General features: G+C 31.8%; 13 protein-coding genes across 15 annotated transcripts; 7 read left to right on the forward strand and 6 right to left on the reverse strand.

Moving 5' to 3' along the window:
* The first annotated feature begins 205 nt into the window (after positions 1 to 205).
* On the forward strand, positions 206 to 4,199 carry LOC124535801 (NPC intracellular cholesterol transporter 1 homolog 1b-like). Its single transcript, XM_047112156.1, has one exon. The coding sequence runs from the start codon at positions 288 to 290 to the stop codon at positions 4,026 to 4,028; it is 3,741 nt and encodes a 1,246-aa protein (XP_046968112.1). The 5' UTR covers positions 206 to 287; the 3' UTR covers positions 4,029 to 4,199.
* A 458-nt stretch (positions 4,200 to 4,657) lies between these two features.
* Positions 4,658 to 5,688, reverse strand: LOC124535818 (helix-loop-helix protein 15). The gene is made up of 2 exons (XM_047112180.1): positions 5,565 to 5,688; positions 4,658 to 5,065 (listed from the first exon to the last, which is right to left on the reverse strand). The coding sequence occupies exons 1-2, from the start codon at positions 5,684 to 5,686 to the stop codon at positions 4,768 to 4,770; spliced, it is 420 nt and encodes a 139-aa protein (XP_046968136.1). The 5' UTR covers positions 5,687 to 5,688; the 3' UTR covers positions 4,658 to 4,767.
* An 8,921-nt stretch (positions 5,689 to 14,609) lies between these two features.
* Positions 14,610 to 27,305, forward strand: LOC124535675 (protein Flattop-like). Of its 2 annotated transcripts, XM_047111977.1 has the most exons (4): positions 14,610 to 14,723; positions 20,755 to 20,968; positions 21,427 to 21,587; positions 25,262 to 25,693. In XM_047111977.1, the coding sequence occupies exons 1-4, from the start codon at positions 14,697 to 14,699 to the stop codon at positions 25,316 to 25,318; spliced, it is 459 nt and encodes a 152-aa protein (XP_046967933.1). In that variant the 5' UTR covers positions 14,610 to 14,696; the 3' UTR covers positions 25,319 to 25,693. The 2 variants fall into 2 exon arrangements, with proteins under 2 accessions (XP_046967933.1, XP_046967932.1); XM_047111976.1 differs by lacking the exons at positions 14,610 to 14,723; positions 20,755 to 20,968; positions 21,427 to 21,587 and adding an exon at positions 21,697 to 21,737 and having other exon boundaries at positions 25,262 to 27,305.
* A 218-nt stretch (positions 27,306 to 27,523) lies between these two features.
* On the reverse strand, positions 27,524 to 34,857 carry LOC124535760 (nonsense-mediated mRNA decay factor SMG9-like). 2 transcript variants are annotated; one of them, XM_047112081.1, is made up of 9 exons: positions 34,739 to 34,857; positions 34,610 to 34,677; positions 34,308 to 34,533; positions 33,830 to 33,964; positions 33,201 to 33,464; positions 32,137 to 32,353; positions 30,588 to 30,773; positions 29,218 to 29,384; positions 27,524 to 27,801 (listed from the first exon to the last, which is right to left on the reverse strand). In XM_047112081.1, the coding sequence occupies exons 2-9, from the start codon at positions 34,643 to 34,645 to the stop codon at positions 27,599 to 27,601; spliced, it is 1,434 nt and encodes a 477-aa protein (XP_046968037.1). In that variant the 5' UTR covers positions 34,646 to 34,677; positions 34,739 to 34,857; the 3' UTR covers positions 27,524 to 27,598. The 2 variants fall into 2 exon arrangements, with proteins under 2 accessions (XP_046968037.1, XP_046968038.1); XM_047112082.1 differs by having other exon boundaries at positions 34,610 to 34,661; positions 34,739 to 34,846.
* A 486-nt stretch (positions 34,858 to 35,343) lies between these two features.
* Positions 35,344 to 39,694, forward strand: LOC124535565. Its single transcript, XM_047111813.1, has 5 exons — positions 35,344 to 35,698; positions 36,244 to 36,392; positions 37,457 to 37,535; positions 37,853 to 38,062; positions 38,442 to 39,694. The coding sequence occupies exons 1-5, from the start codon at positions 35,399 to 35,401 to the stop codon at positions 38,535 to 38,537; spliced, it is 834 nt and encodes a 277-aa protein (XP_046967769.1). The 5' UTR covers positions 35,344 to 35,398; the 3' UTR covers positions 38,538 to 39,694.
* Positions 39,695 to 42,568: 2,874 nt separating this feature from the next.
* LOC124535637 (general odorant-binding protein 19d-like) lies at positions 42,569 to 45,006 on the reverse strand. The gene is made up of 5 exons (XM_047111912.1): positions 44,890 to 45,006; positions 44,488 to 44,655; positions 43,749 to 43,866; positions 43,332 to 43,417; positions 42,569 to 42,653 (listed from the first exon to the last, which is right to left on the reverse strand). The coding sequence occupies exons 1-5, from the start codon at positions 45,001 to 45,003 to the stop codon at positions 42,633 to 42,635; spliced, it is 507 nt and encodes a 168-aa protein (XP_046967868.1). The 5' UTR covers positions 45,004 to 45,006; the 3' UTR covers positions 42,569 to 42,632.
* A 1,485-nt stretch (positions 45,007 to 46,491) lies between these two features.
* LOC124535639 (general odorant-binding protein 72-like) lies at positions 46,492 to 48,658 on the reverse strand. Its single transcript, XM_047111914.1, has 5 exons — positions 48,526 to 48,658; positions 48,284 to 48,359; positions 47,804 to 47,892; positions 47,244 to 47,355; positions 46,492 to 46,604 (listed from the first exon to the last, which is right to left on the reverse strand). Exons 1-5 carry the CDS (start codon positions 48,580 to 48,582, stop codon positions 46,516 to 46,518), a joined length of 423 nt encoding a protein of 140 aa, XP_046967870.1. The 5' UTR covers positions 48,583 to 48,658; the 3' UTR covers positions 46,492 to 46,515.
* A 3,038-nt stretch (positions 48,659 to 51,696) lies between these two features.
* LOC124535899 lies at positions 51,697 to 61,615 on the forward strand. Its single transcript, XM_047112301.1, has 13 exons — positions 51,697 to 51,804; positions 53,869 to 53,944; positions 54,315 to 54,403; positions 54,896 to 55,007; positions 55,091 to 55,167; positions 56,002 to 56,077; positions 56,472 to 56,560; positions 56,889 to 56,966; positions 58,234 to 58,317; positions 59,117 to 59,192; positions 59,714 to 59,802; positions 60,632 to 60,743; positions 61,456 to 61,615. Exons 1-13 carry the CDS (start codon positions 51,739 to 51,741, stop codon positions 61,542 to 61,544), a joined length of 1,113 nt encoding a protein of 370 aa, XP_046968257.1. The 5' UTR covers positions 51,697 to 51,738; the 3' UTR covers positions 61,545 to 61,615.
* Positions 56,002 to 57,622, forward strand: LOC124535640 (general odorant-binding protein 19a-like). The gene is made up of 4 exons (XM_047111915.1): positions 56,002 to 56,077; positions 56,472 to 56,560; positions 56,889 to 57,000; positions 57,510 to 57,622. The coding sequence occupies exons 1-4, from the start codon at positions 56,002 to 56,004 to the stop codon at positions 57,596 to 57,598; spliced, it is 366 nt and encodes a 121-aa protein (XP_046967871.1). The 3' UTR covers positions 57,599 to 57,622.
* A 6,133-nt stretch (positions 61,616 to 67,748) lies between the features above and the next one.
* Positions 67,749 to 78,015, forward strand: LOC124535636. Its single transcript, XM_047111911.1, has 8 exons — positions 67,749 to 68,012; positions 68,468 to 68,641; positions 69,087 to 69,201; positions 69,361 to 69,446; positions 75,110 to 75,277; positions 76,022 to 76,139; positions 76,278 to 76,363; positions 77,983 to 78,015. The coding sequence occupies exons 1-8, from the start codon at positions 67,950 to 67,952 to the stop codon at positions 77,998 to 78,000; spliced, it is 828 nt and encodes a 275-aa protein (XP_046967867.1). The 5' UTR covers positions 67,749 to 67,949; the 3' UTR covers positions 78,001 to 78,015.
* Positions 69,964 to 72,852, reverse strand: LOC124535638 (general odorant-binding protein 19d-like). The gene is made up of 5 exons (XM_047111913.1): positions 72,754 to 72,852; positions 71,167 to 71,343; positions 70,937 to 71,051; positions 70,206 to 70,291; positions 69,964 to 70,118 (listed from the first exon to the last, which is right to left on the reverse strand). The coding sequence occupies exons 1-5, from the start codon at positions 72,814 to 72,816 to the stop codon at positions 70,101 to 70,103; spliced, it is 459 nt and encodes a 152-aa protein (XP_046967869.1). The 5' UTR covers positions 72,817 to 72,852; the 3' UTR covers positions 69,964 to 70,100.
* A 1,347-nt stretch (positions 78,016 to 79,362) lies between the features above and the next one.
* LOC124535900 lies at positions 79,363 to 81,537 on the forward strand. Its single transcript, XM_047112302.1, has 3 exons — positions 79,363 to 79,533; positions 79,939 to 80,065; positions 81,416 to 81,537. The coding sequence occupies exons 1-3, from the start codon at positions 79,411 to 79,413 to the stop codon at positions 81,535 to 81,537; spliced, it is 372 nt and encodes a 123-aa protein (XP_046968258.1). The 5' UTR covers positions 79,363 to 79,410.
* An 11,639-nt stretch (positions 81,538 to 93,176) lies between these two features.
* LOC124535504 lies at positions 93,177 to 99,647 on the reverse strand. The gene is made up of 5 exons (XM_047111709.1): positions 99,360 to 99,647; positions 99,180 to 99,263; positions 96,697 to 96,763; positions 96,171 to 96,340; positions 93,177 to 94,786 (listed from the first exon to the last, which is right to left on the reverse strand). Exons 1-5 carry the CDS (start codon positions 99,510 to 99,512, stop codon positions 94,397 to 94,399), a joined length of 864 nt encoding a protein of 287 aa, XP_046967665.1. The 5' UTR covers positions 99,513 to 99,647; the 3' UTR covers positions 93,177 to 94,396.
* Between the last annotated feature and the right edge of the window lie 44,532 nt (positions 99,648 to 144,179).

Here is a 144,179-nt window from a genome sequence, read left to right on the forward strand (position 1 = left end):
TTCGTACTGCACCTGAGTACCTACTATCTACTAAACTACTTTGTACTTATCTTTATTTCCCGACAGCATATACTTTGACTGGTATTCTGCTTTAGTAATAATTTCATAATCCTTTTGATAAATTTTTATCTAACACCTGCGTTAATTTTTTGATATCATATCGAATTGATGTATGACAATTCTTATCTATAGTTTACGCGATTTGATTTTTGGGTAATTTAAATAGAATCAGTCGACCCGAAAGGATCGTCGAAAGTATAATGATACCTTTATAATTTGTTATACTCATGAGTCTGCTCAAAATGGACATTAAAGCTGTATTGTGTGTGTTCTTGTGTCTATGGTGTGGTGTATCTGCGAGATGTGTTATGTATGGACACTGTGCAGAAGTTGGAAGATTTGCAAAACCATGTCCTGTCGATCACGAAGCTTTGCCTTTGTTCAGCAAACTAAGTAAAGAAGACAGAGATGAAGTATTAGAAATAGCTAAATGGCGTTGCCCGCAGTTGGTATACGACGAGAATGGTAACCAAAAAGATGATGAAGACATTGTTGCCTGTTGTGACCCCGTCCAAATTACAGATCTACACAATAGTTTACTATTGGCTGACGGTGTCTTAGGGCGTTGTCCTATATGCTTAAGAAACTTTGCTAGGCAGATTTGTGAAATGAACTGTTCACCAGAACAATCCCGATTTGTCAATGTGACCGTGGCTACCACTCCTGATGGAACTGAATATGTTAATGAAATAAACTATAGACTTCATGAAGACTTCATGGTGAATGCACATGCCTCGTGCTCCGGCGTTATCGTACCACAGACTGGAATGCCGGCTATAAATCTTATGTGTGGAAATGCTCCTGTGTGTGATCCTGAGGCTTGGTTTGGCTTTACTGGTGACACAGCCAATAATCCATTGGCTCCTGTTCAAGTTAACTTTTTTAGATGGAAGACAGAGGAAGATTCAATGAATGTTCGGGCTCCACTGTGCAACGAAACCTTGGAGGGTGATCTACCTTGTAGTTGTATTGATTGTTTTGACAATTGTCCAGTAACAGAAAAACCAATAGTTCCAGATGTATGTACTGTACTTTCTGTACACTGTGTCGGATTTTCAGTTGGAATAGTTTTCTTTTCTTTAACAGTTATAATATTTATAATTCTTTCATTTTTAGAACGTAGGAGAAAAAACAAAGATTCATTTAGTAAAGTAGATGAAAAATACCAATATCAGGTTAATTCTTTAACTAAAATATTCCAAGAAATTTTTAAAACAATCGGTATATTTTCCGTAAATAACTCCGTATTAACTATAATGTTAACTACTTGGATAGCTTTCGCAATGGTATTCGGTGTTTTAAATATTAATCCAACTACAAATCCCGTGGAACTCTGGTCTTCCCCAGAATCTCGTAGTCATCAAGAATTACTTTACTTCAACTCTAGGTTTGGTCCTTTTTATCGAGCTGCTCAAGTATTTTTAACATTCAAATTAGATCCATTTGTTGTCAATAATGTGACCTACGGCCCTGCGTTTAGAATAGAAGCAATACAAGAACTGGTAGCACTTGAGAATGCTATTCTTAACCTAGGAAGAGAAGATAATACAGTAACATTAGAAAAAGTATGCTATGCTCCTCTACGTCTCCCAGGGAGTGAACCAAAGATAGGAGAGTGTGTATCAATGTCAGTATCTACTTATCTTCCTGATAGAAACAATATTAACAATAACACATACCTTAACAATATTCAAAGTTGTCTTTATAATTATCTTTCTCTTAGTTGTATGGCCCCTTGGGGTGGTGGGGCAGAACCGGAAATATCACTAGGTGGTTACGAAGGTGATAATATGTTACTCGCGGATACTTTGCTAACTAATTACCCCATAACAAATCATTTACTTGAGGACCAATTAGAACCTGTTTTAGAATGGGAACAAAAATTTATAGATTTGATGCATGATTACGAAAAAAATTGGAAATCTGACTTTGTTGAGGTAGCTTTTGCAGCTGAAAGATCTATCGAAGATGAAATTGAAAGAATTTCGGCAGCTGAAGCTATACCCATTGCTATAAGTTATCTATTAATGTTTATTTACGTTATTTTTGCACTCGGCAACATAAAAAGTTTAAGAACTTGCTTTATCGACAGTAAAGTTACAGTAGCCATTTGTTGCATATGCGTTGTAATAATCGCTATTTTATGTGCTTTGGGATTATTAATATATTGCAATATAACAATAACTCTATTAGCTATAAACGTGATACCATTCTTTATTTTATCCGTTGGTATAGATAACGTTTTCTTAATGTTGAAGGAATTGCAACATATAGAAAATAATTTGAAAAACTATGAAGATTATAAAGAAGACTTTAGTTTTAAAAAGAAACGTATTTTTGTGTTCGGTAAGATGATGCAGAATGTAGGTCCGTCGATGTTCGTTTCCTCGTCTACCCAAATTACGTGTTTTGCCATCGGTACCATTTCTAGTCAACCGGCAGTACAACAATTTGCTGTATTTGCTTCTTTTGCTTTAGGATTTCTTTTCCTATTTCAAATAACGACAGTTGTAGCTATATTATCAATCGATTATAAACGGGTCCATTATAACAGATTCGATATTTTATTTTGTATCCAAAAGAAAATACTGGATGACGAAGACCCACTACAGAGCAATAAGCCATATAAAAGTATTACTGAAAGACTAATGGAACCTTATGCCAAACTTATCTTAGACTGGCGAGTTAAAATAATAGTCGCAATAGTCTTTATGGCTCTTGTTTCCATAAGTGCTATCTTAATACCACAGATTGAAATTGGACTAGATCAAGAAATGTCACTACCTGCTGATTCCTATGTATACAAATATTTACAAGCCGTAAATGAAATTTTACGTATCGGACCGCCGGTTTACTTTGTACTCAAGGGTGGTTTAAATTTTACTAATCCCGATCATCAAAATGCAATCTGCGGTAGTAGGTTATGTAATAACGATTCGTTGGCAACACAAATATTTTTGGCATCCCAATATAGTGAGATAACATATATTGCTAAAAGTTCAAATTCTTGGTTAGATGATTTCTTTGATTGGAGTAGTTTACCTGGATCCTGTTGTAAATATAACGCGACAAATGGTGGGTTCTGTGCAAGTTCGGACAACTCAACAGAATGTAAGGACTGTATTATCGATAGATCTAATTTTGGAAATGGATTAAGACCGGCAGGTGAAGCCTTTGGTGACTATATTCCGTTCTTTTTACTTGACACTCCAACTGAATTATGCAACAAAGGTGGTTTGGCAAGTTATTTCAGTAATGTTAACTATTTACTTGATGCGCAAGGCAAAGCTACGGTGCAGGATACCAATTTCATGACATATCACACCAATCTGAGAACATCGAAGGATTATATAACTGCTGTAAAATATGCTTATGAGTTGAGCGATAATATAACTGCAGCGATATATAAACATACTGGCTTAGACGTTGAAGTTTTTCCGTACTCCGTGTTTTATATATATTACGAACAGTATTTATATGCCTGGGGAGATACTTTTAAAGCGATAGGATTTTCTCTTTTGGGAGTTCTACTCATTAATCTATTTGTAACGGGCTTTAACTTTTTAATTACATTTGCTTTAATATTCACTGTAATAATGATCACTGTTGAAATGATGGGTATTATGTATATCTGGAATATACCTCTCAATGCTGTTTCTTGTATAAACTTAATTGTCAGTATAGGTATAGCAGTAGAATTCTGTAGTCATATTGCTTATGCTTATGCCACTAGTAATAGCCCGCCAAGCCAGAAAGTTAGCGATGCTATTAAGAGCGTTGGGGCAACTATCATAACTGGTATAACTTTTACGAATATTCCAATAATAGTTCTAGCTTTTTCGTACACAGATATAATTGAAGTATTCTTCTTTAGAATGCTTTTTAGTTTAGTTGTATTAGGATTCCTTCACGGAATGATATTTTTCCCTGTATTATTAAGTTATTTAAACGATTTAAAATATCGATGAATGTAAAACCATTATGTCATTGTTTTAATAGATTTAATTATTGGGATTTATTTGTATAGCTTAATGCAATGCAATGCAAATACTTTTATAAGGTTTAATAAAACATGCAAATGGAAGACGTTGATATTTGTAAATATACTTACATATATAATTAAAGATAGTTCATTAAGCTCTTATCTGTTTTAATTTAATTTATATTATGTTTTTTAAATATAAAATACATTTAATGTATAAAAGTGTAATTATTACTGTAATAAAACTATGAACATTTCAATGTTTTTTTTTTTATTATTAACAATAAATAATTGAAATATATGCTTAGACCTAGAAATTACATAATTCCTACACTTCAATTACAATAAGTTACTCGTCGAGCAAGCACATTAACATACATACATACATACATACATACATACATACATACGGCGTTTCTCATCTCAATGCATTCCGTATTCTTCATTGACACGTTACCTAATTGATCTTAAGAACTTAAAGCATGCAGTATTTATATTTACAATTATTTATTAGATAATAGAATAAATAAATAATCCATACAACGTAAGCTTATCGCTTATATAAGCTTATCTACTTTTGCTAGTATTCTAACAAAAAAAAAAAAAATTCAACGATTAAAACCTCCTTTGACTTCGATTTGACTAGAATCAGATCTTCCATTAAATTTTCAGCATACGCAATATAGAAATGCTATATATCTCTATCAAATGACCTACGTCAATGATTATGCGTCTAAAACGTGATTAAGATAAGCAATATAACAGATAGCTAGTCGCAGTATTTCTATTTTAGAAAGTTTTTTATCAGGTGGTAACGTTGGTAGAAGTCTCCTGAGCGATCCAAAAGCGGCATTGAAGGCTTCCACTCTGATTCTTTCTCTTGTAGCGTGAGCGGTTCGATACTTTAAGGTGGCTCGTCTTCGTCGTCTTCGTTCTTCACGTGATAGTCCAGCGCACGGTGACCCCGTCCCGCTTGATAAATATGCATCTTCAGATAGAGAGCATGGCTCTAATGTTCTGTCTCTATTTATAAAAGAAATATTTTCATTGTAACATTATTATTATAAGTATTGTAGTGTTGTTGATATTTTTTTATCGAACATTAGTGTATTTGTTAAGTTGATTACACAAAGTATTCTCTATTCAATTACCGTAATAAATTAACCGGTTGTAGGGCATTTAGTTATGAAGGCGCATTTGCATAATTTATTTTACCGATTAAAAAACCTTTTATTGCTGTGCCTGTGCACATAGAAATTGGCATTGTAAGAAGTACACAAAATTTTTGAACTGTAAATTATTAAAATCAAGCAGATTTATAGAAGTCAGAATATGGACAGACATTTTCACGTATTCTTAAAATATAACAAGAACTAATATTTACTTTTTTGAAATCGTACAAACATTACGTGCTTATTTATATAGACAATTTATTTATAGGTCATAATCAATAATCTAAATTCCTACTATATCTAGATGAGTATGTTAAGCTGAGACTGTCCGTTAGGACCTTAATGCTTACCTTTTTCTTGGTGCCAAATTCTCTCTGCCGGTTATGGGTAGCAACGCCTCCCTTGGTTCAGCCAGCATACAGGGTAAGGATCCGTCCTCCATGCTGCTGGCGGTTTCTAACCAGCTCTTCATAATGAGTCTGTAGCGATAGTTGATTTTTCATTAATTAAATTATAATACAATCAATCTTGCTCATTAATTCTATATTAATATTATAAATAAAAGTAAGTCTGCCTGTCGCTCTTTCGCGACCAAACCGCTGAACATAATTTGGTGTCAAGCAAACTTGAACTCCAAGGATATAGGCTCCTTTTTGGCCTGACAGATGAGAACCAACACCCTAAAACGTGAGTGAAACCGCGGGCGACTATTAGTAATAAATAATAATTAAAGAACTTGTAATAAACATAATGGCAAGGTAAGTACCGCGTGGCGCAGTTCCTAAGTATATATGTAAAGTGTATGTATATGTGCATAATTAAGCTTTAATAGTGAACAGTAAAGCTGAGATGGTCCAGTGGCTAGAACGCGTGCATCTTAACCCATGATTACGGGTTCAAACCCAGGCAAGCACCACTATATATATATGTGCTTAATTTGTGGTTATAATTCATCTCGTGCTTGGCGGTGAAGGAAAACATCGTGAGGAAAAACATGTGCATTCCACCAACCCGCATTGGAACAGCGTGGTGTAATATGTTCCAAGCCCTCACCCTTATGGAAGAGGAGGCCTTATTACAGCAGTGGAAAATTTACAAGATGTTATTTTTTTACTTTAGTGAACAGTTACATACTTGATCAGAAAAATAAAACATCTTTATTTTGCCTTTGGTGTTACAGAACTAGCAACTTAACCCCACGTAGCCGCCGGCACGTTTGTTTTGATTCCTGACAAATAAAATTTGCCGGCCGCAGGGAAGTGCTTCATATAAATAATACATCACCCGTTCACACCTTACACTAAGCGAGCTCTTTAGGGGATAATAAATCCGTATTTATTCTTTTTATATCGACCCTTGTAACCCTCGGGTAATCGAATCATGTTCGGTCGCCGTATCGAATCGATTGAGAATTTCATCCACTCTGGATGTGGAACGAAACTATTTATCATTGGAATGATGATTACGACTGCTAAAGTATCTACTAATATGATTTGCATTAAAGACTTATACTAATTACCGCAATGTAATGTGTATGTTTCAAAAATACCGAAATATTAAGTCGTTAATAATTTTATTGGTATTTTTGTTTTCACGCTTCTGTTCAGTTGATTGCTTAATAAGAGGCCTTTATTTTAAACATTGTCATGGTGACGGAAAAAAATATACCACACGTGCACAAGATACATATTTTTTTATTAATAATATTTATATGTAATTAAGAAGGTACATTATAGTTATTTTATTGTAAAATAATCTATAATTTATAGTTTTAATAAAGTCTATATAGCGTAGTAGTATACATTGTAGTCTTTAAACTTCCCTGTAATTGAAGAGGCTCAAGCAATTGGATTCTATTGATGTAATTCCCTAACAGCAGTCGAGGGTGATATTGTGCCTTTATTGCATTTAAATGCAATCCATTACATATTACTTATACACGCGATTCAAATTTGAATGAGTATAATTTTCCATTTATTTGGTAACAAAGATAATAATTATAAGATTTGAGGCAAAATTTGAATGATTTTTTTTTTATTTACGAGCTGACCATGCTTGTTTACTTTAACAATGTTTGTGAAATTCACACGATATATGCACAAACCATATAAAAGAATGTCAAATCATCGATGATTCGATCTTGATATCTTATCGCGATGATATCACGAAGATAGGTAGGCACAAATGATTTAACAAATATTTAATGTAAAAATTAAAAAAAATATATATTTCTTTTTTTATGACAATGGTTGGCGGACAAACATATGGGCCACCTGATAGTAAGTGGTCACCATTACCCATAGACAATGACGCTGTAAGAAATATTAACTATTCCTTATATCGTCAATGCGCCACCAACCTTGGGAACTAAGACATTATGTCCCTTGTGCCTGTAGTTACACTGCCTCACTCACCCTTCAAACCAGAACACAATAATACTGAGTACTGTTGTTTGGCGGTACAATAACTGATAAGTGGGGGGTACCTACCCAGACTTGCACAAAACCAAGGCATTTATATGTTTTTATCGAAGTAACTACCTGGACATGTATACCTACTCAAATCTTCTACTTTTCAAACAACAACAACAGCCTGTAAATTCCAACTGCTGGGCTAAAGGCCTCCTCTACCGTTGAGGACAAGGTTTGGAACGTATTCCACCTCGCTGTTCCAATGCGGGTTGGTGGAATACATATGTGGCAGAATTTCTATGAAATTTGTCACATGCAGGTTTCATCACGATGTTTTCCTTCACCGCTGAGCACGAGTTGAATAATAAAGACAAATTAAGCACATGAATCAGCGGTTCTTGCCTGGGTTCGAACCCGCAATCATCGGTTAAGATGCACGCGTTCTAACCACTGGGCCATCTCGACTCACTACTTTTCAAAAATACCGAAAAAAGATTAAACCAAAATTTGTTTCGCAATTTTTTCTACCTTTGATTATTGTATATTGTACATGTGTTTTAAAGAGATAGGTAACCATTAATGATATGATTTTATTAGATTCCAGACATATTTATCTCATGAAAACAAATCCACTATAATATATTTTTTATATGTATTTATAATTTCCATGCCGTTAGTATGTCTGTTACCTTTCCTTTATAATTATTGAAACCAGATAGCGGTATCAAAGTACCGATGATGCATTGAATGAAATAAAAGTAAAACCCTTAAGTAAACTTTTAATAAAAACCTGCTAATGATAAAATTATTTTAAATTTAGTAAATTTCAATGAATTATGATAATAATTTAATTTTTATTCCTAAAATAAAATTCAAGACAATGACGCATGCCTTTGGCAAAAACATAAGGAAATAAAAACCTAAATGCTTTGTAAAAACGAGAATGATATATGTATAGGTATAACAGTCTAGACAATAATTATAGTTTATATTTTAAGCCGTCGTTCTTCGGATACTGAAGAGATCTACAGTTTAGTGTTGAATAGGCGAAGAAAGGATGCGCAATTATGATATTAATAAATGGTTTTCTAAATGTCCTTATCATATTATTTTTTCTATATTCTGAGTATCGATCTCACGCACACGGAGACACCTACCTTCTGCGGATGAGTTAAAAGTTTTGTATTTAAAAATACTAACATTATTTTCTTAAGATCTTTAAGATCTGGCTAATCTAGCCGAAAGAGCAGATATCCATCGAAGTCTTCTGATTAAACATACTTTTTGACATATAATGTTGTAAACTTTTGTTTGAGGTGTAATTTTGAAATTTATTTTGTACGATTTTCAAATTTCAAATTGGCATCGAATAAAATAACCGAAATATTTTCGGAAAATCAACGTATTATACCAGTATAAATACTGGTATAGTACATTGGTTTTCATGACTTAAATAAGAAATCAAATAAAACGCACTAAGCTTTTGTGTAAAGAGCTTGGAACCACTACCTTTTATGAGCATTTTTACATACTATTTATAAAAGTAGATATTAATAAACAAGCTGGTTCAAAATTCTTTTTCTGTTTTACATATAAAATGAAAATCGTGTAATTAATGAAAACGTAAAATAAAATATTTCTCACGACTCACTTTGTAAAATGTTTTCAGTCCCAATCATATATGTTTAATAATTTTTCAAACAATTTGACACAAATCACTTTAACTTTTGTTAGTTCGCATGTATAACATAGATATGACTATACTGGTCCAGATGACAGCATCCTCTGTATTTATGTCCTCTGAGGGGATGGTTTTACCCTCTAAGAGGGCGGCGCCTAGCAAAGCTTTCAGTTTAGGGATCCGTAGATTTTAACGAACCATTGAAATAAATTGTATTTCAATATATTAAAAATTTCAACATTCATAACGAGACTTTTTTTTTTATATATAAATTTGTTATTTTTACTTATGATAAAAACAATCCTTCAGCGATATCATGGATTATTACCACCAAGCAGCTGTTCATGATGACTAACAATAAGACCTAATGTACAGACAGGGTAAGAAAAGGTACGTTACCTTAAGATCTATTTTCGTGTGCTTCGATTGAGAATGACATATTGCGTCACAATGATTTGATGTTTAGATTCAAAAGGTACTAAGAGTATAAGACTTGATAAAGGAATTAATTTGAAAGCTGACGAAGGTTTTCTTACTCTGACATGTGATATGTGATATGTGTTTTCCAAAAATTTTCTCTGATCCAGAGATGATTAATGTAAGAAAAAAGCATTCTTAATATCACGAGTATTCGATTTTTGTTCAAATCATAAAACATTATAGCATCTCATTAAAGAAATGTATATATGAATAATACAATATTGGACGAACACATGTTTAAATAAGTACGTTATATTAGCAAAAATTTGTATTTGTATTTGCCTAATAAATTACTAAAAATCAATGAAATGCGTTGTTTTTATGTGTATACTAAATAATCTTAATTAGACTTTGATTTTTTAATCAATACTATTCATTACACAGGTGTATATGTGTAATATTATAATCTTATAATAACACCTGGAATATCCTGATATTTCAATTGGTAATGTAGATTATAATTATTCTAAGATTACAATACCTATATTACAGTGAAAGTTATTGTTTACAATTTATATTTTATTCAGTTTTAGTCCGCAGCATCTGATCTAAGCTCCGCCTCTCTCGCTCAACCAATCCCACGCAGACTCCGCCTATCGATCCGTGGACACAGGTGTTTCCAGATAATTGATACCCGTATAAACTTGCCCGGATACTGAATCGATACAATTTCGGAAGGTTCCTTTTGAATTACACTAGATCCTTTTACTGTATCGTGAAAATTCTTGTAAAATTTAAATGCTAGTTATGAAAATAAGCAGTAATTATATTTTGAACCTATCTGATTAAAACCGGCTGAATTCTTTTTATCCGTATAATTACTTTTGTTAAAGCCTTCGTCGTGAAAAATCTATTTATATTTTTTTACGATTTTAGGAAATTACTGCATAAATACGGAGAGGAAAGTATGAAAGAACCTTAAAGGTTTTAAGGGTGTTTTTATTTAATTTGAATCCATGTTACAAATAGTGTGCTACAGTTATAAACTAAAACGTAGACAATATAAGCTCGCTGATTTTATATATAAATATTTTTCAAAGTTGCCGATTTAACTATTATAATAATAAAATTATAAACTAGTCTAGTGGCTAGAAAATAGGCTACAGTTCCCAAGGTCCTGGCTTCCGATCTCAGGTTGCTCCGATTAAAAGTTATTGGGTTTTTGTGTCAGCAAAATCTTCGTAGCAATGGGGAGTCTAGAAGGCGGAACTTGTACACTCCAGTGTCTTGGAATGCAAGTCAAACTGTTACTCCAATGAAATCCATTTCATGTTCGCAATTGGACTGACGATGGCTATTATAAGAGTAAGATACTTAGTTCAGGTCACAGAACAAAAGTAGTCACTTTTGTTCTGTGATATGTAGGTACTGCTTATCTACTTTTATTTGATACTAAAGTGCAAATTGACATTTAAGTATTAAGTATTATGAATCGTTTGTATGGTATTATAGAAATGGAATTTTTTATAAAACCCATCCTCGTACTTCAAAGAATATTCTTAAAAAAAATAACGAAATCTCTGCAGCTGACCTCGAGATTTCCGCTTAGCAACAAATTCATTGATTAATTTCTATCTTATAGATAACTCAATTATCAAGAAATAAAAAAACATCAAAATTTCCGCTAATTCCTAAAACTTGCATGTTACCAAAGTAAAATATTTTTATTTTATAAGCGTATTCAATCAAACATTCATTGTGTGATATTTGACCTCGAATTGTTAAGCTTATCGCCCCCAAAGAACTGACATTTTATTAAGAAATCTTTCATAATCAGCATAATTGTCAATAGATACCAAGACGGCGATAATTCCATTTTAATTGTAGGCATAAATTATGTTAATTTCTTCCAAATATTTCTTTACATATAGGATATTTTAATCAGCTTATATTCATATTGGATGAACAAGTTTTTGACTAACTCTTGTCCTGTTGTATGGTCTTAATTACATACAAATAAAATTTAAAACTAGCTACAACAACAACTGGGACTAGGTTTTATAACTTCAATAAAGGTTCATTTTAGTTTACAGTATTTCAACTGATAAAAGAACAAATAGGTATGTAATTTTTAAAATCAGGGATGAATATATGCATTGTTTTTTCACTTCAGCTTTTTCAACGGTTTCAATCACTTAAAACTTACGGATGGTTGGATTTCACAGTGATGATTATCGAAAACGTTAGTCTCAACTTCACTTGGTTATGTAATGTACTTACATAGAGAATATGTTTCTGTAATATTTTTTTTTCTTTAGTCGAAGCATGATGTTATACTGCCTATAAAGTCTGCCTCACAAAATAGGCTATATAGCAGTGAAATATTTTTTATAATCGGATCAGTATTTCCTGGGATAAATTCGTTCAATAAAAAAAACTTTTTAGTTTTATAACAGTAGAGTATAGACAAATTTTCGCTGTGTAGCGCTATTACGAGTTCTTGAGCTCTTTCTTGAGCTCTCTTTCACACGGAAAATATTTTTATTACTTGGAATCTTACAACAATGACGAAATTTCTTCTTCTCTGGCAAACCCGACACTACTTAGGCAAGTTAGGTGTACTTAGCTCGAATTATTTAAGGCATACTCTTTTCGTGAAGCTAACTCAAATTGAAGGAAACTTCATATTGGTAGGTACTCTACGCATGCATGATTTAAAAGCTAGAACTACAAATATGCAAAATAATTAATAGACAAACAAAACAGAAAGCGGATACAAAAATTTAAATAAAAAAATGTCTAGATACAATGATAATATATTTTTATCAATATAATAATAGTTATCAATGATATAAAACGTTTACAAGTACAGATGCGTGATTTCAAGAGTGACTAATGTCGATAAATGATTTCTGAAAGAAGTGAAATGAAAATTATCTAAATCCGCACACGTTTATGTAAATTTAAGCGATTTTCCTTTTATTGTCGTTAACGTAAATGAATAAAAATTAGCCAATAAACTTCAATACGAATTTAAATTATCCGAATGATAAGTTTACTTCGAGTCTGTAATATAATTTATGCAAAGAATCATGTACCGGTCGGCGACATCCGCTAATGGTAGTTTGTATTTCAGTATTAATGCCATAATAATCAGCTATACACAAATACTGCACAGACCTTGAAGGTCATGGTTAGGGACATATTTTACTTGACGACAACGTCACGGCATGTTTATTCCTCTGTGTTCTTAAAGGTTAAACGTTGAAATGAGACACGACATTATGCTGCAAATACTTTGTATTATAATTACAGCTTTGCATCAGATATAATGTTATTTAGTTAGTATATTGTGTCGAATTAAATGTAAAGATAACACGGACAACATTCAGCGATTACTTTAAAGTTAGTAGTAACTTTCCATCACTTTAATTACATACTGTAGGACAATTAAAACAGGAATTTAATTTAATTATGAATCGAAGATTGCTTGAGAAGGTGAAAATTTCTTTTTAAGAAAATCTGTAAAATCTTATTGTCTAAGGAAAGTATGTAATAAATATGTATATCACACGTAATGTTCCCTCAAACTTTGATCAAAGCTGAACTCAAAAAAATTAACTCCAAAACTTTTCTTTAAACGGAGATGAGGTTTTAAGCCTTTAGTGAGACATATACCATTTTTCTTTTACTCTACTGTAATCAGTACAGATAATGATTACTTTCTAAGCTAATATTATAAATGCGAAAGTAACTGTTTTCTGTTGTTCTTTCACAGCCAAACTCCTAGGCCAAATTTGATAAAAATTGTTATGAAGCAAGCTTGAACTCTCAAGGGCGTACGTTAGTATTATGCCTATCATAGAATGACCAACTGCTTAAACGCGAAGTCACGGCAATTAGGAATTGTATTATAGAATGTCGTATCGGTAGTTACGAATAAGGATATCGTGTAATCGAAAGAAGGTCTACCGCGTACGTTAATTTTCCTTATAGTGACATCGCGTCACGACACGCACTTGAAAAGTTCATAAGGCTTTTTTTTTCGATTGAATAATTTATTTTGTTTTAAGTGACAGGAATGAAAAAAGCTGTATAAAAGACAATTTGCTTATGGCTCTTGATTTTCTTTGTTGTCGATAATATTACAAAGCGCCTCTTAAAGATATTTCGGTTCACGTGCCTTGTACATTTGCACTCGATTTTTCAGTAAAACTACACTAGAATAAATTATGTCATTACATTATTGGCAATTTGAAATATTTGCAATAAAATCCAACCGAATACTAACTCAAAAGAAAACTTAAAATTTTTAGTTTTATTGCACAAAAGTAATGTAGTTACATCTCTTTACAATAAATGAAAATTGCTTGTATACTTTTATTTCAATATGTTTATTTATATAATATTGCTCTTAATTTAATCATAATGAAATTTGTGTATGCTATGAAGTTGTAGATGATTATTACAGTTATCGGTTAATAATAATTAAAAAAAATAACATTGTATTGTTTCTTTTTTCATCTTTATATGTTATTGAAAAATAGGACCTAGGCAAGTTCCATATCTATTGAAATTAATTTCTCTGAATTCAGAACCCGCTATTTTAGAGCCTTTTTTTTAAATTATACATTGTTCATTGATTAATTAAGACCAAAACAATTTAAGAATTAATACAAAGTGATCTATTTCAAATACCCCTCATATTTTACAGGATAACGCTTGAACTGAAATAAGTGAACAATTTTAGAGAGACTAAGGAAATGCCAGTTACTATAGAGACCAAACAGTTAGGCCGATAATGTTTTCCGATTTTCCTGGTTGAAGAAGGCCTACCATAGACAAACATGTGACTAATAACATTTTAAAATCATTTTTGACAAATTTACACCATTTTTGACACGTTTTATGTAATATTTCTGAAGTCTGTGATATTTCCAAGTTAGTTTTGTTTAAGTTCTGCTTCAAGAATGGCTTTTAATTTCGATAGCGGGCAGGTAAGCAATTTATTTATAATATTTTTTTTTATATTCAAATGGTGTTGTATTTATATATTTTCCTCGTTCAGGTTGCCTATGATTATTGCATGTAATTTATGAATACGTGTAATCAGGAGGGCTGTTATCTTAGTATTTGTAATTGTAAATGTTTTATGCCTAAGTTTTTCCAGTTTTGCGAAAATTATTTATTGTTATTTTTGTGATTGAAAGAAGTGTTACATTTAGAACATTTTGTTAAGATTTTTAATTATTATCGTAGGAAAATTGTAGTAAATACTATGAAAATATGCTGTGTAAGATTACTTCCTACCTTAGCTTATTCCGGATCTTTTATTTGTTGATGAAGGAGCACGCTGCTAGAGACTGTTCCTTGTAACTTATTTTACTACTCCTTGTTTACGTAATGTATCCACTTTATTTATAGTTTCAAGCATAAGATGTAAGATCGATTTTTCTAGCGTTTGAGATTCGGGGTCGACCTAGTTCAGGCGTTTGACAACTGAGTATACTTAATAATAATATTAAACAAATAAATATATACGTAATATTTAACGCACGCACTCTGAGTCAGTGAGTGAACCTCTTAAGAAATTCTAGTTTTATTGATTTTTTTTAATTATATGCTTCCTTAGCTTTACATTTTTCTCTACAACGACATCCACTACTTGACTACAGAAGTATTAGCTGTTCTTAATTATTTATTAGGAATACAAAATGTTTTATTACATAGTACTTACATCAAAAAATGTCTTGTGTAATTTGCATGACTATAGGGTATTTTATGAAACTAAGACTATACAAAGTCAGTCAATTGATCATCCAGATCTATTTGATTCAACAACACTAATCCCATATATTTTTTAACACCACTGCACCTGCAACGCCCATTAACGTCCCCTATCCATTTTTGCGACGAACATTTTTTATTTGCGAACAAATTGTAATTCCTTTAATCCAAGTTAGATACATCCAATTACATAGTAAACATGATTTAGCCATATGATATACTTGAAAATAGCATTTATTGTTTTGTTAATAAAGTACAAAATTAAATGGCTCGTTTTTTAGTTAGTAACAATGGAACATTTAAAGGGGACGATTCTATTTCAAAGAGAATGACTATTTTTCACGCTTTTGTGTATGGCGTTAATCCATGTTTGACGTTGGTCGGTGTTCTTTAGTTAATAGTTATCATTTATCTCAAATGAATTGTTTTTTTATTATTTTTATCAATACACTCGCTTACTGTTTTATCTTGTTGGGCTTTATGCCATCCCCGTTAGGTGGATACCACCTACTCATCAGATATTCTGCTGCCAAAAAAAAAATAACTTATCATTATATTTATTGTCGAGTTCGCGTTTAACGGGTGAGTGAATCAATGTAACTATAGTCCCAAAATACATAACATCTTGGTTCTTAAGGTTGGTTGGCACTATGGAGATGAAAGGATTTTTTATTAAATACAATCGCCGATTTGTTTTTAAAGCATAAGCTTTCAGTTTCATGCTTGTGATAGATACAACAAAATTTAGTGTAAGGAAGTAAATATTTTAACTAAATATTAATTTTTATTATACATTATTAAATAATAAAAAGATTGTTAAAAAAATAGTTTCAACGTTTTGCCGGAGATTAAAATTTTCCTATGCACTTAATTTGGATCAAGTTTTGGATTTGTTACATAAGTACCTACAGGATGATTTAAATATCACAGAAGGAAATATTATAAGGCACTTTTTCTATTTTTTATTAATGAGATATACAAAGCCACAAAAAGAAAAGTATTCGTGCAAGGTCGGGCGGTTACTCATTCAGCATATAGTCGACATAACATTACTTTGCTGGAGTCGGTTACAACTTCCAAGACAGTTCGCGTGATTTATTTCCGGAAATGATTTCGTGACATGACCGAGTTCTCCCTTGAAACTTGAGTGCAAATATTTTTCTAGATTACCTCATAGCGACGAAAATAGTCGGACGATTGTACTCATAAATTGCGTTTCAGGTGTAATATATTATAATATATTTTGGGCGACTATATATAATACTGAGGTGTTTCTTTATACTATCAAATCTCAATAGACGTGTTATCTGTTGCTTTTATTGTATCTTTCTTTTATATTGACTTGGTGGAGTATATTTTGTCTATATTAACATAAAGGGTCAGGTCTATTATCAGGTCTATTAATAAAAATAGAGTTCGAGGCTCTTTTCTGGATGATTCACGAAGTATCAGTTTCAGAGCGGTTGTGCTAGTCAGAAAATGTCTTAAAAATCGCGCAAAATGTCTTAAAAAACGCGCTGTTGTGTATTTTCGGACATCAAGGTGGTGCAAGTGACACTTAGATTTTTGAAGAGATGTCCGAAGTTGAAATTCAGCAGAAATTAATGCGAACATTCCCCGTAAAAAAATCGGTAGAAGATGCAGAGTGATCCAACATCTCTACGCAAAACGAAAGGATCAAGCAGTTCGGAAAGGGCTTGATCGGAAGGGTCAAATGGAAGGAGCTGGTACTGAGGAGCACCCACACACGAGTGAGAGCAGTATTCCATGTGAGGCAGAATTTGCGTCTTGTATAGTCTTAGGCGATAGGCCGACGTGAAATACTGTCTTGCCTTGCTGAGCACATCGAGTTTTTTAATGCCAATTTGGTTTTGCGTTTCAATTGACTGCGGAACTGAACGACGCTCGAAATATCCACAAGTATTCCAATACTAGCGGTGGCGGTTATCGTGGAGATACGACAAAACGTAATTTTTTAGCGGTTAACGCGCAAATTTGCGTCTTTTTGGGGTTAAAGTGGACTAAGTTTAGCGGGCAGTCCAGACTCCAGTCCAGTCCGAGACTTTTTTTAATGAAGACACGATATCGGGCACAATTCGCTCCATATGTCTTCGACGTTTCCCGGAAAATATTAGCCCGGCCAGTTTATGAGTTATCTACGGTGCTCTCGTCTGCATAGCAGTGAATGTTACAGATTTGCAACAAGTCATTGAAATGCGAAAAAACAGAGTGGATGATAGAGCACAGGATGTGGAATACAAGCATTGACGGATTTTATATCAGAGCATTCACCATAGTTTACGACTTTAATGCTCTGATCTACCAAAAAGCTTTTGGTGATCCAATTGCATAATTTCCCGGGAACTGGCCGCCAATGCCCCCCCCCACCTCTTGCTCTCAACTATTTCCGCCCATCTGTGACTAAGGTAGGTTAGAAGATTACAGGCTGAACGACCCCGACGTAGCGCAGAAGCTGGCAGTTTATAATTGACTCCACTTGGAGAACAAGGAGGTGATTACTATTGGTCTATGACTGGAGGGGTCTGAGCGATTTCCCCATTTAGGGAACCTAAATGGGGAAATCGCACACAAAACATTCACAAAAGCATTCTCCCAGGGGTTCGGCTGCTTTCGTAGTCGGCGACTGTACGGCAAAGAGCGCCTACTACCCGGTTTCGAACTTCATATATATTCTCAATAAAATATATACAAAAAGTATCAGAAATTTTACAATCCGTCTTACATATAATACCGTAATTAGGTAATGGCTTATGGGACTCTCTATAATTCTTTGAAGAAACCAATAAATACTCACGTTTTGTTTGTATAATTAGCGCAAAATAGTTTTTTGATAGTACGATAACCGCGACTTTTCTTGACTTACCAAAATTTTTCGGGGGGTTTGTTGAATATATTTTACATATACTATATTTTAAATGTGTATTATTAAAAGAAAAAAGAGAACAATTATAATATTAACATTAGAATAGCACGATGGCAATGTACATATTTAAGTGACAAGCTGAATCCTTCATTGTAAAAAAATATTGTCACTGTGAATATTAAATTAATTGAACTTTTTCTATAAATAGCTTTGACTGACTGGTAGTTCTTAATTGATTAATGATTAATAAAAATTGGTAAGAATATACTTTTTTCATTTTCTGCTTAATTAATGATTTTTTAAACACGACAAATGATATCGCAATGTCACGTCGACTTGTGTGGGAATTCGGAGGTATAAATAGCGCAAGTAATTTAAGCCTTTTAGCTGATTAAGTCTATTTAGGTTCACGGACGAGACCGTGACCTTAACGTGACCATCTTCGCTATTAGAAGAATTTCACCGTAGTTTAAAACAATGTAATTACGTCTTCATGACGCTTCAATTTTAAATTTGTAACTTATATATTCATTAAATTTCACTTAGATAATTAATATATATATATATATATATATATGAAAGTGAAGAAATACAACTCAATGATTAATCACGAAATCTCAGAAACTATAACACCGACAAACAACGATATTAATATTTGGCAGGTAGATTCCTTATAGGGTGTAGAATTCCATAAAGATTTTACGAAACTCCATGCCTAAAGGGGTTAAAGTTAAACGGGGATAGGAAGTTTGAGTTTTATAAATTTCACGCGGGATAAAGCCGCAGTTTCAGTTAATATCATCGGTAGTTATAAAAAATCAGACTGTATTGCAGGCAGAGTATAATTAATGAATAATTTCCCTAACGATTCCGCTAATCTGTTCACGAAGTAAGATGAATCCTATTAGCATAGATGCATAGGCATAGTCACAGATAAAAAATTGACGATCTATTATTCTGTATCGGTAATGAATTGAATGTCTTGATGTCATAAGTGCGCTTTTGCACAAAATTGTTATCTGGAAAACTGAAAAGTTCTTTTAAATCTGTACTTTTATATGTGAGCAATATTCTAAAAAACCGAACATTATAAAACCAGGCTAATGAAATCCTCATAGAATTATTAAAATACATATAAATTATTTAGTAACACCTGGTTATTTTTAAATATTATATATAGTAATAAGAAACATTTGTATAATCCATATTAATATTACAAATGTGAAAGTAACTCTTTCACGACCAAACCGCCGAACTCAATTTGATGAAAATTGGTATGAAGCAAACTTGAACTCCAAAAAAGGACATAGCCTACATTTTTGCCTAGCATATGACAACTAAAATGCGAACGAAGCCGAGGGCGACTACTAGTTCCAAATATTCTTAAAATGTTATTCATTATACACAAGGGTGCGACATCATAATTCTAAATTATTGCGGCCATTTAAATTGAGGCAAATGACCGAGTGACGTATTCGGGGTAAATAATAATTTGCAACCCTTTGTTGAGAAAAGGGATGATGATTATGACGCCTAGCACAGCGGAGCGTGCATTGACACCTGCTCAACATGACGTGTCACGTGTGGCGCTATTGTTCTTTTTTATCTATATTTTAGGATAGCAACTTCATATCTGTAGGTGTTTTTTTAATAATATAATTTTAGATTTGATGTAATCTAAATTATTTTATATTTTATCTGTCTTATCGATGTAAATTATTTGGCAAATGAAGGGTAATTAAATCAATTTTTTTTTAATACTTTGTAGTCAAATTGTTTAACTTTAGGTATTTAAATTTTTGTTAAAGTCATATTAAAACGTTTTCAACATAATATTAGTGCAAAAATCAGTAATATGTAATTTTGTATTCTTTCTTGATTAAAATTTAATATGAATGACTGTAGGCACGTGCGTCACGCCGCTCGCGGTCGCGTGCCACCCTTCATCGGGTAGTCAAAAGTTGTATCAACTATTTATGGCTTGCAGAATTATTTACTATTTGTATACGGTGGTAGCAACCTTTAATTTGGATATAAAATGTCACCTAACTTTAGAATACTATATATGATTATGAATGACAAGTAGATCTTAAGATGGTTTTGCCGAATTCATTGGATTGCTGTGGTCGTATTTTTATACTGATGCAAAATTTTAGTTTTACGTTGGTTAATTGTTTTTAAAACATTAGAAATTGTTTGAAATGTAAAGCATTTTAGATATGGTTGCCTTTTCTTGGTGTACAAACTATGAATCTTAAACAATATCAGTACTAAGGTATTTTGAATAAAGTAATATATAAGACGTTTAATTTCTTGTCAACCATCCGATTGCAAAACAACCTTAATCTTTATTTTAGTTCAACAAAGAATCAACTCCAAAACGACTCGGTAACTGGCAAGTACCACGTTGGGCGCCAACTCGAGCTCGTCCTGTGGAAATGCGACCAAATCCAAAACCAATTTGTGATTTAAACGGTCGCTTTTTACCTGGAGCGCCGCGTGGTACCTCAAAATGTTTCGGCCACTATACTGGAACGTGGGAGTTACCTCGGAAGATAACAAGGAAAGTCGGTAATAAGATATGATTTATTTTAACAACAGACAAGCAGACTCTTTTAATTATAATATTACACGTGAAACAAAGACTATTCGTGTTTATTTCAAAGATTCATTAAAATGTTTCAATTATTTTTGTATAAACACGTCTTAAATCCTATCCTTTATAACTATAGCCCCATATGTATGTATACACCAAGTCCATAAAACATTATTGTGTCTTTCTTTTTAGTCGTATAACATCGAGGTTTCATATGTTTACAAAAATACTTCCTCGTTCGATTTTATATTACGTGTGACGAAGTAATTTACTTTTTGTAGATGTTTTGTCAACCAGAAACATATACCAGGAGTACATAAGTCGTTTGTTTTGTTGATACCAAGTTTGCACGCAAATCGTAAACTACTTTGTACGATCTTCGTTGAGTTTATAGTAGAAGTCGTAGTGTAAATGTATTGTTATTTATTTTCAGCTGAAGAATTAACGAAGGAGCCGCCGGCTGGAAGATTTTCAGATTGGTTGAATCTTCGTGTTCAAAGACCAAAGGCAGTGGTGTCGGCGTCAACGCGCCTGCGCGCAGGAAAACGCGGCAAAGCGGAGACGGAAAAGTCGCCAGATGATCAGACATTCATAGTAAGTTAGAGAAGTTACACGTGACATTGTGAAATCATTAACGCGTTTCTAGAAAATAATTATTTTTACTAAACATATATTCAATATACGTTATACCAATATACGTTTATATGAAAGTTTTATACCTAATTTAAAGTGTAATAATAATAGGTAACTCGTTTTTCTTTATTATAAATAGATTATTTTTTTATTTTAAGCGTAATTTAGAAATAACTGCTTAACTACCTAACTGCATATACAAATAAATAGCTTTAGTCATTTCAATTTTGTGTTAGGATAAACTTTTTCTTAATATTGTAACATTAGACTATAAGAAAAGCTTTCGTACAATAACATAAAAACGCTACTTTATTTAATTTTTATTTTACTTTAAGCAGATGCACTCCTCAAAATTGTGCAATGCGTTACTTTTACGTTATTACAAAACTGTGATTTGTTTTTAGTAATTAAATAGTATATAAATATAAAGTAGGTGCTTGGATATGTACATATTATCGTTTTGCTGTTCAACACACTCATACATAAAGTTTTAAATGTTTACACAATATCTGATTCATCCATATCAGTGTTTGCATTTACCTAGTGTTACATTTTGATTCTCGACGTGATATACAATAAATATGATCATCTCTTAATACAGTCACGATTGTGTATTTTGAGCGAGCTAATGCAAAATATATAATGTAATTTTTTTAAATGCACTTTGCACGCTTTCTGATCTTTCTGAAATGATAACAATACTTTTTATCACCCAAACTTATCGTGATTTACCGGATGTCTAGTTATACGCAATACTTATCTCTTTCTGACATCATTGGTTTGACATGGGAAAGAAGAAGACACATTGTATGACTAATAGCCTTATAAACATACTTTATTATGATTTGGTTATCTATGGATGGAGAGATAAGACCTTATGGTCTTATTGAAAAGCTCCATCCATCCAATATATATGCAAAATAAGGGATTCATGATTGCAATTTATTAAATAGTTACGATTGAAGAAAGAATTTAATTTTCGATAAAAGCGGATGTAGTAATAATTAATTTATACTTTTCCATCTTAAAACGTATTCACTTATTTCTTTTTTTTTAATAAAACTAAAAAAGCTTCACTTAGAATTAAGTAAGTAATAATAAGGCGAGATGTTATTAATTATACAACTACTAATTATGTATACCTATAAATTTTATAAAGAATAATTGATTATGATAATTGAATATGATAATAATTAAAAAAAATATCAACAAACAGGCAGAGAGACAAACGACCCACCTGATGGTCGTCATAGTTCATGGAAATATGATTGGCATTGTAAGGAATAAATATTATCCATTCCTATAATTGCCATTGAATGTATCTGGACAGTAGTGTATTCCAAGCAACAAAACATTTATCCATTTATTAGCCTAATAGCTATGTCCTTAGGTTTATGTCTACAAATTTAAAAGAAGAATTTCAGAAATAAATTGCTATAACGGGAACAGCTTCATAGACAAACCAGTTCCAAGTAAAGCAAGAATAACAAACTTCCTTTTAGAATGTTAATAATTTGGTATCATGCTTACAATATAATACTATCAAGCAGACGCATTTAGATAATTTGTTTCGTCTAGAGCACACCTGCGTACCTACCGTAGCTACATATGATAGATAATTTTAATTAGCGATTATTGGTAGTCGAATTATATATTCAACGCCTAATTGATGTTTCGGTAATAATATTGTTTGATTGTTCATTGCTTATGCGTAATGTCACGTCAATTATTTGGTATGTTGTTAAGGACATTTTCTCTGAAATTATATTGGTTGTCAACATTATATGTATATGACTTATTGTAGGGCTTTGTGGGAGCCCGCCTAAGTAAAATTAATTCATACCCAAACAGCAATTCTTGATATTATTAGGTTGGGGAAAAAGTCTTTTCGCATATAGTATGTATGAACTTGTAATAAAATCTCTTTGGCTATACCATTTGTATCTGGCTGGTATCATTAAAAAGTTTTAATTTTAAAGAAGGCACTTCCAAATTCAAATTAGGAATTTGTGTGATTTTCATTTGTTTTTGTTGTTGTTAAAATGAGTGAATCTAAAGAAGAAATTCGATACATTTTAAAATTTTACTATAAAAAAGGTAAAAATGCAACTCAAGCCGCGAAAAAAATGGACCTAATGCATACTGCATTAGGTCCATAAACATCACAAACACTGTGAGAGTAGCGCAAGTTTGGTTTAAGCGTTTTCAAGCCGGAAATTTTGATATCAAAAATGCATCTCGCTCTGGTCGCCCTGTTACGGACAAAATTGATGCCATTTTTGAAAAAGTGGAGCAAGATCGGCATATTAGTAGTTACGATGTAGCTGAAGAACTGGCAATTGACCACAAAACGGTTTTGACTCATTTGAATAAAGCTGGGTACACAAAAAAGCTCGATATATGGGTGCCTCATGAACTCACTGAAAGAAACCTAATGAACCGTGTACTCATTTGTGACTCTTTATTACGACGTAATGAAACCGAACCATTTTTGAAGAAGCTGATAACTGGTGATGAAAAGTGGATCACATACGACAAGAACGTGCGAAAAAGATCGTGGTCAAAGGCCGGTCAAGCTTCACAGACTGTGGCAGAACCCGGATTAACTCGCAACAAGGTAATGCTATGTGTATGGTGGGATTGGAAGGGCATCATTCATTATGAGCTGTTACCGCCCGGTAGGACCATCGATTCAGAACTGTATTGCGAACAATTGATGAGATTGAAGCAAGAAATTGAGAGAAAGCGGCCAGAATTGATCAACAGAAGGGGTGTGGTTTTTCACCATGACAACGCTAGACCTCACACATCTTTAGCCACTCAACAAAAATTACGAGAGTTTGGCTGGGAGGTATTAATGCATCCGCCGTATAGTCCTGACCTTGCACCTTCAGATTTTCATCTGTTTTGGTCTCTGCAGAATTCCTTAGGCAGTGTCAGGTTAACATCACGAGGGGACTGCCAAAACCACTTGTCGCAGTTTTTCGATCAGAAGCCCCAAAATTTTTACAGCAATGGGATCATATCACTACCAACAAGATGGTAAAAAGTTATGGAACAAAATGGCACCTACATACTTTAGTCAAATGTAAATAAACTATAAAAAAAAACTTTTTGAATTTTCATATAAAATACGAAGAAACTTTTTCCCCAACCTATTATTACGATATCCAGCTTGACGGGAAATATAATGTAAATTTGTTCATAAATACTCAGTAGTAACCTGCTCTGTATTTGGTCTTCCCGATTTTAATCACTATAGACAGTGATAGTGCATATATATTTGCGCACACTTGTGTAATGTCTCTTGCGCAGTGTTCTTGAGGCGAAGCTCAATAACTCAAGCAAATGCCTTGGCTGAAATTCGATCAAAAGCGTCTTATTTTGAAGGCTTTCAACGCACACATCCCAATATACTGAAATATATCTTTAAATTAATTCCATACTTTATATCTCTGTATTGTAGTATTTATAATATAGGTAATTGTTACACTACGAGTAGCATTTTTATTCTGCCTATTGGATAATGACTGATTCCAAACCCAATCTTATTAAAGCATTATTATTTACATACGTAGAGTCCTTATTCGTATAGTTAAATATAACTTTTAATACAATTTTCTTTTTCATTTCAGCCATATCAATGTCCATTGCACAAGAATAAGTTAAAAAAGGGAAAGAAGAAACAATAAAATGTACCTAATATTCCGTGAGTTATATAAATATTAACTTTTCTTATTTTATTTAAATTATTGCATGTCTGTGCTAAAAAGGACCAGGATCAAGAGGAAAAGAAACAAACAGGTGAGGATTTTGAAGAACAAGGCAATGATAATAAAGAAGGCGACGATAATCCTTTAGATTTGATTGCACCCAAAGAACCAGTCGACTGTAATGGTCATGGTCCTTATATACCAGGCTCCAAAACCGATTTAGACAAACGACATGAAAGTTACGACGTTTTAGTAAAAAACACTGTTGAACAATTGCATGGACCCCAAGAAGATCCAACTGACCAGTTTTGGCGTAAAGTAGCAGAGAAGGCTGCGAAAGATGACAAAGATCGAGATAATATGAAATACAATAAAAAAAGTGGAACCCCGAAATTGCCATACGTGAACGTTACACAGAACTTTCAATTTGCTAAGAAAATGCATGCAGGTAATTTAGAACACGAACCCTTACCGGATACTTTGGGATATCGTAACATGACTAAAGTGGGAGAGCATAGAGATTCAGATATCGTCGTGAAGCCTTATGCTATAGGGTGGAAAGGTTACGGTGCATCAGGCCCAACATGCTGTACAAAAATGCGTGTTCACCGACCTAAAACATGTGATCCGAAAAAAAACGACGGTGGTGCCGATGATCATAAACAGCGCCCAGCAACATCTGCTCTGGATTTAGGGGGCGACTACAAAAAACCCATGTCTTTAATGGACTTGGCGATTTGCTGGGATTTCAAGGCAGATGACCCTAAGAGGGAACCTAGACCGCCAAAACATATCGACGGATCGAATGGGTCGCAGGCACCTGCCGTTTTTACAGTGGTAAACACGCCTAAGGAAGAAGTGAGTGATACAATATTAACACACGCATACCCTATCTTTAATCAAAACCGAAACTTGGATGATGTGGGACGTCATAGTGTTCCACATTTTGAGAAAGATATGACTAAAGACAAAAGAAAAGAATCTTGTGATGTGCAGTACTGTCCACAGCATAATCAAGCCGAGAAAACTGTAAAATCTCGATCATCAAGCAGAAAAAGTTCAATTCAATCTGGAGGAAAATCTCAATGTGATGGAATTAATGGGTGTGGCACTCTTTCCGATATCAGTCAAAATTTAAACCGTGAAAATTCGATGCCGAAAATAAATCATGTAAAAGAAGCTTGGAATTCTGAAAAGAGTAAAAATTCTAAGTATGATATTAATCGTAACCGCCATAGTTTGGAGTCCTATGAAAAAACACCCCTAGCTCAGGGAAAGTTACACCAAAGTTCACCAAATGAATCCGAGATATCAAAACACTCTCCCAAAGAATCCTCCAAAAATAGTGAAACTAATACAAATGCCAAACATAAACATTGTTTCTCTTGTAACGGAGCAAAAGTGCCTCAAGAAAGAAAACAAAAAGATGAGTATAAATTCGCGTTTAAAGCAGGTAACCCAAATTCCGTTCAAAGCACCAGCTCTAACGACTCTAAGGAATTGAAGATACCGAAGATGCGTCATCCATATACAAAAAAGTCATATACTATTCCTACTTTGGCTCCCCCCTTTAGCATTTGGCGGGACGCTAACGCTACAGGTTATCCAGAACATTGGAGACTGGCAAGTGTATACCAACACGCTTACAAACCGCCTGAACAGCGACGGAAACCTCTTATCGAAAGTGTTTATCAATAAAAAAAATATTTAATTGGATACCAAATTGTGTACGTTACTGATTGAGTGCAATTATTAAAATATAAATATTCTATCAACAATTATTATTATTATTTTAAGCCATAAACACCTGCGTTCTTATCAAAGGATGTTGATTGACGTTATTATCAGTACATTAATCTAGACTATAAACTAATATTTTTTTGTTATTGAATCAAATGATCTTGACTTAAAAAATTATGATGTAATAATTAAACTGCCAGACATTTGACAGAAAATGGTTCTAAGAAAAAATTATATGTAGGAGCTGTATTATATTACAATAAATCATACCAGTATTCTTGTCTTGTTATTCTTTGAAAAGGTCAAATGAATTTAAAGCTGGTTAATTAATCCGTAATTATCAATGTATACTTGTATGAAAGATACCAAATTTCCTTTTTATTAAAATAACATATAATATACGACGTAAGTAATTATAACAATACAAAAAATAAAACTAAGACATCTATTATAAAATGCTTTAATTAATTAAATCCTTAAGCTATACAAAAATTACAATATTTTATGGGAATAATTGGATTACGGCAAAAACCGTTCATATTCCATGAAAAATGTGCACTTTCGTATCGTTTCCCACGCTTTATTGCAGTATTGGAACCATCCCTTTTCCGATAAGTTTGGCACATTAGTTATTTGGTGCCTGTGCACGCCAAGTATCATCCATCGAAGACGCTTCGCTAATTCTTCAAAGGTGGGATGGCCGCGGTATATGTCGCGGTTTTCTAAAACAAGAAATCTGTATATTTAAACACACACAAATTGTCTTCATAAAGGTAAAATGAGGACTATCTCGTCGTATATCTAAGCAATGAAAAATAATTCAGTAACCGACCGAAAATTGTATGCAAGATTACGCTACTTTATAGCCTATGTCTTGGAATTATAAATATGAATATGCAATTCATATCGATATCATGCAGGAACATGTAAGCGCTTTTTTTAATTCTATTAGTTAGGCTTTAGCCCAGGCAACGAAGGTAAAATAAAAATAATAAATACGAAAGTTTTGAAATTTGGTTACAAACGTTCATTCTGGCTTATTAATGAACGGGTTTAAAGTTTGTTGTAATAAAATTTATCGTAATAAATATGATTTTTTCCGTTCACAGTCTCCACATCCAAATTCGTGATCTATTTGTGGATAAAAATATAACTTTTACAAAAAAAAAATTATTGAACCGATTCCGGAGCTTCAATTGTTCAGGACTTTTAACCCGTTCATTAATAAGCCAGAATGAACGTTGTAACCAAATTTCAAAACTTTTTATTTTATTTATTATTTTTATTTCGTGAAATTTTGCCTTCGTTGACTGGGCTATTGGTCTATAGGTAAGTGCTATAAAATAAATTGTAATTCGTTCATTTGTTTCATTTCCCTTGCTTTAAAATTTACAAAGATACCTGCATCTCCGGACACTTCCTTCAAATAACTATTAGACTATATTATAGCTAATATCTACCCCGTCAACTTATTAGAACTTTCTACATTATAAAATAGGTTACGCTACAGGTTTCTTTCGGGGATATTATTCGCATATTCGTCGTGGACAGCAATAGCGTAATGTAATATATAACATTTATATATGTATTATATATTGTATTGGAATCAAATTAACTTTTAAAGTAAAAATAAAAACTAACAGCCTGTAAATTACCCACTGCTGGGCTAAGGCCTCCTCATCCATTGAGAAGATTTGGAATATATTCCACCATGCTGTTCCAATGCGGGTTGGTAGAATGCACATGTTGTAGAAATTAGAAACCTGAAGGTTTCCCCACGTTGTTTTCCTTCACCGCCGAGCACGAGATGAATAATAAACACAAATTAAGCACATATGTATATAGTGGTGCTTGCCTGGGTTTGAACCCGAAATCATCGGTTAAGATGAACGCATTCTAACCACTGGGTCATCTCAGCTCACTTAGACTAACTTGAGTAGGACGCTTTTTAAATTTAATTATTCAAAATTCAAAAAAATATATATCATATAGTGACTACCTGTTTTCCACAGATGGATTAATTACACGTGCATCTCAGCACTTAGTATTAATAGCTATTGTCTGCATATCGATTCTTGTTAATTTATGTTCAATATAATTGTCTTACCTTAACTTTTAATAGAAATAAAATAACTTACCAAAATCATCATATATCTCGGGTAACAAAAACAGATTTATTGGAGCACCACATGTCCGAACACTATAGGACTTGCACACACTGTCGATATTCAGACCATTCTTATTTGTGTCACTGTACATGTACATTCCGGAATTGAGCTGAAGATTAGATCTCTGGTATGCTTTCCTGTAAATAAAGCAATCACTAGTTTATCAGTCCGAAAGGTCGCTAGAATTAGGTCAAGAAATATATAGTTTGTTGTATATAAAAAACAGCTGTTTAGGCTATTTATTTTAAAGCTAAATTGCTTCAATGTGGGTCGGTGGCTATATATTTTGCAGAATTTAAAATTTAATACATGAAGCCCTTTTTTATATGAATTAAGCCCATGATCACAAGGAATAAAAATTTACTCAAAATAAAAATGCAATTTAGTCACGATGCGATTTGACGACCTCCGTGGTCGAGTGGTGTGTACACCGGTTTTCATGGGTACGCCACTCTGAGGTCCCGGGTTAGATTCCCGGCCGAGTCGATGTAGATTACCATACTTTTCTTTTCTACGTTGTCTTGGGTCTGGGTGTTTGTGGTACCGTTGTAACTTCTGATTTCCATAACACAAGGGATCAGAGTAATGTATGTGATGTTAGTCAAGTAGGCTTTTACAAGCAATTTTGATTTTTCAGTTAACAATTTATATTAAGTGAAGCTACCGTAGGTTTGAAATGCAGATTCTACCGAGAGGAAAAGGCGAGAAACTTAATCTTTTCCAACATTAAATATCAACAAGCATTGGCTCCACGCTATTTTAACATCTATGTCTATAAAAAATAATGTATTGAATATTATGTCTCCTTTACCAATGTATTTTGAAAAAATATAAATGATTTAAATTAATGAAACGCCAAAGTTAAGAATGTCTGAGGAATTTGAATATAGAAAAGGATAACTTGTCCCAGGAAGGAGTCATTGACTTTGCGGAGTCTGAAACTTAGCGTTATAAGGTTTATCCTTACTTCTTGTGCCATACAATGATTATTTATTATAGACCGGGAGATGATAATGACAAAATATTTGGTCATTTGTACCAGTATGGCTGTTCTTTAGGGGTCTAATTACGTAAAGGCAAAAAGGAAAATGATGGTCATAGCGCTCGCACCGGCGGCCCAATCGCGTGGGCGTTAATCGAATGCGTCGGAAAAATAACGCGTGTCGAACGATTTGTTCCACAAAAATGCTTGTATTTTCAGATAGTCGAAAAAAAAAGTAGGCGGTAGCGTAATGCCATACCTCTCAGGTGTGGCTTGCAGTTCGCCATACCGACGCGAATACATTAATTTTAATAAAACAACACAACCATTTGTACCTAAAAATATCGTCAATGTTTACCTATAAAGGTCCTGCATTGTTTCGACAGCTTCCGGTGTGAAATCTTCTAGCTGACATCTGTTATGTAGTATCAGTAAATGTGGATGACTTTCCCCGCTACTTGTAGACTCCGAACTTTCTTGATTGGTATTCACTGCGTTAGACGCTGATAGGGTAGGTTTCAACATCTCAGCTGCTTGGATATAACTGTAAAGACAAAAGTTTTGTTTTAATGCAATCATCTTCAAATATTTTATTACCTTACTAATATTACAAATGTTTGACGTTTTTCGATGAGTTTCGGAGTAGAAATCGTCTAGACACTGATTTAACATAAAGACTACCTACCGCCTAACACCAATGAGCGATTTCGCAGTCAGAAGATAGTTTAATTATAACAAAAAATGAGGTAAATTATGTGATAATTATATCAAAACTGGATTATATTAATATTATACAAAGACCAGAAACACTTATTGTAAAGATTATTTTTTAGAAATGTTTTCTAGAAATTTCTCTGAAATTAGATTTTTTTTTTGTGAAGAATTTACATCGCTAGGCGGCCCTAAATCATTGTGCTATTGTCACGTCAATAATTAAACATCTATATTATTAAGAATACATTTTTTTAACTTTTATAAAGGAGAGTGAGGGTCCCATTAACGTGTAACGTTACAGTGAAGACTAGAAAACGTCCTAACTGGGACGTTTTCCTTTAGTCATTTTACGTAGTAATACGTTTTGCTTAAATAAAACATCTAGTTATCCCTTTTACTTACTGTTTTTATCAAGTTATCCTTTTTACTTTTAACGAAATGTAAAAATAAACTATAATAAACGGTCCCCGGCGCGGCACACTTTTTTCTGTTGTTTAGTATGGGTATAACATATATGTTTATTAGAATATCATTGTGTTATCCTTAGAACACCATCATCTATCAATAACAATATTAATCTACAAAACAATACAACTATCACAACAACTAAATAAAAAAAGTAATGCTGAGTTTGAATCTTTTATGTTTCATCAAGTATAAGTGTTTATTACTGCTTAGCATGTTGTAGTAAACAATAACAACTTTGATCTGTCTAAAGTCTAAACTACTAAATTTACAAAACGTTTGACAACTATAAATGCATAGTATTACAATGAAAGATCCACACTGTATAGTATGACACAAATTAGATGTAGCAGCGGAAAATGGAATGGAATGAAAACAAAACCGATTACTGCCGATTTACACAACCAATAGAAATAGCTCCCTATCGCGCCATTCGACGCTATTCGTCGCTATAGATTCTCGCGTCAGAGAAAGCAAGTGCATGTAAATCGACGCGTCAAATTGAAGAATATATTAAGTCATATGATATTGCAAGTTATTACGATTGTGTAAAGATCATATTCGCATGAGAAATAAATATTGATAATTTGGGATAACATACTCAATTCGGATGTGATTGGTTTTACGAATTTGGCCGATGCTTAAATTTGCCGAACTTAGATGTATCTAAGTTGTGTCGTACTATACATATGTATTCTTAATATAATCATTATACTCTATTAACCTACCGTATAAAATTGTAATCCGTGAACCAATCTTGCACGGTTATTAAAACATGACATATAGACATAAGATATGAAGCTATTTGGAGACAATCAACTGTCATGATGTTAGCACTCCTTGCAGTCACGGGATTTGTACTTGTTTCTTCTATCAACGAAGGCGACCACAGAGGTTGGCAATCTAGTAGAATTACCCGGTCATTAGTAATATACATGTCGACACCTGAAATATAATTAGCAAAATGTTATTGGAGTTCTTTAAGATTTGCTTTTAGATTACAGTGAATATTGCAGTGTCAATCAGAACCTTGGGAACTAAGATTTTATGTCCCTTGTGCCAGTAGTTACACTGGCTCACTCACCATTCAAACCGGAACACAACAATACTGAGTACTATTATTTGGCGGTAGAATAACTGGTGAGTGGGTGGTACCCACCCAGACGGGCTTGCACAAAGCCCTACCACCAAGTACAGTTACAGTACAACTTTGTTATTCACTAAATGTATATAAAATCTTAAAAACCATTTAATTTTGAAGGCTGAAAAGCTTTTCTATTTACATAAATAGATGTAAAACACATAAATAAATAAACATTTATTATAGAAAATATATTATAGAATATAAATAATAAAGAGTATTCTATTGCAACAAGAACAACAACAGCCTGTAAATTCCCACTGCTGGGCTAAAGGCCTCCTCTCCCTTTGAGGAGAAGGTTTGGAACATGTTCCACCACGCTGTTCCAATGCGGGTTGGTGGAATACACATGTGGCAGAATTTCTATGAAATTTGTCACATGCAGGTTTCCTCACAATGTTTTCCTTCACTGCAGAGCACAAGATGAATTATAAAGACAAATTAAGCACATGAAACAGCGGTGCTTGCCTGGGTTTGAACTCGCAATCATCGGTTAACATGCACGTGTTATAACCACAGGGCCATCTCGATCGACTCGATTCTATTGCATTTACACATAATATATACCAATTACAGATATATTATGTATCACAAATATTGATCTTATTGGAAATTGATGTGGTACAACCCATATATGTATTAAGAAAATACCTTTTGTGCAGTTAACACCTCGCTCTATATATTCTATGTCTTGCATTTTAAATTTAAATATATTACGAACATCTTGTGGTTTATCTTCAGGTGTTTCTGAGAAGCTTAGACTTTCTAATTGATTTTCTACTGGTATTTCACTTAATTCAAGTGTAGGCTCTATAGGAACCTCATGAGATTGTAGTATTTGAGTACATAGGTCACTTCCAACTTCATTTTGGGCAATTAAATTTAAAATCATAGATTTGCCAACACCCTGAGTTCCTGTAAATGAGAATATTATATTATAAAACAAACATAACATAAATGTAAAAAAATATGTGTTAGGGTGTTGTTATAGACAATATTTTATTTATTCTAGGGTATTAAGATATTTTGCCTGTTGTAAAACTGATTAATGCTTTAAACTGGAACTAAAAAAAACTAAGTATTGCTGCTATTGGCAGTAGAATATATGATGATTGGTACCTACCAGGACAGGCTTTCATAATGTCCTACCACGTATATTGTTTATTACAGAAATTTGCACATTTTAATAAAACTATATAATATTTTTATTGAATGTTTAAGATTATTAAAAAGGAATTTATTAACTGTATAAAATATTTTGAATAATAAAATGTTCATACCTAATATTCCGACCACTAAATAATTGGAATTAGAATCATTGAGAAACTCAAGAGCTGCACTGTTAAATTCTAAATTCTCATCTAGTAATTTCACAGGTTCCGTCATCAATTTGAAAACAGCATTGGACTTTAGATCTAAAAAAAAAAGCATTTATTATTGTATATGAATATTAAACATTTCTAGTTTATACAGATAAAGATGGATACTTCACAGATAGACACATAAAATTTCTCATTAATTTTATTTAAGAATTACTTTAAGTAAGTAATATGCTGACAGATTTTGAAAAGATCTTTATACATACTTTTTTATGACTTTGATAGTTATATTTGGCAAGAAACTGCCATTTCAAATCCTATACCGAAAATATAGGTAAATAGCATTATCAGATCGAAGTAACACATTCATAATTAATAGTTGGAAACAACTTATATATTAGCATCAAAATCTGATAATCGGACATGTTTTGAAACGAACCTTTCTTTTCCTTATCATTTTGAGTTATTTTGGATGGATGTGGGCTTTCAATGTCTGCTTGTGTCTTTGGACTTAGTGGCCTCTCTTCTTTTGGAGTACTCTGTTCACGAGTTTTTAAGATAATAGTGGGTGGCTTGTCCTTTTCGTTTTTCTCTTTGGATTGATCTTTTGAAACATCTCGATCGGACTTTAAAATTACTGGCCTCCTCGGGGTAGTTATAGGATCCTGTAAGTTTAATTTGTAGAAATAATTATTATTTATTAATAGATAACCAAGCGCATCATTTTACTCTTTGTAGTACCTTAGTCGTTATAATTTTCTTTTTTTTGTCAGCCATTCTAAACAACGATCTGCTAAAATAACAAACAACTATGGACTGTAAAGTATATTAACAAGATTAAATTAAATTCATATTTATTTATATTAACACCGATTGTTTGGCAGACTGACTGTAAAGTGTAAACAACAACTTTACAATAAAATTAATTTCATTTTTCTGTCAGTCTCAATTGGCATTCACATTTCATATTCATAGGCAACTATCAAAGTCATACGCTCGTCGTTCATACGATTCTTATAAAATTCCTTAATTTCTTAATTTTTTGAAAACAATGCAAAGATCTGATATGATACAGTCTAGTTTGAGTCTAGCTATTGTTTTGCACGGTTACAATAATACTTTTTAGTTTTTACAACTATGCAAGGATCAAAGTAATTATTTTTCAACTGGGAAAGTTGAAATAAATAATATGTATTTATTATACGTTTAAGGGTACAATAAGTATAACATTTAGTGAATTGTCTTAAAGATATATTCGTACGGTAAAACGATCGAAAACGATTTTTTCTTATACTATGTACAGCTTGTCCGATTATAATTTAATGTTTTTCTTCTCATGTTTAATAATATGAAAGTAAGGTTTGCAACAACGTTTATAACAAAAAAAAATACATTTCATTTTTTAATTATTTCAGGTAGATTCCTAATAAAGTTTTTTTGTAGGGTAAGTTAAGACATTTTAAAATTTGGCTACACTGCAGATACGATTTATGATTGTCATTTTATTAGGTAAAAATAGTAATATCGAAAATGATCGGCGTAAATAATATTTATTGTTTGTCGATCTTCTTTTTTGTGTTTTTATTAAAAACAGTACATACTGAGGACGTATGTGTAGCAAAAGGTCCTTGCTCGTGTGAATTTTCTAATGGTACCGGTATTGACTTATCGCTTACTATTAAAGAAACGTTTTATTCTACGCAATCATATAAATTAAAGAACAATGGATCACAGTACGAATTGAGTACCTACTTCTATCATCCGTGCACTGATGTGTTGCTTAAAGTGAACAGTACTGCAACGAATAATTCATGTGACAAGCCATTGTCGGTAAGAAACATTGCATTTAGTTTATTTTTCTTCTGCTCATCCTTATCTTAATTTATATGTATTGCATTAAAAAGCTTAAATTTGTACTCCTACTTTAAGATTGTTATCTAGTATCTTAACATTGAAAGTCATTGGATGATTGTGATGATAACAAAATAATGTCATATGACCATTTTATTCTTATGTTACAAAAAAAAAAACACATATGGCTGTATAGCAATCTATTTTTGAATCAGTTAAAGTAGCTGGTATGGCTTTGTTTTCATGATTTTCAATGAGGATTCAGTAAATAGATCAGAAACATTTCTTAAAAAAAAACTTATTACTATTATTGTATAATATGCTTATAAATTATATAAGTTAACCCACAGTTTATTGAAAATTAAAAGGTATAAAATGTGTACAGAAATAAAATTTATATCAGTTTAACATATTAAATTATAAGTATTGTATTAAAATATTGAAAAATACAAATACTAATGTAACAAACAATTTGAACGATAAGTGTAATATAAAATTCATAAGGTCATTTACATTTATTTCAGATATGTCGACATAAAACAACTTTGGATTTAGTTGCCAATAAAACAGATACATTTAAAACAGATGGAGGTAATTATGAATTCCTAGGACGAACAAATGTTTCTCAGTTTAGTGCTGATGGGAAATCAATTACATACTTCAACGGTCCATCGTAAGTATAAAATTACATAATATAACAGTAACTCTACTAATGTGTAACTTGTAATGTTTTCAATTGTTTTTTAAGTCCAATTGAACTAACATAATAGTTTTAATTTAAAGTAGGTAAATATTCAAAATGCAGCTAATTGTATAATAATATTACAGACTAAAACTTTCCCCAAATTTCTCACCATCTTTTGGTATAAGTTTTATGTATAGTCTTTACATTAAATATAAGGATACTAAAAATAAAACTTAATATTTCAATAAGTTAATTTAATTTTTTTACGTTAACCTTTATAAGTGTAACTTAAAATATGTATTTAACAAGATTCTCTACTCTATTATATTCATAGAAAGAAACACAAGTAGAAAAACTGGTTTTATGAATTAATATCTGGCCCAAAGTCATCATTGAACAATTTTGAATAATTACTGAAACAGGTTTTGATTCTTGTGGTTGTAGTAAGTTCCACATTTCATGTACCTATCAATAATGATACCTTTTCTTTTTTCTTGATAGAATTATTTTGTTTTTGGGTCATTAATGATTTAAAAAATAATACTTAAATTTTAATCAAAACTTTTTAGATAATGTATAATATGTTCATATTTATTTTATGTATTCTTCTATTACATTTGTAAAATTGAGTTCCAATTCTATTCTGATATGATTTTCATTCACCTTTTGAAAATGTCTTTGAACAGTAACCTATTTATTGTTCCTCTAGGGATATAAATCAATCTTGTATTGTTGTTTTCCTTTGTAAAAGATGCATAAATATTAATTCAGTAACAGGGCACTAAATAAGTTCATTGAATATTATATTAGTAGCTATCGCCTGCGCCTACACCGGCATTTAAAGAGTTGTTTATCATGTGTTAGGCATAAAAACTAGTGGTTCAAGCTTGCTTTATATAATATTCGTCAAATTTGGTTCAGTACTATGACAATGAAAGAACAACAGAGAAACAAACAGTAGTTACTTTTGCATTTATTGTAATAGTATATGTGTCAAAAATCATACATTTCCTTATATTGTTATTTTAATTACCAATTTTCATTTTGTGCAGGTTGACCCTTGTTACGTTAGTATGTGCTCAAACAGATGACCAGTTACAAGTTGTTTCAGTTGTGGATCCAGACAATATAGTAAGTTGATAAAAAAAAGATATTTCTAACAATTAGTAGCTATAACCACAAATACTAAAACATATTTACTTACTTAGATTTGATTATTACTTTGTGGGATAACTTTATGAAAGCCCATCTGAGTAGGACTACCCACTCATCAGATACACCAAATTGCTATAATTAATATGGTTATGTTGTGCCTTTTATCAGAAAGTGTCAGCATCATTATAAACATTTTCTTTTTTGTGGTTTTTCAAAGTTATTTTTACCTAATTATCTTTCATTAATAATAATTTGTTTAGCTCCGCTAATTCCCAAAAAATTTTTTTTCTCAGGTACTTTCATTTTATTCAAGACAAGCATGCCTGAAACTTCTTGAAGAAGAGGGACGTTCCTTTGGTTCAACTTTGCTCATAATATTATTCTCATTTGTGATATTATACCTTGTTCTTGGAATATGCACTAAGAAATTCTTAATGGGTGCAACAGGGATTGAAGTTGTACCTAACTTGACTTTCTGGTCAGATTTACCGAATCTAGTCAAGGTATGATTATTTTATTGATTGCATTAAATTTTTTATTTATATGAGTCGAGATGGCCCAGTAGTTAGAACGCGTGCATCTTAATCGTTGATTGCGGGTTCAAATCCAGGCAAGCACCGCTGATTCATGTGCTTAATTTGTCTTTATAATTAATCTCGTGGTGAAGGAAAACATCGTGAGGAGTTTGTCACGTGCAGGTTACGTGACAAATTTCTTAGAAATTCTGTCACATGTGTATTCCACCAACCCGCATTGGAACAGCGTGGTGGAATGTGTTCCAAACCTTCTCCTCAAAAAAAAAGGTGAGGAGGCCTTTAGCCCAGCAATATATTGAGCAATATTTACTATGACGACAGATTACATTCTACCTCTTCTTTGCAGGATGGTTGGGCCTTTGCAATCAATGGGTTCAAATTGCCAACTCGCGGCGCCGGCCCCGTGACGTCACCAGACCCGAACAGTTACGACAGCATATAACATCAGAGCGAAGACCCCCTCAATGAAGGTCAGCTTGTATTGATTGAGTAATATCGTGTAACAGTATAAAACATGGACTTAAACATTAAAACATTACGTCTTGCCGCTATTATGTTTTTCTGACGCTGCAACACGTGGGGATCAATATAAATGTGGCGTTATGTAATAACCGTATTACAATAAAAGCTTAAATATGTATAGAGAAAGTAGAATAATTTTTATACATTATATAATAAATATTCATAAACTATGATATTATATTCCTCAATTTAAACATCAATAACTAAGTAAAACAAAATATTGTAGTTTTTGCTGACTGTATTCGGCATTGCATTCAATGTTGCTTAAAACACGTTAATAACATAATTTAAAAAACCTATATTTTGTATACAATTTAAATTTAGAATTCTTCTTTAAATGTCTTTAGATTTACATGCAGCAACTGAAACGCTGATCAGAGTCGCATTACCTACATGTGTACATCTTTAACCTAAATGATCATTAGTTAGTGGTAGATAAAGCCCAATGACCAATGGGCATTCTGTATTTAGTTGGATTCGTTATTTGACGTCACTTATCAAAGAAACTGGCAGTTAGTGTGAGGACTGATGACAATGTTAAATGTTTTATTTTTAAGGGTTGCCATTTTACTAAAACATAAAACTATCATTAATCGATTTTAAAATTTTGGCGGATAGCCGATGATATTTTTGCAGACCTATATACAAACACCTTTAAGAATCTCTAGATAAATAACAAGCTTAATAAATTTATAATATAAATATGAATTTTATATATATTTATAATGTTAGCGGAAAATCACTAGCTAAAGAATAATTAATAAATCTGATATTAAGGACGCATAATGATGATATTATATGGATATTATACCAATTCATTTCATGATGATATTACGACAAAGGCAGACTTGGCAAGCCTCTTCATGTACGGTGCGTTTGTTGTTTATGACTTTAAATCTATTGAACTGATAGCATGAATTTAATTCATTAAAATTTATATTTAAAACATAAGAAATTATCGTATTAATTCGGACTGAAATTGTAACTTTTTCTTTCATTTATGTAATGAAGTGCACTGTTTATCAGTAGTTAATTAGTTAACATCATCTAACATATGAACTTAATAATAGTTATGAATGAGAAATATAACTTTCCAATTAATTTCTTGTTTAACAAAAGACGTAAATAAAAACAATTATCCCGCCTAAAAACGTAAAAAAGTGAACTGTAGTATTCCAAATTATATACTTTAATTTTAATATAAAATAGAATCTTTATTATAATCCCGGTAACTAACTGTCTGATTTATAGTAATCCTTTTTGTATTGGGACAGTTTGTTGAAGTTGGCTTATAGGCTGTACAAACAACAATAAAACGCAAAAAAAACAAGTGTTCTCTAATCAAACAGTTATTCTGGGTATATAATGAATATGCGTGGCCGTTTATGCGATAACAGCCTAATTTATTATTGATTAGTTTTACCATTTCCAATATCGTTTGAAATTCGAAGCGACGTCTCTGACCTAATTGTAGTATAAATGTGTAAATTTTTATGTATATTATGTAGTGAGTGTACTTGATGTTATAAATCATGAACACATTAATCATGATACTGTAGTTGTAACTGTTATTAGTAGAATTTTATGGATGAATTATGTTGGTGGCACATTATTTATTCAAATTATTGTAAAACCCAAAAAAATGCTATTATATTTAAGTAACAATATATCTGTATATCGTGGCATAAAAAACATGGTTTATGGTTAAGGAACTGGCAAGGATTGCCATACACGGTTGCCTAATGTTTCCATATCGATAAATGATCTGATTGTTTTAAATATATTTGCTCAATTTTTTTTGTAACGCTTCTTTGATAAAATAATAAAATATCATATTTGTCTATCTATCTATCTATCTATCTATCTATCTATCTATCTATCTACCCATGGAGTAGATAGGCTTCCATTAACTCGGGAATCATCCAGAAAGGACGAAAAATCCATGAGGACATCCAAGATTCTCTTTTAATTTTCACGAGGCATAATACAAATTTTAATTGTAAAATTAACTTTGATAGCTTGAATGTGTTGACAGATTATTTTATCTGTTCCTAACGGTACTATTAAATAATAATGTCTACCATATAAGCAAATAATGTAGAAAATTTACAAGCTAACTCCTTAACCATTATGTAATTATATCACATTATTATCGATATTATTAATAATAAGATAAACTCTCACATAAACTCCAACTTAATTATTGCATATAATAACATACTTATAGAAATATATATATTTAAAAACAGAACTAAAATATTTTATAAAAGTTTGAAATAAGCTAATATGGCTCCAATGCCTATATCATTATATGTATAGTGGACATTAATGTATCAATTATGTTATATTTTATATCAACATATTAATATGTATGCTAATTGCATTCATATATAAACAAGTTTATTAATACTCTGTGGGATCTTTTGCATTGTCTTATTATTTGTCATCTTTCTTTATCTGTGGTCAATATTATAAATAGTTTCTACATATATAATAGTAATTTAGATATATATGAATCTTTCTTTTGCTAAAAAAAATGATTATGTATGGTTCAGGCCTTTTTTGATTAAGTAATGTTAAAGGTATATTTAATCTTGTTTACCATGTCTATTGTAGTGTATTTTAATTATAATGTGCCAACAAATTATTTGAAATGTATTACCCAATATTTAAAAGCATAATTTTGTTTGAGTTTTTTTGCTTTTTCACATATTCTACCTATTATTTTTTCTACTATACTCTTTGCAATGTGTAACATTTATACAAATATATTGCTGTCAGGACAAAGAAGGTCGTAACTGCTACTAATGATGTTCAGATATAAACATTTTAGTAATTATGAGATTTATTAGATTTTGGGTTTGAGTTTGAAATTCGTAAATTAAATAGAAAGACTAATATCGAGTCTGTCCTTGTTTGTCAGTAAAATATTGTGAAGGTAAATTCTTGTAGTTATCTCGACCAACGATCCCATTTATTGAGCCGTATAGATTTTAGTAAAGGTATATTTTTCATGCAAAATTCGAAATTGGCCTCTATTGTGTGGCAGTACATTTTACTATCTCTCGTCTTACATATCTTTGAATAATGTTTTTTTTTTATTCTATATTATACTGTTTGATTGATCATTTATATTTTGAAGTGTTTTAAGAGTAAATATATATATTTGTGATTTTATACATTGTTTTATATTCACACCAACTTTATACTTTCGCTTTGCACAAATAATAAACATGGTCTGTGTTAAACCTTTTCAATAAATCATAAAATATAATATCATCTTTTTTCTTCTTTCCTTTTTCGTAATACTGTTTATTCAGATGGTGAATCATGCTGGCGCTGAGTTGGGCTTGCAGTGGTATGCTTCATGTCTTTCATAGGTTATAGTTTAAGGTATGTTTGTTATTTATTTGTATTAATATGTGTCACGTGACGGGGAAAAGTACTAGTGATTTTAGTATTGAATTAGAGATAGAGGGTCTTGTAAAAAAGGTAATTTTATTTTCAAAAAATTATTTGACTGAACAAAACCTCTATCTGTGTTAAAATTACTCTGGATCAGTCAGCAGTATTCGAAAGTTGGAATCAGTTGAGCATTTAAATAAAACTAGTTATTACGGATTTTAATCGCGTATATTAATTATTTTGGACATCCCGACGTTTCGAGCACTTTACAGCGTTCGTGGTCACGGGTAGTCTACTCGTCTACCCGTAATAACTAGTTTTATTTAAATGTGTAATAATCGCTAAAATTTAAGACAACATTATCAGTTGAGCATTTTACGTTAACATTTTTATTTTATTTCACAAGATGTTATGTAAATAAATATGCCAAAATTTTGGGTGTAATATTGTTGAATAGTATGCTGTATGTTATAATGTAGTAACGTGTTATAAATAAATAATAACTAGTGATCAAATGAAACATTTGTGTAGATATACATAATTTATTTGTACTGGATTATTAGAAGAATCTCAAGTATATACTAGTTGTACGAAGATCGGTGTATGTTGACTATTGAATTATAAATCCCATCTGAAAAAAAAAATGAATACGTTACCGTCGTTTCATTTGATTAGTTAGATATAAATAAATATTTTTTTTATTTACTTTTCTAAAAGCAAATAAAATGGGCGCCTCTGCCAATAATATTAGTATTGCATAAATTGTAAATTTTTCACAAACGCGTCAATGTTTTGCAAACCATACAAACATATTCACTTATGAAGGCGTCCCTTTTCACGTTAAATTACTATCGGTGTACATTAGTATGGTGCTTGTGCTTACAAGATGTCATAGGTCTTAGTGTGCGTGAGACGTATACGAGTAAAGACAGCAAAACAATGCAAATTTGATTTTTCTATTTTTAGTGTATTTTATTGAAATGTCGATAATTCAATGTGGAGGAGCTTGTCTTTGTTAGTGAATCTATCTATTTAGTATAGCACAGTTGACATTAATGTAAAGTTTGTCGGTAGAAAAAATATCTTAGTATTGTAAATTGTTGACTGACTTTTGTTGTAAATATTAGTTACATAATACCTTCGAAACTAAGCAATCTCATATATAGTTAATTACAATTGTGCTTGTCGATTTTCTAGAAAGGGTTGATTATATTCTTATTCATTTTATGAGAATAAATAATTTCAGTATGTAGAATTTTCATTTTTTTACCAGAATATACGAGAACAAATGTTACGAATTTAGGCTTACTTTTGGGGCGTGTTCAGTCAAGCACGTGGCCAGTAGAGCTGCCCTCTCGCAACCTTCTTTATCGTCTCCTACCGACGCCTCGTTCACTGTAATTCAATTAATAATGTGTAAATTGTAGCTTATAAATATATTTTTTTGTAAGTAATATACTTTACATTACTAGTATGTAGTTATACATTATCATATGTATTTTATGTTATACTCGTACACACGTAACGATAGTCTATGTTATTATGAAATAGGATGTTGATTTTGTTCAGATCGATTTTGGTCATGGCGAACATTTTCAAGCGAGCTAAAACTGCTGGACATATGTAGTATCCTTACAAAGTCAATCCAATCAAACCAATGGAATGAATACTTTAATTAGGTTTAGATGTAACAATTGTTTTGTTTTTTAAACACTAAAAAAATTACCTGACATGCAAGTTTCATACAGCTTCTTTGCATTATCCAATCTTGCTTGATCACCGGGGTACTCTTTTTCAGACATCTTGTATGCATTTTTATCGTTAAACATACCTTTATCGTCAATCTGAAATAAGATATAAGTATTTATGTAGTATATTTTATATTTGAATGTTTTGCACAAAAATTAGATCACAACGGGAATAATTCTACACCATGTGATTTCATTAAACTACCGTTATTATTATGAAACCAAAACGAACGATAAAGCATCGCTATTTCAGCATAATCAAGGCTATAGATTTTTTTTAATTGATTGTTAAGCGTATTGTGTATGATAAAAAATGTTGTTATGTTAAACTTATGTTAAATTACTAAATAATTATTAAATATAATGAATTTTTATAACACCACAAAATATAGACTAGACTAGGGTATAGCCGAGTCGAGATGATCCTTTAGTTAGAACATGTGAGTCTTAACCGAAGCTTATTAAATATTTTCGTCTTTGCCGGTGAATGAAAGTTCCTTGAGGAAACCAGCATGAGTTGGATGCAGTTCCGCTACCCTTCCACCAGTTGATATTGTAGCAGCGTGGTTTAAAAAGCTGCATCACTTTACCTCAAGCTGTAAGACTTTGAGGAGGGGGAAGAGGCCTTTGCCTATCAGTCTATCATTTTCAGGCCGTAACCTAACTATGGACATATTCGTCGAATCTCTAAAAATAACTAATATGACAATTGCTTACCCAGTCAACTTTCTTGAAAAGACAAGCTACGAGGCACTTGGCGTTCTGGTGGTTGGGGATTTTATGATTTTTCATCAATTCTATTTCATCTCCGGAGACTGGATGCTCCTTGCTACACTCCAACGCTTGCATGATGAACCATTTCTTTATATCTTCGTCAGATCGAGCCTGAAATATTAAGCAAAATATATTTGTATCAAAATCATTATCATGCTCATTTTGGTAATATTAATGTTAAATCAAAGACAACGCGATTCCGAACATTTTATTACTTTTTACTAATTATCCTAAACATGGTTGTTTTATATTAACCTCTACTCAACTTAAAGAGAAAAATTATTTGTCCTTGATCTCTGGAACCAACAAAATGTTGAACATTATATTATGAAATTTTATACTTACAAATGCGATTCCGATGAAACAACACGTAAATAAAAACGTTAAAGTTGTCATTTTGTTTGCAATTGAATGATAACTAACTGGATACTCTATCGAAAATCTTTTTATATGTTTCATTTTTAATCGGGGATCGTTATACACAATAGTTTTGCGTATAATGTCGTTTTAATATTTTGGTGATTAAGAACACTGTTTTCAGCGAGGGCGTTTACATTTTTCGTTTGTGCGTATATGTTTCCTTTATGTGTATTCCGTTGTGATGGAAATTAGTAATAGACCACCGTGTGGATGGAAATTTTTTCCAAAGATTTTGCATCTTTTTCCAAAGATTAATTGGTTAATTATTTATATTAAATATAGTATAGCTTAATTAAAGTATTACGTCTAGAAAATTACTGCGGTCAGATTATTGATGATGCGTTTGGGGGATTCATTTAAAACCATTATATTCGTTAATATAATTAATGTTACTATATACAACTTGGTGTTTTAATCTACTCATTGTTTTCGCAGACAATTAGATCATTGTTGCTCATGATTATTATATATAAATCATCATTTTTATCAATGTCAGGTAATTGTTTCGTTGTTATTATTAAACGGATCTCTACAATCATAATAGTAATAATGTTTTTATAATAGGAGTATAGAGTACGCATTTGGACACTGAACTTCGCAATTCGTATTTTATTATTTTTTGAATTAACATTTACATAAACAGCTGTGTTTATATTCTTAATAGTGAATAAGCTGTTAAAACAAATTTTGCTTTCGAAATTCAGGTGTAGTATTTTTAAATACAAGTATTTCTATTTTAATTAACAAACATACAAATTTTATTTCATTTGCTTAAAGAGTAGCCTAACTTTTTAATCTTGTAACTTGATGTTTCAAATGGGCCATTATTGTATGCTTTATAAATTTATAGATATCAAACTAGTATAAGTAGTAGATTTTTTTTAGAATTATAATAATACATTTTGACATCGTGCTTAGTGACTCGTTTATTTAGTCAGTTTTCATTTAATTATCTCTTCATACATTATTTTTCTCGACAAGAATGCGACTGACAGTTTAATAGATGTTAGAATGCATACTTTTTTTCAAAACAATACAATTGCATATAATTACCGTCACGTTACGAGGAAGACGTCCAAATAGTTATGCATTAGATACACTGGCGGAAAAAAATCTCTACTAATTGATTGTTATCACATATTTCTAGAACCAGGTATTTCCGTGAATTTTTAAAAAAAACTATTGTATTTTTTAATTATAACTTAAGTCTTTATAACACGATCGGGATAACGTCTGACTTCAAAGGCCATAAAGGATAACAGTAAATAATTTATTTTTATTTATTTAAATACATAAGTTCGTAATAAAATACAATTTAATACTTAATAAAACACTAACTGTTTTAATTAAACTGAAGTATATTATACTTAGTATATTTTGTAATTATTATGGGAATTGTAATAAAAATAATTTTGGTATTTTAATTTACAGGAGTAGGGTTTCCAACCGTGTCGTTAAATATAAAGTTTTTTTTTAATATTTGTTAGATACAGAGATAAGGATAGATAGATAGAAATAGATATAAAATTAACTAGGAAGTCGATTTATTTATTAAGGGAAGTAAAATACTGATGGATTGTGGTTGTAAATGCATCTTGTCACGTAGAACGAGGCCTCGCAAATGTCTTTGTAAGAGTCCGCTGTAAAAAAACAATTTAAATTAGATATATGCCACAAAATCTAACAAAAATAGTGGAAACAATTTTTTTGTTAACGAATCGAATGAACGGACTGGAAACGAGCAAATGAGTTAGACAGCTTATTTTCTACATTTTCAAAACTACGTTCAATGAAAATGTTGCGCTTGTCTACCTCGTGTATGTTATTTCCAGGATAATTTTAACCATATCCACACATCTGTTTAATTTTTACAATTTGAAATCGTTGTAGGTAATTCAAAAACACAGCGACGTAAGACTTTCATGTAACTGGGACAAATATAATTGTATCTGAAAATTAATCAATATTGAAACATGAGCTAAGTTTAATCCCAGGTATTCGATGGAAAAATTGGAAAAATTCTCGCTAGTAGCTTCAGTTCGTAAAATATAGTCTGTGTATGAAGTCCAAAATATCGTAGTAGTATAACACTGTAAGTGATTAGAAGTGTCTTGAAAATGACGTAGTAAGTCTGTAGTGGGTTGGTTTTGGATGGACGCTCAATTAGACTAAGAACGTAAAGGAATTGGCCGTGTTATATTTGTTTTGTACTACTTTTGTCCAGGCTTATTGTTAGGATATTATAAGCCAGATAGATATGGATATTATAGACCACATACCTATTTTCCTGCAAGCTGTTATTGCTTCTTTAGCTGGTTCCCTTATTTCGTCTGGCAGAAGCAAGTCTGCTTGCTTCATCGCGGCTTCATAATTTAATTTACCATTTTTTATCTGAAAGACAATGATATAATAAAAACACTCTTTCTAACATAACAGATATATGAAACCTACTTTGTGGCTTAAACTCAATTTTAGTTTTTCATGTTCATTCATTTCATATAAAACTCTACTCTGACTATCAAAATTTAAAGGAATACTAACCTTTAAATTTTGATAGTCAGAGTAAAAATTAGCGCAAGAATCTCTGCGGTTATATTTTTCGTATATGGTATAGATAGACCATAGAGGCGATCGTTAAGTTCTCAAGGTGTTCCATCATCTATGAATTCATTGTGCAATAATCTTTTGATATAAATTGAAAGTGCTTCGCGACAATATATTGTCCGACTTTTATCTTTTTTTATAAGAAATCATTTACTTAAGTCACGACTATAACAGTTTACGTTAATAATGTAACTTTATAATTATAATAATAATTTAAATATAGTAAATATATTACTGCATTAGCCATTTTCATGATACATGCTACGTAGCACATAACTTCTTTTTCTTCTATAAACACGCCTTTGATCATTGAATCAATTTTATCTGGAAATTAAAGAAATAAAAATACATAGCGTTTTCGAGATGAACGTCCGTGCCTTTACTGCATCCGTCTTTTAACTTGACTGAGGAAAAAATATATATTAACAAAAATAATAATATTATAACTTAATTTCATCACAAGTGAGTGAGTGGTTGGGCTCAAAGGATCGGAAATCTGCTAGTGTCACTGCCATAAGCATAATCATGATTTGTACAGAAGGTGTTTGTGTTTATGTACCTATATATTTGGGCTTAATATTTATTAAGCCCAAATATATATAAATAGTTTTTATGTTACATAGTTTATTTGCATGCAAGATTTTAGATCTAGGCAGGTTACAACTTTTTATTGCCTTAAGTGCTGTATGATATTTCGCTACGTAACATTACATACCATCAGCAACATTGTTTTTTGGTTGACATGTTTTTCTCATCATCTTTCCTGTTGATTTTATCTGTTTCATTGTCATCTAAAAATAAAAACAGCAATTCATAGATACATTTGATTACGCTGTATAAAATGTAATGTAGTTTATTTTTTTGATTTAAACACAAATGCAGCATGATTTTAATATGTAACAAACAAGTAACAATTTTGTGACTAGTATAAAAAATTCAAATATGGATTGCACTTACCGCGTTACATATATTAAGAACAGCTAGAATTTTAACGATCGCAATGATAATTGACATGGCCTATGCTTTTCTGTAGACCTTGATCTTGTCTATTCGCTTATAAGACGTAAGATAATTGATTAATGATAGTGTCATATTTAACACGTTGTAATGGTGTTAGTGCTGACACCATGTATACAACACAAGATTGGATACTTTTTTATCATAATTTAATTAAATGTAGTGAATTGTCTGATGTTGTTTATCTGAGACATTTTTAAATATAGAATGTTGAACATTACTGGCGATGCATTAATGTATCGCTTTTCTTTACATTTGGTAGAACTTGTAATTATCTATGGTTTTTAAATGAAACCTCATTTGTGATCCACTCAAAGTAAAAATGTTAAATATGTAATTTAAAAGACATTGGTCACCCTACTGACGACATAATTTACTTAATATGTAGGTTTCGTTTCGAGACTTATTGCACAGTAATCGCTTATTTCCGATGCAGCTTCAACCATTCATAGATATTTTGTATTCGAATTAAAGGCAATGCTTGGAATATCTGCAGCTTATTAATGTTTTATAGAATGTTGTGTCAATCATTTTAATTAAACTCAACAATTAGTGTGCATTGGCAATAACATCTTATTAAAAGAGAAACCGCTGGGGCATTTTAATCTAGAACAGTTGATTTTTTTTCTCACACGATTTAGAATATAACTATACTATTATAAGTGGCTAAGATTATTAAATAAAATTGTTTCTAAATGCGTTATTGATTTTTCTTTTGAAACAGTTTATGCAATAGATGTTATAAAAGTATTTAAAAAACTCAATATTAAAAAAAAACTAACGACATATAGGGCATTTCGGTAAAATTAATTAATAACATCATGTACGATATTGCTCCGTAAATAGCAGTAATTTTTAAAAAGTGTTTGGACACGGTTTCATTCCCTAACTTGTTAAAATGTAGTAAAGTCTTACCACTTTTTAAGAATAGAAATAGAAGCGATCCCTGTAATTACAGGCCTATTTCAATACTCCCCATCTTTAAGTAAAATTTTCGAAAAAATGATTTTAAATCTACTTCTTATCAATTTCGGTACAAATACTATTTTTCATAGTGAGCAATTTGGTTTTACAAGAGGTCGATCAACAACTTATGCGGGAACTGTTCTTCTTAAACATATTTACGATGCTTGGAAGAAATCACAGAATGCTATTGGAGTATTCTTTGATTTATCTAAAGCATTTGATTGTGTAGAACACGAGACGCTTCTTTATTAGCGCAAATATGACTGTGTTAAAGGTAAGGCTCTTGATCTCATTGCTTCATACTTAAGTCAAAGAATCCAGCAAGTTTTCATTAATGGAATAAAGTCTTCTGGATAATCATTGTATATGCACTGAGTAAGGATAAGCTTATAACGCCAAGTTTTTGACTCCGCAAAGTCAATAAATATTTCTTGGGGCAAGGTTTCTATAACAAAATTTTTAACTTTGCTGTTTCGTAAATTCCAATCGTTTATAAAAAATACATTGGTAAAAAGGCACATTATTCGATACAAGATTTTGTAGATGATAAAAATGCGTGGAATTATTATTATAATTATTACCTGTTGACTTCCAGGTAGGATATATTAATTTAAATAATTGTATTAATTAACATGACTTTGTATTTTTTAAATGTTGAAAAAGAGTAACTAATGAGTTTCTTGCCGGTTCTTAGTTAGAATCTACTTTCCGAACCGGTGGTAGCTTCACTTAATTGTTAAATGACGATTCAAAAGTGCTTGTAAGAGCCCGCTTGAATAAAGTTTATTTTTATTTTGATTTTGACTTATGGTATAACGGGTTCATTTTATTAGTAATAATTATGTGACATCTAAGGCAAAATATTAACATAAATCAATTAATTAAATGAAGTCTTCTTTGATTAATTCTAAAATGGGTGTTCTACAGGGATTAATTTATGGACCTTTTCGTTGTTTGGTATATGTAAATGATCTTTATTTCTAAGTCTGTATTTTTATGTTATTATATTCCTTGGGTATAAACCTATTTTTGTGACTATACTACTCTATATTAATTTATATTACAAAAGTTAAGACGTATTTGAAAAAAGAACCATGTTAATTAATTATACAAACAATAGAAATACGGTAATTCTATCATCATTGTTTTTAGTGTCCATGTCCTTTCTTGGGACTCAAGCTTACTCCGTACTTAATTAATTAAAATATGTTTATGCTCTTGCCACCATCAACTTTCCTGCTCTCACTGAGCCTCGTGGAATTAGTCGTGATGATGGTAAGAGACCTGATGGATTAAAATTGGTTGGTTCCCTGGGAACGAGGACGGGCCCTCGTGTGGGACGCTACATGCAATGACACGTTGGCCCCATCTCATATCCGAGAAACAATGTTAAGAGCCGGTGCCGCTGCGGAACAAACTGAAGCAAAAAGAGATCTAACTATATATATTTTTTTAAATATTCATGTCTTACATCAAATCACTTTTTCGTTCCATTTGCTGTCGAAAGGCTTGGCCCTTGGAGTAGTTCAAAAAGCTTCATCCAAAGTATAACACTTCGCCTCATTGCGTCCACTAGTAACAGGAGGGCTGGTTCGTTTTTTGCCCAGAGGATCGGAATTGCTGTTCAACGGGGAAATTCTGCTAGCATTCTTGCCACTATTCCACGGGGTCAAGATTTTTACAGTAACTAGATTTAGTTCATATTTGTATATATTTCAGCATTTAATGTTATTAATTCTTATGTTAATAATAAAATTCGAGTCCTTGTTTATGCTTGAATCTTTAAAACTATAAAAAAAAAACTCCGAATTATCAAGGTAATTGTCAAGGTAAAATTTCCGTGATAAATCTCGTTTATTATCTCACTGGACTCGCATCTCTTTCTACACCATGGTTCAAGCATCGGTTTTGCGTTTAAGAGTGAAGACAGAGTTACATTCATACTATTAGTAAGGATTCACGATTAGTAATGTATTATTTTTGTAAATTGCATAAATTACCTCCAGAAGAAGACATTGTGTAACAAAACTGTTAATTATGAGATAGATATTTTGATTGTGGTGTAGTGAGATGACAGTAATAAAAGGGCGTATCAGTAATCAATCAATCAAATGTCGCTTTGTTTCTTATAAAAGAGAATGTAAGGTGCTCCCACAAGTATTCTTTTTACTACGTTACGCATGTAATATGAAGTCCAGTTTTGTTTATTTGATCTTTGTTATAAGTTTATATCAATGCAATGTCATTTACGCGGTAAGTACTTTTTTAGTAAAACGCAGTCTCATTATTTACACAAATAATGTAATAAATTTCTTTAAATACATATTGTAAATTTACGTTCTAAATATATATATTTTATATAGATAATGTCTGTGAACAAAACTGGATACAGGTAGCCAATATACTCGTACTACAGCGAGACTTATAGAAAATATTTTACTTTTAAAACTTATTTTTAGTACATAGTAAAACCTTAAAAAAAATACTAATATCCCTAATTTTCATCTCCAATTTGTAAGTCAGGCAGTGTTTGTTTTAGGCTTATATGATGGGCTTAGTAACTAAATTTCTTACCGGCTCTTCCAAAAAAAATACTAAAATATATAAAATTGACTAAAGAATATTTTGATTTTGGGAAAGTAGTCAGACTTTCCGGAATCGTTGTATCATTGTAGTGACTATTATTGTAGTATTTATTATTCTAATCGGCGAATTCATTTTATATTCATAAAGGATATACATAGACCAGTGATCCTTAACCTCTAACTCTAATTGCGGTATACTTTTGCTATTAAAATAAATTATTATAAATGATTTCTTTGAAATAAATGAAGGTTAAACAAGGTGTACAAATTAACACTTTAACCTTAGGTATTAATAGAGTGCGTGAATCATGGTAGCTGTTTCATACTGGGTGGTAGGGCTTTGTGCTAGACCGTCTGGGTAGTTACCAACTACTCATCTTATATTCTACTGACAAAAAGTATATCGGATATATGTATGTCGTATAATACTTATATCGGAGTATTCCGGTTCGAATGTTGAGTAAGCCATTGAAATTACAGACACTAGGGTTATGAAAATTTAGTTTCCCAAGTTGATTGTTAACAACTTACCATCCTATCATCGTCATACCATCACTGGCAATGGCGACCACTGATTATCAGACCTACTGCCCTTCCGCCAACTGATATTATAATAAATTTAGATCTTTTATTAGAGTATGCTGCTGTGGAATACAATTATTTCTCTATAAAAGAGCAGTAGGAGTATCTACTATTCTAGGAGTTGATTTATAATTTCATGATTATCTTACAAAACTTGCTTACTTACAAGACTGTTTAGACCGACTCATTATAGGTTGTACTTTATTGATTAATATATTATATATATAGCATTATAGATTCGTCTCCTCTTATAACTGGATATGAAACATTAAGATATTTTTAAAACAAGAGTCGGGATGATAGTGTTAAAACTTCCAATTGCAACGCAACCTTTAAGCTAAACTCTACGTTTCTCTACATTACTTACATTTTTAATAATTAGACTAGATAAGAAAAGTTGATATAATTGTACTTTTATTATGGTCGTACCTACTGAAATGGGTTTGCACAAGGATATTAGTTTTTAAGATAGTCATAAAAATATAAATCTTTTAAAGGACTTCTACTGCTGTGGAATATAGTATTGTCTCACGAGTAGGGTGATTATATACGGTATATTATATAAGGTGATTCGTTTTTATAAAGTGTAAGTGCGATTTTATTGTGCTTAATTTATCTTTAAAATTATATCTCGTGGTCAGTGTAGAAGTGAAACTGCATATGTCGATTAAAATTTTATCAGATTGGAGTGTCTCTATCTCTCTCAGAAAAGCTCAAAACTTAAATACCAAGAGAAAAGATTATTTCGCTAATGAGAATTGTAACTTGACAATGTACAAGATGGCCCAGTGGTTAGAACGCGTGCATCTTAACCGGTGATTGCGGGTTCAAACCCAGGCAAGCACCGCTGTTTCATGTGCTTAATTTGTCTTTATAATTCATCTCGTACTCAGCGGTGAAGGAAAACATCGTGAGGAAACCTGCATGTGACGAATTTCATAGAAATTCTGCCACATGTGTATTCCACCAACCCGCATTGGAACAGCGTTGTGGAATATGTTCCAAACCCTCTCTTATCTCAGCAGTGGGAAATGTACAGGCTGTTACTTACTTTACTTACTTACTTTTTATGTACAAAACCGTTTTTACCTTTGCATGATTTTTCCCTCTTGGCATTGGGCATTCGGCATTTTCACTTTAAAATAAAAAGATGACAAGGCAACAACTCAAGAATTCTGGGAAACTTATGAAAAAATCGTGTATCCCGAAGAACGATGTTACTGAAGGTATAGTATGTATAAGATTTACTTAAAGACTGTGTTTTCGTTTACTTCACTAATTGTGCCAGAATCGTCCGCTGCTTATCTCCTTTAATTAAATTTATTTTCTCATTATTTTCCACTATAGACATAAACCACTAGATTTATTATTTAACAGTAAGAATCTTTTTAAGATAATATAGTAGACAAATAGAGGGTAGTGGTTAAGCTACTATAAATGGAAGGGATCAAAGCTATAGTGTAGTTATGTAACTTTATAATATAAGTTATATTATATTTACATATCCATACTTATATGAATTACAAAAAAATAGCACTTATTACTTTTGCTTTGTATTAATAATCAACGAAGGTAATTTTAGTTATTTCTTTATAGAGCAAGTCGGAAAAATAGAGCAAGGAAAGTTTTTAGAAGAGAGAAATGTTATGTGTTACATCGCCTGTATATATTCAATGACTCAAGTTGTAAGTCTTTTTATTTATCATTAATTATTTAGAACGCATCGTATTTACTGTTAGTATTAAAATTTACTCGTGTCCACGAAGTTAAATTTTATGACGGATATTTAAAAAACGAAGGTAAAAATAGCCGTCCAAATTAAGAGACTTTTTTATTTTTGTTCACTATCCAGTTATATATAAACAATATCAAAACGTTCGGGTCAGTCGAAATTGAACCTACATTCATTTAAATTAAGTCCAAGTTGCTCTGTAGAAGTTTATTCCATAAATCAGAATTAATTTGAATTACCGCAGCATCGAAATCTAAATTAAGAGTATTTATTCACAAAACAATAAATACATCATATAAATAGCTAATAACACTTTTTACTGGACTTTTAAATTATATATATTTTAGACTTCGAATGTTTTATACAATTTGTAAATTTAATCAAATCACAGAAATTAGTTTAAAATTAAATCTTACATATCTTTGAGGAAAATTGTGTGTTGTAGATAAAAAACAATAAGCTAAGCTATGAGGCGGTAATAAAACAAGTGGATCTGATGTTTCCGCCTGATATGAAAGATGCAGTGAAGGCTGTCGCAGAAAAGTGCAAGGATGTTGGTATGTTAACTATTATTACAAAAATTATCACACAGTAATTTTTGAAACTACAAGTGATTAAAACAGTGTTTCTTTTTTTTCAGGTAAGAAATATAAAGATATATGTGAAGCTTCGTATTGGACAGCCAAGTGCATGTATGATCACGATCCACAAAATTTTGTTTTTCCTTGAATTTTAGAACAATAAATTGTATTGCTTAATAATTCTTTTATTTATTGCATTCAAGTGATCATTTTAGAAGTATACTATAATGGTTTAAAGTTTGGTTTGTTTATATGCCATAATTTACCGATATTGTATGATGTGCGTACTTAGTAAAAATATAAATAATTAAACTTTCGAGGAAAACATCTGTCAGTGGCAAAATTTATTCTTACTCCCCGGAAAGGGGATATGAAAATCCAAAATTCTTAAGATTAAATAATAGAGCTATTTATTCAAAATATTTAAAGACAATTGACGAAAATCATTGGGATCATGTAAACATGTTTATTTTCAACAATAATTAAATAGCCTTATAATAACACTTAAAAAATTAAATGATTTTGTTCATATTAAATATTATAAGCTTTTGGAAGATAATTTTAAGTAATCTTACTTAATTTTGTTCGAGAGGTAAACGGTATAACATTAGGTTGTATTTACAAATACAAATTATATGTTCAAAGAACGAAAACGTTTAGGTAATGTACAATTATCTTTATTAAACATAGGTTCTTCGGAATTTGGTAAATGATTTTCCAAAATTACCTCATACGCATTATTTGTAATGTATTAAGATATCAGTTCTTTAACAGCTCCTGACGAATTCATTTGATATTTAAAAAGCAGATTCTGAATTACAAAAAAACAAAATGAAATTCAAAATCTTTATTTTATTATATTTTTTGTTTACAGTTTCAAACTTTGTTGATGGGGTAAGTGTTTTCGATTATTGTAACTGGTAAATAATATTGAATTTTGTTAATAATAACGATAATTATTTTTAAATAGATGACGAGAGCTCAATTAAAGAAGACAATGACGATTATGAAAAATCAATGTATGCCTAAAAATGGCGTTACTAATGGTATGAGAACTTTAAATATATTTCAACTCATGTAAATATGATATAAATATATGTTTAGGTATTTATACATGTAAATACTTTGTGATCTGTTAAATAAATAATGTTAAATTTACAGTTTGTTGATATTGGTGTAGGTAGGTAGGACTATTGTTTTTGTTTTTTATATTGTTAGCATATTATTCTGAAAGCAAACGATATAGCTTGATAATGATTTAAAGGAGTATAATTATTAATTGTGGTTAATTTTCGTATATAACATCGAAAAAATAATACATCTTTGTGAATAATTGAACGTTCGGTTTTATTTTATTTATAGATGAATTAAAAAATAGCACTTATTACTTTTGCTTTGTATTAATAATCAACGAAGGTAATTTTAGTTATTTCTTTATAGAGCAAGTCGGAAAAATCGAGCAAGGAGTTTTTCTAGAAGACCACGACGTTATGTGTTACATTGCATGTGTATATAAAACTGCTCAAGTTGTGAGTATAATATATATTTTAAATAAAAGTAGTGGTCTTTGGTCACTGTAGTTCGCTTCGCTTGCTGTTAACTATTGTCTTGGTATTAACTTCGAGTGTATGTGAGATTATTTGACTTTTCCGTCCCTCTAACGTTATCTATATTATTTTGTTGACGGGTGACACTATAAGGCGATAACGTGTTCGATATATGAATACGATTACAATACGATCTTACCTCCCTTGAGATTATAAGGAGCGTCTCTGCTGGAAACCATATAAAGCTAAATGTTTATTTTTTAAAATATATATTGTAATTTAATTGTGACATAATTACAAATATTTTCAGGTAAAAAATAACAGACTGGATAAGGACATGATTTCGAAACAAATTGACGTCCTTTATCCCGTGGAAATAAGAGAACCGGTTAAGAAATCTGTGGCAAAATGTATTTTAGTCCGTAAGTATGTTTAAATTAAAAATAAATTCTGAAATCATTCGATTCTGAAAAAGTCTTAGACCGTTAATACTGTATATGTGTTCATATTTTTTATTTAAGTACATTTATTTACTTTCTTAGCATACCCTAATACTGATTATCCTATAAATTATTGAATAACGACCTCCGTGGTCAAGTGATGTGTATACCGGTTTTCATGCGTACGCCACTCTGAGGTCCCGGATTCGATTCCCGGCCGAGTCGATGTAGAAGGTTTATTAGTTTTCTATATCCTCTTGGGTCTGGGTGTTGGTGGTATTCTTCTGATTTTCCATAGCACAAGTGCATTAGCTACTTACATTGGAATCAAAGGAATGTATGTGATGTTGTCCAATATTATCCGTATGCATTTGTATGAGTGAGTGACGCTCTTGCTTACAATATGTCTTCATATTCCGTAAATTATAATTCGTATAATATCAAAATGTAATTCTGAATATAATAAAGTTAAATGATCGAAACACTTTCAGAAACTAAGTATGAAGACGGATGTGAAGGAATATTCCATGCAGCGAAATGCCTCTACGATGACAATCCCGACAATTTTATTTTTCCTTAAAAATATTTAACCATATAAAATATTGTTGAAGATTACTAAAAATATGTTGTGTGGTACAGAAAAAATGTCTTCATAATTTAATATTACAATGTGTTATTGTTTTCCTTTTTTTTTCTAATATAACAAATAATAAAACAAATTATTTTTCTTAAGCATGTTATCTTTTAATTTTAAAAATTTATGATCTATTCTTTAGAATCAATAAATTAACATTATATATTGGGGAGCGTTCGATATTTAAATTTGAATTTGATATTAATTTGTTCTTATTTAGTTGAATATTCAGAATTCTAAATAATGTAATATAATTATGCATTTTAATGACTCCCGGTTTCCAATAAAGTTTTAAGGAGAGTTGTGATCAGTTTGAATTTAGAACTGGCACTTATCTGAATATCGGGGAATTCCCATTTACCGTCAAGCCACAAGGCCACGAGTGGCCAGAAGTCTAAAAAAATCACACATTCATAATCAATGGGCTTATGGAATCTGGACCGAATGTATAATTCACAAGGTAAACAGACAAAGTACTAACCTAGGAAAACAAATACATAGATTTATCTCGTAAATGACCACAAGCTATAATCAACTTGTCTTTATAACTCTGGGATCGCATTTATGCATTCATTGGCTAGATTCTAAGCAGACTGATTGAAATGGATCCAAAAGATTTTTCTATTTTCATTATTCTTGCAGTCTTAGCCGGCGGTACGGACAGTGTAAGTTTGATATTCACTTTATATTTTAAAATATTTAATGCAAATTTATCGTTACATAAATTGACTTTGTAAATATTCAACGAATTGAAAAATATATATACTTAATCTAAATTGTAATTTTAATGAACACTTTTTAGATAATACATATATATTATATATTATAAACTAGCTGTGCCCGCGACCTTTTACGCCTTTGAATATAGCAAAAAAGAAAATTATTGTAGTTACTCCCTATTATGTCAGTTGCCAGTGAAAGTTCCGTCAAATTAGTCCAGCCGTTTAAGAGATTAGCCGGAACAAACTGACAGACAGGCAGATCGACAAAAATAAAAAAAAAATGTTATATGTATAAAATACATATTCATTGAGTAAAAAGGCTATTTTTATATTACAAATAGACACTCCAATTTTATTATATGTATAGATAATATAACTATATATATAGCTCATAATATATTAATTTTTAAATTAAATTCTTGCGTTTTTACAAAGTTATATAATGTTAGCTCGCGCAATGGACGCGTCTACTAGAATAGCTGGTATTGTTACAAAATTGGCCCGGTTTGTGTTTATATAGTGTTGATACTAATTCTTAAAATTCCATGTAACTCATTAAAATGTATCATTACCGTGATTACACCCAATTTGCTACGTACTTCATGCGCCAGTAAATAACTATTATTAATGCTTATGCAGTCGTATCTAAGTTTCATTTGATCCGCAATCTCTAAAACATTTTGTCGTAATTTTCTATAATTTTATACGCCTCATTATTTTTAAAATGTTAATATTTTTTTAGATGACAAGACAGCAATTAAAAAAATCAACTAAAATGTTGAAAAATAATTGTATGGCCAAGAATGATGTCACAGAAGGTAAAAATATTATGTACTTTACTTAATTGATAATGTTTGTCACAATTCAGTTTTTTGTTGCTTAGCTCCACTTTAAAAATGTTAATAAAATGTAAAAATAAAATGCATAAAAAAGTTAAAGATTTGTCGCAGTTTCGATCGTAATGAGTTAGTGTAGTGTGTTAGTGTATGCAGTCTTAACAAAACTTAAAAGTTCTCAATAGCCTAGTCCTATTGTAGAGACTATAGTTGAACCTCTTTAGAATTACATACTGCATGCGACTTCTCAGTAGACCTGTCACCATTTATAATACAATTTTTTCATGAATCCATACAAAGATTGGTCAAGATTTCTACTTATGATATCTACTCAATGAAATGTACATTTTTTTAACTCCTTGGATTAGAACAGGTTTTATATTAATTACGTTATATATAAATATAATACTTAACTAAAATATATTTTATTTATATTAACTATAATTGTCTATACTTTACTTTATAGAGTGTATTGGTTTATAATAAAATAACGTATTTTACAGATATGGTGGGAGATATTGAAAAAGGAAAATTTATCCAGGAAAAAAGTGTAATGTGCTATATTGCGTGTATTTATCAAATGTCGCAAATTGTACGTACAACATTTAAATCATATCTTATTCTGTCTTGATTTTTCTCTATTGTTACTTAAAAAATCAAGCACTGACACATTTGTATAAGTTCCTATTTAACTACGTATGTGCTATAGTAATCAGTTATAAGAATTATCTAATAATAAATTGTATTACATCCAAGCAGTGCACGATCTGCTTTATTCATGTAATAAAGCAAATCACGATCACGATTTGATGAAACTGATGTATACATATTTTTTATAACTATTATAAATCTGTTTGTTGCTTTTCTTCACACTATAAAATTAAATGTTCGCATATGAATTCCTTTTATATTCTTGGCAACAATTATAAAGTTCAAACACAAATATAATCGCTGTGGCTATGAGTTAGAGCACATTCAGACACAGTGCAAGTAATATGCAATCACAAATAAAATAAATAATATTTAATAACTATTAAGGCAATGGCATGTATCAGACTCGCCTTGTATTGTATCCTATCATAAAAATAGTAATAGATATATCTATATACGCTTGATTGCAATCGTAACAGAAAATCTTATACTTAACTTTTTTTATCGAGACATCTTATTTAAGTCATTACACTATTCTACGGTGAAACTAAAGTCATTATAAACATAAAGTATGTCCTATATATGGGTAAATAAAGGTTCGCAATACATTTGACCAAGATGGATGGAAAGGGATGAAACTAAGAGGAATATGAAATTTATATTTGTTTCTAGTTTATTGGAATTTTGTTGCCACACATAAAAAACTACATAATTATAAATCAATGTGGCAAACTTTTTGTAATCTATAGTACACATATGTTTTGTTTAAGGTAAAAAATAATAAGTTAAACTACGAAGCCTCACTAAAACAAGTGGATATTATGTTTCCCCCGGACATGAAGGAAGCTATGAAATCATCCATTGAAAAATGTAAAGATATCTGTAAGTGCTTAAATATTTCAACTTATATTTTAAGAATAGCTAATGTATGAGTACATATCAATAAGTCTTTATATTTAATTTTTCAAATAGTTCTAGATTAATTTTCACGTAATTAAAATTATAAGATATATTTTAACTTATATTTAAAATTGAGGTAGCTGTAGTTGTATGATTTTAGGCATCAACAATTACTACGTTAATGCTTCTTAAAAGTCTAAACATGTTAGCAAGCTATTGTTATAGTCGTTAATTTTGTTTCCTTATCCAATATTAATTATCGTAAAAATCTTTGAAATAAACAGTTACGTTCTTCGGTTTTTAGTAAGTTTTTTATTAGGTAATATTTATCTAATTATGCGCTACTCACAATTATAACTTACGGCATTATAAAAAGGGTATGAAAAATTTACTAATATTGCTGCAATCATATTTGTTAGACAGCATATTTAAAAAATAAATTGTATTTAATCAATATGTAAAACGAATTTATAGCTAAATACTAATTTATCTTGCAGATTATTCATGGTAAATTTACATCCTGAATTTATTAAATTATTTATTCATGATATATTTATTTATTATATTAGGTTCAAAGCATTACATTTAACGTGATCTTCCAAACTGAAGATTTAAAAGTGATTGTGAGAGTTTATATAAATTTAGTATTTATTTATTTGACCAGATATATTTTAATAGTTTTCTTTATTTACAGCTAAGAAATACAAAGACATATGTGAAGCGTCTTACTGGACAGCAAAATGTATATACGACGATAATCCGAAGAACTTTGTATTTCCTTAAAGCATTTATTATACTATGTTACTAATTGTTTATAAATTACTGCAATGTTAATTTAATAATACCTAAAAAGATCTATGAATAAATATAAGATTATTATTTTTTAAATTGTTTTATTTTTTGTGTTGCCAGTACAGTTCGTTTAAAAAAATTTTTATCTATTTTTTTTATATAAATGATTTTTTTAAACAATAAAGATAGGAATTTCAACAATAAAATAAGAAAATTAATTATCTGTAGAAATTTATGTTTGATGCACTTATTTCTAGAGAAAAAGAAGAGAAACGTGTTCATGGATATACAATTGGGCGATTTCATGGCAATTGTCACTGACCTTACCTATTGATACTGTTAGTTATATTAGCTCACTGACCCTTCTAATCGAAATGTGACAATACCAAATATTATTATTTGGTAGAATGTATGATGAGGGGATGATACCCGATTTTGCTACCAAGACTTGAACAAAACAAACATTTCATAGTTATTTCCTGGTATACATTAAAAACATTAGGATGAGGCTTGTTAATCTAGCAAAAACAGGCACATCATTTTGGCGGTTTTTTGGTCAATTCGATTTGTCTTCGTAGTTCTGGGGAGTCGAAGTCATTATTGTCGTTAACAGTGAAGGTTACGTGGTATTCACAAAAAGTGGGATTTAACGCGATTCTTTGCAAAGCGCCACGTCATGTTTCCTCTGCTGTCTAGTGTGTAATTGTAGTTCTCGTGACTTGTAATTATATCAAGGTACAAGTTATCTAAAATATGTAGGTATTATTTTAACATGCATGCTTGTGTACAGTATACATTATTAAAATTAGCATTATTGTTTAGTAAGAATTACTATAATATATTAATAATAGGTAAATGCATTTGTAGAATTTATTTGCATTTTTAAGGATTTATTTTTGTTTCGTATTTAGTGGGTGTGTAGGATTATTGCCCAAAAGATAATTTGTTCAGAAAATTTCCGTATATTAAATAACTATTTCTATCTGCAATTATTAATACAGAAAAAATTTACAGTCTGACGTTTTGGTCTAGATTTTGACGGAATATTTACGCAGGAGTCCTTGGATTTTGCATATTATTAAACTATAGTTTGTTTAGATAAAAGAGAATGAGCATTTATAGTGATTAAATACACGGAGGCCTAAAGTCTGGGTCGTTTTGTTCCTAATGGATATTGTGACCTAAAATACATTATAGAATAATTTATCATTTTTCTTATTATTTTATGCACTAAGTTACTATGACCGAGAATATAATCTAATAATAAAATAAAATAATATTTATTTTTAAGTCAGAATATTATCATCATCGTCATCATCATCAGCCCACTCCTGTCCACTGCTGAACATAGGCCTCCCCCAGAGCGCGCCACGTTGCTCGGTCCTCTGCACCCCTCATCCAGCTTCTACCGGCGATTCTGCGAACGTCGGACCAGCGGGTCGGAGGTCGTACTACATTATGTTTTCCGAGGCGCGGTCTCCACTCTAGGACTCGTCTGCTCCAACGGCCATCGGTCCTACAACAGATATGGCAAGCCCACTACCACTTCAGCTTGCTGAATCTCCGAGCTATGTCCGTTAGTTTGGTTCTCTCACGGATAACCTCATTTCCGATTTTATCCTCGAGAGAGACACCTAACATAGCTCGCTCCATCGCCCGCTGCGTGACCTTTTATTTGTGAACTAGACTCACCGTCAGTGTCCACGTCTCGGTGCCATACGTCATCACCGGTAGGACGCAATTCTCAAAGACTTTCGTTTTTAAGCATTGTGGAATCGTCGACGTAAAGACCCAACGAAGCCTGCCGAACGCTGCCCAGCCCAACCGAATCCTCCTATCAGCCTTCCTCTCGTAGTTGTGCCGGCCTATCCGGATAGTCTGGGCAAGGTAGATGTAGTCCTGCATAACTTTGAGGGGGATGCCGTCGACAAAGATCGGTCCCGGCACGACGTGCTCATTGAACATGATCTTCATTTTGTCCAAGTTCATGCCTAGACCGACGTAGTTCTTCAATAGAGTCCTATCACCCTTCTTGAAGAACAAGATCATCGCACTCCTGGACCACGCCTAAGGCACGATACCCCGGTGGATGGTAGCATTAAAAAGCCTTGCCAAAACTGTAAGCAAGGGTTTACCTTCTATCAGTTTCTATAAATACGAAAGTAACTAGATCTCACCATTTGGTATTCTATCACGGAGAAGTTACTGAACCGAATCTCATGAAATTGGAAATAAACTCAACTTGAAACTTGAAGTCTTAGGAAGGACAACTGCATTATACCTTACACCTAACGAGCAACCCTTAAAACCGGACAATAACTAGTATTATAAAGTTTGTTAGTAGAATTATCAGTTCGTAGGAAAATACATTTTACTTCGTGCATTTGGACTTATGGTTCTATCCAAGTATACCACTCATCAGATAATATACCGCCAAACAGCAATAAATAGTATTGATGATTTCCGGTCGATTGAAGGGTGAGTGAGCCAGTGGACCAGTGAACAGGCACAAGGTATGAATCCAAGATTAGTACACAACGTTTGTGACGCATGCCACAAGGGACAATTTTGGATCCATTTTCATTTCTAATACATATATAGGATCACCTTATCTATCTTAAAGGAATTTGTGATATGGTGTTGTTTGTTGACGGTACTTCATACATTTTTACGATCGACAAAAATATGTGGCGATGTACAAAGTGCATTATAAAGATACACGTTTGGTTTCGAATAAATAATTTAGTTTTGAATTTATTATTTAAAACTTCTTGTATATTTTGGTCATTTTTATAGTATTTTGTCATATGGCTTATTACTTTGGGGTAACGCTACTGATAATCAATCAGTTTTTATTTTACAAAGGGAGCAGACAGGTCTACACATTAAATAATTTTAAAAGTACAATTTGGATTCCGTTACTATGCTATATTCTATGCTATATCATTATATTAGTAGTAATAATCTAATAATAAAATGATTTTTAACTTTCATTCCTTAAAACACTAACCAGTCACTATTAAACAATAATAAGTAGCTTGGATTGGGCAGTGGCGTGGAAATCGTGGTGTGCGTTGCCGTCGGTTTTAATAACTACAAGAAGTTTTTCCAAACGGTTTTGGTCAATTCTAAATATGTATTTATTGGTATGTTTTGTTAGCATAGTTACTTCACATTATTCCGTTTAAATATTCATGTATTTTTTATACAGTTTTTAAATTATCTATAGTGTATTTAATCGCTCATTTACAAGATTAAATGTGCAGATTAATACATTTGTATTTAAAAATGTATGGTTTTTAACAATAACTCATGTATTAGCTTTTATAAAATATTCTTTGCGTTGGAATTGGTTCGTTATTACAGCATATTAAGATGTGTAAACACAGATTAAGGAATAGTTATGAAGTACGTATAACAAATCTTATCCAATATTCAGCCTCGGTACGCTTCGGTAAATTATCAACAAATTAAGAAAGGATTTCTGATGAAAGTACACAAAAATATTCATTCTGAATTATTTGGTTGGTAATACAAGTATAAATGTGGTGTTATAGTGTTATGTTTAAGGTGAAAAAGTCCTCGAATTGACGCTGTGCTGTAAGTTAGAACAAAGCGGATAGTTTAAAAACATAGTACATGAACAAAATGCGTATACTAGTATTACCTAGCCAGCTATATCTAATGGCGATCGGTCAAACAGCTTCGCAATTTATTAGCATACCATCATCAATCTTTTTTGTTTTGTTTTTTATCTGTATGCTATTTTTGGTCAATTGTATCACTGAGTCATCATAGATTTTCCCTTCATTACAGGCTACATGGTTCAATATGGTCTATAAAAAATGATGTTATTAATCTACTAGGCTTTGCCCGGCGTGAATTAAAATATAAATATATTTTTAATTATATCTAATAATAAAAAAAATATCGATGTTCTTTACTATATACTATATGTCGCATACCATTTGAATATAAGAAAAATTGTAAATATTTGATCCTCTGCCCAAAGGTTGCCTGGAAGAGATCGCTACTTAGCGATAAGGCCGCCTGTTGCACCTCATGCAACTTTTGTGTACCAAAAAAAAAATGGTTGTAGCTCAAAAGTTCGACAATATAGTTCATATTAATATTTACCTATATATAATAACTTGTTTGACTAAAGTTCATATGTTGAAGCTAAATAAACAAAACAAGTTATTCGCTTTCAAGATGCTCGAACCTTTATACAATAAATCAACGCTAAAAAAGTATTGGCAATGTTGGTAGGTCATATAGGTTTAATAGAATATCCTTTGTATATAACTGATAAAACATATTGCTAACAAATTTAATATAAACCACATCGAAATCGAACTCATTCGATTTTCGAAACTTACTTTTTATAACCAAACGGACGTTATATATACGCCGTCTCTAAACTAGTAAGATTAAACAAGTAAGGCCTCAATTATCTATAAGGTTCGTTTGGTTGCACAACTGATTCAGTATTCTTCAAACATTCATACTTTGAGTTCTAGTAATTTGATTTGAAAGCAGAGTGAGCCAGAGTAATAATTATTGGAAATAAAAACTTAAGATCCTACCTTCCCTTTAGATCCCATGTTTACTAATACTTCAATGAAGTAACTGCTCCAAATAATGACTGATTACCACTCAGATGTCAAGTTTATTGCTGGACTACATAAATTACAATCAATGATAATTATATATGTTGTACTATGTGTGAAGTTAAAACTGCTAAAATCTTACAATGTCAAAGTCGACATCACTGATAAACTAAACTGGTTTTACAAGTTATTTTAATAAAATAAAACACCATATGCACATTTATATTTTTTCCCATTATTTATATTCTTATAAAGGTCTACCGAATAATCGGTTATCACAACAGAAATAATAAACAAAAGGTTATACGATTTAAAACTCTAATCCATTTACAGGTATACAAACTAATGATCACAGATGAAATTTGAATAACAATAAAAAAAAAAGTCGTAATATATTAGAAGATACGGCCAAAATATATATATTTAGAAGTAATGTGTTAAATATTGACAGACATCTTTACAAAATAAAATAAATTATAAAGACCAAAGATAGCACACTGGGTAATCCTACTTCCCAATGTTTTTGTATAAAAATTGCGATATATGTTTCTGTGGCGGTCAACAGGGTATCCTCTTTAATTCGAGGCCTTATACAAAGCCCTACAGTCAAACTTATGATTAATATCCTACTTGGCTGAGGATCTGCAAAGAACAATAATATATCTGAATATTATCCCATCAGTATATAACTAAGTCGAGCAATAGGTTCGATTTTCGGAAAGCTTTAGTCCAGTAAATGTTATAATGAGCTTCTGAATTTTAAAAGTAGACTAAAATGACACCAAACGTATACATTTTCAGCATAATCCTGTGTGCATTGCGCACTTTATATCTTCATATTTATGTACTCATAACTAACGGCATTTCACCTTAATTCAAATAGTTCAGCTTCCCAATAATTAAATAGCGACGACTGCGATGATTTAGATGAAATTGTAGGTATATGCTGGTCTCATCTTCCTAGAAGATTTAGCAAACATTCAGATTATAGAAATCAGAAAAACCATAACAGAGATGTGCTTTTTGATAACCCATACATTATATTTAAATCATTTGTCAAGGCTACAAATGAGATCGAAGCTATATTGTATTAATTGTTGCTTGTGTTATGTTATAAGCTTCTAATTTGATTAATATGTAATTATTCAATTCATTAAAGGTAACTTTTTTCTTTTACATATGCATTTTAGCTATAATACAGCCATAACTTTAAAATGATATCTAAAATAAGGTCAATTTAATCCAAATAGGGTTATAGTACGCGAACGCACTCAAAATACTAAAAGTGTTTTTTTTTTGTTATTAATAATTTCGACTTACTTATCAATATACATGTACATATTAATTTTCATAAACATCTTTTATGTTTATACTTTTTAATACGAAGTATTACTTATAATAACACAGGAATGGATTCCTTTTAATTTGGGGAATCGTAAATTACGTTATTTAGTAACGTTAATTGTAACGCTAAAAAATATTAGATTAATGTTGCTGTACTTAACAAACAAATTACCAACAGGCAGCAGGTAATGTTCCATGACGTGTTATGAACAAAGATAATATGATATATCTATCAAATGATCAAAATAACTAAGAAATAACCTGTTTTTACGTGGATACTAATCGCTCGTACGAAGCTAGGTTCAGATAATAATCTTAGAAAAAATATTGCTTGACCATGCTTGTTTTGTATATATATAAGATCAGCTTTGTCAGAGCAAGTAAACATTGAGCAGGGAGACGGTACAGTCGCATTCCTATAAATAAATATATTATTTTAATAATGACGTCACTAACATTTGTGTTTCTCGTAATTGGAGTAGCCATTAATTTGGGGAACGTTAAAGTAAGTAAAATTTTTATTTTATTTTTATAAATATTTTGTTTTATACTAAATGCACTTTCCAATTGCATAAAAATATGATAAAAGTGAATAAAATTATATAAAAAATATATAATTATATTTTGTCTAGTGTGATTTTTTTTTTACTTAAAATTTAAAATATATGTATATTTTATTTGTCATGGGGGTAAATACCGCGTCAGTATAATCGGTAGCTTCATTTATAATAATTGTAATAAATATATGTATATAACATATTGTAATAAATAGTTAAACGAATTGTTTAAATGAATAAACAGTAATACATATTTTTAACTTCCAATTATAATGAAAACTTCTTTTTTTTTAAATGTGTATACGTAGAAACATTAATTTTAAATAAATACTTTCTTATATTCATTCGAGGTCCAATGAAAATAAGAAAGTATTTATTTAAAAAAATATTAAATGTTTTACAGGCATTGTCTGACGATGAAAAGTCTAACATCCACGCAGGTTTACTACCCTTCATAGCCGAATGTAGCAAGGAGTACGGAGTGACAGAGGAGCAGATCAAAGAAGCCAAAGAAGCTGGTCAGATTGGTACCATCAACCCTTGTCTAATGGGATGTATATTTAAGAAAGTTAATGTGGTAAGTAAGATAATTATTTATCTTTTTATGGTATAAAACAAGAACAAAGATAAACCTCATCGTTTGTACGCTTAGAGATCCTTTAAAATACGCTATGAATTCTAACAGACAATCAATAAAGAGACGATGGTTTTATATTTTGCGAAGTTTTAAATTGCATAGTAAAAAAAGATTATTTTTCTATTTGTTTTTTAATTCATGATTGAATCTAAAAGTTTAGTAAACACCTTTAAGGCTGAGACACAGAACTTGCTCCTATACCGAAAAATTAAATTATACAATAAATAATTTTATATACAAGGGACTTTTATAATACTTATTTAAAATACTTAATAGAGTAACAGTAATGTATAAATGACTTATATGTTTAAGTAAGCATTTTTGTAGAAAAATTGTTTCTATAAAAATAATTAAAAAAAAACTTTTGAAATGGGTTACATTTCAGATTGACGAACAAGGACTATTTGTTCCTGAAAAAGCTGAAGAAATTACCAAGAAGTTCTTGACAAATGAGGATGATCAACAGAAAGCTTTGGATATCATCAAAACTTGCACATCCGGTAAAATTTACTATAATTTTTTTATAAATATTAAGAGCATAAATACGATGACATCATGATTAAATTACTGTTGTGTATATGAAATCTTTAATGTTTTTTTAATACGGCAGAATTCATTTTAAAAATTCCTTAAAATAAAGATTGATATTTTTATTTCAGTTAACGAGAAGGATGTAAGCGACGGAGAGGCCGGTTGTGACCGCGCCAAGCTTTTGTACGAATGCTTCATCCCATTTAAGGGAGCGGTAAGAGAAATTTAGTATTTATTTCCTTTTAAATGTGTTTTATGCAATATTAGCTGTATTTTATAAAGTAGGTATAACTTTTTATTAAGATAATAAATCTAATTAAAAATGTAAGTAGGTATATTAATCATTTTTTTTGGCCAGGTATTGTGTTGTGTTAGTGCATAGGCCGAAATAGGTTATTTTTCAAAATTCGAAGATACAACTACGTTCTTATAGTTTTAAACTACTTTTGAATCTAATGAATATCGCCCAAATCCTCAGCTAAATACAAAAAATACATATTTTTCAATATTAACATTAAATTTAACTGGTTGTTAATTATGTTTTATTTTCATGTATATATAGAACTATGTAACAGCATATAACTTATTTATGTATATTTTTTGTTTCAGTTTGGCCAGGCTCGTTAAGTCAGCATATTTGAAAAACAAAGATCTTTACTTTTACAAATTATTTACAAATGTTCCTTGACTTTGTTATGTTTAACTTGAAATAAAGCAATTATAATTTTATATACCACTTTTATTTATTATTGAAAACATTGTTTATCTTTACATAAAACATTTATCCGCTTATATTAATGTTTAATTTAAAAACACATGCATTCCATTTTTCATTGGTTAAATTAATTTGAGATGGAGAATATTTCCATTAAATATCAATACCAAACTGAAAAAGAAAAAAAAAATACATTTAAATTAAGAACGTATTTTGAATTATATACTTTATAAACTCAATTAATAACGATCAATTTACCTGCGATGCATTTTCTATCATGCACTTGTAAGCCAGCATGGAACGTTCACAGCCTTTATCACCGTCTCCCACTGGCTCTGAATTAACTGAAAATATATTTTATACATAATCATTATATTGTTGAATTAATTTTGTCCAAATATATAATATATAAATCACTTAATTTATATATTTTGAGAGTCGAACTATTCCATTGGGTATTATCTTGTAAGATTTATTAATCTAATCATGTATAAGATCTATTTTAAATAAGAATAGCAATTACTTTTTTATTACATTAATAATATAAATTGGATTTTCCCATACGCAGCTCGTACACCATTAAGCTATAGTAAAGAGGATTAATATATATTTTCGCACTACTCAAACACATAGGTACTTAAGTAGATATACACAACTCATTCACACTCTTTAAACGCCTATAACTACAATACATTCGTATACAATTCCCCTATATAATATGGTTGCGAGAAGTGACAATTTGTTAGAATTCCCCTATATTATTTTGTAGCTTATCATCGTAAATCAAGTTATTACTGTTACTATAAAGAGTTCATTACAAGAGCATAATTGATGAGTGGATAATTGTTGTTTTTTTTATTATTGTTTCTCTTTTTTTTTAAGTAAGAAGGTTTACATGACGGACCATATTTCGAATATTATTATCCAATGAAATAATTATTTAATATATCTTCCATAAAAAAATAAAATAAAACATCAGAATAACTTACTATGCGAACAGGAATGGAGATAATTTTCAATAATCTTTAATTCTTCTTCGTCATTAAAAACTTTTTTGGCGAGATCCAGCACTGTCTCTTTCTGAAGCAAGCCGGCGTCATCCAACTAGAAATTGTTATAAAATCATTATATACTCTGCTATAAAACTATCTTATCGCCTTTTAAAAAATAATTTTATATAATAAAACCTTTTTTTAAGTTTGAAATAATATTTACTTACAACGCCTAGTTTTCTGAACATGCAGGCTAGGAAGCAAGGAGCATTGTCACCAGTAGGTATCTTCTTTCCTTTGAGATTGGCGATATCTTCTTTTGAGATAACGTTATCCTTTATACACTCTACACCTATTTCCTCAAAATGCTTGTGTATCATTGCCTTTTGATCAGCTGTCATAGCCTAATAAACAATCAAGGTTTTAGGTTGATGATCATATCAGCAATAACAAAATACAACAACAACAACAACAACAGCCTGTAAATTCTCACTGCTGGGCTTTTTCTTTTTTTTTTTTTTGGCTTTTTTTTTCTCCCTTTGAGAAGAAGGTTTGGTACATATTCCATATTCCATAATAACAATATATATATATAGTGAATATAGGTTAAAAAACCTCAAAATCTTTAATTTCGAGACATTTTTTTTGCGAACCTATGGTAGTGTTTAATTTGATTATCAATAAGTAAGTGTTATGTAAAATATTGCATAAAGGAATTTTTGTATGGGTATGAAAAAAAAAATAGAACATTATATAACAATTTATCACTTTTAGACAGCATATGTAAGAGGTAATACCAATAGTAAATGTGGATCTCAGAAAACGTTCAAATATTTTCAATTTTAAAATTCAAAGGAAACGTTAACAGCGTTTGTGTGCTGAAGGATATTACGACACTAATGACTTTTTAGATGATTGCACACCTTGATAATGAGATATGGCGTCCAGAGCAGTTTTAAATAACAAAAATTTGTTTATTTTTATTGTACACGTGTACAATAACAATAAACATATTTTTGTGGAACATGACATTAATAATATATGATATTATTAAAAAAACAAAATACCCGACTGCACACTAAAAAAAGAGTAAAACTTTGCGTTGACGCAGAATTAACATGTTCCCGTGGGAATTTTGAGAAAAAACGTATCCTATATTAATTACTCCCGTGATTGAAATGAATCTAATGATACCGCATACATATTTTTTTAAAGGGAAATTTAGAAAAAATATTATTATGTCTTTATCCCGTGGGACTTTTAGGATAAAATGTATCCTATGACACTCCCGTAATCAAGACAAATCTAACGATACCTCATACATCAAAATCCATCAAGCCGTTTAGGCTACAGGAGGTCACAAAGGAAAAGACATACATACATACTTACATACACTCGAAAAACATTACCCTCCTTCTTTGGCAGTCGGGTAAAAAAATATCCCGCTGAATTTCATTCGACAGTTCTTCTCATGTCTGAGGTGTTAAATTCCGAACCGGTGATAGATTTTTTACTATCAATAAACAAGTGTAAACGCTTCTTTATTGGATAAAGCTAGCTAGCATAGTCAAAAAGACCATGACTTTTGCCGTGGTCATCTCTGAACATATACATTGCCACGGCAATATTAAGTTGTCATGGGTGACCATAGAACATGGGATTGTGCTTGTATTTACACTGGCTTACTCATTTAGTACACAAAAAATGTAAAAAATGCTATTTGTTGGTAAATATATGATGAGTTGGTGTTACTTTTCCAGACGCAAATACATTTTAAATGAAAATATAACAATAGATATATTAAAGTAACTTACTGCGATATCGACAACCATGTAATTGATTAACAAGAAGGAAATTAAAAGCACAAATCTGAACATTTTTAAATAATGATGTTACGACCTTTTCGATGTGATAATACTTTGTAATGTGAGAAATTCATTACTAGTAACAAACTTATATACATGGTAGTCTAATAATCAGCACAATGACATACATACCAAGCTTATTATTAGAGATAATTTGTAAATTTCGGAAATGATACTGCGTATTATGCATACGGTATTGCTGCGTAATTCTCTTAATTAAAGATTTTCGACTAACGATTATTTTGTACATGATTGTATTGACTGCCGCGTCAGGCCAGTGCCTGTTAGACCAACAGATCATGAGGTTCTCTAGAAACTCTTTTAAGTCGTTTTATACTAGGATTATAAAAGAGGAATTATAGGGGTCTTGATAAACTAGTGGAAGTGGGTATGACAATAATCGATTAGTTGTTAGGTATTTAATAGGAATAGTTGAAAAGTCGGTGCTTATGTAATATTGTTTTTGTAAAAATAATAACGACAATATTATGGTTTTGCAGTAGAAGTCATACATGTTAGCTTGCTTATGCTATTTTGAGGCCATTCATTTATGACGTAAGACTATTTTCACTATTTTTGACACCCTCCCCCTCTATGATAAGAAAAAATAAGAATCCAAGTCCCTTCTCCCCTGCATAACATTTATAACGTAAGAATGTAAAGGAAAAAATGAATAAAAATTTGGTTTATTTAATGTTTATTTATCAAAGAAACCATTTTTTTAAAGTTTATAATGTTACAAGAGTAACCTTAGCCTTCAATACGGTGTTAAGACATTTGATTCTGTATCATAATTTATATTACATTATTGCATATTATGAATTTATCAGGGGCTATCTTTATTATATACAATGATTATTGTAGTTAATGTAAAACTGTAATTAATATTATTTTAACTGTAATTAATGGAATTAAATGCACAGCATTTAATACTGGCATGTAACACTATTTTTTATTTTAAATATGATTGAGCTGTCATTAGAAAACAATTGGACGATTGCGGGGCATTGTAACAAAAGATAGAGAGATGAAGCATAATTGTAAAACGTTAATATTATTTTGGCCATCCCGAACTACTGAAATTACAATATGTAATTGCATAAGTTCTAAAGGCATGCATTCGAGCGAACCTCGGAAATCGTGGTTTTCCGCTCTTTTTCAAATAATTTTAACAGTTGCATTTCCAACTTTATCCAACCTATTAAAGTATTTGTAATGTATTTTAAATAAAATTCAAGCCAGTCCTAAGTAAGGGTTTCAGTCGAAATTTTGCTTAAACTTTATTTACAAAACACTTCCTCAATTTTTAAGATAGAAAGACAATCGAATAACATGAAAAATAATTCTTGTGTTCCTTATTTTGTCGTATAAAAATAGACCAGACAATTTGTATTTTTATTAAAAATACAAATTGTAAATTTGTAGAACTCACAACATGGAAACTTTAAAATCTAAAAATTTGAAAGATCTTTATATTTTCGTGTGTCAGCAGATACCGACCGGCTTTACAGTTAAACGCGAAAATTTTCCCACAATTTGTACAAACGATCATTTAGTGCTAAATAGGTCAACTGAATGTTTTTATAGAGTTTCACTTACTTTTATAAATATATATCACAATATAGATAATTTGATAATGATCCTTTTGTTGGATTTCATACATTTCTTGCTATGCTATTTTATTGCTTATTTCCAAACTATTAGGATGATTTTTTCCATAGCTACTTCTAAAGATTGGTGTGCTATTGTATCTATTGTGATTTCAAGTTTATCATTGGAGTAATCACAATTATTATATAGCATATATAAATAAATGGTTATGTAGACCATTAAACACATTTACACTTCAGTTTTGTCCGCGACAAAAACGATTCATCCAAAATGGTTAAAACATTCATAAAGTTCTTTTTTTATATAGCCATTTTATTAAACTTACGTGCAATGGTAAGAATTTATACAAATATAGTATACTATTGTGTAAATTATACAGTACAGGTTGCTGTAACATGACGGGGCTCGTGTAAAATTTGTGGGCAAGATTAGGGCCGTCTTATTCCAGGTTCCCTAGGGCACTCGACATAATGTGGCAATAAAAAAATTTACTAAATTCCAATTTTATTCCAGTGTTTTCTTAAACATATTTGCTAAATAAATAAAACTTTTTTTACTGTATCGTGATATTCAGCTTGTAAAAATTTTATCACTTAAATTTATAAAATTTGGAATAAAAAACAAGGATAAATATTACAAATTCAATTCGATTCAATAAAAACCGAATATTAATTAAAATTAAACAACTTTACAGGCAATTGATATAGAAGAGTTGAAACACCAATATGTAGAAATAATCATGAACTGCGCCAAGGAGTTTCCTATTTCTGAAGATGATATGGTACAGCTTAGTAACAGACAGATGCCCGATAATGAGAACGCTAAATGCCTTTTCGCGTGCGCCTACAAAACATCAGGAATGGTAAGAAGTTTTTAAATTTTACTAAAAGATAATTTTCAAATCACCAGCTATTGTATCTGGAAGAATTTGTATTTGATATCAGGTTACTTTTTGTACAGAAAATATATCATAAAGTGAATTAAATATGTTTGATGAATAAAGAGATTGAAAAAACTTTGTATATTACATCTTGTAAATTTTATGATAAAATCTTTCACATTAAACTCCAAAAATTGTAACTCACAGGTCGAGACATCATTTCGTTAGTAGACTTTTTCTTAATTTAGAACGTAGTCAACACATGTCAATCCAAGAATATTATTTATTATTTTTTAAACGCCGTAACCGCGGCTGGTTCAATCGCACATATCGCACAAACTCCTTTAAAATTTTTGAAGGAGTCTATGCGATTTCGAATAAATAACCCGTTTGGACCATTTTTAATTTACCATTTTATATCACGATCTCTATCCTATTTACAAAAAAATGCCAAAATCTGATAAGCGTTTATATTAAATGAACGTAAAACGGTAGAAATTCAATACAAAAGTAAGTATATCACTGATGTATCCCACGTTCCCAAGGTTAATATAAAATGACTACAATTACATGCTCTGTCGGTGTTTGAACAATGACAATTCAATTTGATTGCCAATTTTGTATACTGTTTTTTTTTTCGTCTAATGGAAACAAATAATTTTGCCTTATTCAAAACTTTAGTTTCGATACGTCATAAAATGTAAATAAAATTTTATAATTTTTCAGATGGACGATCAAGGAAATCTGGCAATTGAGGGTGTCAACAAAATCGCTGACAAGTATTTAGCTAATGACCCTGATCGGCTTGAAAACGCGAAGAAATTTACTGAAGCATGCAAATATGGTAGAACTTATATGTTACAATAGACTAAGTTGGTAGAAGTTATAGACAAAATTTAATATCGAAAATTTAAAGCACAGTAGTCTCTTAGCTCATAATTTAAAATCACAACATATTTATATCTTTGTTTTATTTTTTCAGTTAATGACGTTAACGTGTCTGATGGGAATAAGGGTTGTGAACGAGCTGCTTTAATATTTAAATGCAGTACGGAAAAAGCTTCGCTGGTTAGTTTCCTTTTTTTAATTACTTAAATTTTTTCATCTTCGTCTCTGAGACCTACTTGTACTCGTAAGATATCTATCTGCATCTCTGTATATCTCTCACCAAAGTCCTGACATTTTCTTACTCAAATCAACCAAATCGAACTTGCACGGGGCTCTGGGCTAATAATAATTAGGGATCTGCCTACTTAATCAATGCCTTCGTGTATTTTGTAAAGTTACTCATAATAAGAAATTTGACGTTGCATAAATAAGAAATAAAAAAATGCTATTAAAACTAGGTAAAGAAAGGACACCTACGCCTACTTAAATATCTACTTAAATGTACACCAAATAATTGGGCATAGGTGGTAAAAAACATAAAATCAATTATTTCGAGGATATTGTGAGTTCCAAAGTACTTCACTTAGAATTAACGACATAGGATCCAGATAAATTTTGTGCCTCATCCTTTAAATGAATTCATATTCAAATTCATTTCATTCATTCATCATGAATTTGAAAATATGTTTTGAAAAAAAAAAACATATTATAGTAATGTAAAATTAAAGTTTAGCGATAGTAATAGTACAAGAATAGGAATAAATTATATTATTAACTAATCAAATCATCAATAATCAAACAACTATATATTAACGGGACAAAGGATCCTTAGAATAGGCGTTCAACAAGGTTCAATTTTTGATCCTTTTTATTTTCGTTATATATGATTGATCTTTCTTTTCAAGTTAAAGTTATTTGTGTCAAATTTCCTGAAAGTTGATACCTTTAAATTTAATTGTAACTGTGACACTGTAATGTGACGATTAATAAGTGCTTCTATGAGCCTAGTTGAATAAAGAATATTTAGAATTTGGTGCGGTGGTTGCAAAGTGATTAAAGACAGCAGCGATGTTAATGAGCTTACACCTTATTTACAGTCCTCTTAATGGTGATTAAAGGTGAAGGATAAACGGCTCTTAAGGGGAACATGACATAGATAATGAAATAAAAAACGCCTCTGTTTTTGTAACTTGACTTACAAAATATTCATCATCACCATCATTATTCATCCGTTCCATCGATCACGCGTTAATAAAATTGCCTCCTTTAAAGCGCGGAAGACTTAATGGCGTTAGCCATATCCCACCAAATCCCCTCAGATTTGTTCCGAGAAAACTTGGTTTGATGCCTGCATTGTCTGAGTCTTCAAGGCATCGAAGTTCGGTCGCCCTAAGCCCGTACTCTAACTCTGATCCCACCCCCCTAATCGAGGACCTGAATAAAATATGCATCAAGAATCTTTTCAAAGATCCTGCCTGCATACAACTAGTACACTAGTTGGTAAAAAAACTTGTTGCCCCCGACAAATTGATGCATGAAGCCTGTACACGATCACCAACGACGTAGTTCCGTTCTCGTTCCATTCGATAGGCGCGCAAATGGTTTCGTCTATATCAGGGTTGCCAACTTTATGACTGAATTGAGTTTTTTAAATTTGCAACTTCCTAACTTTGACTGCAGGCCAAAAAGCCCTCCTGTAGATTTGTCCCTGTCAATATTCGTCAAAATTATATATATTTTTATTAATCAGATATCGATTTCTTGAAGATTTAGTAAAATAAATATTTTCTCTGTTTCAGTTTGATTTCCAAATGTAAAGAAGTCTAAGACTTAAGTCACAACGATATATTAACAAGACCTCTTAACAACTTTAAGAATAACATTAGTTAAAGTATGTATATAGATGCTGTTGGAAAATTTATTTAAATAAAAAATATATGTGCATTATTATTTTGTTTTATTTGTATTTTAAATTTAATAACACATTATAAATGACTACCTATTAACTTAACAACTTTTATCAGTTTGATTACAATCATATGCGATATCAGATTTTATTTGGAGTGTGTAATTATTATTTTTAAAATTAATTCAAACATCGGAAGTGAATCATTATGGGATTATATGAATTTATTAAGATAAATAAGGCTATTCATTTTGTTTAAAAAGTAACGTATAAATTAGTTTACGTTATTTCTATTTAGCTACGAGTTAATAACGGTTCTCTGTGCAAAACTATACGATGTATTCTTTGAAGTTTAGTCTTTTATTTGTCATATATTTTACAGGCTATTCAAATGTAAGTCGTTTTTTATAAATTTTATGTTTTGTCTTTCTTCTCATCGAGGCATATAATTGATTGATATTAATGATCGTAAGCAATAATACGAATATGTTACGTTACGGTTAATTAGAGCGCAATGGTTAACGTGTTGCCCAGCGATGTAAAAGTCGCAGATTCGACTTGACCCGTTTATTGTACCAATTCCTAGAATAAAATTAAGTTACTATTAGGTACTAGGAAGAAACTGAGATTAAAAGATTAATAATAGTAGCTATTATCTATATAAATATTATAAATGTGAAAATAAATCTGTATGTCTTTTACGAAGAGTCGAGATGGCCTAGTAAGAGTCGAGATGCCCCAGTGGTTAGAACGCGTGCATCTTAACCGATGATTACGGGTTCAAACCCAGGCAGCACCGCTGATTCATGTGCTTAATTTGTCTTTATAATTCATCTCGTGCTCAGCGGTGAAGGAAAACATCGTGAGGAAACCTGCATGTGACAAATTTCATAGAAATTCTGCCACATATGTATTCCACCAACCCGCACTGGAACAGCGTGGTGGAATATGTTCCAAACCTTCTCTTCAAAGGGAGAGGAGGCCTTTAGCCCAGCAGTGGGAATTTACAGGCTGTTGTTGTTGTTTTGTTGTTGTCTTTTACGACCTGAACAGCTGAACCGAATTTTATGAAATTTGGTATGAAGCAAACTTGAACTCCGAGAAAGGGCATAGGGTACTTTTTTGCCTAAAACATGACAACTAACACCCTAAAATGAGCGAATCTGCGGGCGACTACTAGGTCTTTATAAAGACACACGATGTACACTTTTTCTACTGAATCATGTTTTTCTAATTCATATTATTGTTGCAAAAGTTAATATAAAACAATGTTTAGGCGTTGAATGACAAGGAGCTTAAAGACAAATTCGTAGCAACATTAATGAGTTGTATGAAAGATCATCCAGTAGATATGACAGAAGCGCTTAAATTGAAACAGCTGATAGTTCCAACTAAACGGGAAGTCAAGTGTCTTCTGGCTTGCGGCTACAAGAAGCTGGGAAATGTGAGTAATCAGTATCTTTTATCATAAATACATTTCAGTATATTTTCATTATTTTTTCCCTCGTTTGTCCATCGATTCAAACAAACGGTTTTATTTTTCATATATTTTAATCAAAGATTTTGCTTTAAAGACCGTTGCATGAGTTTAATGTGTGTTTAAAATTCATCCCTTGCCGATGGAAGTACCCATGATGGATCCGACACATATATATTACTAACACAACTGAAATCTCAACATGATCAGCCCATTGCATTTCACTGCCAGTAATAGATCTTTCCCGAGTTATACCAGTATTAGCTGTGACGAATTTTTTGTTAACCACTCAGATAACATAGATTAGGATCGACTAACATAAAGTTATATTGATTCTTATCCTGTGTTTATATTTTTATTCTATGTCCTCAGATGAATAGCGACGGTATGTACGATACCGAAGCCGGCTACAAGCTTGCCGAATTAGTGAAAAGTGGAAAGGCAGATGATAGTAAAAGATTTGAAAACGCGAAAAAATTGGTTGATATATGCAGTAAAGGTAAAGTACATTATTGATAAACTATAAACATAATAAACTTCACACCATCGTTTCATCAGGGATGAATTATAAAAGTGGATAGTATAAAAACCTTCTCCATAATAGAGCATTAAAGGTTTTTGGTTCATTGTCGTAATGTTTAATTATTTTATATTACAATTTTAAAATAAGAATAAGTTTATTAACATAAGAATTAACAACATTAAATGCTTAAATATATATACAAATATGAATTAAAACTAGTTACTGTATAAATCTTGACCGCGTGGAATGGTGGCAAGAATGCTAGCAGCATTTCCCCGTTGAATCGCAATTCCGATCCTCTGGGCATAAAACGAACCAGCCCTCCTGTCACCAGTGGAGGCAATGAGGCGAGGTGTTATATTTTTGATGAAGCTTTTTGCACCACTTCTCCAAGGGCCAAGCGTTTCGACAGCAAATGGAACAAAAAAGTAATATAATACACGAATATTTAGTTTTTTTTTGGCTTCAGCTTTTTCCGCAGCGGCACCGGCTCTTAACATTCTTTCTCGAATATGAGATGGCGCCAGTGTGTCAACACATGTAGCGTCCCACACAAGGGCCCGACCCAGGGAACCAATGTTAATCCATCAGGTCTATTACCATCATCACGACTAATTCCACGAGGCTCAGTAAGAGCAGGAACGTCGATGGTGGCAAGAGCCCTTTTTATTATGTCATTAAGAGAACCGTGGCGGAAAAGCCTACCTGAACTCCTTGGGCAAGAGAGACCATGTAAACCGAAAGAGTCCACCTCCTTTCCACACGGGCATCTGTGCTCAGAACACAGAGGTGTTCCCAGTCGGAGACCAATCGATATGCGATAACATTCATTATCTAAAAGTGTCCCAAGATTTTTAGAGGGCAATGAATTCAACCAGTGACTAGACTCTTTAGATGATAACGCTAGAAGCCTGGCACGGTCTTGAGCACTTGTTAAATTTTGTGTCATACTGTGTAGTGTAGCGTGAACCAATGAAGAAACCCAAAGTTTTTGTTTTGTAACTTCCTTAGAGGGATATCATCATTAGGGCACTTTATCTTCCAGGTCTCTATCGCCTCAGTAACATTCATGATTTTTACTGATTTTGATTTTAAAATTTCTGAACAAAGGTCTGAAATGCTATGTACAGAAGAAAGAAATTTAATATTATAATAAACAAGAATAAGTATTTATATTTCAAAACATTTTTGCAGCTCTTTAGATTATATTTGGTCTGGAAACATTAATCCTTAACTATTTTAATATGTGTACTAACAATTAGAAACTAATAGAAGATATTTACTATTACATATGTAAAAAAAATAATTAGTAAATATATTTTTTAGTCAACGACGAAACGGTTAGTGATGGCAAAGAGGGGTGTGAACGAGCTGCTCTTATATTCAAATGTTCGACAGAAAATGCAGTTGCGGTATGTTATATTAACTGGATTTTTATTAATTATTGAATAATAATAATAATAATAGTTATTAAAACGCCAATCAGTAATTATTTATATTGCTGTGTTTTGGCCATATGCGTACGAAATTGTCTGTTTAGGCGCAGGAATCAGTACCAACGTCTGAATGTGTTTTTCGATACAAGGAATAAAAGTTAAAACACTCTAGTTTGCTCCTCTAATTTAAGCTTAACCCTATGTTGTTTTTATTTGGGGGTCATTTAGGCCCCACAGCTGAATTGAAATCTGAAATCTGCAATTTGCTATTAGACATAGTTTCAGGTCTTTATTAAAATAAATACATTTGTTACTCAAATTAAAATTATTAAAATGACTCTCAAAATAGTACATCCCATATATTGGTTCAAAATATAGACTTTTTTTTGTTAAGTACATATATGTTTTGCTTAATTTCTACTTAATAATTTGTGACATTAAATGCTCTAATTATTAAACAAAAATGTCGCATTACAATATTTATCTTTGATTTTCGTTTCAGCTGGGATTCAAATTAGATTAAATTCAAAATATTCAATTTTATGCTGAGGAATACAGAGATTCAAGATTATGGTTTTTAAGCACCCGTGTTCAATAAAAAATAAATAAAAACTTTTTGTATTTTTATTTATATATTTAGCATACAGAAGTGAAATAGATTAAAAAAAGACAAGATCATAAATAATTTTAATCAGAATATAAACAACTTCAATCATTTACAAGCAAACATAATAGTTATAACTTCTAAAATATCTTAACATAAATAAATCACCAAATCATACATATTGAAGTAAATTACTTACTCGGTTGAGTTTACAAATCCAAATAAAACACAAATAACACTTATAACAAATTACAAGTCGCGCCAATATTATTGACCTTACTGTTCGCGCCCAAAATGATAGAATAATGACAGCTTGATGCAGTTAAATAAAACTATTTATAACGGATGAATCGCGTATATTAATTATTTTATTAAAATTAGAATATATATAAAATATATTATAGAATATATATAAAATATATTAATTAATATATTAAAAAATAATTAATATACGCGATTCATCCGTTATAAATAGTTTTATTTAAATGTGTAATCATCGCGAAAATTTAAGACAGCTTGATGCAGTTTCGCGCGCTTTTGTTTCTTTTTTTTTATTTCATTCTTTCCAGCCAGTTGCATAGTTAAAGGAATCTCCTAAATCGGCCATTTCTGACTTCGCGACGTCCTCGTAGCGTTGGTAGCGGCGCTCTGGCTCGAAGTCAGCAGTCGCAGTGTCAAAAGAGTCAGAGAAGTTAGTGCGGTCTAGGGCTCTGCGATTGGCTTACATTCGTCATCTGAAACATTCACATGTCTAGGGATATGCTACAACTGATATAAACGGTAAGGTTCGCATAGCCAATAAAAATTACAAGTGAGAGCTCTCATTGCTTATTTTCCCCAATACCACCTCAAATATTTCTATAGCGGTGAAGTCATCCGAAGTCGGAGTCCAGGCGTTGTAAAACCTGTGAACAGAACAGCAGACAGAAGGCGTCCCAACTGTCTCAATGGACCACATGTCCAGCATAACCAAGCGTCCTCCAGGACCACACGTCTAAGACCAAACGTCTTCCAGGACCACACGTCCAAGACCAAACGTCTTCCAGGACCACACATCCAAGACCAAACGTCTTCCAGGACCACACGTCCAAGACCAAGCGTCCTCCAGGACCACACGTCCAAGACCAAACGTCTTCCAGGACCACACGTCCAAGACCAAGCGTCCTCCAGGACCACACGTCCAAGACCAAACGTCTTCCAGGACCACACGTCAAAGACCAAACGGCTTTTAAAGACCACACGTCCAAGACCAAACGTCTTTCAGGACCACACGTCCAAGACCAAACGTCTTCCAGGACTACACGTCCAAGACCAAACGTCTTTCAAGACCACACGTCCAAGACCAAACGTCTTTCAGGACCACACGTCCAAGACCAAACGTCTTTCAGGACCACACGTCCAAGACCAAACGCCTTTCAGAACCACATGTCCAAGACCAAACGTCTTTCAGGACCACACGTCCAAGACCAAACGTCTTTCAGGACCACACGTCCAAGACCAAGGGTCTTCCAGGACCACACGTCCAAGACCAAGAGTCTTCCAGGACCACATGTTCAAGACTAAGCGTCTTCCAGGACCACACGTCCACCATAACTAATCTTCCACGAAGATCAAGCACCTTTCAGGATCACACATCCATCAATGAAGACCAAGCGCATTCCAAGATCACACATCCATCATGACCAATCTTCCACGAAGATCACGCGCCTTCCAGGACCACTCGTCCATCATGACCAATCGTCCATGAAGACCACGCGTCTTCCAGAAACTCATTTTTGGTACAAGGTAGCTTCTGTAATAAAACTTTAGAGCAAATTAAATACCATGTCAGTCTGTATGTCTGTAATTGGAATTAGTGTTTTATTTTTTGTATGACTTTTTCTTGTTCAGTACTCTAATAAAATACGACGTCTTTATGGGTCGGGCGGGTTATGCAGGAGGTCTTAGCTGCATAATGGTTGTCATAGCTCAGATATAGCGTCGCATATAATATCCTGCCTAGCCCACAGAAACTGTCTAACTTGTTTGATATTACTGAAAAATGGAGTAACTAGGACTTTGATTTTCTGAGGACTCGGCCTGACCTGACCCTGACAAATGATACGTGCTAAGTACTCAACTTCTAAAGTGATGAAAGAACATTTAGTAAGATTAATCGAAAAACCTGCCCTTGTTAGAGTTGTTAAAAATACATTCAGTATAGCCTCTTCTATGGTATTGCTCATATTTAAAACATTATTAATATACATCAAGACATTACCAGTATCAATATGCTCACGTAGTGTATTACTAATAATACGCTGATACACAAGTGGCAAGTTACTAAAATCGTAAGAGATTCGCAAGTACTCATATTAACCTTCGGGAGTCACAAAAAGTGTTTGATTAACTGACTCATTATTGATAAGGATCCAAAAGCAGTAGCCAGAGGTAAAGGGTACCGTTCCTTGAGCACCTGTCGATCTAGCGCTCGATGATCGACACACATCCTGATGCTTCTATCATTCTTTTTATTTACCAGGATGATGGGGCTGGCATACTCATAATTTGGGTCTCGATTAATACCCTTATCTTTAAGATCATTTATTACGTCACGAACTTTGAATTGCTTTGTGTGTGATAGCCAGTATGATCGATAAGCAAAAGAAGTGTTTTCTATAACGTTAATGTGCATTTCACCCGCGGTGACAGTAGTTGATGCTGAATCCGAAATGTACGATATAATTCAGCGAAATGTTCAACCCTCAAGAGATTTCGCTCAATGGCCAGAAGAGGCGTATAAACGTATTCTACTGTTTGACGCAATTCTACATGAACCAATTTTTCTGATGACCGGATTAGATATTGCCTGTCTTTTGTACGTACGTATGTAACACCTTAACGGTTGAGAATATATGAAGTTATTAAAATTTTCTATTACAAAGCCGGCCTCGAAGGAAATCTCATAGAGTTCAACAGTTAGTGTCACAAAAGAGTTTGCTTCTATCATTGAATTATTTATACCTTTTAAAGTTCATCGTTTTGGTTTACTCTCGCATGACAAGTATATCAGACCATCAGACGACACTCCTGATATATTTAAAACACCACTGTCGATGAGAACATCAATAGGAATTTCTTGGACAGCTGCAGTGGTTAAATCAGTATCTCATGGGGCACCAGATAACCTCAGCGACGGGTCAGTGCAAATAACGTTACCAGAATTACGACTGGTGGACCCGGACTACTTATTGTAGTTGACATCGATTGTCTGGTAACTTGCGAATAGGCTCAACATAGATCAAAGTAAGCAAGGTTTGCATAAGACGCGGCTGCCCTAGCCTGCACTTTTATGCTTCGTATCACGAGTTCGTCACTTAAGCCTTTAACTATTTTAAGTGTCCTTCGGGCATACTATAAAACATCGCATCTTATAAAATATTCACTTACTCAAACATTCACGGAAACAATGACTTGAATTCACGACAAAAAAAAGGACCAATAGCGATCTGTGGTTAACCACTCATTAAGCCATGAATGTGCGGCACCCTTGAGACAGCTCAACACGCCAGACAAACATTCAGAGCCAGTTATTAGAAATATTGAATCTTTCAACTTCTTCGCACCAAACATCAATATCATGTGTGTCAGGTTCAACACAAAATACTTTCCTTTTTTTTTGGTTAAATTTTAGATTTAACAAATTCGGCAAAAGGACACCCCCAGTTGGTTAATAAAAATAAACTTGTAACTGATCAGATGCAATGCCCGTCAGCAGAACATTAGGCATACCGTGCCTCATCAGACGCTCTCATTTAGACTCAAATTCAAAGAATAACTACAACCTAAAGGATCAATAGATATCAGCCTATTAGTAATGTCAGCCGCTATGTTTTCGGATTCACTATTGTCACGCGAGCCTTCGAGGTGGCAACTTTTGAAAGGTACTACGTAATAACATTTAAATGATTTCGAAGGTATTATGTTATTAAACATCCTGACTTCGAGGCTTAGGGTTTCATGAAGAAGTACGATTTTGAAAATGGTACCTTACATCCGAACGGGATCTTGCAGATAACGTCTCGTCTCATCAAAATGAAATACTTTTACTTTTTGTACATAAACTACACACATCAACATTGTCTAGGGATATTTTGAATTTAATCAATTATTTCAAAATTTATTAAAGATAACATGCAACATGTTTATATTTTTATAAAGCCCATTTATCTGACTATATTCCAGAATAAAAAATAAACCATATTATTTTGCGTAAACAATTTTATTCTTAAATAAAGAAAAAACGTAAAATAGTGGTAAAACTAACAATTAATGTTTGTCTCAAGAAAATGTGAAAAATGTAGAAAAGTTATTGTTTGAAACAGTCATATGAAAAATCAGTAGTCTGTAAAACTATCCAGGACATTTATAACGTCCTGCAACAATTTTTCATACTTTAGATTTAGTTATCCAAGTCTTGCTGCGGTATATTGTCCCAGGTCCAAGTAAGATGCAAAAAAGTGGCTCATCCATCGCAATATTTGCAGGAAAATTCCTCGAAGTCCTTCTTTGGAGTATGGCCCACGCGTGCTCTATGGGGTTTATGTCAGGTGATTGAGCGGGACAGCCTAAGACCGATACGTCTTGTTCCTACAACCATCTCGTCACCACTCCCGCTGTGTGCGGACGGGCGCTATCGTGCATGAGCGTGAATTCTTGGCCCATTTTTAGTCTATGGGGCTAAATTATTGGCACAAGCATCTCGTTACGGCATTTTTTGGCCGCCATGGTGTTTCTGATCCAAACGAGGTCTGTTCTTCCACCAAGATAAATTCTCGCCCAAACCATAATTATGCCGCCGTGGTATGAATGGACTTTCTGAAGATGTTGCAGACGGCTATCATGACCAGGGAATCGCCAAACACATACGCTACGTGTATCGGGACGGAAACCGAACCGGGAATCATCGGTAAACAGCACTACAGACCACTGGTTATCATCCGAGAGCAAATTTACACGAACCCACTCTAGTCGTCGTCCACGATTTCCTCGGCGTAGTGCTGGAGTACGAAACGGTCAGCGAGCATAAAGGTTATCTTCATGCAGCCTTCTCCTTACAGTTTGGTCACTCACAAGCAACTGGTCCTCTGGCTGGAGCCTCTGAACCAATTGAAGTGCCGTAACATTTGGTTCTCTTTTCGCGGTAACTTGCAAACATCGGTCTTGTCGTTGATTGGTTATGCGCTTCTCACCTGGATATCTTTCAATCACTTCACCAGTAGCACGGTAGCGTGACCATAACCTATATATGACGTTTTGTCTTGTTCCAATCTCCTCAGCAATATGCCTCCTGCCCTTAGCATTTCTTCTCTCGTTAAATGGCACCGCTGCATGATGCACACAATAGGTTTAACTCGAAATTAATCGGTAACTTGTTATAAAACTAAAATTTGACACAAAAAAATATCTTAATATGACTGTAGGTAAACGAAACCTTCGGCCATCGCTACCACAATGTCGCGTAAAAATTTTATATTCATTTAATTTTTTCAAATTCAAATTTAGAATCGTCCAAGAAGGTTTACAAAATAGTCTTTCATCAAAAGATTTTAAAACTGGCTATGATTTTTTGAGTTTAAGAATTTTATACAAAATATCCCTAGACGGTGTTGATGTGTATATTTGTAAGTACATATTTATAACAAACTTAATACCAAAACCAAATGGTTTTTCTCGTGATACAACTGAATTTACTTAAGTTTACGGAATATAATTGATTTTTTTTTTGTGTTCCATACTTATCAACATTGTAGTATTAAACTAGTTACATATATTTTGCGCGGGAAATAAACATACTTTAACATCGTACAGCAGTCTAAAATAAGATATCATTTCTGTAAGCCAATCATTTTAATTTTTAGCGGTTTATTTGAGGAGTCAATTAGGTAAAATACAATTGTCTTGACTTGTTACTACACCCTAAAACGATTCACTATATCGCCCAACTCACTGCTTCGGCGTCGCACCGCATGCCGTGTACCAAAATGTCTATTATTTAATTATTATAATAATGATCTTACACTATTGATGTGCGTAAAATATTGAAGCAATAATTAATATTAAGTCCCTGTTAATAACTCGATAAATACGATTGTCGACTATATTCTCAACTATAAGTTCTAAATCAAAAATATTTGAATAAAAAGATATGCATTCACATTCACATGAAGACCTTGAAATCCACATAAAGACTAGCTGTCATAAGTTTTGAATGCTGATTATTACATTATTATTTTTATACACTCATTACAAACACTAAGCACATATGTAAGTGTTCCTAGGAAAATCATTTTTATTAAAAAATTATAAATTTTACTACTTTCAGAACTTATCATTTGTAACTAGATCTCCTGCTCACCTGGAACTAGATTATAGTTTTGATATAGGTATATGTTAGTCAATATTAAAAATGACGCTATTTGTAGGCTACTATCTAAATAACCGTTTGTGTTTATGAAATTTTTACCACATATTTATCTCGCAAGTCTCAATATACGAACATAACTTAACACGATTATGTGAAACATTTTTTAAGCTACTAAGTTTAAAGTGACCCTGCATAGTTCGTGTTATATTAAACACGGTGCCGCTTCTCATCAAGAATGAGATTTATTTTTAATTACTTCGCATTCGAGACGTATTCTACAACCTATCACCCAATGATGTTCTAGTAAACAGACACGTCACTAACGCGCAAAAAGTGAAGGCCAGAAAACGTCCCAATTGGGATGCCCGCCCCCAGTCGCCTCCATCATAATTCTGCCAGAAATACGTTTTGCGCAATTAAAACATCTAGTCATCCCTTTATCCCACTTGTAACGAAACTCAAAATAAACGGTCCCCGGCGCGGCACACCAGTTTCCGTTGCTTAGCATGGGTACAACATATCTGTTTATTAGAATATCATTGCTATCACCGGTCTCATATCGACGCGCCTTGTTTCTCGAACTACGCTGTTTATCAGCCTTCATAGTTTACAATATTTAATCTTACAACAATGATTTTGGTGATTTATTTATAAATTATTTTACAGAACTACCGCGTAATTTTTACAGAATTAATAAATAATAAGAAGCCTGAAGGGCGTGTAAATGGATCCCACTTCTGAATTTAGCATACAGAAGTGAAATAGATTAAAAAAAGACAAGATCATAAATAATTTTAATCAGAATATAAACAACTTCAATCATTTACAAGCAAACATAATAGTTCTAACTTCTAAAATATCTTAACACTAGCAAACCCGGCGAACTCCGTTTCACCACCAGATGGCTTAGTTTTTTATAATATTTCGTTTGGGGATTAAAAGACGAAGAAATTTTTTTTGTTTTATAAGGAAAAATGTTTGAAAAGGAAAAATTTTATTTTATTTCACAACAGTAATGAATTCATTTCGATTACAAAAAATTCGCCGAAGATCCTTCAATGTAAAGTTAAGTGCTTCAAGTGATTTCTGATGTGCCATTGTGCACTCATCCCAAACAATGAGCTTGCATTGCATCAACAATTTTCTCATTGCACTGGATCGAGAAATATTGCATGTTGGAGTACATATCTATTGTGTTTAAATTGAGTGGCAACTTAAGCGCAGAATGTGCAGTACGACCGCCATCAAGAAGAGTCGCCGCAATTCCAGTTTATTCTAACGCCAAAGCTATGTCACATCTTGATCGAATATTAGCCAAAATTAATTAAATGACAAATGTTTTCCCTGTTCCTCCAGGTGCGTCCAGGAAGAATATACTACCAGTATTACTGTCCACCGCTTGCATTAATGTTTCGTATACTGGTTTTTGCTGTTCATTCAGCAACGGCACATTATTTCGAACGAATTCCTGCAATGTATCAACATTGTATTGCAGCTCTCGATTTAATTCTTGGTTGAATGCATCGTGCATCGATCGATTTGGCGCAACCATTCCTACTTCAATCAGTAGCTTGTTTGCAATAGTCAAGCATTGATCCTCAATCAGAATCAATCCTTCATTGTAGACTTCATCAGTTATTTGCATGTCGAGATTATTCGTTCGAATGCGCAAGCGATTTAAGATATCTTCACATATATCGTCTTTGTATTTGTTCCATAACTGCATTGGTTGTGAAGGGAAACCTGTGGTGACGATAATTGCGAACAGCGTTCGTATTTGATACGTATTTGATGAAACAACTGAATCAGCAAGTGTTTAATCCCAATGAGAATCGTTCTCCAGCAAACCCAGTAGTTGACATGCTTCTCGATATGTTTCGCATTGGTGGCCATTCACAGTATTCAAATGCGCAAATGATTTTGGCCCACGTACATTTACCAACAGCCGTCGCAAATAAAAACATTCATCATTTCTAGGATGAACTGTATACGTGCGACCTAGCACATCCGTGGAAAACACGTGTGGCCAATCTGGAACTGGGCAATCTGGTCTCTTGTTTGCGACGTTGAAATGTCTTTGTTGATTGATTCTAAGTGTAATACTTGGGCATTTCAACGTACATCAACGTCGCTGCGAATGGATCTGCTTTACACATTGCAAATAAGCTAGTCAATGTTATCGATGGTGGTCTCTCAGCTCGTTGTGCCGCATTAGCCTCAGTGAAGTGAACTCATTGTCCATTTTCCAAATGCACTGCTAAATGTACAACTGTGGGTTATCTTTCATGAATTTGGAATGAAAATAATCGCCACAGTGCTTCATTAGTACTGACGTATCTGCCCATTTGAAAGGTGATATTTTGCAGATCAGTGACTGGATCAGGAATGTCACCGGATATGATGTCATCCAATTCATTTACATGTAATTTGTTCAGTAACCAAATTAGGATATGAGCATGCGGTAGTCCACGCTTCTGCCATTCCACCGAGTACATATAACAACGTGTGTCACCAAAAACTCGATACTTCGTAAGCACATCTATCATAACTTTGAGTTTTTGCTGAAATACTCTGGCGATTATATCATGACGATCTAGCGGTTTTTGGTCCGGGTCCAACTCACGTTCAATTTCCGTCCACTTCGGATTGCATGTGAACGTAATAAATAAATCCGGAGTTCCATAATTTCGCACGTACGTCATGGCGTCTTGAGCGTATTCGTGCATGTGGCGTGGGCTTTCGATATAAGATGATGGGAGAATGGTCAGGCGTCCAATTTTCTAAACGTTACCATATAAATGAATAGCATCACGCAAGTGTATATAATCTTCAGATCGAAGTTTTGCCAGATTGAATCGGATGAATGCTAAACGTTCGGTCTCGACTTTGACATACATGTCGACAGCGAACTGCTGGAATAGCCGACGGCACTTTAGAATAACATTCATTCAATAAGATTCATCATACGATACGAATAGTAATTCATTGCGCTTAGTTTTTTGTTCGTTGATACGCCTGAAAATACTATATTAAATGGGTTGTTAAACCAATAATAGTAATAATTAGTGTGCGAATATTGTGCCGTCTTGCCCTTGCCAATAAATTATTGGATATTGTAACGCATCGTAAAAACGATGTGTCTCGTTTACACGGTGCATGATATTGCTTCTTCGCTGAACGATAATATCTCGTGATGTAGTTGGATCGCCAACAATAATTGCAGCAACATCATCAACGATGGGTGCATTGAATCTTCGCACATGTTCACCTGCTGGGGTACGATCCGCTCTTATGATAAATTTGTGCGTGTCCGATGGCATTCGTTCCAATGCTGTTTTAAACATATTAACCACAGCGTTATTAGCGTGAAAAAATGCTTGCAGCTGTACAATAATTCATCTCTTTAACTTTTGTGTTCCCTGTATATTGCACCGCACATTCAGCTGATCCACCATCGACGAAATGAAATATATTTGCAGAAATTGATGAGGTTCACCTGGTGTTGGTACCATTGAACCATGCAAATGATATATTTGTCCTTGTATCTGTGATGGCAACAATAAGTATAATTAATTAATTATTCTTCTGATCGTGTGATGGTGCAGCGTGTGGTGTATGTGTAGTTTTTATGTATTGCAATTGATTGCTTTGGTGTGAGTAATTGGTTGTGTGTATTGTTGTATCTTTTACCTTGCAAGTCGGCATGAAGCCACCTTCTCGAATGATATTAGCTCCAAAGGAAGTCATGCGAAAGCAGTTATTGTATTCAAGGATGCGTTGAAGAAAATGGTTGGAATCGGGATCAGTTCCATCGAACAATGGTTTCAGTGGCTGTGGTGTTGTAAGCAATGGATCCAGTTTGACTTTTCCACTTGCGCAGCACAATCCAACCGTTTCTCTTTTGAGTCTTAACGCATTGCAATATCGGCATACAGTCGTCATCGGTCCAATATCTAAATTTTCACCATCACTGTAGTTCGCACTGGGATCATATTGGAATGCCAAGCGATTGTATGATGCCAATGATCTTCGTGTGCTCACGCGTTGTCTCAATCGGGCGTTTTCTCTTATTATATTTTCATCGATCAAATTCTGTGAATACACTTGTTGCTGTCTTGCATGTCTTGTGCGACGGCCGATGTTTGCACGTCGTACTCTCGGCATTTTGGATTATGGATAGACTTGTGAATTTAACATCAAATTAAGAAACGAATAACTTTAACCTCAGTTTCACAGTGAACAATATATCGGTTTAAAGTTAGCATTTGAAAGAACGTGCGCAAGATAAATGTCACATGAAAAGCTGTCAAACAATTGATCACGCACCGGCGCCATCTACTTAAAATGAATCGTACTTATTTTCGTGAGTATAATCATACACCACCTACTGTCGCCGTTGTAGTACATGCTATGTATAAGAGATGGCGATAATTAAATGATTTTCCCTGTTTTCCTGTTTTTCTTTGAAATTTTTAATGATTTTTCTTTGCTATAAACCTCACGGAGCCCGAGACCTTTCCAACGAATGCAAAACCGTCGAAATCGGTTCGTGCGTTCTGGAGTTATAGCGTCAGGAAGGAAAACCCGACTTATTTTTATATTATAGATAAATAAATCACCAAATCATACATATTGAAGTAAATTACTTACTCGGTTGAGTTTACAAATCCAAATAAAACACAAATAACACTTATAACAAATTACAAGTCGCGCCAATATTATTGACCTTACTGTTCGCGCCCAAAATGATAGAATAATGACAGCTTGATGCAGTTTCGCGCGCTTTTGTTTCTTTTTTTTATTTCATTCTTTCCAGCCAGTTGCATAGTTAAAGGAATCTCCTAAATATATATTAAACTTTCAAATATAAAACTTTACAACTATTAATGTTATTTTTTGGTAATGAAAATATAGCGACATCTACTAGCGACACTACGAATTACTAAATGTTATTATGATCCTTGCAAAGCATGGCATTGTAATTAGTTTAAAAGATTTAAGATGGCGCTAGTAGTCAAAACGCAACGAGTTTTGAATTTTTTTTTTATTTTTTGCTTACAATTATTATAAAACTAAAAAAAATAGAAAGTTGTCATATAGACACCGACAACTTTATATTATAAGTAAAATACACAAAATATACTTAACAATTAAAAAAATTAACCTCGAAACATTTTTAAATTCAAATTTAATACCCGACACAAATTAAAAATCTTATTTAAAACCTTCACAACTTCATTTGATAAGACTACATCATGACGTTTTGCATATCCACTAACACAAAAACCTTACAATCTTAACGCATGATTCACACATTCATCGAACCAGGTTTTTCTACATCTACACCCCTGCGCTGCGCGAGAGCATACAGTTACACACACAGAGAAAGGTCAATAGGCAACCAACTTCATTCAAAGTAGCGCCTGTTGATCCGCCGGCTCGTATTTTAGTTCTAACTTCACTCAAGCAACAGTCTTCGGTCTCATTGATGACGTTTCGTGCAAACAATTGACCGTTTACAGTTTTGTTTTGTCAATATCTTGTGTATAACTGTGTCTGTTGCATTCAAACATGTGTTGTGCGTTTACGTGATGTTATTGATTGCTTTTCTTGGTTGTAAAAATGTTTATGAGTGTAAATGTGTGTCCTCGATGTGTCCATTAGTTTTGTTCATTGGTTATGTTATTGGAAATCGATTGTTTATTTGAGATTTACCTAGAAACTGCGAACCGGTAAGAATATATAACGTTATCTGACTTGTATTTATAAATTAGTAATTAACACTTTAAATGTATAAAGTAACTTTGGTAATACAAATTAAAAATAAATATTGCTTTTAATTATTGTATTTTAACACGTAATTAAACATTCTGCATTGGAACTCGTACAAGATTAATATCATGCGATTCATTACTTATTGGAGCATTAAATTCGAAATTTCCAGGGGTTTGAGTGGGATGATCATTCATCGATAAATGTTTTGATTTTAGTTTCTTAATTTTTAAAGTTTTTCTTTGGGAATGTATTCTATTTCGACTCTTATTGAGTTGTGGAATATCTTCGATTTGTGATTTCCATTTTGTGAAGTCGGTGTCTAAATCGGGTCCAGTAATTTCTTCAGTTTCTCTTCTCTTTCGTTTACCGGAAGCAACGCCGAGTTGCAAAAGAATTGGATTGCTAACTAAAGCGGCAGCGGCTCCAAGAAGTGCAATTCCTGCAATCGGCCATAACACCGCTTTGGCCGCCAATGCCTGTAAAAAATATGTTGAATCCAATTAATATTCATAATTGCCACAATGCAAATTGCAACTATGAAAGTGTAGTAATAGCCTTATCGTACTCCTAATAACATAACATATATATTTTTATGGAGAATATTTTCCTACAAAATCTACTTTCCCAGATTATAAACATTCCACGACGATTAAACCCCAATTAATGACTTATTTAACAAAGACAAGTCGGTCATAGATATTTGTCAACAGCAAAGAGAAACAATACTATTTACGCTTTGTGTAAACAAAGATTATAAAATTTTATGTTACATTTGGACAGCTATTTAGTCAAAGAAATCAATTAAATATTACGAAATACAATTTTATAAAACTCATAATAAAGTCACATAATTAGTTATTCATATTATAGATTAAAATGTAAAATAAATTATAGTAGATCGAATCAAGCAATCTTGCCGTTTCCTTATTACTTGGACATGTTTATGTTTAGTAGACATTTACTTGGTAATTTAGGTATTAGGTTGACTTGTAGGCGGAATTTAATTCATTGCCTTTAATAAATTTGACATGTAAAACTAAAATTATACTTATAAATACAAGTGGGAACTAAATGTCTTATCTATATAAGATAATCGCTTTATTTAGTCGTACGGTATAATTAATAATATCGATCAAAATATACTACACTCAATTATGCTTTTACACGTCGTTAAATTCTGTTTTATAGCTGTTTGCATACTTTATTAATAATATAATGTACAAATTATTACTTTAATGTAATAGTTATTCACGCGGTTGCTACCGCATTGGTTATGTACGTATATATAAGGTTATAAGTACGTATGTATAACGTCTCGTATTTCCAAGTACAAAGGAATATATGATTATTTTAATCTGCTCAATTACTATTATCACAGTTTAAAGATTATTTTTATTTTTTAGTACCTTGGACAGGCAACTGAGCCACCAGTTGGCAAATTGTCACCACATTCCCTAGACATTAACGCTGTAATATAAATTAAACATTTCCGGAATCGCCAAAGCGCCACCAATTTTGAAAGCTAAGATGTTATTAACCTGTAGTTACACTGGCTCACTTATTCAATATTATATATTATATAAACCTGATTATTATATATTATACAAACCTGATAATTAGGTGGTAGTGTACGGTATTTTACGTAAGGTACCATGAAGTAATATAGTATAGGTACGTGGATGGGCATATAGGCTATCAGATGGTAAGTCATCATAACTATAATATTGGGACCAATCTCCAATGTACCACCAACTGCAAAACTACGATGTTATGTCCCTCGTGCCTGCAAGTTCACTGGTAGTATTGTTGTTTGGTGGTAATACATGACGTTTATATAAAACAAAATAGGAATTCACTGACGTGGTTGTAGTGTTTATAATGATGCCCAGAATAGTGTCCGACACCACCATGATGTCCATAGTGATAAGGATCAAAGTTGTGATGATTGTACTCGTTATGAACTTGAGGTACGTGATATTCGTATCCGTAGCTAATATGGGGGTATTCGTCGTAATCGTGTATGGGATAACCTGTAAAAGAAATCAGCATTATATTTTGATTCAAACAAATGTATTATTATTCATTCCTTAGCTGATGATGAGACATTATGATTAAGATTAGGTAAAGGTGAACCCGAAAGCGTTTGATGATGAATTTCTAAATTCATTATGAAACAATGTTGAAGTATTTTCTGCTAAACCCACAAATATATCATGCGAAATAAAGAATTTATTAATCACTAGTGTCGCCCGCGGCTTCGCACGCTTTTTAAGTATTTCATCAAATTCAGTTCAGCGGTTTGGTTGTGAAACAACGACAGACAGACGGACAGAGTTACACTCACATTTTTAATATTAGTATGGATTAGTAATCAAAATTATTTTACCAGGATGATCTCGATTGATGAGTCCTCGGCTGTGACTTGAGCTTGCTAGTTTATTATCGGGTATATCCTGAAAAAATGATAAATACAATTAAGACTATAAACTGAAGCTACATATATAAACAAAGATTCGAATACATCGCAAATATGAATTAATTTCATATCATTTAAAGCTGTGGGTTCGCGGCAATGGTTCAGCCCTTGTGGAGACTTTTTCCCTAGGAAAATAATTAAATCCAATTACACCGTCGTCCTCAGGCACGGTCCGGTGGGTCGCAGTCGGTGCGTCTGGTCGCTGCCCTCTTTTCACACGGCTCTTAATGTTGAAACTTCTCAATCGAATCAAAGACTTGTTCTTTTTCCGATTGAAATTTCTCAATCAAAATATATTACTCGCAAACAAGGCCAAATATCGAAAGCATAATATGTATTCATTAAAAAAAATATATATAATATTTTTCATTCAGATTGGTACTTTTGAGTCATTATATTATACGATTAAATTTATAAAGCAACGATAGGCTTCTACCGAGAAGAAGAGAAGTGTAATATATAGTTACTTGTTTACATCAATGATATGTACAAGTTATTAAAATGAAATATATATTTTTAAATAAATTGTATGAAAATCAATGAATCACTTTTACTTATCATTTCACATCTTTAATTAAAATGAAAACTGAAACCTGCGCTTAAATTATCGTATTCAATATTTATGTAGTGAAATAAGTGAATTTATTTATTTTATATATAAAATGAATATTCACTTAAAAAACTTTTTCTAAATTAATAATTTCTCTTTAACTGACTGGAAATTCAGTTGTATGGTTTACCAATACATTCTAACAGGTGAAGTAAATAAAAATTAGTCAAGGCCTACGTCGAATGTTTTCCTCGTATGTTACTTAAAAGATAATACCGAGAATCGATCTCACATCTGACTAATAGAATGGTGCCTTTACACTGTCGGTCGGAGAGGAATAAAAATATTACAAATATGTCCATTTACTATTAGAATGGTGATAGCTAGTGGGTTAATTATACTAGTATACCTTCGTAAATACATAAATCTATTTGAAATATACATATCTTGTGTTTACTTTCGAGACGTCATTTTATAGGATTGGATTTATTATTCGTAATTTATAGTATCTTACGAGTCAAGATGACCCAGTGGTAAGAACGCGTGCATCTTAACCGATGATTGCGGGTTTAAACCCAGGCAAGCACCGCTGATTCATGTGCTTAATTTGTCTTTATAATTCATTTCGTGCTCAGCGGTGAAGGAAAACATCGTGAGGAAACCTGCATGTGACAAATTTCATAGAAATTCTGCCACATGTGTATTCCACCAACCCGCATTGGGACAGCGTGGTGGAATATGTTCCAAACCTTCTCCTCAAAGGGAGAGGTGGCCTTTAGCCCAGCAGTAGGAATTTACAGGCTGTTGTTGTTGTATGGTATCTTATCTTTTTTGCCTAGCTCGCCATAAACTGCTATATATAGCAACACAATTAAAATACTATTGATTTTATTGGATAGAATTACTGAAGGTCTGTATTGAATAAAAAATAAACGGGCCACACGCGTGTTAATACAATTTAATTATAATATTATCATTAAAATATAATTTGTATTTTAGAATAAAGATATATTAATTTATATAGAAAATGAAGTGCATTTCCTTTACATTAATAATTTTAGTATTTCTTATTAAGTTTTTTTTTTACATTAACATACAACTCACTAATGTCTAAAGAATGACATGTTTAAGTGAGTAAACTGCTTAAGAAAGGTAACATGTTCACCGTCACGGGAAAAGATTACCAGCTATGCTGTCCCAGTTCCGATGTAAAATAAGTTCTTTATAAAACAATACATTTAATTACGATGGGAACAATATTTATCATGTAATGGCATTTGTAATAAAAATTAATGTAAATTATATCGGTTAAACTGACTCACGTTTCCGTTCCGACAAGTTATCAAGAATGTGGGCCATACTAGTGATATTCTCACCAATAGCCTGAGCCTGTATTTCTACATTTCAATTACAAAGTTTCTTACGTAGTTCGACGTTTTATTTATATATCACCTACATGACGTCTAACTAGTTGATATTGCATATAATTCACCTTGTGCCAATCGCTTGTTGGTGTGTTAATCGAAGTTGAAATTTGAAGTTTTTTTTTTCTTGATATATCTGATAAAATATGAAATTTTACTACTGCAAGGTGGTGAGGATTTTGTAGAAATCAATTGGTGTCAAGAACTCATCAATTATACTGCTGTCAAACAATAAATATCCAATTGCTGTGTTTCGGTTTCCAGGTGCAGCAAGCAAGTGTAATTATCGAGACAAATATAAAATCTTATACCTTATTGTTGTTATATTGACATAATATCAGCGAATATGACGTACCTATACATGACCCATTTGTTCTTCCCAAGAAAACCACATAAAAAAAGTTCAATTTGATATTCACCTGTAAATGAATAGGTCGAAAATGAGACAATTCGGCATATCGCTTCGGATCTTCTTTCTGCAACGTTTTTACATTCGAAGTATTCTGTAATACGATATAGAAAACTCAAATAAATAAAACGTATCGAAACATTAGAATGTTAAACATAATAGCATTCTAACCGTTTCGTATATTACTTACAGTATTATCTTCCTTCAAAGAAAATTCCCTGATGTTCTCGTTGAAATTGGAATTCGTAATAGGATTACATCCTCCAAAATTCTTTATTGTTAATATAAAAATTCCGAATGAAACCAATACACGATACGAAGATCTAAAAGAGTGTAACTGCATAATGTAAACACTTTCAAATGAAACCGCTCGAACACATGAAATATTGCATGGAGCTCATGTTACATTAAAAGAGTAGAGGCTGAAATGGTATACTTTATAAAAAATAGCGTTAGAAGAGGGGAGGTTTGGATGACAATTTGACAGACTGTGAAACAATGGACTCCAAGATACAGTTACGCCCTGTTGAGCGTTGCGAAGTCATTTCATTGTTCCTAATCATAATGATGGTCATATTATTGCAGATTGTTACATGCTGTATGCGCATTGTCTCAGATATTAGTTAAACTGTTAGTCCTACTTAGAGCATGAAAGTAAATTGATTACGAAAAGATGAGGTAGAGAAATGGGGAACGCGTATCCATATTCATTGAAGTACCTGGAACGGTAGAGTATTCTGCACAAGCAACGCGAAAAAACAGAGAAAGTCAACAGTTTTCCAATGTATAATGAGTTCTCTGTGTGTAAAAATTATTGAAAATATCTAGTTATAGCGTAATATCTTTCTCATTACCTAATTGAGAGTCCAATTTTCTTTAAGTAAATTATAATTATATCTATTACCTTAACACTATATATCCTTGCTCTATGTAATGGTACATTGTGCAAGGTCTTATTTAGTGCTAACATTTAGAAATAACCATTAATTAATTTAATATTTAGTTGTATTAAAATGAAACAATTAAGATGGTTGTTTTTACCTGCTTAAATATTATTTTACATTATTTTTTTTTTCCTTAAATGTAATTCGAGTAAATAGTTTTATTTATGTTAGTTCGAAGTTACTGGAATAAATAATCTCTGATCGACAGAAACGTACGAGTTTCCGTTTTATTAGTTTAAATTATTTATTTTGCGGCAAGCAGATTTACGATTGGCACTGCAATATATCAGGAACCCACTAATAAAATTCTGCTTACAAAGATGTAGAATGGTTGATAATGTTAACGAAAATTATTCATTACGATAGAGAAATTTGGAGAAAAAAGCATTTCAGAATAAATTTTTACGATAAACGTAAATATAATACTGATTAAGAAAGTATTCGTAACAATTTTAAAATAACCGTGTAGTTTAATCTGTTATGTAGATAAAGTAAATTTATATATGTTCATAGTGTGTCGTAGAATATAGAATTACTATTGTTATGTAACTACGTACTTATTAAATTTCTATAATATTGCTATAATTTCACTTCCAGGTGTACATTTTCTATATCTTCGTTTTTCCTCGACGGTGTACGATCCTTTATTTTACGACCTTAAATTCTTCAGGAGATCCATAGGTGGAAAAAGTATCGGATGCCTTTTCAATTGCTACCGCATGGAAAAACATTTGGAATTAGAAAGAGGGTCGTGACAAATTATCTTGTAGGATTGGTCAACCCCTATTTTTTCTCTTAAAGCTTTACAGAAAATTAGGATTACAGTTTTACAAAATCAAATAAATTGTAACTTTTTGTGCTCTATAAAAAATGTACTTAAATGTAAAGTGTTTTAAGGATAAAAATAAAATTTTACCTTTTTATACGCATGTCGTACGACGTTATAAAATCGAAATGTTGTTTCCTTGAATTTGTTTTTTAAGCCTTAGAAAGTAAACATCCATCAACGTCTAGAAGCATCAAAGAGCGTTCGGAAGGTAAAGCAGGAGGTGTCACGGTAGATAGATCGAGTCGTAATCGAGTATCAATAGAAATGCGATTTGTGATTGCGTTTGACTTTACGTCTGTGTGAGCGATGGCCTCACTGATTGGATCGTACATTACACAATAAGTTTTGATGCTAAATCGAATATTTTTTATAAATATCTGGGTCACACCCAGCCATTCTTATACAGTTATCCAGTAGGCATAAAAACTAGCCCTTTACTTGGAGTTTCAGCTTGTTTAAATCAAATATAATAAAATTTAGTTTAGTCGTATGGTCGTGAATGCCCAACAGATAGAAAGATAGAGGTAAAAACTTACTTTCGCATTTGTAAAATTAAATGTGATTATTAGTAACGACAATAATAGATACATACATAATGTAGAAAGTTATGAGATCGAATCTTGTGTTGCGATGAAAATTAAATTACAATGATGAAATTGATACTTAACTTTTTATACAATTAAGTTACAAAATGAAACGCTTCTGACACGTGTACAGAAGCGTTTCATGCGAGCGCTGTTTATATGTAGTATATTGTATTTTAAAATTTTAAAGTAGCTTTCGCTTGAGGGTGCTCTAAATGCATCCACCGATGACATGAGAGCGATGTTTGTGAGATTCTCGCAATACGAGTCTTGTGAGTGACGTGGTTTGAAAAATGCGGTGATGCTTGTGAGACGTTAATGCAGCTGAATATGCGAGGGTGCAAATGTGCAGACGTACGGGTATTCGAAATAGAAATGGGGTGACTTTGAGGTGACATCGCTTATGAATTGTTGGGATGTCGTGAACATAAAAGCGTTTTATTAATGGAAAACTTTAATACTGCATATTGAAATATATGGTTTTCTTATTAGAATTTTTGTTTTTTAACTCTTTTATTTGCCTAATGTTTTGTTTATTGAACTATGAGGTTATTATTGTTTGAGTCTTCTACAGTACAGTTAAATAACACATAACATCACTTTTGATATATTTTACACTTTTACTATCCTAAGTATAATTTTAGTTTACGTAGTTTTCATATATATATAGAAAGACATACAAACAGATGAATTCCAAGTGATTGTAGTCATCAGTCTTTCTATTATATAAACTATTAAAAGTACCTACGTGAAAAACAATCGACCATACGAGTATAACAATCAAACTTTCTTTAAAAACAATATACCATATACCATATACCATATACCTACCATAAATAATAGTTCTTGTGAAATACACAAGAACTATTCTGTAAGAATAAACTCGAAAATAATGGCAGAATACGATTGTGAAATATTAAAACTTATATGCGATGATTATAATACTGCAGTTATTTCAATAACACACAAAAATCAATCATCATCAATCAGTAACGTGCTTTTATTCCCAGATGTCTAAAATATCAGTTACATAGATTTGATGAATACAAACGATTAACCATAAACGCTCTATCCTCTTGCTACATCTCTGTAATAAATCTAAAAGCCACAAACGTAAACACGGGCTGCACATACCAAAAGGAAAAGGCGGAGTAAAAAAATTACACTCGTTTGAGCGCGAGAAATTGGCGTTAATAAAAAACTGCGCGTAATTCGGAAACGTGGACGCTGACAAACGAGCCGGATGGAGTGCGTAATGAGGCGACATCACCTGCCCGACTACAAGGAATATCTGCTCTATTTAAATGCAACAATTGTTATATTAAACTGGTAATTTGTTTAGGAATAATAGATTTATTTCTGCTGTCTCAATAAATGTATCGCTTCTTAAGACAGTATTATTTTGCTAAACGTGCTAATATCACTTGCTTAACGTGAGCTAATAATATAACTTGGGCATACCCCATGCATATTTGAACATTTTGCTAAAAAGTCTTTTTAAAAATTTTGATACAAAGTCAACTTAATATAATTTCGCAAAATAAATCTAACTTTTTGACTACTTTTCCTTCAAATAATGGTTGCAGGTTCAATTCCATATTTTCGATGTGATAATCTCACTTTGAAGATTGGTTATTGTTCAATAGTTTATAGGTAATAGATTTCCTATTTCATGCCAAAAAAAGATTAAACAGATATTTTCAAATGTACAGGATTTCATCGCAACGTACTTATACTATACAGTCTCGGAGATAAAATTTTCTTCTATTTAAAAATGCATGTATATTTATAATGAACCGTTTTTGTTTAAGACTCTACGGAAGTAAATTAATGATTGTCAGATGAAGTTCACCCTTCATTTCCTCCATAAACAAAGGAGGGTGCTTGAAAATTTAATAATTTATAGATCTCGTTTGACTTTTAATATTTCTAAGCTTTTAGTCATTTTTGATGAAAGTATATTATGACGTCATTTATAAATGGCTTTTTGTAATTTTTAAATTTTCTGAAATTCAAAAATCAAAATAACAATAATTTTTATTTCAAAATTAAAATGGCGTTATTTTACAGAACTATATTAAAAGTAAAGCTATCTCCGATTCGGAATGGTCCAATAATTGAGATACATTATGTTAGTTAAATACAAGCATATAAGCATATCCTGGTTGAAATTCAAACAGTATGAAATTTTAAAGGTAGTTTATTCTGTATAAAATGCGTATTAATTTATGGATTGAAAAAAATATCATTGCTTAATATACAATATGCTCTGATGACTATATTACGTATATGTGTTGACGGTGAACGGAATCAAATAAATTGCGGACACAAAACGATACCCCAACAATCCTATAATCCGCACATTGGGATATTCGCATGGTTGTGTCGTGGCCGATAAAATGACACAACGCTGTGTCTCAAAATATTCACAAAAACAGTCGATGTTCCTGAATTTATAATAAACAGTGTTAAACAAATGACTTAGCGGGGAATTAAGAGATACGTTACTAAATTGCCTAAGTAGGTTTTTACAAGCCCTTTTGAATCGTCATTTAACATCTATATTACGTGAATCTACTACCGGTTCGGAAAGTAGATTCTACCGAGAAGAACCGGCAAGAAATTCAGTAGTTACACTTTTTCAATATTTAAAAATACAGTCATGTTACTTAGATACGCTTATAAGTTACGATACGCTTAACATTAATATATCCTGTTTGGAAGTTAAAGAATATTAATTCCACGCTTTTTGAAATTTATTTATTTGTAATCGATAACATTTACAATTACATGTTCACATTAAGGATTAACAATTTTAATGTTTTTATAGACTATACGATTTTGATAAAAGAAAAAAATATATACATAATAACAGGTAGATCGATATAGGCTTTTTTCTTTTTTGTCAGTAAAAAGTATGTATTATATCGTTCGTAATTCATAATACGTTATTTTGATATACATATACAATGTACATTATAAATATGACAAAAAAATGCATGTATCACACCTTGTGAACAGAATTACAAATTGAACGTACAATTATTCTATAAGTACAAGCGGAAATTGTGAGTACATATTCGTTTTTGATAAAATTAAGCGGGATTTTAGTGGCTTTAAAAACACAGGTTGTTTAATTTGCAAACCGAAAGGGATCATTGTGTCTATTATGACCGAATCGGCACGTTCCGCACACCTATGTGATCTACGAGAACGAACGAATCGGACTTCGTTTTTTATGAAAAGCTTATATTCGAGTTAAATCCGAATTTAAATGAAACAGATGAACTCATTATAAGTACTTAAATAAAACAAACAGACGTTTTTCAGTCATTACCTTCATTTATGATTATGTTCTTATATGTTTATCCATTCCTTATATCGTGATTTTATATAACTGTGCTAATTTGTATGGGCGATGGCGAATAATTACCATCAAGAGACCCATTTGTTCATGCGCCTACTTATTCTATAAAGATTACGCTCCTAATTGGACGTTTTTTACCTCATAAAAATATATGTAATATCTTTCTCAATTTTTCCGCGTTACGTCTGCTCCAAGTATTATTCAAAGCCTTGTGCTTACATCTCATGTTATCCTATCCTATATTATATTATACCCTATTTAATTCTTGTGCGGAATTATAGCTTTCTGTTCTAATATTATAAATGATATCTTCCCTTATTTAGGTGGCATTGTATGAATATTACCTATAAAATATTTTGAATGTCATTGCTACGCAATCTAGCAAGTTAAGATATAACGCTGTCTTTGTTTAAATGCCTAAAAGAAATAGTCCCCTGTGGCATAGAAATGTCTCCTGTTATATTAGCTGTGGAACAGAGAATAGATAACAACTTTAATTGAGAACAAAATTAATAAGAAGACGTAATAAGGAGCCTAAAAAAATAAGTTCCAATTCTAGATATAGGACACGACGAGGGACTGTGGTAGGGCTTTGTGCAAGCCCGTCTGGGTAGGTACCACCCACTCATCAGTTATTCTACCGCCAAATAACAGTACTCAGTATTGTTGTGTTCCGGTTTGAAGGGTGAGTGAGCCAGTGTAACTACAGGCACAAGGGACATAACATCTTATTTCCCAAGGTTGGTGGCACATTGACGATGTAAGGAATAGTTAATATTTCTTACAGCGTCATTGTCTATGGGTGATGGTGACCACTTACCATCAGGTGGCCCATATGCTCGTCCGCCAACCGATATTATAAAAAAAAGACTGTATTGAGGTATTTGAAGTGGTATTGAATATATTAATATTTTTTAAAACGCCGCCTATAAATTTTATGTAAACACGTCGATATAGTGTACATATGTATCTTTGAAAGACAAATTAATTCTGTGGTACAGAAATGTAATAGGTAGTTTATAAATTTTCAAATAAATAAAATGAAGTGTCTATTTGTCATTTCAAAATAACTCTCTCTTTTTTACTGGTACTTAATAATTTAAGTGCCTTATAATATACTTTCCTTCCGTCTGAATTCCATGCTGGGGACGCATCGGATATGGCAAGCGTAAAATAAAACGTAAAATGGACAGAGAGATATTGTATAGAGAATATAAGCATAACGATCTGACGAGAGCCCTATGCAAATGTTGCCAGGACTACATAATTCACGCACGGGTGGCGACAGACCACCCTTTTTGTGAAATGACACTTATTTTTGGTAACCAGGAAATTGCGCACTTCTAACTAGGACGCTTAAACGGTGGAGCTCAAAGGCAATTTGTTAAAACGTTTCGAGTCGGGGACGCGACAAGTTTAATGGATATGTTTAATATTTTCAGCATAGATTTGAATAAATATTTATAGTAAGCGCTTTTTTTTATTGTAAGTGTGCATGTTTTGTATGCTTCTCCTTTATTTATAAGTAAGGTGTTCGTTGCGATGCGATATTGATGGATTTTTGTGGACATTTTCGCGCATTATAAATTACTAGCGACCCGCCACGGCTTCGCACATTTAATATCAGCAAAGCACCCGTGCAACTACAGAATTTGTTCAATTACGACATCACATTACGAACTTCTAAAACTATAGTTAAAATACGTAATTTAAAAGATCTAAACACAGACAGAGGCAAGCGACTTTGTTTTATATTATGTAATGAATCGATTAAAAGTGTCCTATAACATTTAATAAATAAAAGAATTATAAGCAAATTTAAAATGCATATTTTATACGTTCGTGTTAACAAAAGATTAAAAAGCGATGTTTAATGTACAAATAGTTTTTGTTTAATAGAGCATTAAAAGACTTTCATTGCTCGATTGTCGGTATTGTAATGTTGGTGTACAATATTACAAGTATAGTGTTAATTTATCGTCTCAGCGTGCTACATTTCCTCTTCTTCGATTACACGTTCCGGATGTACGAGAATTAAATTTGTCGACGCCGGACCAATGTTTACTTGACAGAAATAAACAACATCGATTACTGGATATGCTCAGCGTTCATTAATATTTTACACAGGATTTTCATATATATATTAAAAGTTGTGTTTTTTTTTTGTATGGGATCAGTATATAATCCATCTGATTGTATTTTTATGTTGTACAGTTATTGTTGACAATTGTTGAACGTACAAAAATTAGTCAACTAAATTTATTATATAAATTAACAATATAGGTGGAGCAGAAATTGTATCCGTATTCTATCAATATTTAAAAGGCATTGTGTACGCATTGACTCCGTATTTTAATAGTAAAATAAGCTAACTTCATTATTAGCTTTTTATGTAGACTTCCTGTGGGTGGAAAAATATAGAATGTATTTAAAATAAGTAATACTTTAGTTAATTACACTTTCTGACTTTGTACGAGATGCACTTTAAAATAATGACTGAAAAAACATACAATAATATATAAAATATTATAAATCAATGAATATTGAACCAAGCTATCTTTACTCCCTTTGTGGATGGAAATACGTATACGCTTCCGCTCATCCCACGCGTTTTTGTCTCACAGGTTTATTCAATGTATGTGTGTATATGTATGTGTATGTTTTGTCTTATAAATCCATAACTGACAGAAATTATTTAAAATTAATATGATATTATTGCTAATACTACACGATAAATTAATATGTATAACATTGTAACCAACAACCACACCAACAAATATGTTTTTGGCAGTATTCGTTTGGTAAGCGTCCGGAACGCTGACCACATTGGCAACATATACGCATACTATTTACCCTATGATAATTTTCATCGATACACCAAAAATGATGAGTATGAAGCGAAGATGGACTAAAGTATAATAAATAATCGCGATGTATTGTCTCTTCCAGTGGTTTATTTCTTTCGAAGAATTCAGTTTTAAATGAAAAACGGGTTAGGCAAATGTTTATTTAATTTGATCTGCGTGGAATTCAATTGTTGATAAAGAGAGTTGAAGTATAAGAATAGAATAAAAGACAAGGAGATCACTAATAGCAATAATTTAAATTCATAAGCTAAGTAAAAAATAACATTTTATACTAAATTATTATTACGATATTAAACATTATACGTTTTGTTTCAGAATTGAAAATGTCTAATATTTGTGAACGATTCATCAGACGTCACTGTGAGGAGAAAAATGGCGGCTCATATATGAAGGTAAAAGAAAAATAAAATATTTTAGAAATATGAAGTATTTAACAATAAATACCTTTTACAGAAATTATTTCACGAAAAATCTTTAGAAATGTAAAATACGTATACGTACGTAATAAGCAAAAAAAATACTTTTCTTACTAGCTGGTAGCCTGTAAAAGTTCCGTCAAAATCGGCTCAGCCGTTCAGACATTAGCTGGAACAAACGGACGTACATACAGACAGGCAGACAAAAATTGTATAAAATGGTATATGTACCGTGTATACGTATGCATTTATTAAAAAGCGATTATTTTAATATTACAAACAGACTCTCCAATCTCAATACATGTAATAGGTATATATAATTAAAGGGTAATCGGAGAATGCGTTTGACAGTTTAATTTCCTATTTTGCTAAAGTACTAGTCATGCTATCGTTTTGAGATTTTAAAATATGATTCTTATATATTATATAATGTATAATATTTTAATATAACATCGACGTATTACCTCGGAAGTATTTATGTTCAATACTGTTCAGTGGCTTTGAAATATTTTATATGGGGTGGGTATCGATTTTTACACGCCTAGTTTACTTATATGTAATTATTTATTAATTGTTTACAAGAATAAAAACATTACGTTGTGATAAAAAAAAAGTCTACTTTTCATACTTATTTGTCGTCTTCATTTGATAATTTCTTAATCGGATGTAATTAATAATTTTATACTTACCATGAAATCAACAGTTACCAAGTTTTTACAACATTAAACTACAAAATGCTTATTTTGTGAAATTATTATTATAAGCTTTCATTACGCAAAATAATTTATATACTTTTATAATTCATATATAGTTCTTTTTTAAATAAAGCGCCTTAAAATAACTGCAGAGCAGAGAAACACAGCAATGTTAGTGCTATGTGTATATGTAACAGCAAACAAATCCTTGTCAATTTTTTACACACATATCGAAATTTCAAACAGTTAAAAATGTGTACATTGAGAGAGTTAGAAAGGCAATATTATAATTAATAGCATATTTCTTCTAGAAACATAAACATAATACCATTAAACAAACTCAACTTTTCAACCTTCGAAGATACTCATAAATCCAATCACATCAAACTTTAAAAGCGTTTTCGGGAAGTTGTGAAATGATCATTAAAACTTTGACTTACAATCACGAAAATTGTCCATTAGCGATGGGAGCTATTTTCCGTACAAACAGCCCAAGGGCCGAGGTTTTAATTAGTGTTATATTATCACTGAAGCGTCGTGATATGAAGTCTCGTCACTTAGTAGACGTTTAGTTTTGAATTTAACCCTTCACTGCTTGTCAATACTTTGTTATCTGAATAATTGTTGAATGACATTTATAAAATTGAACTGAAAATAGTTAATTTAAACACTTTTTTTTATTTAATTTTTATATATTTCGAATTCGAAGCTATCTTTGATAGAGTAATTATAACCCTAAATAGTTGAAGGTTTAGACATTATCAATTTATTATTAGTACAGCATTATATACGTTTGTTAAAATCGGTTGAATTGTAATGTATTTGCATACCAATGAGGCAACAATGAAACGCTACTTTTGGCCATGATATATACATATAATGTACAATTCTATGTTTTATTCTTCATTTCATTATTGCTGTACCCATTGGTAAGTGCTCGCGTCCATCCATAGACATACATACATACATACATCATACAGTAAAATATATTAATGTTTCCCTACACCATTTTACCGCCAATTAAGGGAACTAAGAAGTTAGGTCCCTGGTGACTGTCATTAAAGTGGCTCAAACCGGATTAGAGTATTACAAAGTATTGTTCTTTGGGGGTTAAATAACTGATGAGTAAATTGTAATCACTCAGATAGGCTTGCTCGGCCATCTTATTAAAAGATTAGCATATAATTTATTTAGTATGTAAAAAATCTGTCTCAGTCTTACGGTGATATTCTAATTTGATGACTTCTTTTCAACCGACTTCAAAAAGGAGGAGGTTATCAATTCGTCTGTATTTTTGTTTTTATGTTTGTTACCTCATAACTTTTCACTGGGTGGACCGATTTTGATAATTTTTTTTTTGTTTGAAAGGTAGTGCTTCCCGTGGGGTCCCATTTTAATTTTATTTTTTCCGATGATGGTATCCGTAGGAAAACGACATAAGTCTTAAATTTGTATTATGTACATGCGCGACAAACAGGTGAATAATAATGACTACTACTACTGACTACTAAATGACTCGTTTATTGTAAAAAGTAATGGATAGCACTAAGTATTTTACAAATATGGCATCATTAGACATTATACTCTACAGATTCTTTTAAATTGTTTTTATTTGTTTATATGAAATTGTTTTAATTTATGGCGGTGATTGTAAAAGTTTATTACTAAATATTGTTATTAATATACGTTAAAGTTATTTCATAATAATAAAATAATAATTAATCTATTGTTTATCGTTTATATCTTAACAATGCAGATATTATTTATAGCTGCAAGTGTAAAAGATAGGTTCCATACCAAACGTCACAATATTGCATTTCATACGATTATAGTACTTATTAAAGAAAATTGCCAGTTCTATGCACATAATTTCTAATATAAATTGAGATTGTATATGTATTTAACATGTTAATATATTTAAATGGCTGCCATAGCATTTAACATTACATCATGACTGTCAACGAAATACACAAGCTATACAAATTCCAAATAAAATATCCCATTCTTACTGTTTTCTGTACAAAATTAACATTATAAATTAATTGAGCTCAAGCTAATAAACTGAAATATGTCGAGTTAAAAGTAATTCATATAAATATTAATATTTTCTATTCCTCAATAATCCTATAAATACAGTAGGTATTTAACTTAAAATCACGTAAACCAATTTTGATAATTCTTTTTTATTATAAAATATATGCTTCAAGGGTAGTTTGGTGAAAGTTTGGTAAGGTTCTGAGCATAGGATCCATGACAAAATAACGGAACGGAAGGGAACGGAACAATTCTGAGGATCACGTTAGCGATACTCGGTCGAATCTTTTATTTATAGGTTAAGAAACATATTTGTTAAGGTATTCTCGTATTGTTTTTTGACAGATATACTGTAGGGTTTTCTTGGCTGACACCGGCTCCAAATATAGCAATAATTATAACTACATTATATAATCGTAAATCGACTTTTAAGTACTCTAATATTTTTCATTTCATTTTACTTAGGAGGACTCTAAAAAACGTGTTGAATACGCAATTATTTTTATTACTTTTTAGTGCATATTCATTTGTTTTAAAATAGTGTTTTGTTTGAAATCGGTATATCTTTTTGTTAAAATTTTTATTTATAACAGTTATAATTAATGAAGCCAAAGTTGTTTATCACATACCGACGTTTCACGTTCGTATTTCGATTTTGTTCTTACAGAATAACTCTTATAGAATAACATTTTAAATTTAGCAATTGGAAAGCGTAGTTGCGGTGCCGTTCAATTTCCGCGACCGCACGGCGGCGCCGGCCATACGGCCGATAAAACGTAACACGTATGTGTAAATCTGTTAAAAGTTGTTTTCTGATGTATTGTTGTTTAGTTTCGCCAGCTATTGCTTAGTTACTGTTATTTTGTTTATATGGTATAAGACAAATATATCTTACCTAAATTGATTAAAATAATAATTATACTAAATCGTAAAGAGATTAAGATAAAATATTAAAGTGGAAGTATATTCGAAGTTTATCTGTTCGAAATGTTCTAATAATATTTACAATATATTTTAAACATACGTTCCATATTTAGTAATTTCATCTGTAATTTATCTTAGTGCTAAACTTCATTTAGATCCGTTAAGCTGTTCATGGAAACTTCAGTATTTATACCTCCCCTACAAAGCCTATGTCAATTCTACACTAAATTTTAAAATTTATATCGAACATATTATTGCTATTATTCTTTGTTGGTAGGGCTTTGTATATGCGCGGGTACTGACTATGCGTTTGATATTGTACCACCATCTAGCCATACTTTGTATTGTTGTGTTTCGGTAAAGGGTGACTGAGCCGGTGCAACTGCAGGCAGAAGGTACTTAACTTCTTAGGTGGGAAGTTAGACGCATCGGTTCGATGTATTGTATGATTAATATTTCTTACAGCGCCAATGTTTAAGGATCGTGGTGACCACCATGACCAACTTTACGTAAAAAAATGTGTTGTTATTTTAATCGACAATATTTACTACTTTTCCATAATACGCGTAATAATACAGAATCTGAATAATTCGATTCTAATAGCGTTTTTTTATTACTATCAAAGGTAATAATAGGCCAAATAACGACTTTCCGTTGGTTTATTTTAAAGATATGTTGAATGTGATGATAGGAATCTTCTATAATATTATGGAAATGTTCTGTGACTAATAAACTGACGTGAATCAAAATCGTGCTTCGACAGAATGTAATTATTACTTCCCTACCTGTGAACCTGCCTGTCTGGAGTTTTAACTCATTTTGTTGCGTAACGCGCAACTCGGGACTGAAATAATTAACTTTCAACAAGTTTTAATAAGATTTTGGATATGATGATAGATCTTTTATTACTGTGATTATTCGATTTTTAAAAACATATTTTTTTAAAGGTTTGATCGTTCAAGAAAAAAAAGATTAATTACAAGTAGATGATTGCGGGTTCAAACCCAGGCAAGCACCACTATATATATGTGCTTAATTTGTATTTATAATCCATTTCGTCCTCGACGGTGAAGGAAAACATCGTGTGGAAACCTGAAAAACCATGTGTCTAATTTTCATCGAAATTCTGCCACATAGGTATTCCACCAACCCGCATTAAAACAGCTTGGTGGAATATGTTCCAAACCCTTTCCTTAATGGCCTTATCCCAGCAGTGGGAAATTAACAGGATGTTTCTTTACTTTACATTATTGAACATAGTTCATTAGGACATTTATTGTATTAAAGCAAATGAGATCTAGATGGTAAATATTATCCATTCAATATATTGCCCTAACGCAGTAGTGAATTCCGATATATTATAATTGATTATAATCATTAAAAATTTAATCGAAAAACACCATTTGTTTTTTTCCAACATTTCATCAGTGAAAAGTGAAGTATGTTCTTACAGAATAGCTCTGCTGATTAAGTAGTGGATAATTTTCACTCCCTTGAGGCTGAGAGCTGTGACATAAATTTTCAACGAAGATCTTTTATATAAATTATGTTTACATTACTATCAGTTCTCGATCACTCCTCGCTTTTGGTTTCTTTTTTATATGTATTGGTATGTCTATCAGAGCTATGGACCTACGTATGAGTATACCCCAATTAATATTAATATCCAATGTATAACTTACTTGGTGGTAGGGCTTTGTGCTAGCCCGTCTGGGTAGGTACCACCCACTCATCAATTATTCTACCGCCAAGTAACAGTACTCAGTATTGTTGTGTTCCGGTTTGAAGGGTGAGTGAGCCAGTGTAACTACCGGCACAAGGAACATAACATCTTAGTTCCCAAGGTTGGTGGCACATTGACGATGTAAGGAATAGTTAATATTCTTACAGCGTTATTGTCTATGGATGATGGTGACCACTTAACATCAGGTTTCCCATATGTTCGACCGGCAAACTATTCCATAAAAAAAACATTGTAAAATTTGCTGAGAAGTGCTGATGTCTGAAATATATATATTTATTGGGTCTGAATCAACTTTAGGATAAAAATAAGTAGTACTAATCCAGCCTCCAAGATTAGACATAAACTAACAAATACTGCAAATGTGTAAAATAAGAGTGTAAAATAAGCTACAATATATTTAGTCACATATTATATTAAAAAAATATTGTCTTATACATTTATTGCTTCGATTTTCATAAAACCAATAAGAATATCTAGTTGCACATTAGATTTCTCTATCTCGATTACTCAACTCTATATGTATCTACCCTTAGATAAATAGATATTGAACAATAAAAAAAAATCTGTCGATCTATCTATTCGTCCAGCCGTTTTCTCGCACTGACAGAAAATTAATAGCAGTAATCAAACTCGATCGCAATATGGCGTTGTGTATCACATTCTTCGACAAACAGCGGTAATAACTTTTGCGGTCTAATAACATTAAGTAAAGGGTGTAATTTGTTACGCCGACAAATGACAAGGCGACAACAACGTCCATTCGTTCCGCCATATTGACGGCGACCTTGTTTGTATCTTTTCATATTTACTAAAAAAATATATAAGGAAATAGGTTAGGTGTAAAAATAGTTTTGGGTCGAATTGTTTTTTTTAATTTGTTGAGTGATTTGTGTAATTATGTCTTGTCTTATACATCTTGCGTTCGGCTTGGTGTCGTTGTAAAATATCCTTAGGAAAGCTGTTGATATTAAGAAATTCTGAGACATCAAGATTGAGTATTTCAGCGAATACTGCTCCTTAAAAGCCTCACCATTCATTACATCGAAAAATGAAGAGGCTACCATTTATTTTATAATGTTCTCGGGCGATATTCTTAAAAAGCGATTATTGAACAAAAACATGAATGAAGATGATGATGAAGAAGACCGGGAGTTGTGTGTTAATAACTTAATATGTATACTTTTTTCCAATAGTTCCTTCAAAATATCACATAATCATTCTTCTCGATTCAAATATATTTTAAAATGCTATATCATGACCGAACGACTATTCCTACTAGCCAGTAACAGAGCTTTTTATTGCATTGATTTTAATAGTTTGCTGATATTAATGAACTTTGTTTTCCACAATGTAATTATTATTTACATTATCATGAGCTATATTTACACAGGATGTTCTTTATCAAGGCATCGTTGTATCGAACAATAATTGATACAATTAATAACTATCAATTATACAGTATTTTTTATAGATGTGATTATAAAAATCACAATATGTAATATTAAAAATTGTGTATTTAAACGTGTCATAAGTTTTATCTTATTTATATATTTATTTGTAATAGCTCAATCATTAACGAAATTTAATTGTAAATAAAATTTCCAAAAGAGGTTTTATATTGTATGCTAACAAGCTATCTTAGTATGAATTACATACTATAATTGTTGCTTACTATAAAAGTCGGAGATCGGGTCTTGATATAATATTAGAACAATAATATTCATTTTGTTTCATGTGATGATGCATACATACATATATATTTAAGGCTGGCAAAGCCGGTTTTGCAGATATTCAGGGGCAATGGTAGTCCCTTTCCATCTGGTGAGCCTTAAGGTTTGCCGCCTCTAACAGAAAATAAATTAAATATGATCTATATTCATTTGTCAACTCAAATTAAAAACAAATAGGAATGTATTCATAAGTAGATAATTTTATTTATTTAATAATAGTGAAGGAATTCAATTTATAATCGGACAAACCAATAACTTTAAAAGGTCTAGTTTTATATTGAATCACTTTAGCAGATTACGATGGTAAATATAAACGTATAGTTAAATAGATGCGGAAAAATGACACTTTGTCGTGGCTGTAAGGAAAGACATTATTCATAAACGCGCGGGCGTCGGTGGAGCCTCGAGGGAACGTGCAGTTTAATGTCGGAATTTGCATATCGTAGTATATTCTAATTTTAGAAATATGCTCTTTCAGAATATATTTTAAATTTAGGAATAAAATGTAATTTTATTCAATAGAATTTAATAATTTTATTTTCTATTAAATATTAAGAAGGTTTTATAAATTCTTTCATAAGCATTCAAAAACACACATACAAAATTATATTTTTTTTAAAACAAAGCGTGTGCAGCTCCATTTACGTTTCAGTTATTACGTCAGAAAAGACTCAAAAAACAGAAAACAAATTGCACTAATATGACCTAATATGACTCAGCGTAAGTTTATTGCAAATGCTATTGAGAATAGCGATACATCCAAAGTTTGGCGGTTTTTAAAATCATTGGGAATTGGGCGTCAACGGGAAAATTATTCTTTTAACTTCGATCTCAATGATCTCAACAAACATTTCATTTCTTCTTCCTCTATAAATGCACAAGACAAACTTAATACTATCAATTATCTCAATACACTGCCCACCCCTTATAATCCTTCCTTCCAATTCAGTTCTGTCACCATTGGCGAATTAAAGAAGCACATCTTTAGCATCAAATCAGACTCAATTGGTTGTGATGGAATAAGTCGAAGTCTGATTATCCTTACCCTTAATAGCATTTTACCTGCTTTATGTCATATATTTAACTATTCCTTATCAACTGGTACTTTCCCATCTCTATGGCGCAAAGCTGTAGTGATCCCTATTCCTAAAGTTCCCAATCCTTCTTTACCTTCTCATTTTAGACCCATATCTGTTCTTCCTTTTCTCTCAAAGGTGCTGGAGCGTGTTGTTCATTTACAACTGAACCAATTTCTCTCAATTAACAAAATCCTCTCTCCTTTCCAATCTGGGTTTAGAAAAGGCCATAGTACAGTTACTGCGCTCACTAAAGTATGTGACGATATACGCTGTGGAATTGATAATAAATCTGTAACTGTTCTAGCTCTCCTAGACTTTTCAAACGCCTTTAATAGTATTGACTACGATATATGTTTGGCAATCCTAAGATCTCTAAACATAGATCCTACTGCTGTAGATTGGTTTCGCTCTTACCTATTAAATAGACAGCAATGCATAAAGGCGAATGGTAAGATCTCGACTTATTTAGATATTCCTTCTGGTGTCCCGCAAGGTGGTGTACTGTCTCCCCTTCTCTTTTCTATCTTCATCAATACTCTCTCCACACTTATCTCTTCCTCCTATCATCTATATGCTGATGATCTTCAAATTTATGTTACCGCTCCTTTGGACGGTATCGACAAGGCGGTTGCAACGTTGAATAATGATTTGGCAAAAATCTGTGAATGGTGTAGATCTTACGGGCTCCAAGTGAATCCGAGGAAGTCACAGGTAGCTGTTTTTGGCAGTGTTAAGCTTCTGTCGAGGATTAAAGACAAAAATCTACCTCCAATAATGTTTGATGGCCACATATTACCACTGCAAGAAACGGTTAAAAATCTTGGGCTAATTCTGGATGCTTCCTTCTCCTGGGTCCCTCAGGTTGCAGAAATAAGCCGTAAGATGTATGCCATCATTGGTTTTTTAAGGCGATGGAAAAATCTACTGCCAATCAAGGCTAAGATCAACTTAGCCAATTCGTTCCTGTTTCCAATATTGGATTATGCCGACGCCTGCTACATTGACTTAACTGAGAACCTTCTAAACAAATTAGAACGACTGCAGAATTTAGCCATTAGATTTATCTTTGGTCTACGTAAATTCGATCATGTCTCGCAGTATCGGTCTCAGTTAAAGTGGCTGCCAATCAGGCTTCGACGAAATTTGCACGCCTTATCTCTTCTTTACTCTTTGCTATATGTTGAACATACACCACCTTACCTGAAAGAACGCTTCAAATTTCTTGGGTGTGACAGTATACTCAACCTGCGTTCTAGTAACGATAATAAGCTTGTAACGCCCTGCAGCCGGACACAAACTTACAGTAGCTCTTTTACTGTGAAAACCGTCAAACTTTGGAATGCACTACCCAACGATATTCGGCAATCGAAATCCTTGTCCATCTTTAAACATCGCTTGAAAAACTATTATCTGTCCATATCCCAAGAATGAATGTAAGTATGAAATAATATGTAGTTTATAATTATGTATATATATTGATATATATTATATGTATATTATATTTATTATATGTGTACTATTTGGATGTAGTTGTGTGTAGTTTATTATTATACTGCAATATTAGTCTACTTAAACTAAAGTTATTATCTCTTAACTATTAATTCTATTTGCACTTACCTGTTCTCTCGTCTTAAGTTCCTGTCACCAAAGGTTGTCTGTGAGAGATCGCTATAAGCGATAAGACCGCCTTTGCGCACCATTTGTTGTTTTTTTGTCTCTCTATTACCCATTGTCGTGTAATGTGTTGTGCAATAAAGTATTTTAAATAAATAAATAAATAAATAAATAAAATGACCTTGAAAGTTTGATATAAACGTATCGAATATATTTCCTTCTAAAAATCACCACATATTTATTAAGTATACTATGTCGTTTATTTCGAATAGACCGTAAAAATAACATATAGACGTAAGCGTATTGTCCGAACGCCTCTATCTTAATATTTTCGTTATACTGTATTAAATAAAATATCGTCTCATAACATTAAACGATGGAAAGAAATAATAACTCGAGCAACAGTCCCGGCAGACATTATGCGACACTTCCAAACAATTAGACGAACCTCGTTAGCTTTATGCCATTTTTAAAGCACTCTTTCGACTTCTATGCACTTTATGAGGAATAAAAAAAGTAGATCAAGTCGCATTATGACTCGGAATTGTATCAAAAGGGGGATTATCTCTCAATTAAGAATGGAAATAGCTACACATTATTTTTGAAATTTTAAATTGAGTTGTTGAGTAAAGTATGCTATTTTCATTAATGATCTTTAATTGATAATATGAATAAAAAAACTAAATGTTGTTAAAACATTGCAAGAAATAAAAATGTTATTTCAGTATTTCATTAAAGTGTGGCAATGTTATTACTAAAACAACTTACAAAGGTGACTTATGGTATAGTATTATGTTTCATCATTATCATTAAAAGTATACAAATAAGTATGATTGTTGTTAAGAGAGCTTTATATCTGTAACAGGAACACTAGTGGAATGAGTCGTTATGGATATTATCGGTTTCCTAGCAACCACATGTATACAAACACGTTGGTCATTGACCTACTACAGAAAATAATACCATACAAATAACACTTACAACCATTGACCTATTTCGCCTTCTAATCATCGCCTTAAAACAAATATACTTTTATTGTTTCTTGTTTGAATGATGGATATTTACTAATATTGATCATATTGTTTATCTAACAACAAGCTGTACCTTTCTTATAAGTATTGTTTATGTTTGGATTCGTAATCATTCTTCTTGCGCTTTTATTTTCGTACATACTAGATATATCTCGAATACATATTCGACCAGTTTCTTGGCCATAGCTGTGGATATTCGGTGATAGTGTGTGCTTCGTATGTAACAAAGTATTCACAGGTTAGTAGTAAAATGCTAAGAATAGGTTAAATTTTAGGTAAAAATTAAGTTTACTTTCAAAGAAAAGTTGCTTATATGTGATAAAAATTAATGTTGGGTTCCATAGCAAAGTTGCTTATATTACTCAAAGTGTATTTTAACAGTTTATGATGGATAAGTCTTATAAGTTAACTAAAAATAATATTTACATAAAACTAATACGTTTATTGTCTTGTTTAACTAGTCACATTATATACTGTCTGCTGCAGTCCTTATGGTATGTCATTAATATGGTATGCTTGGAATGTATGCATCTATGTATGTATGGAAGTTGGAAGCGGAAATATTTTGATTCGTTTATTAAAATAAAATGATAATTGAAATATTCTGTAACAAACATACATGTCACTTTTATTATTTGTTTATTTATTTGTCTTAGCTGAGAACATGTCAAAAAACTAAGTAGTACAAATAAGTGAGCTACCATGTTCTTGAGCAAGTATCAAGTGTAGCTGTCCCACACACCAACTTAATAAAATTCAAAATAGATATTTAAATAACACGAGCACACGTCATTTAAAAATTTTGTAACATTTTTTTCATACAAATGATATTCACAAAACGGTGTTTTTGGAAAAAATATTTTTCAACTTTAGTCTCTATTTTTTTGTTCAAATGAGTGGAAAGTTTGTGAAAGGAGCGAGAATGAATAGCCCGAAGGGGCTAAAATCGTACTTGTCACTTTCCAATCAATATTTGACCCTTTTATCGTATTCCTTTCAATGTTCAGATTTATATCTGTGGTGTTCTAAATAATGATCAGTTCGAATTTCAAATTCAAATTTAAGAAATAAAAGAAAAAAGAATTCGACCTAAAATTTAAATCCTTCAATGAATATTCATTTCCGTTGTAAGACGAGACGTAGATTTCAACGTGTCTCGTTATTCATTTCGCAACACGTATCAACATGAGCCGAAAAATTATGGTAATTTGTCCTGTACAAGGGGCGGTGCGCTAATAAAGGCCGAAGTTGGTACAACACGTGGGGTGCTGATGGGCCGTGCGGATTCGAGAATTTTATTTGAAAAACTTTTTACATCCGCCACCCCGGCTTCGTCTGCAAACTAAGCAAATAACTAACTTTTGTACACATAGTTCATTACGACTACAAGCATTTGTTGTTTGCTAAATATGTACATTGAATTGTACTAGATAGGAAAATTGAGGAAAACAATTGCATGAATTTGGAACTTTCTAACATCTTTAACGAGCACTTATCCGCGTAAATGACTAAATAACAAAATAGACAATCCATTGATCAACAGAATAAAAAGATACTGGTCTGTAACTCTGTATATAGATTACAGAAATAAAATGACTTGACAAAGTATACTCTTTAAGAAAATTTTGAAAGACATCGGATATAGTACTGCAATGTCAATCACTAATAATGATATTTAATTGGGTTTAAATTTTAAAAATAAACGATTATTCTCATAAAGTAAATAAATAAAAGCAATATTTTCTTTTTCTCAGTCTGAAAATTACTATATATAATATAGTATTTTGTAGTAGTTATAATTTATTTTTATTTTTACCAATAATTTAAATATGTTTACTAGTTATGTGAAGTTGCGTATTCAATAACCATTATTTATATTTATTGTAGTTTCTATTTTAATTTATTAAGTACAATATGTATTTTTCCTTAAAGTTATTCTTATTCAATATTTAGTGTATTTGTGACTTCCTATACAGCTATACTTAAAGTAGATATAGATAGTCTAAATCATCGTTCAAGATGTATAATGTACCTCGTAACTGTGTATTCTTTATTAGACATCTTAATAAATGTATTATAAATGATTCATCATAGTAATACTTAGTTTTTTGTGTTTATCCTTTGCTCGTCATCTTTTGCGTCCGTGTGTCAAGTGCAAATAGCTAAAGCTGCGACTGTGGTGAACAAGGTTTAACTCATTTCCCTTACGATTCCAATATGTGCTCGGGGGTGAATAGAAAATCGAACTCGGCCGTTTGAATAACGGGGATTATGCACAATTACCGTGAAATTTTCAATCCATAATCTTCTATCTGGATTAATTGATTTTTTATATTTCATAAAAAAAGCTCTACTTGAAAAATATTTAAATTGCTGTGAAAATTATTATGTATACATAATATAATACCTTTATGTGTATCAAATACTGGAAATTCTTTCTGGAAATAAATTTTTATAAATAAAAAAAAACCGCCTTCAAAAATGAACTAAAAAGAAAAAAATAATCAGTTACATCCATATCCAATTTACGATTTTTTAATCACCTCTCAAAGTCGGTGCCAACATTGCTATATATGCGCATGTAGGTACATAATACATAATACAAAAACTAAATCAATTAAATGATTTCAATATAGGAATTTATTTACTTTGTTGGCACCGCCTTCAAAAGGTGATTAAAAAATCGTAAATTGGATATGGATGTAACTGATTATTTTTTTCTTTTTAGTTCATTTTTGAAGGCGGTTTTTTTTTATTTATAAAAATTTATTTACTGCTTTTCAGTGTTGTTTTGTTATTTATAATTACAATTGGTAATGTTTGTCATTCACTTTAATGCCGTTAATCATTGTGGAGTTCTCCTGGTAGTCCACCATCAGCTAGACTTCATCATAGTCATGTTTACTAACATCAATTGCTTGACGACTATCTTAAAGAAATAGAACTAAGCCCGTAAAATAGTTACTTACTAATAGGTTCTGATTACTAGTTGTGGTCTTCATCATCAGTTCCACTTCATCAAATGTCACTTTTTGTGAGCATATGACCAAGGCACTTTGAATAAAACCGAAATCACTATAGGTGTGCCTATAAAATTTGAGGAGTTCCCTCGATTTCTCCAGGATCCCATCATGAGATCCTGATCTCCTGACAATGGGACCACCTGTAAAACATGCCCTTTCACACAAAAAAAGAATTGTCAAAATCGGCCCAGCCATCTTCGAGTAATTCGGTAACATACATAAAAAATAAAAAAAAAAAAAAAAAAAAAAAGGCCCCGACGAATTGAGAACCTCCTCCTTTTTTTGAAGTCGGTTAAAAATATATTTAACATTTACAAAACCAGCCCTTAAAAATAATAGCTCTTGTATGGAATATAATAGTGATAAATTAGTTTCACTATTTCACATTCTTAAAGAGCAACCTTGGAACTTCACCGCATCGATATGAAATTGATTGTAATATTTATAACATTTAAATGGCACACGCATTAGAATAGCATATCGCATTGATAAGCGAAATTCGCAGTGAGTTCATATTTAAAGTACCTCTGTTAAATTCATATTGGTATATGTAATATGTTTTGCAATTCAAATAATCCATTAGCTATTATTACGAAATTCCATACATGGTCGTACTTTTAATAAATTGAAGTTCAATCTTTTATGTTATTCTTACTTTCAGTTGCTGAACACACTCTCGACGGATTTAGAGGAGATGCTCTGCGAGATTTATGACGACGAGAATATTGCCAGGTGAGTAAACACATTCACATAAAGATAAGTAATATCAGCTGCAGTGTTATTCTGAAAGAACTCGCATCGTATTTCATTCGTCGAAATCGACTTAACAGTATACCATAATAAGGATACAAATGGATTTAAATGTGTCATAGTATTACACAGTGTAAATCACCACTTAATTTACATAATATGCTTATTTTTTGTTTTTAATTCATCTCGTTCACGTGAAAGTAACATCGTCAGGTTGTATCGCGGATGAGAATTTGCCACGTCATTCTTCAAGCCGCATTGGAACAGCGTGGTAAAAGGAGACAAGGTCTTAGGCATTACAGGCTGTTACTTATTACAGCCGATGTCGTATATAACATTTTTTGACATTTCACGATCGTGTTCTGCGACGTGTTTCGTGATCTTACAGAATATCTTTAACTGTATGATATGTGTGATATTAATTTTGCGCGTTTGCTATCAGACTTATGAAACTATATATGATTATTATAAGTGCAAAATATTTTTGTACCGATGTGATCGCATCATAACTAAATCATTGCACTGAACATAATAAAAAATATATGATTATCAATTATCGGAAAAATGTTTTTTTTTTATCGTTAAAATACTCTTTTGTTCCTGGATCTTTAAAGCAATGCCACCTATCAGTTCTAATCCAACCAACCAAAAGCAACCCACACGATCACACACCAAAAATTCATTTAGAGTTTAGTAACTTATACGGGCACAGGATAATTATAAAGTGACAATAAGTATTTACTAACACATTTGTTAAAAAGTAATTGACCTTACAAGAATATGTATATTTTTGCTTTATAATTATTAAAAGTAAACTGTTTAGTTTTAAGTTAAAATCCATTGAAGGTTATTAAATAGCAGAAGCATCACATTATTAGAACGGTGGTGCGCATCGTCGACGAACAAATTGAATTATACGCTATCGTGAACGACTCTTGATTTCAAAGAGCTTTCATCATCTCGTCTGCCGTTTCACGAGATATGTTATGAGAGACGAAAGAAATAATTAAACGGCATGAAAATTAGTTTTATTCAAAATTGTCTACTCTGTGTAGGGTAAAATTGTAACGGCTACTGTTGGAGTCATGTAAATAACTTGCGACCCATCCAGCGGGTGCAATACTGATACTTTATATACTACAGAAATTGTCTTTATCCGACATAATATTAGAATGTTCTAAAATGTGTGTGATGTGTGTGTTCAGTGATTCTTTACTATACTGCCTATGCATTATATAGAAAACCTTCCTCTCGAATCACTCTATTTATTAAAAAAAACGCATCAAAATCCGTTGCGGCATTTTAAAGATCTAAGCATACATATGGACAAACAGCGTTAAGCGATTGTTTTATACGATATATAAGTACTCGTACTTTAAAATCGTGAAACAAGTTGATCATAGTTCGAAGACCAGCGACAATGTCGCACCTATTTAATTTTATTTCAATTTATTTTTAAAAGTACTCTTAACTTTTTATTTGTTTGTGTGTTATAACAAATTCACGTAAAAACACTTGCAGAACTTTAATTAAATATTTATATTTATTGAACTTCTTAGTGGTCTTAGTAGGCTTTGGGGAGAGCCGTCTGGTCTAACTTGTAATGCTACCGTAAAATATCAATACCTGGTATTGCTGTTTAAATAATCATAAACCCAAGGGACATAACATCCGATATGATATATTTGGTGGTGAATTTACAGTGGAAAAAGAGGATTATGATTTTTAAATAGCAAATGTATTTATTCAGCTATGACCAAATCGAAATTTCCGGTAGCAATTATCCTTGAGCGTTTGTCCTCTTACAATTTATACTAATTTTGTACAGCTGATGAGTTTGTTTGATTAAAAGCTTGTCTCAAGACTTCTAATCTGATTCTCGGCGTCAGATTTATTGACAAAGGTTATGTAATATATGTAACATTATGTTTTAATACACTGGGCGGAACGGACGATTAAACTTTGGTCAAATAATTATGAAAAATTATAAATATATTCTTTGCTTGTGTGCGTAAATATGATGTTCTAAGCTCACAATTCTGTCTATCAGTACAGGATTTAAACAACAATTTGTCAATAACTGGTATGAATCAATAGCATGAAAGGCGTAGGTTTAACAAATCATAGTTCCTATTACATAGTCGACAGGCGCTGTCCGACGGCATTGCAAATAACAATGCCTAGTTTATTGCAGTAATTTAATAGACGAGAGAATTCAGACGGAATATTTTGTTGTTGTGATGAATTTGCGTTCAAAAAGTATTTATAATAGCTATGGATGTTTAGTATACATTTAGAAAAAAACGTATTGTAGGTGAATTGGGATTTTCTATGAATAGTTGTTTTAAATTAATGTAATAATAGTGTGTTCTGTTATCTTACTAGTAACTGTCTCTTACTAATAATAAAAACAGATGCAAATTTGTTGCATCATATAAATTTGCCGCTATATCTTGTGATTATTTCATGTTAATTTAATCGAATCAAATAAACAAAACTTCTATAAATTTTGTTCTAAATAATTTAAATAACAAAAATATTCCACAATCATCATATTAGATTGTAAAGTCCGTACCTTATGAACAAATATTTGCAAAATAACCTCAGTTTCCTTCTGGGCAGCCGTCTCGAGTCGAAGCCGAGGGTGTGATCTGAATGTAGATGTTCACTAAAACAATATCAAGCATTACCGTAAAACTGACTTTATACGTATGTCTCTCGTGAAATCCGTCCAGAACGGAGATTTTTCGAATAAAAATCTACGAAAATCGTCCCGACACGCCATCGCATTATGCGACCGATGTGAATTATCATAAACGAATAATATCGCGCGAAAGTAAAACAAACCCTTGCATTGAAGCTTGTACATTTTTTTTAGCACGGATTTGTGAATTTAAATTTGTGATATTATACTGAAACGGAGCTGTTGCTGAAAATATAATGATATAACATTTTAAAATAAAATGTACCTGTTCCTTTTTTTGTTTGACATATTTGTTTTAATAATGCTGTTTTTAACCTTTCATAAGTGTCAACTATGAAATGTATTTAAATAGGCCCAAACCCATTACATTTTGCCATTAAGACTCACTCACGTTTAACTTTTCGACACATAAGTGTAGTTATGAACATGTCCCGCCAGAACAACAGAACACGTCTAAAACAGAAGCCAAAAGTTCGGAACAAAGCATTATGAATAATGAAATACGCCCTATAAAGCATCGCACCCCACGCCGGGCACAGCCGAGCCTACGTACTCAAAATTTGCGGTAAAATCCTCAGTAGGGTGTCGCGAGTAAAAAACGGGAGCGCAAAGTGTTTTTTACGGCTTAAATACGAGTTTATTAAAATATTTAAAGCGTAACTTTAGCGGGAATTTCCCAAAAGACACTCGGAAAGGTCTTCCGGCCCTCTGATATGGAAGTTTTAGTGATTTCGTGTGGAAATGATAAATTAAAAGTTCCGAGTAACCATCGTCAGCAAGAGTTTCCGTAACGAGATTCCTTTTGCGATCCTCGTGGAGTGTTTAAGAGTTTATTTTTTCGAACCGGACCACATTTTGTATTTATTTTCTTTTTTTGGAGAAAATTTAAGAGTACCTACTTAAATGTGAAATTTTATTTGATTGATGTAAAGTAATAGCCTGATAATATCCCATTACTGCGTTGAAGCCGTCACTCATTTAAAGGAGAAAATTTGCAGCTAATTCTTACACTTTGCTCCAATGGACGGTATGTATGTACTCATGTGTTACATTGTCCAGCAACATCGATAACCACAACATGAATTGGAAATCCAAATCAAACTCATAAAAAGATTTTTACAACAAAACGACAAATAAATAAAATCGTTACTATAAATAACAGATTCATAAGAATGGAATAATTTATATTTCAAGTTTAATAAGAATAAACAAAGGTAAAAATAAAAATACATTATTACAATCCGCTGATTTATTTCTTCATTTCTTTTGTTATAATTGAAACAGCAACGCTGAAGCGCGCTATAGCTTTTAATACTAAAATGACTACATATTTTCCATAGCAGAATCTGAATCTATGTTATGATATTTTTTCGTTATTAAAAGCGAAGCAACAATGCTCGTATTGTAACTGAGGCCTTTTGTGGTTTTGTGCCTCGTCTATCTAGGTACGGTGTGCTTTTAGTTCTTAAAACCACCCCCTCCCATTCCACTCAGTAGTTGGAAATGTGATGTGACGGTTTTATCGATAACAATAACATTATTTGCATAAAAGCCTTTGCTGTTGTATAGTTTGTATAAATATAATGAAGGTACATAACAATGTACTGATTACAATAGAAATAAGTCAAATGTTTTGACTGAATGTATGTAGGATATATTTAAAAGCTTGTACCTAAAGATTGGTGTAACATCTTTCTTCAGACTGACTTATAGAATTAGGGACTAGAACAACAAGATCACACAGATAAGTTTATTTCTGCAACAAATCATATCTATGTGATAAATTATCGAAAAAATATAATGAATATAAGTTCTATAATAGTGTTGAAAACAAGTTCGATATTTCTTCACCGAAATTTGTTAATAATTATGTCTCGTATAAAAACGTATTATAACTTAAATTACTTAAAGTGTAAAAATAAAAAATGGTATAAAAAAAGATTTAAAACATCACTAGTTGACAGTACTTTTGAGTGATTGCGAGTGAACTCCACAAACAATGCCTGCAGAGTCAATCTCTGCACTGCGTAGGTATATCGGAATATTGTTTGGCTTTGCTTACAATGTTTATACCGAATAGGCTTTCAAACAAATCGATGGAAACGGTTCTGGTTAAAGCCGACACGTCCATGTTTTCGAGTTTCATAATAAAAGCAAGAGTAACGCATGTCGGCATTTAAAAAAACTGACTAAATGCTCTGAATAAAAAACGTGAAATGGGGATTTTGTGACAGTTTCTGTTCTTCCTTCTTGTATTATTTCGACGTAATTATCCATATAACTGTCAGCTATTACTATGTTATATTTGTTGTACAACTTATGTCTCGAATAACAAATGAAAAAACGATACATATATAAAAGTTTCATCAAGAAAGCATTAGAGCCGCTGCAGCGTTCGTAGATTTTTTGCTGGATAGGGGAGAAGAGTAGGCAATAATTATTTCCAAATTAACCGGGCTAGGGTAACCGCCGGCTGCGCTAAATTAAATCGAACGACAGCATAGGATGGACAACGACCGGACCGTTTACCCTGCGTAATGGCGTCATCAAAATCTACGGCAAAAATGTGTTGCGAATGGCAGACCCAGGGCCGTTATTTCACTTAATGTTGATATATTTCGTGATGATGGTACTTATTGAAATGACACATATTTGACTAAACTATTAAAACTTTCACTTGAATTTATAATTTATAAAATTTATGCTTAATATTTGTTGGTATAATTATGTAGTTTTATCTGACAGTATCACATAAATTTGAAATTACATGTAAATTATTTTATTTTACTTTAAAGGTTTGCAGAAAATGACTAAATAGCATGGTTATTAAATCAACCTCTCATATTATTACCAAAAAATGGGAAAAACATTCCATGACATCTTTTCCGGTTGCTTAAATAATAAACTTTTCAAATATGTCTTCGAAATGAGCGTTAAGACATTTTATTATATTTACCAAGGAAATACAAAAATAAAATAAATTTAATTTTTGACCATATACGAAAAAATGTGTAAGAATATAAATCCGAGTAGCAATAAAACAGTTTATGTTATCTGTCCCCGCCGAACCGCCAAGTAAAGTGTTGCCATTACGTAAGACAAAGACAACAGAGTAATAACTATAACAATATCGTTTCGTCTACGTCTTCGCCTCCATTGGTTGACTTTCTCGCTGATTTTGAATATTATACCATACAATTATTCGCGCTTTTTGTTCAACGTTTTGCGACAATGCCCCTTATTTCATTGTATTAGAATATAAATTGCTATCTATTTATCGATTAATTATATTAACAAACGTGGAGGTGTAATATGTAGTTTATGCGGTCGGAGATTTCGGAATTCCAGAATGTAATGAGTACTAATTAAAATAGTTTTAATGGAATGTGTTATAATTTATAATTTGTATTGGATTACTTAATCAAAATCAACATATAATTTATTTAATGTAGGCATTTACAAACGCTTGTGAATTTTATAATCTGCAATCCGACAAAAAAACTAGATCGGAAAATAAAAATACCTACTCTTTTCTGGCCTTTCAATTAAATGTCTGTTTTTATGGCTAATATTTCTTATAGGGCCAAAGTATATAGACGACAGTTAGCACTTAAAAGCAGATACAAATGGTTAAATGTCCGTCCCCTTACCAAAATAATAAAAAAGTTTCTATTACCATTTATTTTTTTAAAAGACACATTATTTAAATAAAGTGCTAATTCAAATAAAGTTCTAAATACCAAAATCCCAAAAAAGTGATAAATAAAACACGATGATACTTATTATTTTCTTTTTGTTAACTTTGTTCCTACGATTGCTATGAGGAAAATTTAGGGGTATGTTGTACTTTAAGTAAATTCCAACGTAATCCGTACTCAAAAAGAACCCTCTTTATGAAGTATGGTGTTTGTTTCCCTTCATTTTGTTGGAACAGATGCGTCTAAAAATAGTTTATGAGGTTTTACAAAAGTTCTTTTAAGAAAGCGCTTCATTTTAAGTAGTCTTATCGTCCGTGTAGAACAAATTATGAAGGATATAATGCTCAAAAGATTTTGAGATACATGACAGTTCATAAGTAGTTGAATTTTGAAATACGAACTTCACCTTTGAACGAGCAAGGCTTTTTAAGAAATTACTATGAGAAGTTAAGAACGCTTGATTTTTAATGCATTTTAAAATACACTCGTTCAGTACATTAGATATATGTGAAATCTTAAATATATTTTTAATAAAATTAATAAATTCAAAAGACCAACCATTTACAGTATAAATGTAAATGGTTGGTCTTTTGTCGAGTTGATTGTGCAAACGATTATTCACAAAATCAATAATATGCGCTGTCATGTACATGACATGACATGACATTATACGTACATATTTATATGAAACATGCATTGGTCGCATAAAAGTGACCTATTTTGTTTTATTTTAAAATTAAAAAATATATTTAACCAGATACTTTTTAAAATGAAACCACAGTTTTATCATTATAGGTGTGAAGTGAAATAAATAAATAATGTCTATTACGAATAAATACTTTTTTCTCATATTATTTCTGACAAACAAGAATCGCTAATATTGTGATGTAATAACTTATTGACGTCACATCTTTTCTCTTGCTGATGTAATCTCATGCACCAAGCAGTCTGTTTTACTGAAACCATAATTTCTGATCAATACTTATCCATAATTCAGCTCTATACGGAGCACTAAGCTCCATAACTCAGAAGATCTTATGACCGACGAAACTTCGGTTTCAATTTACTGAGTGCAGTACACTTGGATATTTTATGCTAATGTCTCTCATCCTATGTTGTAATAAAATACTGAAACTCGAAGCCTCTTTACCTTTAGCATAAGTTTGGGTTGCCAACCGTCCCGTTTTCCCAGGATACATACTGTGTTACTAACATTAAGTATATATGTGTATTAGACATTTTTGTACCTTGATTTAAAATTTGGACTATTTTAGCCAGCGAAATCAGACATATCAACATCTTTATGCTTTTAAGTAAAAAACATCTATTTAATTATCGGACTTGCATTTACAAATCTGAGTTAATATAATAAAGAGGTTATTTTTATTGTATATTTATTATGCAGTAATACTCGGAACTAATAATCCAATTTATAATGATTTATCATTGACAGAAACCGTATTATTCCGTGCTATAGTATAAATTGTATTCATATCATATCATTTTCTTTAGTAATATGATGGTTGGATAGATGCGAAGCCGAGGTGGGGCTTTACTGTAAATAATACATTAAAAGCCATAGAAACCAAGGTTGGTACGTATGTGTATAGTTTGAAAGAGTGCCATTCCTAGAAAGAAAATTGTGAAGCTACTAAAAATAAATGTGCTACATAAATAGATTATAATTTATAATATAATTAGTCTTCCTATTATAATTAAAAATATGGCAACCCTGTGGCTTGTTGCGTTACACAAAATATGTCACGCCGTTGTTAATGTTCCTAAGCTATGAGGCAATGTATTATGATTTATGTAACTTTGCGCGATGATTCACAAATATTAAAATTGAAGAAATTAAGGCATTAAATGGTGATAAAAAAGAAGGAATGATATTCATTATTATTATTTAATTATCACGAGTATTTATACAAAGATACACGACATAACCATTCCTTACATTGTTTTGTCCCTTGTGCTTTTAGTTGTACTGAATCAATCACCGCTTAAATACAACATAACAATACTCAGTATTGTCGATTGGCTGTAGAATATGTGATGAGTTGTTGGTACCTACACAGACGTGCTGAAATAAAACCGTACCACCAAGTAACCAAAAAAATGTATTAAAACTAATATAATATTAAGTTCAAATGCAAAAAAATATTGTATTATATGAAGAGTACATAAATGTTTGCTTATAAATGATAATTATATTTCGGTTTCTTAGCCGGGCAGATCTGTGTAGGTTTATAGTAAGTAGTGTTTGAAAAGGTACATGTAACATTTACAGGGAAATTTAGACGAATGGTTCGTGTAGGTGGTCGTTAATCGCGTTTAGTGCTTGATGCGTGAAGCTTGTCGCTGACCGTAACGCCTTGGGCAGTGACGTGTTATATATTATGTGCCGTATTTTTAACCACTTTGATCGACGTGGTTTTATATTTATAGAATACTAGAAACAGTAACTTACTCTAGATTCTCAGGGTTTACTAGATAGTTACATGACGAGTTGCTGAGTTGTCATATATACATAGTTTCACGGACTTTTCTCTGGAAGTATATGGGTGTAAAATTAAAACGTCACTTTTTATATAAATATAAATGTCATTAGAACGTTTGCCAATTGGCACTCCTATAAAACATTTTTTCATGGCAAATTTACCGGTAAAGTAAAATTCCTTTTTCATTTTTAAATATTTCTAATGTAACTATTACTGTGATTCCACGCGCTCTTGATTTGCGCGGTAGCTATTTTAATTATATTATTGTATAGAAATATATAATATATTATTGTATATTATTAAGACTTCAATCTTATATAAAATCTATATCTAAAATAATTTTTGATCAGATCCAATTTAATTTATGAACCTTAACTATACTTCCAAATTTGACAAGCTTTCGATAACTAACTAACCCTATCTCGTTTTGCATTGTATATTAATATGTAAGCATGATCGAATAAAGTTTCTACAAGCCTGAACAATTGTAAAGTCAATATAGACAGATTTTGCATTAGATTAGTTGCAGTCGGGCGAGTCCGCCGGCTAAGTGCATACCCTTGTTTGACATGAGCCTAACTTATTTTACTATTTCCCAACTTGGACTTGTAGTTCGGCTCTACCCTTCCAGACTTTTAGAAGTTGTTTAATTAATTCTGGTTAAGGATATGTTGAATTTAGTGTAACTCTTAACCTTTACATATGAAAGATTCATTCACTGATTAATCTTTAAATTTCAGAAACTATAACAGCGACAAACTTGATATTTGGCAGGTTGGTTCTTTATAGGGAGTAGACATCTGCTAAGAATGAATTTTAAGAAACTTCACGCTTAGGGATAAAACGGGGTTCAATGTTTGTGTTTTATAAAAATCCAGCTACAATTTTATAAATCAAATCAACGTGTTACTGAATAAAGAAAATATGAAATGTGTATTTTTTTTAATTTCTAATTTTATAATTATTGTTTTTCTTATTTGAAGCGTGTTAATAAATATATTACGATTTTTGTTTTTGTAATCGTATCGGCTGCGCAGATTTGAATATTACCTGAATATGCCCGAGGCAATGTACATTATATTTTATATACCGGGCAATGGAAGTGCTTCCAGGGGATAGTTTGAAAACTATCTGTATGTTCAAAGTCTACGGGAATGGAGTTGCGGGAACTGCTCATTAACTATATGGTGCAGCATTAAGTGCTTCTAGCTCGAGCACTGAGAAACGCGGAATTCCGATCCATTTTCTTTTGAACACATAGTATTAGTGATGTATATATAGTATTGATTATTATTGTATAATTATATCTACAGATGTAAATGAAAGTGTGGTTCATATTTCAATGTACACATTTAATTACACGTTAAATGGGGCTTTCCTTATTCAATAGCCCTCTCGTCAAAGGTTGTCTGGAACAGATCGCTGGAAGCAATAAGATCGCGGTTACACTCTCATTATACTCTATTCTTATGGAATTGTTAAGTGCTAATATATTTATTCTATTTTTAGATTCGGTGTGAACATTTTTCATAAAAAATAGTTATTGTCCTCTTTAGACTTTAAGATATATCCGCAGTTTTAATATTTTTTTATAAAATAAATATTTATGATTATTTTGTTTTGATATAATATATAAGTTACTATTTGCCGCTCGGTATCGCTCGTGTTTTGGCGATTGGTTGTCTGGTGTTAGGCTAAAAATGTCTTCTCTTTGAGTTCAAGCTTGCGTAGGCTTAGTTCTTATTCATATGATTTTTTAATAAACAATTAAGCATATAAATATATACAAGAATTGCATTTTATATTTAAAGCGATGAAAGAGCGCTATCACGACTCTTTCTGGCTGAGCTTGCTTACATAAAATGCTGTTTTTTGTAACAATTTGGATAAATGTCCATGTCTGTATACTCCACAGTTAAAAGCATAAAATAATGTATGAAACTTTAACATAAAGGCAAGTTTATACATAGCTCAGCAATTCCAACAAATAATTTATTTTAAATTAATAATATAATAAATTCGCAAATAGCCAAAGCGATTCGCTTCAAGTCTACCTAAGTTAATTAGAGAACAAACTGGCGCTAAAGAAAACACATTTAAGTATTAAAACACACAACCTAATTTATTACTTTCAAATTATTATTTGTATAAACCAAATAACTTTTTCGTCTTACATATAAGTTTTTTAAAATGGTAACTTTAAATGTAACAAACATATACGTGATGTGATTAAATCACTAACAATCGATCCAGGAGCGCAGGAGTTAATTAAGTGTATGTGTGTGAAAACACAGAAACCTCAGTTCAGAGCTCGTTGGGACGGAACACGGTGACACGATAGAAGCTAGCTGAGACTCAGTACTTGCATTACATGACAAGCGTTACGTGAGTGTTAATACTGCTTTCAAACTCCGGATTGTTGTTGAGATTTTCTTGATTGAAACTAAATATATAAGTTTTATTGCGACAATTTGTTAACACTCGGAGATCTATCAGATCACCATTTTTTATGGTATATACCGTAAAAAAATGGTGATCTGATAGATAGTTATTAGTAGATCTGATAGATATATAGTTGCACGAGCATATGGGCCACCTGATGGAAAGTGGTCACCATCAACCATAGACAATGACGCTGTAAGAAATATTAACTATTCCTTACATCGTCAATGTGCCACCAACCTTGGGAAATAAGATGTTATGTCCCTTGTGCCTGTAGCTACACTGGCTCACTCACCCTTCAAACCGGAACAAAATAACAATACTGTTATTTGGCGGTAGAATAACTGATGAGTGGTACCAAGTAAAGTAGTAAGCATATCTTAAAAGCCTAGACCAACAAAGACAGTTTAAATAAGCAGGAAAGAAAAATAACACGACACGTAACCTACAAAAAGCTCTTTGAAAATCACCCGTAGAATTTTTTTATTCAATATCCATACAAAATATACTTTGCTTTTTCTTATTTTCTAAAAGGGTGATTCGTATATTTCTATTAAGAATAAATATCTCGTGCACCACGCTTTATCCGGCGAGAGGGCGCCTCGAGGTGCGGTAATTATTCAGAAGGCGTTCAGATGCATCTGCGCGCTCCCACTTCGGTGATTTTTTTTTATTGTCTTAGCGTATGCCTTATATAAAGATTGCCGTCCAAGAAATTTGAAAGTTAAATACTAATTCAAACTTATCATTAAGATATTATACATTTTTTGTTAAATTATTATTAATGATTGTTTTAATTTTGATTTCTTGAAGTGTGATAATTAATTATTCAACAGGCGTTCAGGTACTCCTTGACGGGTATATTCTAGTAGTTTCAACGGATAAAAAATTAAAATAAAACACTATTAAAGTAGTTGTGTGATCTAGGCAGTTTTAAGTAAGAGATTTTTACATTTTTATATTTTTACACAATTTCTATACTGTTTTGCGGAATTTTAATGTAAAATCGATTAATCGATAATAATTCCCAGAAAGCACGTTCTAACTTTGTGAAGTAAATGCATAAATTTTAGTGTTTAAAAATTAGTACTAAAATACTTCTTATGACCCTATATACACACATTATATATTACATACAAATATGGTAATATCATTTTTAATAACGAATTAATTGAATATATTTTTAGTTATTAATAAAGTTCCAGTGTAAGTTTTCGCTAATAATATTTTTGTTGAAAAATCGTCGACAACGCGTCGCTAAGCCCTGAGGGGATTTAATTAGACAGCTCAACCATAGTTTAATGGGGCGTGAAGATAAAGACTAAGGGAGATTTTAAATGATTCATGGAACTGAAAAGAACCTTTGAACATATATTTTATTCCAGCGGCGTTCAAATTTTTAATTTTCTTTGTTTTTTTTTGTCCTGTTTTCCTGGTATCTAAAAAGTTACGTCGCATTACCCGATTAAGTAAAAGAGACCAGTGTGTATTTACCATTTTATATGTCGCTTTGAAATATATTCGCTTGCATAAATATCTCTTGCAAACAACTAACATTGTAGTTTCTTTTTGGAATATTACTTAGACTTAATAATTCGATTGAATGTTGCTCTTCCTTTATATTTATATGGGATGGAAAAGGACGACTATATAATGTGTAATTTGTATTAAATATTTTCTTTTAAAATTATAAGTAAATGCTATATCTTCTTATAATAATTCAAATAAGCTTTCGTTTAATATTACTATATAAACAGTTTCCATGCATTATTTTCAAATGAAGTGTCTGATTTGCATGATATGAAACACTTTATGGACAAAAATAGTTTGAATCTTTTAACCTCTAAAAGGACATCATAAATTATATATTTTGATTTTATCTTTTCAAATTAAGAAACATATGAAAGTGGTCATGTGTATATATTATTTTAAATGTGTTTAAATTATTTTCAACACATTTAAAATAATATATACACTTGCGGAAAATTACGTTTAAACTATTTTATGTGTTAATAAATAAATATTAATCTCTGATAATTTATATTTTTACGAGACAGTTCCCCTATTTTAGTGGCTTTGTTCTTTAAACTATACATACAAGTATATACTTTAGATCTAGCACTAATGAATACAGATAGATAGTAGATGTAACAATAGTCGGTGATTGCACGGGCGCTGCGGTTCTCCCCCGACCGCAGCAGACGGCTACCTATCAGCATATTGCAGTAATTGATTAACAATTAAACATATTCTGATTCGTCTATAAAGTAATTATTTCATTAAAGATTAATTATCATTGGTCTATATTATTTCATTAATTCTATTAAATTTATGTGAGAATAAAACAAAAGTCTGATTTTGTTGGAAGATTTGTCCTGTTCGTCCGCAAACAACATACGATGAATACATCATCGGGAAACATTGCAACGTTCGTATTTTACTCAAAACAGAAACCTAAATACCGATCCTCATATTTACTACGCTAATATTACCTTCATACGAAGTTTTATGTCCAATTCCACCTCCTAGAGTAATTAATTTTTAGAATGTTTTTACAACTTCGACTAACAAACAGAAGACAAAATACCGATTCCCATACTTTTATACTGATGAACCTTCATACAAAATTTCACCCCGTTTGATGATGAATTTTGAAAATTCTACTTAATTTGTATTTTTACCAGAAATTGCGAAACGTCATATAAACGTTCATCATCCATTCAAGCATCTTAGGAGATAAATTTTGAAAAAGTCTCCCTTAGTCCTCACCAAAACTCCATCTTGTTAAACCTACCTGACTAGGGTGTGCGTTTTATATAATCGAGATATAGATAATTATATGCCTTCGGTCTGTGTAGGGATTTTTAGAATCAATTAAAAATATATGTGAAATAAAACTGGGAAAATGTTTTAATTAAAAATGTTTTATATTCTGTGTTCAAACTAGTCAACTATGTAACTAAAATATGACACACAAGCATTCATAAATTATGTAAAATTTATAAAATTTTCAAATTAGTACAGAAAAATCGGCGACGGTATTTATTTATCTTTTATAAAAAGCCATACTAATTATTTCGAAATTAATAGGCAAAATGAAACGATAACTTCAATTATCATTATTAAAATCCGATCTATTGGGATCATAGATTACTTGGCTGGTTCAATTACAGTCGTAAACAACGACCAAACTATGTTTAAAAAAGGATATAGGGCTTATATATTACTTTTATTTCTATACAAAATTTTGATGGGTAGATATTTTTTACTAATTGTACATAAAATAAATTCTATGTGCTCCGTGCCCTAAATACAATTTTTATACTTATAATTAATCGGTTATTATTTATCTCTATAAAAATATACACTCTTTAAGTCTCCTTTAATAGAATTTGTCTAATTTTTCCATGATTTTTTAAATTACTATTTTATCAATTATAAATATTTCAAATTTTGAGTCATTTATTTGATATGAGTCAGCCTATGTCTCTTAAATTAATTAGAAGCCATTTTGGAGTAAATGCTAATAATGCCATAAAAGAGATCTTAAAAATCCTTTTCTAGTGGAACTTCGAGGAGGAATTTCGATTATCTCTCAAACGTAATGTCCGCGGAATGACTCAAAGGCGATTTTTTATAGACCGTCGGAGGTTGTGGGACCCGTAATTCAATTTATTGCGTCTACCCTCTGCCTGGGAGTGCTCCTAAGCGATAATGCAATTTGATTGAGCTACTTATTGGTCCTTTACCTTTTCATTACATCGGCTAAATTTCAATCGAATTGAAAATACGCCTTCAAAGGGGTGAGTGAGAATACTTGGTAAATATATACGAATTTTCGCTTCTTACTGAACGTGAAATACTGCGACACAATAAGAGGTCTTTAGCCTAACAATGGGAACTTTTCGCTTTGCCTCTTGGCACCTAAAACACCGAACGATGAATAGAAACGTTTCCCCGCTCAACTTATAGGCACTTTTGATGGCGTGGTGTGGTGAGTCTGCGAACCTTCGGTGGAAGCGCGATTAAAAAAGTTATGCAAACTGCTTTCATAACATTTTCCTTTATGATAAAGGCTTAAAGAGAATTTTACTAAGCTATGTTTATTTTTTGTTTTCACTTTCATCGGCCCTTCGCTGATTTTGTTTGAATATTTATTTACGTCCCTCTCATGTCATGACTCCTTCCAACTTTATAATTTGTATCAGGAATAGCTACGAGAAAGACTCAGTCCTTATTTTAGAACTTGTGATTTTTTCATTGTTAAAACTTTGAGGTATGTTGACTTATAGATAATTGCTTATCTATTTTACAAATTCTTATAAAATAACTTAACCATACATTACGCTGTATAATGAGGCAATTTAACTTTGGTCTCGTTCACGTAAGTTCTGAAAGCATTGAAATATGGACTTTAATATTACTTAAAAGACATTCGAACTTGGACGTTGAATATGACACCCTGTATAATGGTGTCTTGTTTTCACTGAAAATGAAGTTGCTGATTTATAGACTCTAAATCGTTTTAATGGAGTCTCGCCTGGCTGTTTTAATAACTTTAGAGTCTCCTTGCGTAAATGATTACTTGCGCGTTATAAGCTTTTGTCAAACGCTAAAATTTTGCCTTACTTTGTCATCACTACATAATTGATATGTATTGTGCTGATCAATAAACTGTACTACATATATAGTTTTGTAGTGTAAACAGTTGTATTGTCTCGAATAAAAATAAGCAATATATTTACAAATCCTAGATTTTCCACTAAAGGTCTAACTTTTATTGAGTCGACTTAGTGAACTTAGGAAAACGCTTTGCAAAGTTTACATTCTCAAAGGACTCCCAGTTCAAGATTTACTGAAACTTTAAATATTTATTTACAAACAATCTCTTAAGTAGAAAACATTTTTTCCTCAAACCCAATACTATATCTATCAGTCTTGGAAAACGTTAAAATGGATTTAATGAAAAAAAGGGACCAAGCTGTCATTTCGTGAGCCATATTTTTTGCAATAATCTGGTAAATATTAAGATTCCATTTCAGAATTCTTTGCTCAGTATCAAGAAATTCCTAGTAGGCGAATAAGAGTCTCTCAGCGGGATCCTGCATAATTGAGTCCATAAATCATACGACTATCGAAATAAGATGTGGTTCACGAATGTTTCTGTAATAGTGAATAGTGCTTACATAAAATACTATGGTTTCATATGAAAATCGTGTTATGAGGTCACATATGAAAAGAAATGTTTGCAAGTAACCGCGTGTTGAAATATAAATAACTCTCGGATGTATGGAAATGTATGAATGCTATAAATTGCTTATACTCCTCAGTTGAAACGTATTCGTACTTATTCAGTTCATATATTCAACAGCATATATGTATAATGTATATCCTATTGATATCGCTCGCGGAATATTTATATATATATATATATATATATATATGTGTCAACGTAAGATTTCAAAATTCCCTAGATTACAATATATCTCATCAGATTGTAACTGTTGACTTCCAGGCAGGATATATTAATTTAAATAATTGTATTAACTAACATCACTTGAATAAAGTATACTTTGATTTTGATTTTGTAAATTGTCGAAATATTGTGAACCGTGAAATTTGATTGCAATTTAACGCATTGTTTATTTAAAATACTCTTAAATTTGATTACCTAAAAACCTTGAAATGTATTTAAAATATTTTTAAAAAATTTTTTGTTCCTTTACGAAGATTTTTTTACATAAACTTTCGCATGTAGTGAATCGCAAATGAAAGCTTAGGTTCTTAGAACAGCAGACGTTGATACCGATCTCAAGAACATCTATGATAGGATCAGTTGAAATGTAAATACGAGTGCAGACAAGAATTTCAAAAACTTGATACGAACATTTCGATTGTTTAATACGGATTGTATCGTCAAATTCAAATAGTTGAAAATTGTTCTCGTTCTTCTATAAATATAACTAACGCTGAAGACGTATGCTAACCTGTAAATCTTTCACTGCTGGGCAAAAAAAAAATACTTTTGAACAGGGTTTAAAGCTTACCCTACCACGATGCTCAAACGTGTGCTCGTGATACATATAAAAACGTTTTTCTTTAAGTATGCAACTATGCAAATACATCATACAATTAAATGAAAAACATTAAACTTCGTGTACTTAATTAGAATTTTATAATAAGAGCTATCTTCCGTAAAATGATACGTGTCCAGGCCACTGAGCATCTCAGGTTTGAATGTAATGCCTGTAAATGTCGCGCTGCTGGCTTAAATTTAAGAAGCCTGCTAAATTTTTTCAGTAGTATGCTTGGATCTTTCTCCGCGCTCCGCAAACGGGTTGATGGAAATATATGCAAGTTTCTTCACGATGTTTTCCAGAAACGAGATGTATAAAGACAAATGAATCAAATTAAAATTTCGTGGTGCTTAACTAGTTGTGTAATAATCACTAGCTTCGATTATATTCCAAGCTTCTTAGCCTCTGAGTATCCTTCACTTATTGTACCAATAAGAGTCACAAACAGTGTCACATATGACACAAAAAATTGCTAAATAAGTCAATGACAACTTCAGCTTTTTAAAATAACACTTGTATTCGTCATAGAGTTCACTGCAGTTGCCATCAATTTGCAATCCAAAAATTTAGATTTTGTTTTACAGGAATATCAAACCAAATTATAATTAGTACATAACCACATCACGTCATCACGTCTGTGGAGAAAATATGGCATTAAAAAATATAATAAATAAAACACTTGTTACGTGCAGATTTTTTCTCATATATATAAAATAAATTACATATATTAATCTTATTACAGACAAACCCATCCATGTTATTATACGTGTAACTGATCTTGCGGCACGCGTGAATTATGTCTCAATATCGCGCGACCCTTGGCACCTGCACAGGCTTCTTTTATCGCGCTATTGATTCATTGTTAATAGAGCTGGCACGCAACCCACCTTATGATTTGTTGCTTGTGTTTCGTAGTCTTTACATTCTTTTGTGCTATATATAAGTTCGAGATTTTGTCTTGTGTTTTCGTTTACTTCATCCAATACGGATGAAGAATTGAGATGATAGATGTTTCGGAATTGGTCCTCTAGTTAAGAAAGTTGGATCTTAACTGAAGATTGTAAGGTTCGACTAAAGTCGCTGAAATTTTGTGTGTAAATCTTTTTAAAATGTCGGTTAAAAGTTACTACATATGTACGCACCTGGCACATCATTAGATCCAAGTAATCTCAACAAGTGGCGAAGCCCTTAACCAACTAGTTGCATATTTCCCACTAATATTTATTTTATGGTCAAATTCATATAAAGTAGGGGTGACTTTATCCCATTTACTTTCTAAAAGTTAACATTTCCAAATCTCAGGTCAATCCTTAGTTACGAAAATTTCTTGATGAGTGGTATTTTCGTATATTGGGTAATAAAAATTTTAAGATCGTAAATCAGCGTTTATATTTAGAAAGTTGGTGATCAGCATTATGATTCTGTAAGAATTATCTTCGTATTTGACTCAAGAGATGTTGAAAACCGACTCACGGTGATACGCCAGACTGAAACGTGTTCCCATATATTTTTTATTACTATCGTCAATGCACAGCCTTTCAACCATAATTCGAAAAGAAAAAATATCAAGTCATTTTGATATAAGTTCGACAAAGAATTGTAAGCCGGCGAATTGCAACCAGCCTTTTTATTTTCGGCCATCCTAATGTTTGCATTGCATTTGCGTTGATGAAGTACTATCAGTTGGTTCATTTGTTCTATTTTTGTTAATCAGCTAATTTAAAAATCTTCTGCTTTACAGAACTGTAGGTGGTTACATTGTTTACACAGTTGTATCCAAATAAACCATGTTAATTCATTACTATTCTACGCGCTCGTGGATTCGTGTGGCCAGCGTTTATTTGATCTGCCGCTACCGTTCTGTTTGTTTGCAGCACGTGAACTGCTTAACTTAGCTCCCGACAATGCTATTTCGATATTTTTTCGCTATTGTTTTTACAAGTCTACGATGTAAGGACGTCGCTGGAATATACTTGTGGGATGTTACGTCTGATTGTAAGTGCATTAGGATTTTATCTTCAAAATCTTTTTACTTATTTATATGGTGCTACTTTTAAGTAAATTGTATTGTATAGTTCGTGTTTAGTCTTAAAATGCTATGATAGTTGCCTTACATAAAATGTTAAGTACATTTATTAAAGTATGTTCATGTATTAAATAATATTTTCCCATACTAGCCGTCCTCGGCTTCGCGAGGGTGAAATGTTTTCATGTTTCTAACTACAAAGAACAAAGACTTTTATACAAAGTTAATTTTCTCCCTTACTCTACAATATCTAAAAATATTTATAGCGGATATCGTAGCTTACGTTATAACATAAAAGTGTATTACTATTCAGTTATATTAAATATTTTATACGCATAGAATATAGTTAACCAGGGTAATTATAGACATATATTTAAGCTACTTTTACATAGGATAAAATATTGATTAAGGTATCAAAAATATATTAAAATTCCTGTTAACATTTTTAAACTATATATATAAATAAATCATTAAATATATTTTTTTAAATAGGCACATTACTTGACATGTGTAACAAGACTTTATATATTGTTTAAAATTAATTTTTAAATATACAGACATCAAGGAATGTATTTGATATTTATACTGAAAGGGTACTTTAATTTAATTAGCGACTTTGTTGACTTCGCAGCCGCAGAGCGAAACTAGGTGTGTCATCCTAGTATTTGTAGGCTTAATTAATTAAAAGCGTAAACTTTCAAGTGACTTCTCCGTTACCGTAACTGCGATGGATGTAATTAGATTCGTCAACTTCTGCGGCTTATATAGCAAAGTTTTTGAGAATAAACAATTTTAGGTCAAAATTTTCAAAGTCCTCAAAGTTGAAGTACGTAAATAACGTTAATTCAGCTTAATGTTTGAATTTTAATCTGTAACCGTAAATGTTAAAAGTGCCTTTGAGTCGTATTTGCTTAAAAATTACTTGCAAAAACTATTTTATCTATTATTTAAATAAAGAGGTATAAAAAACAAGTATGAATCTCCTTGTCGGTTTTCTTTCGTAGGGTAGGTAATCCTAACGTTTGTTTTATACAAGAAAAACAGCGTTCATTTTAATTCGTCCTGAAAATAGATGGCGCAAAGCTCATAAGAGCCTTTTCTTATTTTTCTTGTAATATTTTTATCGAAGAGTAATATTATTATTAAGTACCTACATTACGGAATACACTAATATATTGATTACCGTATTAGAAGTTAAAGAGTTTACATTTAATAAGAGTAATGTTTCTTGGTAAAATATACATATATTGAATTTATTTGCAAATTACGCATGAAATTGTTTACATTATAATATGAAGGTGGTAAATTATTATTAAATGAGAAAATTATGTTAAAAACTTATGCAATAGAATACGCTATTAAATCGTAATTAATAGTAGGTATACTTTAGAAAAGTATGTTGCGAATTCTAGTAACCAAGATTTACGAGCGGTTTCTTAATCCTCTTCACGAGTCATTGCTCCAACTTTCCGACGATTAAGATTTACAACGGAGCAAACCCTAAATAACTTAAATAGTTGGAAAACCTGATTCCCCGCAACACGAGCTCGATACAAGCCGCCTCTATATTTTGGAAACTATTAAGCGGCTTAGTTTGATACATAATAATACAATTTAATGGCAATTTAAAACATATTTACCTATAAATATGATGTTGCTAACTATTATTTGAGGGAGTGAAAGTTTTATGTATTATTTTTTAGTATTTTAGAGTGGGTATAGATATGGGCAGTGAATTAAAGTTTCAAAGAGTATATAAACAACATTACTAAAACAAGAAAAATGAGCCCGAATTATTTTACTATCCTTTCAAATATTTAGTTGGTTTATTTTTTAAGTTTTATACGTTAATTTTTTATTTTTGTCATATGTTTTACGTTCATTTTCACTGTCAACTTAATTTTATTACTCAAAAGTGAAATTACTAAATT

Source organism: Vanessa cardui, chromosome 15 (genome assembly GCF_905220365.1).
Source record: "Vanessa cardui chromosome 15, ilVanCard2.1, whole genome shotgun sequence".
NCBI lineage: Eukaryota > Metazoa > Arthropoda > Insecta > Lepidoptera > Nymphalidae > Vanessa > Vanessa cardui.

Bases quoted from the DNA above. Each gene is read 5' to 3' on its own strand.
- LOC124535640 (XM_047111915.1), top strand. From the start codon at position 56,002: ATGACGAGAGCTCAATTAAAGAAGACAATGACGATTATGAAAAATCAA. The intron at 56,078-56,471 runs GTATGAGAACTT...ATTTCTTTATAG, and splicing joins TAAAAATGGCGTTACTAATG to AGCAAGTCGGAAAAATCGAG. The intron at 57,001-57,509 runs GTAAGTATGTTT...AAACACTTTCAG, and splicing joins GGCAAAATGTATTTTAGTCC to AAACTAAGTATGAAGACGGA.
- LOC124535801 (XM_047112156.1), top strand. From the start codon at position 288: ATGAGTCTGCTCAAAATGGACATTAAAGCTGTATTGTGTGTGTTCTTG.
- LOC124535900 (XM_047112302.1), top strand. From the start codon at position 79,411: ATGAGTTGTATGAAAGATCATCCAGTAGATATGACAGAAGCGCTTAAA. The intron at 79,534-79,938 runs GTGAGTAATCAG...CTATGTCCTCAG, and splicing joins GCTACAAGAAGCTGGGAAAT to ATGAATAGCGACGGTATGTA. The intron at 80,066-81,415 runs GTAAAGTACATT...TATATTTTTTAG, and splicing joins GGTTGATATATGCAGTAAAG to TCAACGACGAAACGGTTAGT.
- LOC124535818 (XM_047112180.1), bottom strand. From the start codon at position 5,686: ATGAAGAGCTGGTTAGAAACCGCCAGCAGCATGGAGGACGGATCCTTA. The intron at 5,066-5,564 runs GTAAGCATTAAG...TTTTATAAATAG, and splicing joins AATTTGGCACCAAGAAAAAG to AGACAGAACATTAGAGCCAT.
- LOC124535760 (XM_047112081.1), bottom strand. From the start codon at position 34,645: ATGGCTGACAAAAAAAAGAAAATTATAACGACTAAG. The intron at 30,774-32,136 runs GTAGGTTAATAG...TTGTCTTTACAG, and splicing joins ACGGATTACAATTTTATACG to TTATATCCAAGCAGCTGAGA. The intron at 29,385-30,587 runs GTAAACATTGAC...CTTTATTTACAG, and splicing joins ACAATGCAGGACCTTTATAG to GAAAGCATACCAGAGATCTA.
- LOC124535638 (XM_047111913.1), bottom strand. From the start codon at position 72,816: ATGTTCAGATTTGTGCTTTTAATTTCCTTCTTGTTAATCAATTACATG. The intron at 71,052-71,166 runs GTAAGTAAATAT...AACAATTTCTAG, and splicing joins TGTTCAGAAAACTAGGCGTT to TTGGATGACGCCGGCTTGCT. The intron at 70,292-70,936 runs GTAAGTTATTCT...ATATATTTTCAG, and splicing joins TCTCCATTCCTGTTCGCATA to TTAATTCAGAGCCAGTGGGA.
- LOC124535899 (XM_047112301.1), top strand. From the start codon at position 51,739: ATGAAGTCCAGTTTTGTTTATTTGATCTTTGTTATAAGTTTATATCAA. The intron at 55,008-55,090 runs GTATGTTAACTA...CTTTTTTTTCAG, and splicing joins AGAAAAGTGCAAGGATGTTG to GTAAGAAATATAAAGATATA. The intron at 56,967-58,233 runs GTTAAGAAATCT...TTCATTGGCTAG, and splicing joins CCGTGGAAATAAGAGAACCG to ATTCTAAGCAGACTGATTGA.
- LOC124535637 (XM_047111912.1), bottom strand. From the start codon at position 45,003: ATGAAACATATAAAAAGATTTTCGATAGAGTATCCAGTTAGTTATCAT. The intron at 44,656-44,889 runs GTAAGTATAAAA...TTAATATTTCAG, and splicing joins GTTTCATCGGAATCGCATTT to GCTCGATCTGACGAAGATAT. The intron at 42,654-43,331 runs GTAAGCCTAAAT...TTTTTTTTTCAG, and splicing joins TGACTGAACACGCCCCAAAA to ATGGGATTTATAATTCAATA.
- LOC124535639 (XM_047111914.1), bottom strand. From the start codon at position 48,582: ATGTCAATTATCATTGCGATCGTTAAAATTCTAGCTGTTCTTAATATA. The intron at 47,356-47,803 runs GTAATATATTTA...ATTGTCTTTCAG, and splicing joins TCATGAAAATGGCTAATGCA to ATAAAAAATGGTAAATTAAA. The intron at 46,605-47,243 runs GTATGTGGTCTA...GTTTTTTTACAG, and splicing joins AACAGCTTGCAGGAAAATAG to CGGACTCTTACAAAGACATT.
- LOC124535675 (XM_047111976.1), top strand. From the start codon at position 25,700: ATGAAATACAATAAAAAAAGTGGAACCCCGAAATTGCCATACGTGAAC.
- LOC124535565 (XM_047111813.1), top strand. From the start codon at position 35,399: ATGATCGGCGTAAATAATATTTATTGTTTGTCGATCTTCTTTTTTGTG. The intron at 35,699-36,243 runs GTAAGAAACATT...CATTTATTTCAG, and splicing joins CATGTGACAAGCCATTGTCG to ATATGTCGACATAAAACAAC. The intron at 36,393-37,456 runs GTAAGTATAAAA...CATTTTGTGCAG, and splicing joins ACATACTTCAACGGTCCATC to GTTGACCCTTGTTACGTTAG.
- LOC124535504 (XM_047111709.1), bottom strand. From the start codon at position 99,512: ATGCAGTTACACTCTTTTAGATCTTCGTATCGTGTATTGGTTTCATTC. The intron at 96,764-99,179 runs GTGAATATCAAA...TCATTTTTTCAG, and splicing joins TTCGACCTATTCATTTACAG to GATATACCCGATAATAAACT. The intron at 96,341-96,696 runs GTAAAATAATTT...TTTCTTTTACAG, and splicing joins CATCAATCGAGATCATCCTG to GTTATCCCATACACGATTAC.
- LOC124535636 (XM_047111911.1), top strand. From the start codon at position 67,950: ATGACGTCACTAACATTTGTGTTTCTCGTAATTGGAGTAGCCATTAAT. The intron at 68,013-68,467 runs GTAAGTAAAATT...AATGTTTTACAG, and splicing joins TTAATTTGGGGAACGTTAAA to GCATTGTCTGACGATGAAAA. The intron at 76,140-76,277 runs GTAGAACTTATA...TTATTTTTTCAG, and splicing joins TACTGAAGCATGCAAATATG to TTAATGACGTTAACGTGTCT.